The sequence below is a fragment of the Cardiocondyla obscurior genome, linkage group LG22 (assembly GCF_019399895.1).
Source record: "Cardiocondyla obscurior isolate alpha-2009 linkage group LG22, Cobs3.1, whole genome shotgun sequence".
Classification (NCBI taxonomy): domain Eukaryota; kingdom Metazoa; phylum Arthropoda; class Insecta; order Hymenoptera; family Formicidae; genus Cardiocondyla; species Cardiocondyla obscurior.
In genome coordinates, this window is record NC_091885.1 from 188762 (window position 1) to 332940 (window position 144179).

General features: G+C 40.3%; 12 protein-coding genes and 3 pseudogenes across 12 annotated transcripts; 6 read left to right on the forward strand and 9 right to left on the reverse strand.

Moving 5' to 3' along the window:
• Window positions 1-1283: 1283 nt before the first annotated feature.
• On the reverse strand, window positions 1284-5360 carry LOC139111150 (uncharacterized). The gene has a single exon (XM_070671274.1). It carries the CDS (start codon window positions 5358-5360, stop codon window positions 1284-1286), a length of 4077 nt encoding a protein of 1358 aa, XP_070527375.1.
• Window positions 5361-5675: 315 nt separating this feature from the next.
• On the reverse strand, window positions 5676-6548 carry LOC139111152 (uncharacterized). Its single transcript, XM_070671275.1, has one exon. The coding sequence runs from the start codon at window positions 6546-6548 to the stop codon at window positions 5676-5678; it is 873 nt and encodes a 290-aa protein (XP_070527376.1).
• A 1822-nt stretch (window positions 6549-8370) lies between these two features.
• On the reverse strand, window positions 8371-19237 carry LOC139111051 (cytochrome P450 4g1-like). The gene is made up of 3 exons (XM_070671093.1): window positions 19085-19237; window positions 8650-8826; window positions 8371-8575 (listed from the first exon to the last, which is right to left on the reverse strand). Exons 1-3 carry the CDS (start codon window positions 19176-19178, stop codon window positions 8406-8408), a joined length of 441 nt encoding a protein of 146 aa, XP_070527194.1. The 5' UTR covers window positions 19179-19237; the 3' UTR covers window positions 8371-8405.
• Window positions 19238-22679: 3442 nt separating this feature from the next.
• LOC139111153 (uncharacterized) lies at window positions 22680-23771 on the forward strand. The gene has a single exon (XM_070671276.1). The coding sequence runs from the start codon at window positions 22680-22682 to the stop codon at window positions 23769-23771; it is 1092 nt and encodes a 363-aa protein (XP_070527377.1).
• A 273-nt stretch (window positions 23772-24044) lies between these two features.
• LOC139111154 (uncharacterized) lies at window positions 24045-27830 on the forward strand. The gene has a single exon (XM_070671277.1). It carries the CDS (start codon window positions 24045-24047, stop codon window positions 27828-27830), a length of 3786 nt encoding a protein of 1261 aa, XP_070527378.1.
• A 16007-nt stretch (window positions 27831-43837) lies between these two features.
• Window positions 43838-44383, reverse strand: LOC139111155 (uncharacterized). Its single transcript, XM_070671279.1, has one exon. The coding sequence runs from the start codon at window positions 44381-44383 to the stop codon at window positions 43838-43840; it is 546 nt and encodes a 181-aa protein (XP_070527380.1).
• Window positions 44384-44467: 84 nt separating this feature from the next.
• Window positions 44468-47230, reverse strand: LOC139111156 (uncharacterized). Its single transcript, XM_070671280.1, has 3 exons — window positions 46850-47230; window positions 46205-46792; window positions 44468-45991 (listed from the first exon to the last, which is right to left on the reverse strand). The coding sequence occupies exons 1-3, from the start codon at window positions 47228-47230 to the stop codon at window positions 44468-44470; spliced, it is 2493 nt and encodes an 830-aa protein (XP_070527381.1).
• Window positions 47231-53799: 6569 nt separating this feature from the next.
• On the reverse strand, window positions 53800-54309 carry LOC139111157 (uncharacterized). The gene has a single exon (XM_070671281.1). It carries the CDS (start codon window positions 54307-54309, stop codon window positions 53800-53802), a length of 510 nt encoding a protein of 169 aa, XP_070527382.1.
• Window positions 54310-56121: 1812 nt separating this feature from the next.
• LOC139111158 (uncharacterized protein PF3D7_1120000-like) lies at window positions 56122-57123 on the forward strand. The gene is made up of 2 exons (XM_070671282.1): window positions 56122-56602; window positions 56732-57123. Exons 1-2 carry the CDS (start codon window positions 56122-56124, stop codon window positions 57121-57123), a joined length of 873 nt encoding a protein of 290 aa, XP_070527383.1.
• Window positions 57124-66590: 9467 nt separating this feature from the next.
• Window positions 66591-67004, forward strand: LOC139111159 (uncharacterized). Its single transcript, XM_070671283.1, has one exon. The coding sequence runs from the start codon at window positions 66591-66593 to the stop codon at window positions 67002-67004; it is 414 nt and encodes a 137-aa protein (XP_070527384.1).
• Window positions 67005-91353: 24349 nt separating this feature from the next.
• LOC139110922 (uncharacterized) lies at window positions 91354-92011 on the reverse strand (annotated as a pseudogene).
• Window positions 92012-113820: 21809 nt separating this feature from the next.
• On the reverse strand, window positions 113821-114963 carry LOC139111160 (52 kDa repressor of the inhibitor of the protein kinase-like). Its single transcript, XM_070671285.1, has one exon. The coding sequence runs from the start codon at window positions 114961-114963 to the stop codon at window positions 113821-113823; it is 1143 nt and encodes a 380-aa protein (XP_070527386.1).
• Window positions 114964-131160: 16197 nt separating this feature from the next.
• Window positions 131161-132440, forward strand: LOC139111161 (putative nuclease HARBI1; annotated as a pseudogene).
• A 488-nt stretch (window positions 132441-132928) lies between these two features.
• Window positions 132929-133483, forward strand: LOC139111162 (uncharacterized protein PF3D7_1120000-like). Its single transcript, XM_070671287.1, has one exon. The coding sequence runs from the start codon at window positions 132929-132931 to the stop codon at window positions 133481-133483; it is 555 nt and encodes a 184-aa protein (XP_070527388.1).
• Window positions 133484-142764: 9281 nt separating this feature from the next.
• LOC139111163 (uncharacterized) lies at window positions 142765-143908 on the reverse strand (annotated as a pseudogene).
• Between the last annotated feature and the right edge of the window lie 271 nt (window positions 143909-144179).

Sequence of the window (144179 nt, forward strand, 5' to 3'; positions counted from 1 at the left end):
CGCCCACCGCGTCCCGCGCCGCGTACATCGTCAAAGCCACGCCCAGGCTCGCGACCACGAGAAATATTCGCACCGCTAACCACGCGATCCGTTAGGGCGTTATCTAGGCGGTTGCCGAAAAGATTGTAACGGTTCGCCCGCCGAAGATCCGCGTATCGATAACCGTCGTATCGATCCGGCGCAGAAACGCTACGATTACCGCAATACCGTCTGTGCGCGACGGTGCGCGTAGAGCACTCACCCGCGGCACTCGTGTACCGGGACCACCCTGACAAGGGCGTCGCGCGGGGGGTAGGAAAGCTCCGTGACGAGACCAATTACTCGGTTAATCAACGAATTTTATTGACACACACATACACACACCCGGAACGAAATAAATTTGAAAATAGAATACGAGACGGAAATCTTGAGTTTGCCGTCGGATAGCCGCCGTTCGACGCGACGGAGATCTTGAGGCGCTTCCCACTGGAGGCACCCGCGATGCGGATATCTTCAACGCGACGCAGAGAACGCGAGGCGGCTCGGCAATCGCGATCGCGCTTCGCTCCGGGCGCGCCAATGGAATCCCACACGCACGCGAAATACACGCAAAATTCGCAGGGACGGCACGACGTGCCAAATCTCCGGTGCAGGCTGCACGGAGGACGATCACTCTGGGTAGCTTGGCGAATCGAGTCCCAGAGCGTCGGAGGCGATCCGATTCGGCCGCGAAATCTAATCAACCGTTAACAATTTTCGATTCGCGGCGCGAACATACCACATCGTGGCAAGGCGGAAGCTCGGATACGACTGACTGAATCGACTGCTTTCGTCGGAATTCGAGCACCGGGCTCGAGGAGTGGAATGTCGCAAACAAGAAAGAAAAAGGAAGAAAAAAGGGTTGAGTACGCTACTCAGCACGCATTTACGGTATGATCGCCAAGCGAAAACCCGCGACGACGCCGCGTGCGATCTACGTGTCGGACGACCGAGGAAAATTCCGTATTGCTCGATCGTCCGAACGCTAGCACATGTACGCGCGTACATACCGCCCGCCTTGAAACGTCGTTTCAATCGCCAAAACGGGGCGGTAGCGAAGGTCAGTAATGACGAGGTGAGACAATTGAAACCGATTTGACGATACAAAGAGATTCGAGGGCGCGCCGCCCGCCCTGAATGATCTCAAAATAAACTAATAACACAAATGAGAACAACGAAGAAAACTTAAAGTAGGCGCAACTTAAACTAACGCTAGGTATTTACATAGGCAGGCTTAAAACTAACGCTACGCATCGCCATCGGAATTACAATTTAGTCGCCGGATTGTCATTAAGCTCGGACGCCTTTCGCGGATCCGAATAAGAACGGATAGGCAAAACGCAGATTTTGCCGACTGGTCTAACGTACGAGGAGCTCGCAGTCTTGACAGTGGCGACACGAACCAGACCGTCCGCGCCCGGGTGGACCTGAATCACACGCCCGATCTCCCATTTACAGGGAGGCAACAAAGGATTGCGTAGGAAAACGAGTTGACCGACTTCGAGAGAGGGCTCAGGCTTTCGCCACTTAGCACGCTGCTGGAGCGTGTTTATATAATCGGATGACCACAGCCGCCAGAGTCGTTCGGCGAATTGGCGAACAAGTTGCCAGCGCGTTAAACGGCCTTCCTTCAGCTCGAAAAGAGAAGGTTCTGGAGGTACCGTGAGGGGGGACCCTATTAGAAAATGACCGGGCGTTAGATATTGATAATCCTCGAGGGAATCGGACATCGGCGCAATCGGGCGCGAATTCAAACATGCCTCCACCTGACATAAAAGGGTGACGAACTCCTCGTTCGACAGCGTGTGCGATCCAACGACACGCCGGAGGTGATGCTTCACCGAGCGCACCCCCGCCTCCCAGATTCCGCCGAAATGCGGAGCAGCCGGAGGGATGAAGTGCCAGGCCACCCTGTCACTGGCGGTCTGATTTAGAAAATTCGGATCGCGTAAGGCGGCACGATAAGCCGCGGTCAGCTCCTTGTCGGCACCTACAAAATTCGTGCCGTTATCGGAGTAAATGGATTGCGGCAAACCGCGACGGGAACAGAAACGCGTGAAGGCGCCGATAAACGCGGGTGTGCTATAGTCACCCACTAGTTCCAAATGAACCGCGCGCGTGGAAAGGCAGATGAACACTGCAATGTAGGCCTTTTTAATGGAATTCCCGCGACCGGCAGAAGCGCGGACGCGAACCGGGCCGGCGTAATCAAGACCGCACCATGAGAACGCGCGGGGTGGAGGAGTAACACGCTCCGCAGGCAAATTACCCATAAGCTGGGTGGACGCGGCCGATCTCTCGCGGACGCAAATGACGCATCGATGTATTTCGGTCTTGACCAGACATCGAGCGCGTAAAATCCAAAACTGCTGGCGGAGGTTGCGAAGGGTAAGCTGCAGACCGCCATGTAGCGAGCGCAAATGATACTGTCTCGCGAGGAGACGCACAAGCGGATGAGCAGCAAGTAGAATTGGGTGCTTGCTCTCGTAAGACAGATAGGCGTGCCGTAGACGACCGCCGACGCGTAAGACCGAGTCAGAGTCCAGAAATGGACTGTAGGCGGACAGAACGCTTTTTGACGGTACTGTACCCTTACGCTTCAGCGAGAGAAGCTCCGCTGCAAAGAGTTCCCCCTGAATAACGCGGATCCAGTAATTTCTGGCGTGAGTAATCTCCGGAACGGAAAGCGCAAAAGAATTGCTTAAAGAGTCGATATCCACGATGCTGCGGCGAAGACATCGCGAAGTGAATCGGTAAACATACGCGGTAACGCGGAGTAGCTTGTCCCACGATGAAAAGCGTGAAGCAAGATTCCACGGCGGCTCCTGATTAATAACGAGATGCGAAACGGTTTCCCCTACCTCTGGAAAATCGGACTCCCGAGACTGAAGGTCGGCTGGCCACTCAGAGGGCGGCTGAAGAAGCCAAGCCGGACCACGCCACCAAAGGGAGTGCGAGAGAATCGTACTTCCGAGAATGCCACGAGAAGCACAATCGGCTGGATTGTCGGACGTCAGGACGTGCCGCCAGACCGCCTCCGGAAGTAATTCGCGGATTCGGCTGACTCGATTGACAGCGAACACGTTCCCCCGCAACGGAGGAGACTTCAACCATGACAGCGTAATAGTCGAGTCCGACCAACAAAAACACGAAACCCCTGAAAGATTCAGTGCGCTCTTAACGAAAGACATGAGTCGCGAAAGAAGAAGCGCAGCTAGGAGCTCAAGACGAGGTACCGTTAACGGCTTGATCGGGGCGACCTTAGACTTGCCCGCGAGTAAAATGACGCGCGTTTCGCCGTCAGCGAGAGTAACACGCGCGTAAACTGCCGCGGCATATGCGAGAGTGGACGCGTCGGCGAACCCGTGCAATTCGAGGGAGGAGCTCGGACCGAAGCTCGTCCAGCGTGGAATATGCACGCTGTTCAAGAACTGGAAGCTCGTGTAAACCGGGTGCCAGCGCTCAACGAAGTGAGGCGGGAGAGGAGAATCCCAATCGAGTTGCAGCCGCCAGAGACTTTGCATAAGGATTTTTGCTGCGATAATCACGGGCGTCGCCCATCCCAACGGGTCGTATAACCGAGCAATAATCGATAGGACAGATCGTTTGGTTAATGAAACTTCTCGATCAAGCGACACGCGGTAACTGAATCCGTCAGAATTCGGGTTCCAAACGATGCCGAGTATTTTAACCGTCCCATCTGTCGCGAGATTTTTATCGCAAGCGAGTCCGTGATCGAGAGGATCTATATCCTCGAGCAAAGCAGTTGAATTGCTAGCCCATTTGCGAAGAGTGAATTGCCCGCATTTAAGGAGAGACACGAGTTGATCGCGCTTAAGTTTAAGAGACGCCACGTCGTGGTCGCCGAAAAGAACGTCGTCGACGTAGATTTGCCTACGGAGAATGGAAGCTGCAAGAGGGAACCGATTTCCGTCGTCCTCCGCCAGACGACGAAGAACGCGTAAGGCAAGATACGGAGCGCACTTCATGCCGTACGTAACCGTCAGCAGCTGATATTCGTCGATTGAAGCGGATGTCTCGCCCCGCCAGAGAATGCATTGATAGTCGAGGTCGCGTTCGTCGATCAGAATTTGGCGAAACATTTTCGCAATATCCGCGGTGTACACAAAGCGGAATTGCCGCCACTGCAGGAGAATAGCAGGCAACTCGGTCTGCAGTTTAGGACCGGCGTGCAGAAAATCATTTAGCGACAGGCCGCTCGCGGACCGACTTGACGCGTTAAACACGACGCGTAACCGAGTTGTTGCACTGTCAGCTCGAATCACCGGATGGTGAGGAATAAACACACGTTGGCTAGCCCCCTGCGAACTACGAACTTTCCGCATGTGCCGAAGGTTTTCATATTCCGTCATAAATTGAAAATATTCCGCGCGTAGAGACGGGTGAGTATCAAAGCGGCGCTGTAATTGTAAAAACTGCATTCCCGCGCGGTGCCGGGTGGGGCCGAGATTTAGAGGCAACGCCACGTTAAACGGCAGCCGAACGATATATCTTCCGTCGGAAGTACGAGAATGAGTCGTGCAAAAATGTTCCTCGCATTGCTCCTCCTGCTGAGTCAAAACACGCGCGGCGGGAAGGTCCTCCACCTCCCAAAACTTGACGATGGCTTCCTCCAATGGGGCCAAGGACATGCAGTGATGAGTGGTCAAACTGGCCGACGGATCTGAAGCAGCTAAAGGGGCGCAAAGAGGGCCGGAGATGAGCCATCCGAAGACGGAGCGTTGCGCGACCGGTTGACCAGAAAGACCGTGCCGCACGCCATCCAGAATCAGGTCGCCGTAAAGATCGGCGCCGAGAATCACGTGGATCGGATCTGAACTCAGGGGGTCCGGATCGGCCCAGGATAGATCGGAGAGATGTGAGATCTCGCTCAACGATGTTACGCGACGCGGCGCGTAGTGAGTCAAGGACCGAAGAATGAGAGCCGTCACCGTAAATGAAGGGCTATCCGATTGAAGGGGTGACACCGCGATCGTGGTCGCTTGCCGAACCTGCCCGAGCTGTATCCCGCCGACGGCAGAGATATTAATGTGTGCGCGTTGCCTTTTGGCTCGTAGCAATTGAGCCATACTCTCCGATATAAATGTGGCTTCGGAGCCTTGATCCAGCAGAGCTCGGACGGAGACGCTATGCCCAGATGTCACGCTTAATTTGACACGCGCTGTAGCGAGAAGAATCTGTTTAGGCACACGCAAAAGCTTAGAGGTAACCGCGTTATTTACGCTCACGGTATCGGAGCGTGGCACCGGAGAGTCGAGATTCGGGCTAGGCGCCGCGACCGCCGCGTCGGCACGCGGAATATCCGTATCCACGTGTAACATGGAGTGATGTCGCCTTTTGCAGGAATTGCATGAGTATTGACTCGGGCACGCAGGAAGCGCGTGCGAATCACTTAAACAATTTAGACATCGACCGAATTTTTTAACAATTCCCATCCGCGCCGTCGGAGATAAGGATAAGAATCGCGGACACGCTCGCAAAAAGTGTCGCGCTCGACACAATGGACAGGGCGATACACTCGTCCTCGGAGACGAGGACAAGCCTGCCGACGCGTGATGCACGCGTGACGTCGCGTTCGAATGCGTCGGTTTCGAAGCGACTCGATCAGGACCGCTGTCCAGCGCGCGCTCGAGCACTTAAAAACGGAGTAATTCGGTGTAGCGAGGGGGACTCTCGGCATCGCTGTTCTTCAAATTCCACGCCTTACGAGTTGCGGGGTCTAATCTTTGTTTAATCAAATAGACCAGAAAGTCGCTCCACAAATCTTCGGAACTGCGATCTAATTGTTCCAACAAAGAAACGGTAGTTTGAACGCGATCGCGCAAGAGCTGCAAATTTTCAGCGGATTCCCGAGTCAATGCCGAGAGCCCGAACAAAGTCGCGAAATGCGTATCGATAAGTCGCTGTTTGTCGTCGAATCGTTCTTTCAATGCCGACCATGCCTCGCGGAAATTATCAGCGGTGACCGGAAGATTTGAAATACAGTTCAGAGCGGTACCCTGCAACGACGAAACGAGATAATGCATGCGAGCAAAGTCACTTAAAGCCGCGTTGCGAATTATCAAGGAAACGAACTGATCGCGAAACGTAGCCCAGTGGGCGTAATTGCCGTCGAACACGGGCAAACGAATTTTGGGCATGTTCGGCATCGCGAGGCCCGGCGGTTCTGCATGGATACCGGTGGAGTTGAATACAGACGGCTGGCTTACGACCGGCTCCATCTCCTCCAGGAAGTCCGTCAAGGCGTCCCGCGTCGTCTGGTAGGCCTCCTCTGTAGCCTCAAACTCCTGGTTCCTGAAGTAGTCCAGCTTCTGAAGATCCTGTTCCGGAGTGCTCCGGAGCAACTGAACGTGGGCATCTTGGAAGCGAGTCCAAGATTCTTGGAGAGAGGCGATCCGACTCCGGACCTTGGCGGCGGTAATGTTATCACGCCCCAATTTCTTAAAGTTGATGAGCGTGCGCTCGATGGAGCGTCTCGTAACCCCTTGTCCGATGAGCAAGTCACCCATGGTAATCACCACCCGGAGCACACGTCGCCGCGGAAGAAATAAAGAATCACGGAATTGCCACGCACCCGCGCGAATCCGGCTCGAAGGACCAGCAAACTATGTGCGCGACGGTGCGCGTAGAGCACTCACCCGCGGCACTCGTGTACCGGGACCACCCTGACAAGGGCGTCGCGCGGGGGGTAGGAAAGCTCCGTGACGAGACCAATTACTCGGTTAATCAACGAATTTTATTGACACACACATACACACACCCGGAACGAAATAAATTTGAAAATAGAATACGAGACGGAAATCTTGAGTTTGCCGTCGGATAGCCGCCGTTCGACGCGACGGAGATCTTGAGGCGCTTCCCACTGGAGGCACCCGCGATGCGGATATCTTCAACGCGACGCAGAGAACGCGAGGCGGCTCGGCAATCGCGATCGCGCTTCGCTCCGGGCGCGCCAATGGAATCCCACACGCACGCGAAATACACGCAAAATTCGCAGGGACGGCACGACGTGCCAAATCTCCGGTACAGGCTGCACGGAGGACGAGCACTCTGGGTAGCTTGGCGAATCGAGTCCCAGAGCGTCGGAGGCGATCCGATTCGGCCGCGAAATCTAATCAACCGTTAACAATTTTCGATTCGCGGCGCGAACATACCACATCGTGGCAAGGCGGAAGCTCGGATACGACTGACTGAATCGACTGCTTTCGTCGGAATTCGAGCACCGGGCTCGAGGAGTGGAATGTCGCAAACAAGAAAGAAAAGGGAAGAAAAAAGGGTTGAGTACGCTACTCAGCACGCATTTACGGTATGATCGCCAAGCGAAAACCCGCGACGACGCCGTGTGCGATCTACGTGTCGGACGACCGAGGAAAATTCCGTATTGCTCGATCGTCCGAACGCTAGCACATGTACGCGCGTACACCGTCACATTATCAATTTATGTATTTCATTGTTCTTTTCAGCGACGTCTCAATCACGCGTTCGTCTTATTGTTATTTATTTAATTGAATAAACAACCAATTAATTGTTCACTCAAGTTTCGATGCATTTACGGACCTAATAATTCTATCGCGAATCCTGTCATCCCGGCGAGCACATTCGGACACCCCCCGCTGGCCCGATATTCGCGGCCCCAAGAATTACGGTCGTTTCATAATGACAACTAAAATTTAGCAAAAAATATGTAGGCGTACGAATGTAGGCATACATTTTTCCTTTATTATGTGTACTCTCAGCCGAGTGCAAGTTTTGTACTTTGTAAACAGATGGCATTTCAAACAATATGATATAATCTTTATTTATTATATTATTTAAATATAAACTAATTCTTTTATAAAATATTTATGATAATTAAAAATAAATATTTACAAAATAGTACTGCAAATCTTTATTTCTTATTTATCGTAAATATTGTGTAAAATATTTAATTTATATTTTAATAATATTTTAAGTAATTATTTTATTTCTTCCTTTTCTCATGTATGTGAAATATGTATAAAATATTTGTATAATAATAAAAAAAAATATTAAGAAATATTTACAAATATTTATTATAAATATTGGGTGCTGTCTGGGTGTACATCTCATATTAAGTAGGGAGTTAAAACACGTGTTCACTTGTTACTATACTTAAACAAGATATTTAATTAGGTAGTAAATACATTAAAAAATAACAAATATACAACTTTTAAAGTTTACTAAAATAAATTTTATTGAATTATTTAACTTGTTATAAATTGATTAAAATATTATATTAAGATCATCCACCAACATAATAATATGTTTTACTTATATATGTATAATGTGTAAAAATATAGTCGTTTAGTTTTATATTGTTTACAGTTTAATACTCTTATATTATTTTATTAAATATATCGTTTTTCTATTATAACTTTTAAAGGCTTTTCAACAGTTAAGGTTAAATCAGATTTCAGTTTTATTTCTTTTAAGTCAATGCTTTTGTTTACTTTAAAAGCAAATGTTCGTACCATCGTGGCTAAAATAACTTTCATAGACATCATTGCATACTTTATACCTGTAATTTTGACAATTATATAGAAATTAATTTTATGCTAATTTTATGTAATATATTCAATTATTTATACCTACCTATACAGTTTCTTGGTCCATTACTAAAAGGCATATAACAATAAAATTGATTTTTTATGTTTTCTGGAAGAAATCTGTCTGGATCAAATGTTAACGGATTTGACCAATATTTTTCATTTCTATGTAAATTAATAATGTTTATGATAACATTTGTTCCTTGTGATAAAGTAACTTTTCCTAAAAAAAAAAGAATCATAAATAAATGTAAAAAATTACATAGAACAAGAAAAATTAAAAAAAACTGAAAATAAAAATTAAAGTGATGATAGAGAAGATAGAAAGAGAGAAAAGGAGGAAAGAATAAAAGAAAAGGAAAAAAACAAAAGAAAGATGGTGAAATAGTGAGTGTAAAACAATAAAGGAGAGAGTAAAGAAGGAATTGAGGAGATAAAAAAAAGCAGAGAAGACGGCAAAGGGTACAAAAAAAGGTTGAAAAAATATAAGGAATTGTGCAAAAAGAAAAAATAAAGGGATATAGGTGGGAGAAAAAGATAGAAAGAGTGAGAGCGGAAGACTGAATATAGAGAATAATAAATAAGGGAAGAAAATAGTGTAAAGAATTAAATGAGAAAATTGAAATACGGAAATAGAACAGACATTTGAAAGAAACGTTGGGAGCAGTAGAGTAGAAAGTGAGTGGGAGAAGAGAGAAAAGGAATAGAAAAAGAAGAAAAAAAAGGAAATTGAAAAATAACAAATTTTTACTTGTGGAAGACAGGCTACGATTATATTATTCCTCTTCTTGAGTCTATCTGTACTTAATAAATAGTGGAAGAGGAAAAAAATACGAGACATACGTCCTATAATTCGCTGGCACTAAATATATTTTATAATCGCCAAGAAAATGTAAAATAAACGTGTGGCTTGTAATAACGATTGAGCGAGACTTTAAAAACTATAGAAAGATAGTAGCGCAAGAAATAAAGAAAACAATTTGCGTGCGCTTGCGTCTATAGCGCCTATCTTAAATTTGATTTTTGCTACATTAACAAAAAAAATAAGAAATAGAAGAGGTAATTAGAAAATTGAAAGAAGGTAAAGTGCCGGGAAGTGACGGAATTGAGAATAAATTGTGAAAATGGGGGGGGGGAGAAAAAGTAAAGAAGTGGTTATTAGAGATTTGTAATAAGGTGTGAAGGGAGAAAGTAATAGTGCCGATAGTAAAGAAGAATAAGGCAGAAAAGGCAGAAAGTGGAAGGGGAGTTTCATTGGTGTTGTGTATGGAGACGAGAGAAATAAAAGTTTCTCGTATAATAATTAAAGTTGTCTTTATTTGATTCCGTATTAAGTAACGGCTATGCAACGACTGTTTAACGAAAAGCGCACGGCACGGAAAGATGAACCATCGCCGATATCGGGTTCAGGGCGACGTTCCGAGAATCATGCCGTGTGCATTGTGACTAATAAAACTCGGCATTAAATTTCTATTATTCGCATAACATTTGGCATAGACGACGTATAAGATTTATGTGACAGTCCTGGTAGAAAGATTGAGAAAAAAAGTGATGGATAAGGAGATTCTGTCACGGAGTCAAACGAGATTTAGAAGGAACATGAGAAAATTCGATCAGGTGTATGTGTTGAATTATCTGAAAAATTAGAAAGTGGCGTAAAAAGAGGGAAGAATAGTGGTGACATTTGTAGATATGAGAACAGCGTTTGACTTGGAGGATAGAGAAGTACTGATAAAAGTAATAAGAAAGATGGAAGTGAGAGAGGGTGATGAAATGCGAGGAGCTATTAAAAGAAACAATCAGCAAAGTAAAAGTGAGAGAAAAAAAGGAGAGAAATTTTGGACGGGAAAAAAAAGTAAGACAAGGATATTCGCTAAGTATAAATTTGTTCACCTTACTAATAGCAAGCATGACTTTCGCTTCCGAAACGCGACGTACTGTTGCTATAGTTGGTTAGTGGGAAGTGTGAGTGGAGGCAGAGGAAAGTGGAGAGAGAGAGGGTAAGAAAGGGGTGGATAGGATTGTGCGGAGGGGGTTAAGTAGAAGGGTTGATTGGAGGGAAGTGCGTGGGTGAAAAGAAAAAGGGATAGAAAGAAGAGAGCGGGATTTTGAGGTTAGGAAGTAAATAGGAAAGAAAAAGGTGTGAGTGAGAAGGTAAAAGTGGGTAAGAAGAGCAAGGGGAGGGCAGAAAAGGAAGAGGGGGGATAGAATAGAAAGAGGGTATAGGGGAGGAAGGAAGAAGGGGAGGCAGAAGTGGAGTGAAAGTAAGAAAACTGGCGGAGTAAGAAGGGAGTGACTAGGAAAGGAGAAGGAAAGGGAACGAGACAAGAGATAATAAGAAAGGGAGGATTGAAAAGAAGAAGGAAGAAAGCAACGACAGAGGAAAAGGTATAGAACGGATGAACAAAAGACAAGGTGAGAGATAAGGAAAAGGAAAACATATTGAGATAAAAAGTAAATATGGATAAGAGACAGGAAGAAATATTAAAGAGGGGTAGAGGGAGGAGTGGGAGTATGATAGGGATAGAGGAATTCATGAAAAGAAAAAGGGAGGAAAAAGAAGGAGAAGATGAAAACGAAATAGTGCAAATTAGAAGAGATAAAGAAGAGAGCCACAAAAGAGGAAGCAGAAGGCAAAGGAGAGACGGAAGGGAAAATACTAAAGATAGTGAGAGAGATGAGAGAGGAGATGAGAAGAGAGATAAAGGAGTGTAAAATTATTTTGGGCGCGTGGATAATTTTGTAATAATAACTCTTTATTTCACAAACACTGGTATATATATTTAATTTTGATTTTACACACTCTTTATAAAATAACATGAAAGAATATAGAACTGTATTTAAGGAGGTTTCAATATGTGGTACGTCCGTTCCCGACGACGACTCTTTTTCAAGTGAGGTAGTCCCGATATTAGTTTTATCTTTGGGACAGAAAGGGGCTTCCCGGACCTTTGTCTTAAGAGGTTTATTCCCTTGCTTATCTAATTGATACAAAGTCACGTAGCGTATCCGGTCTACTAAGAATTATTTATTTGTGAATTGATTTAATCTTATTTAAAGTTAAATTTATAATTATTGTTTAAAGCGCATATATTTTAACAAGGAGTTAAAGGAAGATAATAGAGGAATAAAAAAAGATTTGGAGATAATGAGGAGGAAGGAAAAGGAATGGAGGGTAGAGAGAGAAGCATTGATAGGGAAAGTGAAGGAATTGGAGAGGAAGATAGAGAAGGGAAAGAGAGAATATGAGGAAGTGAGATATAAGATAGAAAGATTGGAGAGAAAAAATGAAGAGATGGAAAGGGGATAAAGGAGATAAAATATAGTAGTAAAAGGAGTGAAAAGCACAGAAGATAAGAAAAAAATGGAGGGAGAGATAAAGGAGATAATAAGAAAGTTAGAAGTAGAGATAAAGGTGGAAGAAATAAGGAAGTTAAGAGAAGGAAATGATGGAAAAGGAGGGATAATTTTAGTTAAAATGGAGAATGAGATGGAAAAAGAGAAGATAATGAAAAATAAGGAGAAGTTAAAGGGAACAAATATATGGATTCAGGAAGACAGAACATGGGAGAAAAGAAAAATGGAAAGGGATATAAGGGAGGTAGCAAGAAAGGAGAGAGAGAAGGGAAGGAAGGTGTGGATAAGTGGAAAAAAAATTAATATAGACGGGATCTGGTGGTGGTGGAACCAACATAAGGAGGACTTGGTCAACGGAAGAGGAGACAGAAAAAAGAAGGAGGAACAGGGGGAAGGAGAGGAGGGGAGGGAGAAAAGGGTGACATAGAAAAAAAGAAGGAGGAGAGATGTGAAAGGAGGAAGAGGAGAGGAAATGAGAGAAAGAGACGAGAGGAGAAGAGGAGGGAAAGGGAGAGAGGGAGGAAGAAGGGAGGGAGGTGTATGAGAGGAGAGATAGGCAAAATAAATGGAGTATAGCATATTGGAATGTGGCGGGATTAGAGAACAAGGATAGAGATTTTTGGGAGAGGTTAAAAGAGTGGGACGCTATGTTTCTATTGGAAATGTGGATGGAGGAAAAGAAATGAAAGAGAATAGAAAGAATGTTACCGAGAGAGTACATATGGAGAAAGCAATGGGCCAGCAGAAAGAACAGAAAAGAGAGAGCGAAGGGAGGAATGATAATAGAAATAAAAAAGAGATAGAAGTATTAAATGAAAGAAGAAGAGAAGGGGAGAGAGAGGGGATTATGGTGGAAAAGATAAAGATTGAGAATAAAATATGGAATCTAGTTGGAGTATACATGAACGAAGAGGAGGATGAAAAATGGGAATAGATAAAGAATTGGATGGAGGGAGGAGAGGAGACAGGGAAAACAATAATTGGAGGAGACTTCAATGCGAGAACGGGGAGTGAGGGAAGGAGGATACAAGAAAAGGGGGAGGAGGAGGAGGAAAAAAAAATTGTTGGATAGGAAAATAAATAAAGAAGGAAGAAAAATGATAGAAATATTGGAAAAACGGGCTGGTTTATTATGAACGAAGGACTTGAAGGAGACGAAGAAGAAAAATGGACATACGAGGGACCAAGAGGAACATCGGTAATAGACTACGTGCTAGGAAACGAGGAAACGTGGGAGGAGATGCAAGGGATGGAAATAGCAGAGAAGATCGACTCGGATCACTTCCCAGTGGTGGTAAAAATAGAAGGAAAAAAAAGGAGGAAAAGGAAAAAGAGGAAAAAAAGGAGAGATAATGAAATGGAGAGGGAGCGAGGAAGGGAAGGAAGAATTTAAGGAAAAAGCAAAAAGAATATGTAGTGAAAAAGGAGAGATGATGGAGTGGAAGAGTATGAAGAAAAAAATTAACAAAATACTAGAAAAGGGACAAAATGGAAGAGAGAACAAGCAAAGGAGAGGATGGTGGGACGAGGAATGTAGAGAGGAAAAAAGAAAGGTAAGAAAGGCATTAAGAGAGTGGAGAAGGGGAAGAAGAGAAAAGAAGGAATACAGAGGAGAGAAGAAGAAATATAAGGAATTATGTAAAGAGAAGAAAAGAAAAGAAGTAGAGAGATGGATAGAGGAGGTGAAAAGAATAAAGACGGAGAAGCAAATATGGGATCTATTAGAAAGAAAGAGAAGAAAGGGAGGCTTAGGAGGAGAGAATGTGGTAATGAAAGATTGGGAAGAATACTTCAGAAACATAATGGGGAGCGTAGAATACAGAGTGGTAAAGGGAAAAAGGGGGAGAGAGAGGAAATGGACGAGAATGAACTAAGTAAAGAAGAAGTGATGAACGCAGTAAGGAAGGTAAAGGAAGGAAAAGCGGTAGGAGGAGATAGAATTCCAGGAGAGGTGTGGAAATATGGGGGAGAAATGATAGAATAGATCTGGAAAATGAGTATGAAAATATGAAAAGGAAAAGAATGGATAAAGAAGTGGGAAGAGTGAATAGAGGTTCCAGTGAAGAAGAAAGGAAAGGGAGACAGAGTGGAAGATTACAGAGGAGTGACGATCATGCCAACACTTTATAAAATATACGCAACGATATTGGAAAAAAGAATAAAAAGGGAGGTAGAAGAGAAAGAAAATTTGGCAGAAGGACAGACGGGTTTTAGGGAAGGAATGGGAACATTGGATAATGTATATATCATGAACTATTTGATAAATAGACAAGTGAATAAGAAAGGAGGCAAATTAACGTTACTTTTCGTGGATTTAAAGGCAACGTTTGATGGGGTAAATAGGGAGGTGTTATGGGAGTGTATGAAAAGGGAAGGAATAAGCGAGGGTATGATAAGAAGATGCAAAGAGTTGTATAAGGAAACGAGATGCAGAGTGAGGGTGAGGGGGGAAAAGGGGGAGGAGTTTTGGACGGGCAGGGGGATGAGGCAGGGGTGTCCTTTGAGTCCACTATTAATCAATATACTGATAGCAGATTTGGAAAGGGAATTAAAAAAAGGAGGATGGGGGAGGAAGATAAAGGGGGAAAAAATATATACAATGAGTTACGCGGATGATGTGGTACTAATGGCAGAAGAAGAGGACGACATGAGAAGCATGATGAGGAGATTGGAAGAATATCTGAGGAGGAAAGGATTAGAATTAAACGTGGAAAAATCAAAAATAATGAGATGCAGAAAGGGGGGAAGAGAGAGAGAAAAGTACATTGGAGATGGGGAGGGAAACCGGTAGAGGAAGTGAGTGAGTATAATTATTTGGGATATATACTAATGAGGAATGGAAGACAGGAAAAACAAGTGAGAGAAAGAACGAGGAAAGCAGCGGCGGTGATGGGAGGAGTATGGAGTATGGGAAAAAGAAAATTTGGAGGAGAATGGGGAAAAAGAATGTGGTTATTCGACAGGTTGATTTGGACGGTAATGGCATACGGGGTGGAAATATTTGGATGAAAGGAAAGAGAGAAAATGGAGAGAATACAGGAGAGATATGTAAAGTGGATATTAGGGGTGAGAAGAGTAACACCAGGATATACGGTGATGCAGAAGATGCAGAGGGACAAATTAAGAACAAGAATGAGAAGGAGGGCATGGGGATTTAAAAAAAGATTAGAAGAAGGAAGAAGAAACGTTTTGGCGAGAAAATGCTGGGAAGAAATTAAGGAAAGGGAGGAGAGAGGGAAAGCAGAGGCCGGATGGAAAAGAGAAAGAAAAGATTTTTATGAAGAGAGGAAAGAAGTTATGATGAGAATGGGAAGGGGAGAAGAAACGAAGAATGGAACGGAATGGTTGAAGGAAATGGAAAAGAAGGATAAGGAGATACAGAGGAGAGAGACGGGAGAAAAAGAAAATTCAAAGTATAACAAGTGGTATGCAAAAATAAAGGAACAAGGAATGCCAAAATACTTGAAGATGGATTGGAAGGAGAGGAGATGGAGAAGAATGGCTAGATTTAGGTTGAGAGAAGAAATGAGGGGGAACAATTATTGGAAGAAAGAGGAGAGAAGATTATGCAGGGTATGTGGAAGAGAAATAGAGACGTGGGAGCATGTGTGGGAGGATTGTGGAAGATGAGGAGCTTAGGGAAATTGGGGGGATTGGGTGGAAAAAGTGTTAAGCGAAGATGGAGAAGGGGAGAGATGGCTAAGAGGTATACAGAGTTTCAGAAGAGAATTAGAGGGTGAGAAGGAGAGAGGTGCGGATCGGAGACGGAGAGAGAAGGGGGAGAATGAGAGAGGGCAGGGGGAGGGAGATGGGAGAGGGAGAGGAGGAGGGAGAAGGAAAGCGGGAGGGATATATTCAGTTTTTGTAATAACATTTGTAACAATTCATATATGTACCTAATACCACGAGAAATATATGTACAATACGTTTGCAAAAATGTATATATTATACATATTTTACTTTTGGTATCAGCTACATACATAAATGAATAAGTTATGACTTTTATAAGTAGAAAGTACTATAGTTGATACTTGACACAGTAGCATTTTAACATTTAGAATAAATATGTGAATTTAACAGCAAGAATACTCAATCTTTTAGTAATTTAGCTGATTATTACATACATTTCTTGTAAATGTTCAAATGATACTATTATTATACAAGTACCAGTAACTTAGTCTAAACTAATAAAGTATCTCTGTAGCGCAACGGCTAACAGCGGGCCTGCTAATTTGACGACCGTGCGAGCGCCGGTTCGAGTCCCGTTATGTACTCATAATTTTTTTTTTAATTTTTTTTATAATACTATGTGCAGAGAGAAATCATATTTTTTATAAATAAATTGTTATTACGCTGTAACAATTTATTTATAAGAAATATGATTTCTCTTTGCACATGGTCATCAAGATGGACAGGACAGGATAGGCAAAGCAGGCAAACTGGCAAAGGTCTGTTATTTCTATATGAACGCATGTATGTACAACACTGCCATCTATTCTGTGACGCCGGAAGTAATCTTGCTCGTTTTTCGTGACATTTTTACCAAAATAGCATCTGCTGACCCGTACATATTGTGCTAAATCGTATTTCTCACTATTTTTTTTTGCGAGGCTATCAATTATAATTTCAATTACGCGATTCTATTCCTTGATGTTCCGAGAAGCGTGGTCTGGTCTGTGTTCATGCGTCTAAACGATGTAACGTATATAATAAGTGAATGTTTCGCACGTAAAAACATAAAAAAAATTTTTTTTTCTATTTCTTATATCAAACTGACCACACCACGATTCACCAGAGTACGTACTATAATCCTGAAGAAGGATTTTTTATTCCGTTCAGCCGTTTAGAAAAAAAATGAGAAATACGAATGGGTGGTAAAACAGGAAGGTTTAGCTTCCCCTTAACCGAGCTAATCTGAATGCCGCCGAAAGCGCCGACGGCACCGACCGAGACTCGTTGTTCTCAACCGCGCCGTAAGCGAAGCCTCGGCGCCGCGATCAAGTGCGGCTCCGACCTCGCTGAGCCCCGGAACTCCGACATCATTCCTTTTTAGGTATAAAAAAGCGATGCCGGAGCTCAGCGGGACCGTTTTCGATCCGCTTGTTTCAAGTAAGCATCTCATCCAGATTGTTCTTCAACAAGCGGACACCGGGGTAGAGTGATCTCTGTCTCGACCAGGAGATCCAGGAGCTGAATCTTTCCGCACGGTACTCAGGGTGGAACCACTGGCAACGACCAGCTCGAGGGGTGGGGTGCACTTCGCCTCCTCTGAGAAATTCTCGGTTCTCGGTCACCGGTGTCCAACCTACCACCGATTTCCCTTCGCACCGTCACCAATACCGAGGTGAAGTGCACTCCGCCTCGGCAGGGGAATCTCGGCTACGCGACGCCTTGCCAGGTGCATCCACTCCTGACCCTGTTGCACAACACGCGAAATTTATCCACAGATTGTCCCGTGTATACCCGCGTGTATATAAGTGTTCTCGCGCCGCCGGTTTTTAAATTGTAACCCGCTGTCATATTCCGAATTGTAAACAATTGCCGTACAGCTATAGGTAATCCGCGTATTTTTTCTGTATATTAAACGTTTGTTCCGCATCGACGAGATTCGGTGTATCTTTGTAAAATATTGGTTAACGCGTCCGCCGTCGCTTAATCACGTGTACGTACCTTTCGTATCGTCTCCGCGACCGTTTCGTCAATCTTTATATCTTCACTTTATGTACGCATCACTAGCTATCGTGCGGCACAGTTCATGCGCCGACGCGACGAGGTCGTGCGTCTCTGTATTCTTTCCTTAAGTTAAGTAAAATAAGTCTTTAATTTGTTAAGTTTAAATCTGTCTCAATGCATCTACGAACCTAAACACCGATCGAATCCTGACATCTCGACGAGCGTCCCGGGCCGAGCTCGCTAGGCCACTATTCGGTCGCGCGTAAAATTTAGGTCGTTACAGTATGAATAAAAAGGAAGAAGAAATAATGGAAAATGCGCCGGAAGAGAAAATTTCTAGGTGTGAGTGAGAAGAGAATCGTGAATGAGTGTGGTATTTCTCTCTTTTTATAAATAGCAAACTTGTAGTTGTAATAAATAATAGTTACGCAGTAGCAAGCTTTGTAGCAGTAGTAATTTTTATTTATGTAGAAAAAGTAGTTATAGAATTATCTAATACAAAAGAAAATAAGAAGGATAACAAAGATTGTAAATTGAGCGGAGGTTTGCAAAATGTACCCGTATCGAGAACAAAGCATTTACATACATAGTAAAAAATTACATAATCAATAAAAAATAAGGTAATTTCTTATTTTTGTGGATGTTTTTATTTGCCTACATTCTACACTGCAAGTAATGTTTTGGAAATGTTAAAACATTATTTTATTTAAAATATTAAATTTTTCAATGATATCACACAAATATTTCATAACTATTTAGGCCATGTTTCTGCAGTGTTTAAATGTTCGTAATTATTTCAAATTTAACTTTGCTTTAAATTTTAGTGATATTTCTGAAGTACTTTTAAATTTTTACAAATGTTAGCACCGGCCGAGTCGGCAATTGCGAACACTCTCAGGCGGAATGTATCAACTATTAAAGGTCGGTTCGAAGTAGAGAAAGAGTATCAAAAAATCAGGAACGAGTTAAGGTAGGGACAAAAAAAGAGGAGAGTGGGCATTAAAAGTGAGAATATAGAAGGTCGGATAAATAAAGCGAAAAACAGAGTAAGTCAATTTTTGGTAAAGCCTACGTTAGAGAAGGTCTACGGACGCAAGTTACATCAAAGCGTGGACAAAAGACTTTTAGTAGCATTGTAAATTGTCAGAACAAAAATAAACCTTAAATAAGAAAGAGTCTAATTTAATTTGTATTCCCAAAACAAAAGAGTACATAAACTAATTTACAATAAAATAAAATTTACTTTAATTAAAGTATGAAAAAATTCATTTAACGTCAACTATGTTTGTCAATAATGTTTTTTAACCAATGTACATGTAACATTTTATAAATAAAAAATCGATGTTTTATTATTTATATCTTTAAATCTAAATTATTATTTTAAGATAAATAAGTCTTATAAAAAAATATGTATTTGCTTGTTTATATAAAATTATATAAAATGTACAAACCTAGTTTTATATTGTTTATTACTTTTCGTCCAATTAAAGGTACAGGTGGAAAAATTCTCATTGTTTCCTTAATAACTTGATCCAAATATTGCATATATTGTACATCGTTGTATTTAATTGGTGCAGATTGTACAGTTTTTGTGCCATAAATTTCTTATAATTCTTCATATACTTTTTCCTTTTATGACATTAAATAAAATACTCATTTAAGTAAATATACAGGGTGTCTCAGCCCATGTGTAAAATCCTATACAGATAGGTAGGTCTTGGACAGATAAATAAAAAAGTTCTGTAAAATTTTGAAAAATTCTCAACCGTTATTGAGAAAAAAATTAATTTATCTAGCACAAGAGCGACAAGAAAGCTGCGGGCTAGTGATCGCGACAGGCAAATGGCTAGGAATGGCGCTGTCGCCTATCGCGCTTACTCACGTGTAGCTTCCTTATCGCTCTTGCGCTAGACAAATTAATTTTTTTCTCAATAAGTATTGAGAATTTTTCAAAACGTTAAAGAAAAAACATTTTTACTTATCTTCTCAAGACCTACCTATCTGTATAGGATTTTACACATGGGCTGAGTCCCCGCACCATGTGTCAATGCTTCTAGGGATAAATAGATATCGGGAATACAAATTAAAAATTTCAGTGCCATTTTGCAAAATTCTCAATAGTTATTGAGAAAAAAATTAATTTGTCTAGCGCAAGAGCGACAAGGAAGCTGCGGGCAAGTGAGCGCGACAGGCGAATGGCTAGGAATGGCGCCGTCGCCTGTCGCGCTCACTCACGCGTGCTGCTTAGCCGCTCTTGCGCTAGACAAATTAATTTTTTTTTCAATAACTATTGAGAATTTTGCAAAATGGCACTGGAATTTTTAATTTGTATTCCCGATATCTACTTATCCCTAGAAGCATTGACACATGGTGTGTATACAAAACAATAATTTATTTTTTTATAGTTTTAATAAAAATCAATTTTATTTTATTCGTAATCGAAGCATAGATAATAAGATATGTCAGTATAGATATTTGTACAATTGTATTAAAAATTAAATTTAAATAAGTGTTACGTCTCTGACTCCACAGTTCCTTTTTTCGTCGCGTAACAACGTAGTAAACGTTAGAATAAAAAGGGTATTATACCCATCGAACGCTGATAGAAGGAAACCAAAAAAGAAATCTAAAATTACAAACACTCTAGGTTTTCAGAATTCTTATAAAAAAAATTAAGATGTTGAATTTGAAACATATCTAGCCATGTGGCAACTCGAATATAGTAAGCGAATTTTAAAGAATTGATTCTATACAGGGTGTTTCAAACCATCAAATAATTTTTTGGTGATAGATAAAACTTATTAAAAGAAATAAAAAGTTCTATATTATTTTGTAAAATTTTTAATTGTTATTGAGAAAAAAATTTTAATTTGTAAACATAAGAGAGACAAGTAGCGCGGGTTAAGTAAACACACGACAGACGGCAGTGAGTACTATAAAAAAAGTAGTTGTAACACCCTCTGCTCTCTACCATGTGGCCGGACACGGTCAAGCGACCCGCCGTGGCGATCGGCGAATCGTCGCGTATACGAGGCCCGACCAGGGCGTCTGCGGGAAAGAGTGAAATTCAATGCGATCTATTATTTGGTTATTTACATTTATTCTGAATATAGTTCTATATACACGGTCTTGTTACGTCCTCGGACTCCACATCTCCTTTTTTCGACACGCGATCGACAAATTAGATAAAAAGGAGTAAACCGTAAATATTTGGTGACGAGAGAAAACTTCCAAGCTTCCAGAAGAAATAATTTTATACTTAGAAATTTTTACCGCCGAATGCTGAAATTAAACTTAGAACAATCATGCTACAGATGCCGACGGAAAACTAAACAGAAAACTTTTCAAGGGACATTAAACTAAGAGGGTCCCAAAACGATTTAGAATCAATATCGAATGTCTGGCGATAAGTGAAACACTTGAGATCGCAGTTATACCGTGGATCCGAGATACAAGCAAAACAAAGGCGCGAAAGTCCTGCGATCGTAAGAATATGATACGCGGTCGGGTCCTACAAACAAACACGACCCGGCGATAACGAAAAGGGTCCCTTAACAATTTTTCTCTAATTGTTAATAATATTCTGGAAGGTTGGAAGGGGGCAGCCATGAGGGCGGAGCCTGTATAAACAAATTTTTCTCTCAAGCCAATAAATATCGGGAACTCCTCATCATGGATTAGAAACCTAAGGACGAAAACTTAGAGCCTAAGAAAATCAGAGAAGGGATGAGATGTGAGTGACCAATAATTATGAAAAAGGAAAGTAGAGGGACACGGCTGGCAAATAAGAACATTGACTTTTAAAAAATGAAAATTCGGTGCTAGTCCTCCCCTTTTCCGAGGTTATAAAACCGCGTGTTTCGGCGGGACTCGCTCTCATTGCTCTCTGAGTTTTGATAAAACAAGTGACTCTGTAAAATAATTGTGAATCTCAAGGAATAAAAGGGGAACCAGGGACTCGTCCGAGGAAATTAGAAAACAACAAGTAGTAAGTCTCATTATTTATTTATTCCATATTTCCCCTCCCCTTCGAAACGGTTCCACTAAATTAAAAATTCTAAATATCTTCAAAGTGAATAACGAGGGAACTGTCAGGGTGCCGTTCGCATCTCGCAAATTCAGTATCTCTCTAGAGTCCTCCGAGTTCTCCGGTAACTCGACTCGGCTAAAGGGTTTCCTTTTGTCAGAGGTTGCGATATGCCGCCAATAAATGGTGACAATCAAAACCTTAACTTGAGTGAGGCTCCATCCGGTCAGAGAAACTGCGAGAATCTTTAAAGTGACGTATGGAGAGATCCGGAAGAAAGAATGAGACGTGATGCCTTATCATTTTCTCTCAATAATTCTTTCATTAATTAAACCTTAAATTGATACCTTTTAGTGAAATCAGCTAATTTAAGATCCATAAAGAAAAGAAAAATTTGTTTTTATATTTTAAATGTATTTAACTAATATTATGTTCGGGAAAAGGAAAATACCTTCGCTGTCACAGCGTAGCGAGCCGGTGCCGTGTTGATCACGCGGCGCTCGCGTGCCGAACAGCTGGCTTCGTCGCTAGCCGCGGCATCAATATTTTCGGCGCGACTTGGTGTATATCGAGTCACCTCGAATTAATTTCTATTTTTCATCGTTATGCCGGTAAAGATTCGTCTGGAACAATCGAGATCGTTCCACAGTGACGTATTTCCGGCGCCGGCACTTTCCAGAAAATGCGAGAACGTTTCGCGGTATAAAAGGAGCGGCATTTTTCCGTGCCGCACAGTCAACTCTAAAGCAGCGTGCGGATTCCCCGTTATAGTTTCAGTCTGTCAATCGCTCGACGCGTCGAGTACTGTAAGACAGATGTCTTAAATAGATCGCGTGCGGCACGTTTAAGTTTTTGCGACACTGTCGCGCGTTTCAAAACATTTTTTGTACGAGAACTAAATATAGACTTCGCGTAATTGAAACCCGTCTTTTCATACATTTATTGGTCCTTCGAGCCGGATACGTAAGAATTACAGTGCGGTACGGTAACAAGTGCATTGAAAGCGGACGATCGCAAAGATGGAGGCGCTTATGGAAGATCAGCGTGAACTTCACGGTCGCATGAGCTGCACAGTGGCAAATGTCAAGAAAGTCGGCACCGCCAGAAGAACTGGCCCAATGCTAGCTTCTGCAATTGTGACCTTGGATGAAAAATGGGATCGATTCGAGGAACTTCACGATCAACTTCGACGGTCACACTGGAACGAATTAAAGGTACACGATTACCATCTTACTAGCGTCATAGACGTCGCGGAAAGCGTGTACCTTGATCAACGAGCAGAGCTGCTCAAGATGCAGGAAGATCTGACGGCGGATCGGGAAGTCGAGCGACCGCAGAGAACCGTGATTTCCGCACCTTCGCGAACGACTCTTCCTAAGATTGAAATACCGAAGTTCTCAGGGCGATATGAAGAGTGGCCGTCCTTTCGCGACTTATTTCAAACTCTGATCGTGGACGACATTGCTTTGGCCAACGTCACGAAATTACACTACCTCAAGGTCGGTGTAAAGGGGAAAGCCGCGTCACTGATTAGTGAATTTTCCACGACGGAGGATAATTTTGCGAGGGCGTGGGACTCGTTGTCGAGCTTTTACGACAATCAGCGCTTGCTGGTGCGATCGGCGTTTGCAGCGTACACCTCGCTGCCTAAATTAAAGACGGAGTCGGCGGAGAAGCTGAGGAAGCTTTTCCTCTCGATGACAAGCACGGTGGGATCATTGGCCAGTATCGGTCGGCCCATACACTCGAGCGAGGATCTCTTCGTCTTCATTACCGTGGAGATGCTAGATCCGATCTCCAGGCGGGAGTGGGAGGCGAGTATTGGTGACTCGTCCAACACTCCGTCGTACGCCACGCTCAAGAGGTTTCTGGAGAAGCAACTGCACATTCTGGAGGCGGTCAAAGTGGAAAGAGCGCGGCCTGATACCAAGAGCGGAAATCGCTCTTCCAAGCCTGTGCGCTCTCATCTCGCGAAGACGGCGCAGACGAAGGCCGAGCGTGACAGATGCACGCTGTGTCACAGGGACCATTTCGTCATGCTATGCGAGGCATTCAAAAAGAAGTCGCCGAAGGAGAAGAGGAGTTTCGTGGTACAGGCTGGCCTCTACTGAAACTGCTTGGGACGTCACAGGGTGGTCGATTGCCTCTCGACCCGCACGTGCACGGTGTGCAGCGACAAGCACCACACGGCTCTCCATGAGGCGACGAAGCCGGGGGCGAGCGTGAGTACTTCCGCCGCTGACAGGGCTGACGCGTCCGCCTCGTGCCATTTCGCGGAGGGGAGGAGAACCGTCCTCCTTGCTACGGCGCGGGTTACTTTGCGCGATCATTTCGGCAACGAACATCGCGTTAGAGCCCTTATCGACCAGGGCTCGGACGCGTCGATGGTCACCGAGGCGCTGATGCAACGATTGCGTTTGTCGCGCGAGCGATCAAACACCGCGATCTTCGGGGTTGGCGGACGGCAGTGTGACACGGCGAGGGGCGTAGTGGCGTTGCGAATGATACCTGTATGCGAGGGAGCGAAGATATCGTGCCGGGCGATTATCTTGCCGCGACTCACGATTTATGCTGGATTGGCCAGCTCGGTGGCGCGCGACTGGCCCCATCTTCGGGAGATACCGTTGGCGGATCCGGACTTTATGTCCGCCGATCCAACGGACATTTTGCTCGGTGCGGACGTTTATGCAATGATTTTGCGCTCGGGAGTGCGACGCGGTTCCCCCCGAGATCCCATCGCGCAAGAGACGGCTTTCGGCTGGATTGTGTCGGGTCCAGTGGGCGGTGCGGTTGCGCCCTCGTCAGCGGTGACTTTGCATTGTGCGACGGATGACTCACTCGCTGCTTTGATTCGCGGTTTCTGGGAGCAGGAAAAGGTGATGCCTGCGGCCGGGGCGGCGTCTCCGGAGGATCGTAAGTGCGAGGAGCATTACGCGCAAACACACAGACGCAAGGCGGATGGACGATATTTGGTGCGGTTGATCTGCGCGGACGAGTTGCCGAATCTGGGGCCCACCAGAGCGCTCGCTCTCCGAATGCTGCATTGCATGGAGCGTCGGTTCGATCGGGACGCGTCCTTGCGCAAAAAATACTCGGCGTTTATGCGGGAATACGAGGAGCTGGGCCACATGATCCGCGTGAGCGATGACGAGGTTCCGGCTGCGGCCTGTTATTTGTCCCATCATGGGGTGTTGAAGGGGGAAGGTCCGGACTCCAAACTGAGAGTCGTTTTCAACGGTTCGGCGGCGTTGAGCGGCGGCGAATCGCTCAACAATAAACTGTTCACGGGGCCAAATTTATTTCCCGTGCTTTCGGACGTGCTCCTTCGCTGGCGTCGGTATCGCGTGGTTTTTACGGCCGACATCGAAAAGATGTATCGGCAAATCGAGGTGCATTGCGCGGATCGCGATTTGCAGCAAATATTGTGGCGTGCTGACCGAGACTCTCCGGTGGTCACTTTTCAACTCAACACGGTAACGTACGGCCTCGCCTGTGCTCCGTTTTTAGCCATTCGTACGTTGATTCAACTGGCGGAGGATGAGGGACGGCGTTATCCTTTGGGCGCGGCGGTTCTTAAGCGCGACACGTACGTCGACGATATTCTTGCCGGCGGAGATTCCGTGGAGGAGGCGGCGGCGGTCTTCAAGAACGTGCGGGCATTGTGCACGGCGGGCGGATTCCCGCTAAAAAAATGGGCAGCCAGCGACGATGACTTGTTGCGAGAAGTGCCGTCGGGCGACTTATCGCGGCCAGGCGTGCGCTCGTGGTCTCCTCAGGACTGTCATACTGCATTGGGCCTGCAGTGGCCTCCCGTTCCGGACGTCTTCTCGTTTCGTGTGCGCACTCAGCCCACAGACATCGTGACGAAGCGCACCGTGGTGTCACAGTCGGCACGTTTGTTCGAACCCATGGGATGGCTGGCGCCTGCCATAATTCGCGCGAAAATATTTATTCAGGGACTCTGGTTGCTTGGCCTCGACTGGGATGCCCCGCTCGACGACAACGATCGAGATCGCTGGCGCGGCTTTGTTCGTGATCTCGCCGCGCTTGAAGAGGTGCGTGTGTCGAGGTGGATGCAGCTATCAGGCCTTCAGGAGGTCGAGATTCACGGCTTCGCCGACGCTTCGGAACGGGCGTACGCTGCCGTTGTTTATTTCCGAGCGCGTCTCAGCAGTACTTCAAGTTGGACGGTGGCCTTGGTGACCGCCAAGAGCAAGGTGTCTCCTCTCAAGCAAGTGTCCTTGCCGAGATTGGAACTTTGCGCCGCGGTGCTGCTGGTGAGGTTGGTGGCGCATGTAAGAGGCTTTCTCGATCTTCAGGGCAATTCCGTCCACCTATGGTCGGACTCGACCGTGACGTTCGGGTGGATCCGACGTCACCCGTCACGGTGGACTACTTACGTGGCCAACCGTGTGTCGGAGATTCAACTCACGCTGCCGGAAGCGAGGTGGCATCATGTGGCGAGCATCGAGAATCCTGCGGACTGTACTTTCAGAGGAGTGTTTCCTTCCGAGCTGGTGGACTTGTCCTTGTGGTGGCGGAGCCCTGTGTGGCTGTCCGCTGACGCTGGCCTTGAGACGGGAGATGAGGAGGTTGTGGCGGAGGAGGATCTTCCCGAGGCTTGGATCTCCGCGCATGTCTTGGTCGGTATTTCTGATGCGGAGGAGTCTGAATGGATTGGCCAATTTTCATCGCTTTCACGACTGACTCGTGTCGTGGCCTGGTGCCTCCGATGGCGCCGAAGAGACGATGTTCGCACAGAGTCGACGGACCTTTCGGCCGACGAGTTGCGCGAGGCGCTACTGGCCTTGGTGCGCGGCGTTCAGGCCGCCTTACTCCAGAGAAAAGTGCATCTTGTGGCTTTTGGCGCTGCGCTTCCTAGGGCTCACGGATGTCACAAGCTTTCTCCTTTTCTAGATCCTCAGGGTGTTCTTCGAGTGGGCGGCTGTCTGAGGCATTCTCTCTTGTCGTACGACGAGAAGCGCCCTGCCATTCTGCCACGAAGTTCGCATCTGAGTACCTTGTTGATCTCATCTTGCCATGCTCGAGCTCTTCATGGTGGAGTTCAGCAAACCCTGGGCCTCCTGCGGCAACAATTTTGGATTCCTGGTGGCCGAGCCGCAGTGAAGAGGGCAATTCACCGATGCGTGACATGTGTGCGCTGGCGGGCGGCGGCCCCGACCCCCTTCATGGCGGACCTTCCTTCGGCAAGGGTGAGGCCGTCCCGAGCATTCCAGCACACTGGCGTGTATTACGCCGGGCCATTATTGTTGCGGGCCGGCAAGGGCCGTGGACAGAAGACCCACAAGGCCTTCATTGCCGTGTTCGTCTGTCTGTGCACCCGTGCAGTGCACCTTGAAGTGGTGTCAGACTACACGTCCGAGGCCTTTCTGGCTACGCTACAACGCTTCGTGTCCAGGCGTGGTCTTCCGCAAGTCGTTTACAGCGACTGCGGGACAAATTTTGCAGGTGCGGAGGCAGAGCTGTGCGAGATGTTCCGAGCCAGCAGTCGTGAGGCCCAACGTATTCATCGGGTTCTGGCTGCAGAGCACATTTCCTGGCGGTTTAATCCCCCCGCCGCTCCCCACTTCGGAGGCTTTTGGGAAGCGGCAGTCAAGTCGGTGAAGCATCATCTTCGACGGGTAGTCGGGACCGACACTCTCACCTTCGAGGAGATGACCACACTGTTGGCCGGCGTCGAGGCGTGCTTGAATTCACGCCCCATCTCCCACCTGAGCGACGATCCGGACGATGTCTCGGCCCTCACTCCGGGCCACTTCCTGGTGGAATCTGCTCCACTGGCTGTTCTGGAGCCCACCTTGTTGGACGTTCCTAATGGCCGTTTGTCGCGTTGGCAGCTAGTCGTGCAGATGCGCGATCAATTTTGGCGTCGATGGTCGGGCGAGTACTTGCAAGGACTCGCTTCACGACCAAAATGGGCAACTCCCGTCTCCCCGCCTCAGGTGGGGCAACTGTGCCTGGTGCGGTGCGAGAGTTTCCCCCCTGCGCGCTGGCCTCTCGCGAGAATTACGGAGGTGCATCCGGGAGACGACGGCCACATCCGCGTGGTGACTGTCCGCACTGCGGCCTCTTCCTTGGTTCGGCCTGTCGTCAAGATCGTTCTGCTTTTTGTTGGCGACGAACCGTTTTCGGACCGTCCGGTTAATTAAATTCTTGCGTTTTGTAATTCAAGCATTGTACATTCAAGAATTCCGGTTTACTTGCGTTAATTGATATTAATTAATTTTTTGTTATTTGTCCGTTCCATTATTCTTCTTTGTGATCTCATTTTTCTTTTGTATTTTCATCACAGCATTGTTCGGGCTGCACTGCGATGTAGCTTTATTGTGATGTGATTCCATCTCATCTCATTTCCAGCGCTTGCATCACATCTCTGTGCGGAGAGGTGTCGTCCGAGCATATGCGCATCTCACCTGACGTTTAAATCGCGAATTAACCTTTGTTTGATCGATCCGTCAATACGACATTGTTTTAGGTAATTCGCGAGGCGGGCGGGATGTTCGGGAAAAGGAAAATACCTTCGCTGTCACAGCGTAGCGAGCCGGTGCCGTGTTGATCACGCGGCGCTCGCGTGCCGAACAGCTGGCTTCGTCGCTAGCCGCGGCATCAATATTTTCGGCGCGACTTGGTGTATATCGAGTCACCTCGAATTAATTTCTATTTTTCATCGTTATGCCGGTAAAGATTCGTCTGGAACAATCGAGATCGTTCCACCGTGACGTATTTCCGGCGCCGGCACTTTCCAGAAAATGCGAGAACGTTTCGCGGTATAAAAGGAGCGGCATTTTTCCGTGCCGCACAGTCAACTCTAAAGCAGCGTGCGGATTCCCCGTTATAGTTTCAGTCTGTCAATCGCTCGACGCGTCGAGTACTGTAAGACAGATGTCTTAAATAGATCGCGTGCGGCACGTTTAAGTTTTTGCGACACTGTCGCGCGTTTCAAAACATTTTTTTTGTACGAGAACTAAATATAGACTTCGCGTAATTGAAACCCGTCTTTTTCATACATATTAAATTTATCAATTTTTATAATTGAAAATCCAAAATCAATTATTTCAAAATAACCTAAATATCCTTTGTTTACGAAAAATTACCTCTGGTTCTATCCCTGGAAATAAGAATTAAATTTTTTTCCCTAAAAAGAACCGAAATAACGCGCTAACTTTATCTCACAATTAACTCAAACCCTTCCTAGCGCGTGTACGCGTGGCACTCCAAAGCACGTGCCACACAAGCATCAATTGTTACGTCACTTTCCAAAATCTTTCTCTCCTCCCTACCTGCTCGAGCCTTTTCCTAAGCTACCGAGAAGCGATAATCAACCTTTTAAAAATACTTCCATTCCTGACGTAACAGTCTATTTACACTGGTTTAATATGACGCGGCGCTTGTCGCATGAGCGATGACGGTAGGTTTTCGCACGTTTGTCTGTACGACACGAGTCGCATGAATCTAACGCGCAATATTTAATACGGGGCCCTTAATGAGAAACGCGTCGTTCGTGAGCGGGAGCTCGGGGGCAACCGTCAAGAACGCTCGGCTGAGACGAAGCACGCTTCACTTCTGTATTGCACCGCGCTCGTAGGAAACCGGCTAGGCGGTTGGAGATGGGGCCGGAGCGTACGCCACGGGATATACCGAGAACGCTCGGTGGAGGCAAAGCACGCTTCACCCCGCTTTTATCCGTTGTGACGGTCGATCCCGGAACTCGTGAGGAAGGAAGCGGTGTCGCGGCCAAAAATCCTTGGCAGAGACCAAGAACACTCGACCCCTGTACTTTGCGACTCCTAAGGTTTGTCCAGCGCATTGCTACTGAGCGGAGACCCGGTACGGTGCTCGGTAGTTCGGTAGACTGGTCCGGATCGCTCTGAATCCGGCCTTTTTATATGATATTTCGCGTGGCCCGGGGCGTTTGGGTTCCCGGGATTTGACGTCGCAGCGCTCGTTGCGGACGCTATTTTTATTAATTTTCGCGCGGCGCGGACGATACGCTTGTTTATAACGGCGCGAGTTTTCGCCGCGCGCTAACATTCGGAGCGTTTAAAAGGGTCGGGGCGCACCGCGCCCCTGTTCTCGCCGGACGATGTTCGGTCCGGCGGGTCGGTCGTTGTTCGCCGGAACGAGGTAGGCGATTACCTCGTTACCTAGTGTTAGCGAAGGCGCGTGGTAAGCGGGAATATTTGCTACCGTTTATCGCGCTTACTCATCCTGCGTTTTGTTGTCGCTTTTACGTCTACAGATTTTATTTTTATTAAAATAACGGTTGAAAATGTTTTAAAATGTGGTAAATATTTACGATAACAACCTTACCTTAAATTTTTTTCTAAGTTGAAATATTTGTCTATTTTGATGTTTTAATTTTTTTTGAGAAGGAAAATTGTTGCTCTATATTTCTTTTTTTTTAATATTTAAGTTTTATGATGTCAGTAAGTAGGAAAATCACATTCAAAATACCGCTGCTTTTTCGCTACACGCGCATTTTTAATGGAATGGGACACAATTTTTTTATTTAAATAGTTTGTATTAAAAAAAATAAAATTTATTTAAAATATTTTTTTGGTATTTTGCACTGTAAAAAAGTTACTGAAAAAATCGATGGATGTTGCACCCGGATCAAAATTTGCCGTTCCTTGGGTTGGCAAGCTGCGCGAAGCTCGACGCAAAGTATGACACGTGCGAAATTGGCAACCTGTACGTTGAAGATGTTCAAGAGTTGATTTGCTCGTTTTCAGTTGCTAGGGAATGGGCCGCTGTAATTATGGAAGTATGTAAGTTTTACCTGGGATATTGACTGGTGCGATTGTAAAGGTTATTGATGTATTAAATTCTTCGATTCCTTCTATAAATTCGAGTTTTTTTCGTTTCTACAGAGCAGGTGTGACGAGTGCGAGCAAGTGAGAGTGAGGAAATGGGACAAGCATGAATTTGAAAGCCGCAAGTGAGAAAACGGGCATGTGCACGATTCACGAGCACGAGCACAACATTTTAGAAATTTGTCTTGGATGGCTACACAAACAACAAAAAATAATCGCGCTCGTCAAAAGAACTCTGTTTCGACGGACGTGTCCGCGATGAAGACTTTGCTTCAGGAGATGCGTCACCTGCGCTGAGAACAGGTCCAAAAAAAGAAGAGTTTGCGTACGGAAATTCACTTCCGAAATAAAGTAATTCATCGAATGCAGCAGTAGTTCTCACAGCAAATAAAGGAATTTCGCGAAGTAAAAATTAAAAAATCTGAAACTTTGCACACATTTAGGGATGGATATTAGATAAATTAAAAAAATAATATTAGCTGCTGATATTTGGTTTTAAAGGATGCAACCAACTCTTAAAGTTAAAATTGCTGTATATTTTTTTCGACATATTTCAAAACTATTTAAAATATTAAAAAATGTTTTTTTACAAAAATTTTATGATAAAAATAATTCTGTTACATAATATATTTGACTCAAGTATTAAGGAGAATATAAATCTGTAACGAGGTAATCGCTTACCTCGTTCCAGCGAACAACGACCGGCCCGCCGGACCGACCATCGTCCGGCGGGAACAGAGGCGTAATGCGCCCCGACCCTTTTTATACGCTCCGAACATTAGCGCACGGCGAAAACTCGCGCATTCGTGGATAAGCACACCGTCCGCGTCGCGCGCAAAATAATAACGATCGAACCCGCGACGAGCGCTGCGACGTCAATCTTCGGGAATCCGGACGCCCCGGGCCACGCAAAATATAATATAAAAAGGCAAGATCCAGAGCGATCCGGACCAGTCTACCGAACTACCGAGCACCGTATCGGGTCTCCGCTCAGTAGCACCTTCTGGACAAACCTAGAGTCGCTATAGCACAGAGGTCGAGTGTTCTCGGCCTCTGCCAAGAATTCTTGGCCGCGACTTGACTCCTATCTCGCGGGTTCCGGGACCGACCGCCACTAGAAGGGTACAAGCGGGGTAAAACGTACTTTGCCTCCACCGAGTGTTCTTGGTATATTCTGTGGCATAGGCCTCGGCCCCGTCTCCAACCGCCTAGCCGGTTTTCCTAGAGCGCGGCGCAATCTCGGAGTAAAGCGTGCTTTGCCTCCGCCGAGAGTTTTCGGCGGTTGCCCCCCGCACTCCCGTCACCGAACAACGCGTTCCGATTAGGGGCCCCACGCTAAATCCTGCGTTAAACTCACGCGACGGTTTCACCGCGCTGATAAACAGCCGAGCTGTCACCGCACGTGCGGTACGCGCGTTCCCGCACGCGCTTATGTAAATAGACGTTGTAAATAGATCACTAGAAATAAATGTACATAGCCGAGAAATACCGCATCAACATTTACTTTTTCCACTGACACCCCGGCCGGACCTCGTGCACGCGTCGACTCGCCGATCGTCGCGGCAGATCGCGTGTTTGGTCACTCGCAGGGATACGGGGTGTTACAAATCTTGTTAATTGTCACTGCAGTGTTGGTATACAAACAAAGTATAACAAACAAAACAGTAATAAACTGTCCTAGCATAGAACAATAAATATTCTGTTTGAAAGGTGCACACAAGTACATGAAGTTTCTGTTAATGATGTTCATTAATTAAAACAGAATAGTCAGTTACCTGTTCTGTTGTTGATGGGTGCAACGTTCGTCTCCGCGTAGAGAGCCATCATTTTAATAAAAATATTTGTTTTTTAAAGCTTAATTTTACGTGGTAAAACACTCTGTATAATGAACTTATTAAAGTTATATATTCAAGATTATCTTTTATATTTTAAAATTATCAGTGCTTCGTTTCTTTTTGTTTAAAATTATTTTATTATGTAGAAATAAAAATATAAACTTACTTGTATTTTTGGAAAATTTGCTAACATGAAGATTACAAAATTTATTGTAATAGTAATTGTGTCAGTAGCCTACATATAAATATTAGTGTTAATATTTATTTATAAATGTTATTAAATACTGTACATACCGCAACGAGCATCGTTATTACATTGTCGTAAATCATTTGTTGTGTAAAAGGTTTTTTACAAGATTGTCTCATCAAGATGTCGAAAAATGTTTTACCTATATTAAATAACAAAAGTATATGTAAATATATACATTATGTTAAACAAAAACAAAAAAAAAAACAAGCAAAGTTTAAATAAAAATGTTTTATTTTAAAATATGTAAACGCACGCGGCTCTACCAACACAAACGAAGATGTGTGAAAAGTGTTTTGCTTATTTTGCTCGCACGTTTTCGTTTGTCTCCGAATATCATCTAATCCGTGCACCGAAGAAATCGTGCTTTGGGAAAGACATAAATTTTCTGCTTAAAATAAATGGTAAAATACTAGTTTTTCTAAAATTATTATCTCGGCTAACATAGCGAGAAATGTAAAATAGCATAAAATTTTTCTTCTTGTCTCGATAAGTTCTATCTACTTCCGAAAATATGTCTGTTTATTATCAAACACTGAAATTTTTTTTATTAATATTATTAATTAAATATTGGTTATATTGTTACATCCGAATAATCTCTCTCTCTCTTTTTTATATCTTAACTATAAATTTCTTTCTACATATCTATCTATAAATGGGCTCGTTGCTAAAATATGCTAAAACAAACTCGAATTTATTCAAACACGTGACGCAGTCACTCTAAGATCTTTTATATTTGCTAGAATTTTGTAGAACAAATGAGGCAATTACTAAATTCGTTTTTATTTGTTAGCAATAAACAAGCCCTTTCATAGAATAATCATACAAAATAATTAAATTATTTTTAAAATAATAGAATTCTATAAATACAAGTACGGTCTTTTTTCTTATTTTAAACAAAACTTATGTTAAAATATAATTAGTTTATTAATATCGTAATTAAGAAATAGAAAAGCTACAATAATGATTTAAAAATGGTAAGACCTTCTTTGAATAAAAATAGAGATAATTAGAATAAATTAGTTATATTATTATTGTAAAAAATAATTATTAAAGCTTATAGCATTTTATATTAAAATTTAGTGAGTCGAAGTAGAAACTACGCGAAACCTTTGCTACTTTTTTATAAAAAAAGCAAACATGATTATAAGTCATTAAAAATTTAGAAATCTACGATTAGTCTTTTGTAGCTTTTCAAAAAAATATACGGGGTGTCTTAAAAGTTTAAAAACAGTTGAATATATCGAAAACAAAGCATTTTATAGAAAAATGTTTAAGACAAAAACTGTTTGATTTCAAGGGAACCATGAGACGGTGCTATTGGTTTAACCTTAAAAAGTTGCTACAAAATTACATAAAGGTTACTTCTTTTTTTTAAATAAAACATTATATATATATATATTCCTGCGTATTCTTGTATGTACACTGACCGGCAATAATGGCCTGACGCTTTGCGGCGACGGCAGCTAACGTGCGTGAGCTAGCGTGGTGTGCGTCAGGCCACACCGCGGAGCGCGTACGTGAGCCGTGAAGCGCCGAGAGAAGCGAAAGGACCGTGCGTTTGAGAGAGAACGCATGAGTGGTCGCTAAGAAAAAGTTATAGGCGCACCTTCGTTCTCTCGCTTGCACGCGTTCGTGTTTATACGGGCGCGCAAGGATAGAAATAGATCGCAAGAGTACGCTATTAATTCTAGCATATACTTCAAGACATTTCGCGATAATGTCAACCAAAATTGAATACCCGTGTTACTAATGTTATTAAATATATAATTCTACGTTGCGTGTAATTTATTTTCGCGATAATTTTTCGACAAATATATAAATAATATCTCGAGAAAGAACGCATGGGAGGATGGTGCGAAACTGTTAGAGGTGCACCTCCGATCTCTCGCTTGCACGCGTTCGTGTTTATACGGGCGCGCAGAGATAGAGATAGATCGCAAAAGTACGAATTATAGCGTATACTTTAAGATTTTCGCGACTAATGATAACCGAAATTAAATACCCGTGCTACTGATATTATAAATATATAATTTTACGTTGCGTGTAATTAATTTTCGTAATAATTTTTTGACAAATAAATAATGTCTTGAGAAAGACAATTTAAAATTCTGTTTTCTGTCTTGAGAAAGACAATTTAAAATTCTGTTTTCTGTCTTCAATACGTATCGAAATCTTTGCGGCAAAAATAAAACGAATGCGCTCGCGATTGTCCCCTTCTGAGTTGACTCAGATTACATCTTTATAAACACCGTCGCCGCCGCGGCCGGCCTCTAAATTGCTTAGAGCTCATTCGCCGAACCCGCTCGCCAATCATTATTATTCGATTCGGCTACTTTCTGCAGAAAACTAAACAATGCCATCGCCGCACCCAGCCCATAGATTTCTTAGCGTTTATTCGCCGAGACATTATAATTTTTATTAAATCAACGGTGACGAATTTTGCATATTTGTGTAGGACTTTTCGTCTTGAATTATTATTGTCTACCCCAAAATTTCGGGAGTGACAAAACGAACTGGACACCCTGTATATAAACAATCTTGAAACTAATAATCCCTTTGGATCGCACTCCAAGATTTATTTTATTTGTAATGTATATTATTTTTTTCCGTGTTTTTCGGTAAAGGAATCTAAGTTAGAAAATATATTTTTGGCTGCGGTTATAAAATCTACTAATGTAAAAATTTATAAAAATAAGAGTTTTTAATCTGTTATAAATGAATTAAAAGATTTAGAAGTAAATGGAATTGATATTACAATCGATGAAAACTCAACTGTATGAGTTTATTTTATCATGTGCTTGGTGCTAGGGGATAATTAATGATGAAATTTATTTTTAGATTTTAATAAATCGTTTTCGAATAATTTCTTCTGTCAAATTTGCAAAGTAGAAAAAGTAGATTGTCGAAAATTTATTACTGAAAATAAGAAACTAATTCAAATAATTACAAATTACAATTACGACTTAAAAATAAATAATCCAAAAATTACTGGAATTATAAATAATTTTTTATTGAATAATATCCCATCATTTCATGTGGTTAAAAACTATTATGTGGACATTATGCATGACATTTTTGAAAGAATCTGCCACTATAATTTGTGTCATACAATTAATTATTTTACAATAATAATGAAATATTTTGATCTAAAAACTTTGAATTTAAAAAATCAAAATCTTTAATATGGACTAAGCAAAATAAAAAATATTTCAAAAAAAATAACATTATCTCATTAAAAAAAAAACATGAAAAAATATCAGCTAGACAGATGATGACATTTATTATGTGTAGCGCTTGCGCCATTTTAGAAATAATGATAGCGTTGAGTGTAGGTCTTAAACTAAGTCTTTATTTACAAGTATATACAGTTATTATTTTTGGATTATCTCAAATCGCACCACTAGGGTGCTTTCCACAAAAACCGAAAAGTCGAGTGCCGGTACTAGACTCGACGTTCTCGGTAAAAGATATGGGGGCCGTTATGGTTACTTTAATCGGCCCCCATTTCTCGTCCCCCGGGTATGTTACGGGCTCGGAATCCGAAGCGAACGTGGTCGCCCACAGGTCGGTTTGGGTCCCGACTTCCGTGGTCACCGGCGCGTGCTGGATCGCGTGAGGTGTCCCGTTGGTCTGGGTCCCTTGCGTGATTGGCAGAGGCCTCGGCGTCGAGGGGATCCGGTACCGTGGGCTCGTAAGGCGGTAGGCCCGTATGTCGCCGGGTATTAAGGCCGACAGCGGAGGACGTGTCAACTGCGGAGGTGGTAGCCGCAGAGGACACGGTGCCCAAGGCCTGAGCGCCAACGGAGGTAGCCCCTGTGGCAGCGGCGGCAGGGTCGGCTGCGGCTGTGGAGATCCAGCTGGTGCGGGCTGCTCCGGCTTCGGCTTCACGGTCACCAGCGGCCGTCCCGGCGGGAAAGTCTCCACTGCGATGATCCTCGGTGTCAGTGGCCCCGTGGTACTGTCGGGAGAGCTGGCGTCCCTTAGTAGCGGCTTCCTTCTCCCCCGTCTTACCTTCCTCCTCCTGGGCAGGCCAGGATCTACACTCCCCGTCTGTACGTTCATACAGAGTTTGATCTAGACCGAGCTCTGTGGTTACGATTCAAAAATGACTAACTTGCGATGCTTATCTAGCACTATCTCTCAAGATGTGCTCTAGACCGGCTTACTGCAGACTGAAGCAAAATCCGATCCTTATCTCGCTCTTTAAGTAGGACCTGTGGAGTAATCTTACTTCCGAGAGAACAGTGCCGCCTAGCGGCGAGCTTTGCACTTCTCAGCTTTTTTATGCCTGCCGGGTTACCGTTCGGCAGGTGCTTGTGGCGCACTTTCATGGTCGCCACATTATGTATTTTTCTCTTATGGTTGGAGACATGGTCCCAGCTGATGATGAGGTTTGGTATTTTCTAATTAATTTGATTGAAATTATTAATCTTGTACTTTGCTTTGAAATAGACAAAGCAAACATTATTTTCTAAAAAAACAAAATTAAAAAACATAATAGTGATTACATTCAACTATTTAATAACACGCTGAAGTCCAAATTTCATAATTTGACTCATTATCCAACAATTATTCGACAATCTGGGTCTTTAAGAAAATTATGGTGTTTAAAATATGAGGCAAAACATCGATAATTTAAAATTTATTCTCACTGCATAACTTCTCGAATAAACATTTGTCTTACATGATCCAAAAAATATCAATTATAATTTGCGTATCAATTAATGAAATTTAAAAATCTAGCAAATAAAACTTTTTAATTCAATGATAATGACAAAATTCCAAGTAATTATCGTTCTATTATTATTAAAAAATATTTTGCGTGTTAGATAGATATACGGACAAAGGTACATGCCTCCTGTTTGATCAAGTAAAAACTACCCGTGACAGCTTGCGGGCCGCCGTTAATATACTCGGCTGTTGTTAAGTTCAAAATTATAGCAATTAGCATTTCGTGGGTGGCAACTGCGACGTTCTTGAATCGTCGCTGTCAATCAGAAATTCCGGAGTGGCCTGATCGGCGAAGTTCAGCAGATTCGGCGATTTTGCTTCGCGCGTGCAAAACCTTGTCGGTTATATTTGAGCCTCTTATTGCCAAGGACTCGAGATGTAACAACAGATTCTCTTCTGATCTCCTCTTTTTCTTTATTCCTAATGTTCTCAAGCATCCGCTTGAGTTTGAAGAGCTCTTCTTGCAAATCTTAATACGTCGATTTCGGCGAAAATCGGTGGCACGAATTTTACGGAGATTTACTAGGGATGGAGTTATTAAAATAAATGTACAATTGGTAAATTTATTTTCTTGTAAAATTGATTTTTTGCCTTGGAATTACGAACAAGTTTTACGTATTAGATCTATTATATAACAAAACAAATGCAAAATTAAGGCTTAATCTTCGACGTGAATTAAACCAACGTATGACAGATTTAGCACCTTATATTCCGGAAGAATTTCAACGAAAGTGTCGAGCTTTGGTACCTAATTTAAAAGCGTCGGAACTTAGATTTTTAGTATTATATGCCGGTCCAATAGTATTTAAAAGAATTTTAAACTCTAAAAAATATTATCATTTTTTGTTGTTTCACGTTGCGTTCAGAAGTTTATCTTTGGAAGAGTTTGTACAAAAATATAACGACAATGACCGTTCATATTTAAAAACATTTTTTATACAGCTACCAGAACTTTACGGAGAGACTTCTCAAGTTTTAAACGCCCACTATCTTTTACACATCGCTGACGACACTGAATTAAATAATTGTACCATTAATGAATTTTCGGCGTTTTCATTCGAAAACTATTTAAGAAAAATATCAAAATTAATACGGACTAGCAACAAACCGCTAGCACAAATTGGTCATCGATTACATGAAAAAAATTTAATTTTAAATAAACAAAGAATTTCTCCTGCAACTTATATTTTAAAAGAAAAAAATAAAAATATCCGTAAAGTTCAATGTCAAAATTTTTGTCTAGCGAATACAAAACCCAATAATTTAATTGTATTACACGCCTCTTCCTTAAGATCAGGTGTAGTACCCCCCGCAATGTACCGACAAACCACAAAATTTTAAAGTAAAAACTATTGCTAGGCAACAGCCCGTACACACGACCGTCATATTCCGGTTTCTTCATTCTTCTTCTTTGTGTCGACGTAATCGCATGTGTAAACTTATCGAAGTATTTAAAAAAGTATTATCGTGGTGTTTCTTTATTAAAAATGGGCAAGAGACATCGTGAAAATAAAGAGAACGATTTACATAAACGGATCAAAAGACTCGAACGTTTATTAGAAGAAAATCTTCGAGGTATGTTAACGTGCAAACGAAATAGGTTTGCCATTTGTCTGTTTTAGAATCATCGGCAGGAATTTTCTCTAAATTTTTTGAGGATATCTTTCCTATCTTTTCGCAACGGTCAGCCACCGTCAGCGATCGCCAGATAGAAAGATATACTTGTACGATAATTAAGTACACGAAATATCCTCCAGGACATATTTCGGCCCTTCTAATCCTTTGTCACATCGGTCTGCCACCGATGACGATGGCTAGGTGGAAGGGTCACGTTTATTAATAAATAACTCGGCATGGATCTATCAATAACCTAAAAAAAAAAAAAAGACAATCAATTCTGGTTATGTTTTTTTCATAACCTAACTTATCTTTCTCTTTACGATCTAGACAAAAAGAGCCGACATGCCAGAGAGTACTCAATTGAAAGAGATAGATATCATCGTCACAGATCTTCGAGTCATAATTCGAGAAACCGCAGTGCGAACGATAATTCCTCAGAGGCAAGCTTGGAATCAGTCGATCATGAGATTCTTTCTGAGATTAGCCTGCAAAAGAATGTTTCGACACAGGCAAAAAAATTAACACCTATGCAGGATCTATCAGGAGTTGCTTCAGAAGATTTACAATCGTCGCTTCTAGACGCCCCTGGATCATCTCATCAACAAGAGGATCAGGTTTTAATATCGTCTCCTGCAATTGCATTATCGAATCCTCTAGTATCAGATCTTCAAGAACAGATTACATCTCAATCGACAGAAAAGTTACCTAGCCTCGATGCCAAAGTTTTAGAAATTTTGGGTGAAAGATTAGAACCAGACAGAATTTTCTCAGCGGCAATTCACGAAGATTTAGTTGTTCGTTTTTTAGAAGTAGCTAGGAAAGGCTTGCCGACAAAGGAAACGAAATTACTTTTTAAAAAATTTCCTCTCCCTAATAATTGTATCAATTTAGATCTGCCTAAACTCAACCCGGAAATTAAAATTTGTCTCCTGGAATCTGTCGTTAAGAGAGATGTTCGCATTTCGGAAAAGCAACAAATCATAACAGCGTCTTTAGCTGCAATTATTAATTTAATGGTTAAAATTCTTCAGCTGGACTTTACTGAGAGATTTGAAGTCGCTGATTCTTTAAACGGCGCAATTCGATTGCTTACTGATTTACAATTTAATGAATCTATTACTCGAAGAAGTCTTATTTTGAAGAATTTAGACTCCTCGGTGAAAGAAATGTTATTATCAACAGTCGCGGATGAATGGCTTTTCGGCAAAGGTTTGGAGGAAAAAGTAAAAGCAGTAAAGACTCTCGAATCGTCAAACTTGGTTTTGAAATCTAAACCTCATCAACAAGCTAACACGGATTCAAAAAACACGAAACGCCCGTTCCGACATCTAGCCAAAGCGTCTCAATTCAAGACGACGCCGAACGGGCGAAAAACTTCATCGTACAGACGCAGAGCGAAGTCACCTCGCCGATCAGCGCGGGATCAATTCAATCGACGTCAATTCAAGAGAAGATCTTAGATAATGTAAGTTCGGTATGTGGCCGTTTACAATTTTTTCTGGACAAATGGTGTAAAATTTCTACAGAAAAAACGGTTTTACAATGGATATCTGGTTATAAAATACCTTTTTTAAGACCGCCTTGGCAAGAGAATCTTCCGATAGAGCCACATTGGTCTTTACAAGAATCTTTAGCTATAAAAGAACAGATAGCTAAATTAACAGAAAAAGGAGCGATCTATTGTGTCTCTAATGAAGAAAATCAATTTATTTTAAACATTTTCTTAATTAAAAAACCTGATGATTCTAACAGACTAATTCTTAATCTTAAAAAGCTTAACAAATGTGTTGCAGTTCAACATTTTAACTTAGAAAACGCAACGGTCGCTCGACGCTTAATTTTTAAAGGCTGTTTTATGTCTACAATTGATCTAAAAGACGCATATTATTTAGTGTCAATAGATAAGGCGTATAGAAAATATCTCCGCTTTAAATTTTAGGACCAAACTTACGAATTATGTTGTTTGCCCTTCGGCCTTAATTCGGCGCCTTATGTATTCACTAAATTATTAAAACCGGTTGTTTTCCGGTTACGAAAATTAGGTTATATTTTTTGTATCTATTTAGATAATATCCTGCTTATCGGAAACTCTTCAAATTCTTGTAAAGAAAATGTACGAATTACCTGTCAATTATTGAAAAATCTTGGATTTATTATCAACAAAACAAAAAACTGTATGACTCCATCCACTAGATGCAGATTTCTTGGTTTAATCTATGACTCGTTAGAAATGCTGGTAGAATTGCCTAACGAGAAAAAATTAAAAATTAAAAAAATAATGCATAAATTTATAAAAGTTCGAAAATGTTGCATACGAGAATTTGCTAAATTTGTGGGTTCCTTAGAATCCTGCTGCCCAACTTTAAGATATTCTGCGAGACGCAGAATTGGGTCGACATACTACCAGTAGTCCTGCTAGGAATAAGAGCAGCCTACAAAGAAGATATAAAGGCGACAGCAGGCGAGACGACATACGGCGAAAACTTAAAATTACCAGGACCACTGCTGGGAGACAAGACACAGCAATTAAGAACTAATGATGACTTCGTGTCATTACTGAAAGAAACAATGTCTCAGTTGACACCAACAGTTAAACGACACGGAAATAGCCAAACATTTGTAAATAGTAATTTAAGCGAAGCTAAAAAAGTATTTGTTCGCAGAGATATTCCAACCGGGGTTTTACAGACGAGATACAAAGGCCCCTATAAGGTAATAAAGAACAACGGGAAAACATTGAAGATTTTACAACGAGGGAAACAAATAGTGGTCAGCGCAGACAGAGTCAAACCAGCTTTCACAATGGAAGATGACGAAGAAGAAAGAAGACCACAACCGAAAAGAAGAAACAGTTCCAAAGAAAGAAAACAGACAGTTCGATTCCAGGCTGCGCTTTGATACAACCAAGGGGGTCCTGTGGCGACCGCACGAACTAGCCACACCGCGCGCGATCGCCACACACGCATGAATGCCAGAAAATGGCAACCCGGTAAACGGTGCCCCAGCGCTTCACGATGCCACCGCTAGGTGGCCACAAGGGCGTAGGTGTCACCTACATGCAAAAAAAGTTTGACTCCTGGATATAAGAACACAGTCCTCAGGGGGTCCTCACGATCCAGCCCGTCTAAGGTAAAACATCGAAAGATAGCTCCCAAAGGTGTTTTGAAAAATCGCTATTATAATCCGCTGCCTTATGGAAAGCAATCCAGCTCCACTAGAGGAAAAACTCTTTCCACGAAAGAAGACTAGATGGAGTCGAAAGCGGAAAGTGCCGATCACTCCAGCGACGATCGGGGCAGTGTTACGCCCGGGATACGGAGCGACATGAATCTGCCGGCTCGCTCCAAGGTTTCGGTTCCCCGTTGTCAGGGGAATGAAGATTGTTGATAAATGATTAAATGACAGTTCTGATCGTCGCTGGAGTGATCGGCACCTTCTGCTTTTGACTCCGTCTAGTCTTCTTTCGTGGAAAGAGTTTTTCCTCTAGTAGAGCTGGATTGCTTTCCATAAGACAGCGGATTATAATAGCGATCTTTCAAAACACTTTTGGGAGCTATCTCTCGATGCTTCACCTTAGACGGGCTGGATCGTGAGGACCCCCTGTGTATGCAAATAACTGAATTTAACTGTAGAAAAACTTAAACCAGGTGGCTAAAAATTCTTATAAAAAAAAATTTAGATTAGAAAAATAGACTCGACACAGAAATAATAAACTCAAATTTGAAAGTTAGAAAAGGAGGATTTAATTGGCATAAAAAACTCTCCCCCAGCATGGGAGGAGGGAAAAAGCCGTAATTGAGAATTACAATTGTTACACAGATTCTTAACAAAGCGCATGCATGCATATAACCGAAAAATACAAAGAAAGATGTTAATTAAATTACTCTCAGATCTGAAGAAAATAACTTAAGTTTGGATCTTAGAATCGACACCAGAAACCTCTTTGTTTTAATCCAAATAAATCGTAAATTTGTTCCTTTCTTATGAAATTATGAGTCGGCAGGAGCAGCCCGCTTTCTCAAATGGGAGCAGCCCAAATCCTTATCGGGAGCAGCCCGAGCAATTTTACAGGAGCAGCCTGTTTCCGCTGTTTAACAGCTGATAAATAATTTTCCGGGAGCAGCCCGTATTGTCACTTATAATTTTCCGGGAACAGCCCGTAATACACTGATAACTTTTAAAGGAACACTCTTAAAAACTATATGATTTATTTCTCTTTCATTTATATCAATTTGCTTTAATAACAAATATTCTGTTTTCACAAACATGTGTCACCGTCAACATCCGCTAACCAACTGACTAACGAAACCGAACTTGTAAATAAAATTGAGAAAATCAATAATTAATCGTTGCTAGGGAAAGAATCGAAACGAGCCTAACAAGATAAACCAAATAAATTCATAATGTGAAAAAAGGCGCGAGCATACCGCCCGCCTCGTCATAGACGAAAGTGGTGTTACACCGCGAGGGTGCCGTGGGGTTCGTTCTCCGGAGGAAATTGTAGCAGAAAATGAAATAAAGTCGTCTTCTTAGTTATATCAATTGATTTCTTTTATTCCCTTCTTCTTTACAGATTGACACTTGCACTGATTATTCTATATTATATATTCCACGCGTGATACTTGGTAGCGACTGCCTGTCCGGGCCGCGGCTGCCCCTATATATCTCCTACTGTTGCTATGCCAAAATTCATAGCAATCAGCGGAATCGCGGGTGGCAACCGCGACTGTCCTCGGACTTCGCGTCCCGGCCGGAAATGCCGGGTTACCTTGATCGGCGGTATTCTGCCGATCAAGCTAAACGGTCGCGCGCGTGCGACATTCCGGCGTTATTGCCGAGCCTCTGTTGCTAAGGGCTCGGGATATAACAGTGGCTTCCTTCTAAAAAAAAAGTCTTTTAACATTTTTCTATTTATCTTTTTTCTGTCCGTTAGAAGATCTTTCTTCCTTATCCTTTTCTTCTTCCTGAAGAATTGGTACTATTCTTGTGATTGGTCTTTTTAAAACAGTGGTTGATGTCTTTAAAGTGACCACTCTGACTAAACCATCTGCCCCAGGAAGAATCTTTAAAATTCTTCCCATTAACCACTTTGCAGGAGGTAAGCCTTCTTCTCTGAGAATTACTAATTGACCTACCTTTATGTTTTCTGATTTCCTAAACCATTTGGTTCGCTCCTGCAAATTGGTCAAGTATTCTTGTGACCAGCGCTTCCAATAATGCGACCTTATTTTTTGCAGAAGCTGATATCGATTCAATCGATTTTCTGGAATGTCAATTAACTCGGCCTCTGGAATCAAAGTGGAAACTCCCCCTGTGAGGAAATGTGCGGGAGTTAACACATCTAAATTTTCTGGATCATTTGACAAAGGACATAACGGCCTTGTGTTCATGCCAGCTTCTATTTGCACTAAAACTGTGCTTAGTTCTTCGAAAGTTAACTTATGATCCCCCATCACTTTTATTAAATGTCGTTTCATAGATTTAATTCCGGCCTCCCATATTCCGCCAAAATGTGGTGTTCTTGGAGGAATAAATTTTCATTTTGTTCCTTGAGAAACTAATTTCTCCGCTGTTTTTCCAAAAAACTCGGAAGATTCTTCGAACATCTTCCTAAGCTCGACATCTGCTCCCTTGAAATTTGTACCGTTGTCAGAATAAAGAATACGACATATTCCTCGTCGTCCTGCAAAACGTCGATATGCTCCAAGAAAGGCTTCTGTACTTAAATCTCCCACCGCTTCTAAATGAACCGCTCTAGTTGCGAGACAAATGAATAAAGCTATGTATCCTTTATTAGCAGAATGTCCACGTCCAGGATTCCGTCGTATCTGCAAAGGTCCTGCATAATCTACCCCCGAAATTGTGAAAGGACTTTCAAGATTTACTCTGTGGAAAGGTAAATCTCCCATCTGTTGCGTTAAAGATGTTGTTTGAAATCTTTTACATTTTGTGCAATTCCGCAAAATTTTCTTGACGAGACTGGAGGCTCCTAAAATCCAAATATGAGTACGAAGAGTGCTTAAAGTTAATGTAATTCCTCCATGCCAGCATTCTTGATGTGCAAAATGCACATACATCGAAGATAAATTCGAATGTTTTGGTAAAATGGGTGGAAATTTTGTATTAAATTGCAAAATACTGTGACGGAGCCTGCCTTTCACTCTCAAAATCCCTTCTTTGTTTAAATAAGGATTTAATTTCTTAAGCTGTGACCTCTTTGACACATTATTTTTGACACGTAATGTCTCAAGATCCTGAAAGAAGACCGATCTCTGAGTGCATTTGACCAAAGCTTTCCGTGACCTCACCAACTCAGAGACATTGAGAAAATTTGGAAAATTCTTTCTTTTATTTCGATGACACTTATCGAAAAATCTAAAACAATAAGCAATAACGCGAGTTGCTCTAAGTAACGATGAAAATCGTGTTATAATTTCATCTTCTTCCTGCCCTTGTTCCGTGGCAATAACAAAAGAAGAAAGTATTTGAGAATCAGCATCCGTTAAAACTTGCTCTTCTTCTTGTTTTGACGAAAAATCTTGAAATTGTGATAAACAGGGAGGGCCATGCCACCATAAACTTGATTCACGTAATTCAGAAGAACTCAAACCTCTTGAAACCATATCAGCTGGGTTCTGTTTGGTAGGAATATATTTCCAAGATGCTTCCGGTAATTGAGTTTGTATAAAAGAAACTCTATTTGCTATAAATGTTTTCCATTGACTTGGATGCTTCTTTATCCAAGCTACAGTTACTTGACTGTCAGACCAGGCAATTACATCAAGATCTTTCAAGAAATTTAATTTCCTCACATGAGTAAATAATCGAACTAATAAAGCTGCTCCACACAATTCTAATTTTGGAATACTCACAGTTTTTACAGGAGATACTTTTGCTTTAGAAGCGACTAAAGAAACGTTAATTTTCCCCTCTTTGGAAACTGTGCGAATATAAATTGCCGCCGCATAAGCTCGAGTTGAAGCATCGCAAAACCCATGCAATTCTGCCTTTGAATTTGGAGAAGTTTCGAACCAACGGTTGATTTTTAAATTATTTAGATCCTGTAAGAAATCTTGAAATCCTTTCTAAAATTGCTGCTTATTAAAATCAAGTTTCTCGTCCCATCCCACTCTTGCAATCCAAAGATCTTGAATAAAAATCTTTCCCGCTATTATAACAGGAGAAATACATCCCAACGGATCATAAAGTTTAGAAAGACAAGAGAGAATATTTCGTTTAGTAAATATGTTGATTGAAATTTCTTGAATTTTTACCGAAAATCCAAAAGCATCTAAAAATGGATTCCATTGTATTCCCAAAGTTTTCACTGTTTCAAAAGTTTCCTTAGGAATTTCAGTATTTGAAATTTCTTGTCTCTTCAAGTTCTCCGGTAAAAGTGAATTATGATTTGCCGCCCATTTATCCAACTCTATACCGGCCGTTTTTAAAAGTGAAATTAATTCTTTCCGTTCCTTTTGTGCCTCGTAAAGACAGTCTGCTCCCCCGAAAATATCGTCGACATATGTCTGTGATCGAAGACATTGTGCCCCCTGAGGAAAACGATGTCCTTCATCAATAACTAATTGTTGAAGAGTTTTAATCGCAAGATATGGAGCACAAGCGGTTCCGTAAGTTATCGTTGTATGACGATATTCCATGGGAGCTTCACTTTCGTTTGGTGACCATTTGATACGCAAAAAATCTCTGTCATCTTGATGAACTTTAATTTGCCTAAACATTTTTATAATATCTGCGGTGAAAACAAAACGAAATCTTCGCCAATTTAACAATACAAGAGTTAAATCATTTTGTAAAGGAGGACCAATCATTAATGCTTTGTTGAGACTCTGTTGATGTGCTGTCTGTCTTGAAGCATCAAAAACCACTCTAATTTTCCATCAAGGTACCTCCGTAATTACCGCATGGTGAGGTAAATACCATACTTTAGTACTCTTGATTTCGTCGTGAGGAACCCGCTCCATATGTTTTAATTCTTCATATTCTTTTAGAAATTCCTGGTATTTTAAATTTAATTTTGCATCCCGAGAAAGTCTCCTTCTCAAAGCTGTTAACGAATGCTGAGCAATTCGACGAATTTCTTCTACGGCATCTGGTGGATCTAATTTGAAAGGGAATCGCACCACATATCGGCCATCCGAGTCTCGATAATGTGTTGTTTTAAAAAATTCCTCACATTTCTCTTCCTCCAGATTTAAAAAATGCGAATTTTCCTTGAACTCTTCTGATTCCCAAAGCCGTTGCAAAGAATTTCGGAGTTCCTCTTCCGCAGTGCATACCATAGAAATTGCCGAATCTTCAACCAAATTCTCCGCCCGCCGTGCAGAATTAATCGGAGGAACTCCAGAGATTATCCATCCAAAAACCGTGTCTTAGGCTATGAGATCTGTTTCCGGCCATCGATGTAAACCTTCCTTAATCAAAGCGCTGTATTCTGAAGCCCCTAAAAGAATATCCACCTTTGCCGGCTTGAAAAAATAAGGATCTGCAAGAGGCTTCTTAAAATTTTCCAAAATATCCTTTGCCTTTATTTCCTTTGACGGTAACAAACCTGTTAATTTTGGCAAAATCAAAACTTCTATTTCCAGAGAAAATTCCGAATTCTGGAAAGAATGTAAAACTATCGTGGATTTTGAACGAACCGTTCCCGCTTTTAAAGCACCGATACCTGATAACGGAACATGTACACGCGAACGAGTTAAACAATGCGTCTGTGCTAATGCTTCCGTAATAAAAGATATCTGAGAACCTTGATCTAAAAATGCTCTTGATTTTAAACTAATTTCCTTATTAGAAATTAAAATCTGTGCGGTTGGAAATAGCACTCTTCCTTTATTTAAATCGATATTTGCGGATAAAATGCTGTCATTTAGTCACAAAGAAACTTCTTCCGCAGTTTCTTTAACAATCTCTGGATGCAAAAGTGTGTGGTGTTGTTTCTTGCAAACATTGCAGCGTCGTGGCGATTTACAAAATTGCATACGATGATGTCCTAAGCAATTAAAACAAAGTCTTAAATGTCGTACATCATCGCGTCGTTCCTTCAAACTTTTTTTCCCGAAATCAGGGCATGAGCTCACAAAATGTTTCTGTGAACATAATGGACATTTCCTTTCGAAATTGTAAGGATGTGGCTTATTTTCGGTATGATATGCCTTCACAAATTTTTCCTTCTGAAACACTTTCTTCGGTTCTTTCTCAAATTTCCTTGTTGCTTTCACAGAGTTTAATCCGTCCCTCCGACAATTAAGCCAACGGACCAAATCTGCAATTTTAGGAAAGACCGTGGATTTATCTAATGAATTTCTTGAACCGAAACTGTTTTCATCGAGAGAATTATCACGGAAAGCCAAATGTTTCTCCCAAAGCCTATGAGTTTCGGAATCTAAAATTTGAAGAAGTCGATGACACATCATTGCCTCTAAAAGATTCGTATCTGATTTCGTTATCTTTTTCATTGCCAAAAACGTTAAATTCATCGCTTTGACTCGACCATTAATTTCCTCTGCCGACAATGTTTTTATTGGTTGCAAATTTGCTAACTTATCCATTAGCATGTTAAGCTGATGACGCGGTTTGTCAAAGGTATCTTTGAGTTCTTTCCAAGCTATATTATAATTATCTCTCTTAAGAGGAAAATGGGCAATCGACTTCTTAACATCATCCGTCAAACTCGCAAGTAAATACCGAAATTTTTCTAAATCCGACAAATTTTCCTTTTCATAAATCGTCGAAATAAAATATGAACTAAACGTATCCCAATCTTCCGTTTTCCCGGAAAATTTCACCACCGATAATTTTGGCAATTTGCTCGTTTATCCCTTTCCCCCATTTGCCACATTTGTAGCAACCGATTCTACCGAAGATGTTGACGGTTGCGTGACATTTTCTATTTCGGCTAACAAACTATATAATTTATCTCTAATATTACGATAAGATATTTCTATTTCTTGAATAAAATTTTCCACGATATACGGGTCCTCTTCAGCCCGTTCAAAGACGCTAATTTCAAGATCCGTATTATAAATATCCGTCCAATAACCCTTAAGATCGTCCAAAGCGTTTTTAATTTGAATTGTTGACAAAGAAGTACGCGGTGTTTGAAGTAACGAAGGGAGAATACGACGCAAAGCATCCGCTCTCCTCTTCTGCTGTCCTACTAGACGCTTGATCGAAATCGAAACCATTTCAAAGAATTTTTAAATCAACAATTTTATCTAGATAGATAGATCTGAAATGTTTTTCAAAAAAGAATCATTTGAATAATAATTTGAGTTTTAATTTATTTAATTTTAGTTTAATTTTTAAAAATGAGTAAGATTTATTTAAATTTAAATCTCAAAATCAAACTATTTATTGTATTTTATTTTTTAATTAATTTTTTTACTTATTATTTACTTTGAAATTGTATTAGAATTTAATTTTAATTATTTAATTCATTTTAAACACAATTTTAAAGTTTTTTTTTTTAATTTTCTTTGTTCTCAATATAAATCTTATTTAATGCGAATTCATTATTTCACAAACAACAATTCAAATTATCATTCAAAAAATCAACACAATGAAATCTCCCTGAAAGAAAAATGTAATTTGTGCAACAAATATCTAAGAAATTCACATATCAGCACTGCTAAATCTCAATATGTAAAAAACTCAAATAATTTCAATAAAAGAATTCAATGAACCGAAATAAATTTTTCAAAACTCTTTTACAAATATTATTCATTATTATTTTTTTAAAGAAATCAAACGTCGCCACCTGGTATCCGGCTCGAAGAACCAAAAAATGTATGCAAATAACTGAATTTAACTGTAGAAAAACTGAAACCAGGTGGCTGAAAATTCTTATAGAAAAAAATTTAGATTAGAAAAATAGACTCGACACAAAAATAATAAACTCAAATTTGAAAGTTAGAAAAGGAGGATTTAATTGGCATAAAAAACCCTCCCCCAGCATGGGAGGAGGGAAAAAGCCGTAATTGAGAATTACAATTGTTACACAGATTCTTAACAAAGCGCATGCATGCATATAACCGAAAAATACAAAGAAAGATGTTAATTAAATTACTCTCAGATCTGAAGAAAATAACTTAAGTTTGGATCTTAGAATCGACACCAGAAACCTCTTTGTTTTAATCCAAATAAATCGTAAATTTGTTCCTTTCTTATGAAATTATGAGTCGGCAGGAGCAGCCCGCTTTCTCAAATGGGAGCAGCCCAAATCCTTATCGGGAGCAGCCCGAGCAATTTTACAGGAGCAGCCTGTTTCCGCTGTTTAACAGCTGATAAATAATTTTCCGGGAGCAGCCCGTATTGTCACTTATAATTTTCCGGGAACAGCCCGTAATACACTGATAACTTTTAAAGGAACACTCTTAAAAACTATATGATTTATTTCTCTTTCATTTATATCAATTTGCTTTAATAACAAATATTCTGTTTTCACAAACATGTGTCACCGTCAACATCCGCTAACCAACTGACTAACGAAACCGAACTTGTAAATAAAATTGAGAAAATCAATAATTAATCGTTGCTAGGGAAAGAATCGAAACGAGCCTAACAAGATAAACCAAATAAATTCATAATGTGAAAAAAGGCGCGAACACCCTGAGGACTGTGTCCTTATATCCAGGGGTCAAACTTCTTTTGCATGTAGGTGACACCTACGCCCTTGTGGCCACCTAGCGGTGGCATCGTGAAGCGCTGGGGCACCGTTTGCCGGGTTGCCATTTTCTCGCATTCATGCGTGTGTGGCGATCGCGCGCGGTGTGGCTAGTTCGTGCGGTCGCCACAGGACCCCCTTGGCTGTATCAAAGAGCAGCCTGGAATCGAACTGTCTGTTTTCTTTCTCTGGAACTGTTTCTTCTTTTCGGTTGTGGTCTTCTTTCTTCTTCGTCATCTTCCATTGTGAAAGCTGGTTTGACTCTGTCTGCGCTAACCACTATTTATTTCCCTCGTTGTAAAATCTTCAATGTTTTCCCGTTGTTCTTTATTACCTCATAGGGGTCTTCGTAACTCGTCTGTAAAGCCTCGGTTGGAATATCTCTGCGAACAAATACTTTTTTAGCCTCGCTTAAATTACTATTTACAAATGTTTGGCTATTTCCGTGTCGTTTAACTGTTGGTGTCAACTGAGACATTGTTTCTTTCAGTAATGACACGAAGTCATTATTAGTTCTTAATTGCTGTGTCTTGTCTTCCAGCAGTGGTCCTGGTAATTTTAAGTTTTCGCCGTATGTCGTCTCGGCTGCTGTCGCCTTTATATTTTCTTTGTAAGCTGCTCTTATTCCTAGCAGGACCACTGGTAGTATGTCGACCCAATTCTGCGTCTCGTGACACTTGATTGCTGTTTTTAATTGTTGATGGAATCTCTCTATCATTCCATTTGCTGCTGAGTGATAGGCTGTCATTCTTGGATGCTTTATTCCAGTTAATTTTGTTAGTCCTTTGAATATTTCTGATTCAAATTGTCTTCCTTGGTCTGTAGTGATTTGTTCTGGCACTCCAAACCTTGCAATCCATCCACTAAAGATGTTTCTTGCTATTGTCTCTGCGGTTATATCCTCTACTGGTATAGCTTCAGCCCATCTTGTAAATCGGTCGATTATTGTGAGACAATACTTCTTGTTGCGTGAGACTGGCAACGGTCCTACGATGTCTGCATGTATGTGCTAAAATCTTCCTGTAGGTGCTGGAAAATTATCAATTGGTGTTTTAATATGCCTTGTTATTTTACTTTTTTGGCAGGGAATGCACGCTCTTGACCAATCTTTACAATCCTTTCGTATGCTGGGCCAGACGTATCGCTGCGTTATTAGTTTAGTAGTCGCTCTTGCTCCTGGGTGTGATAATCCATGCAAGATCATGAATACTTTTCTTCTGTATTGCGGACTTATATATGGACGCTTCACTTTGGTACTTGTGTCACAAAGAATTTCGGTCTTTGTTCCAGGTATTTTTTCTTTGACTAACTGTAGTGCTGTCTTGTTTTCTCGTATTATTTCTTTTAATTCTATGTCTTCTTCTTGTGCTTTCGCTAATTCTTCCAATGTTACCGCTTATGTTATTGCTTATACTCTTGATAGTGTGTCCGCTACTGTATTTTCTTTTCCAGAGATGTGTTGTATGTTTGTTGAGAATTGAGCTATGTATTCCAGATGCCTTGTTTGCCTTGGTGACGTCTTTACTGGATCTTGCGCAAATGCATATATTATTGGCTTATGATATGTAAATATTGTGAATTCTTTACTCTCTAATAGATGTCTGAAATGTTTTATTGCTGCATATATAACGAAAAGTTCTCTATCATATGGAGAGTATTTCTTTTGTGCGTACGTTAACTTTTTACTATAAAAAGCTAAAGGTTTGCTTTGTCCTTTTTTTATTTGTTGAAGGACGGCTTCTATTGCCACGTCCGATGCATCTGTTAGTGTCAGCGTTGCTCTGGGATCAGGATGCTTCAAAAGTGTTGCTTCAGCTAAGCTCTTTTTACATCTTTGGAATGCTTCTTGAAGTTGTGTTGTCCACTCTACTTTTGCGTTTTTGCTCTTTTTATTTCCTTTTAGTATCTCGTTGAGTATTGCTTGTTTCTTTGCTGCCTCTGGTATGAATCTTCTATAGAAGTTAATCATCCCCAGAAATCTTTGAAGTTGTTTAATTGTAGTAAGCTGCTTGAAATTTTCTATAACCTTTACTTTACATGGGAGTGGTTGTGTTCCTTCTTCCGTTACTCGGTATCCTAGGTAGTTGACGCTCTCTTGTCCAAAATTACATTTTGCTGGGTTTATGCGTATTCCATAGTTCTTAAGTCTTTCGAAAACTTTGTGTAGATGTTTTATATGTTCTTCTTCGTTACTTGATGTTATTAGAATGTCGTCTATGTATGCGTGACAGAAATCTAATCCTTTCAGTATTTTGTCTATATGTCGTTGGAACGTTTGCGCTGCATTCCTCAGCTCAAACGGCATGTACTTGTATTCGTACAGGCCGAATGGCGTTGTGATAGCTGTTTTTGGTATGTCTTTGGAGGCGATTGGAATCTGGTTATATGCTTTTTCCAAATCCAATGTAGAAAATATTTTCTTTCCTCCAAGATTTTGCGCAAAATCTTCTATGTGCGAGATTGGATATCTGTCAGGAACTGTTCTGTCGTTTAATCTTCTGTAATCTCCACACGGACGCCAACATTCTTTTTTCTTTGGAACCATGGGTAAAGGTGCTGCCCACGGACTTTGTGATGGCTGAATTATTCCCTCTTCTAACAGTTGTTTGAACTCTGCTTTTGCAGCTTTAAGTTTATCCAGTGCTAATCTCCGCGGTCTGCAAAATTCTGGTTGTCCTGCTGTTGTGCGAATGTGGTGTTGTACCATTGGTTGATTTCCCGTTCTAGCTTTTGCTCTCACTAGTTCAGGATACTCTTTAAGTATTTTATGGTACTTGTCGCTCTCTTTTACTGCTTTAATTGATACTGCTGCTGTCTGTTTTGTGTCTTTTTTTGCTTTCCAGCCTATCCGTCTGTCTATTAAACACGCTTTCCTGAGGTCCGGGAGGAGATGTTAGTGCGCCAGGAAATCTGATCCTATTATCGGTGTTGTGACATCCGCTATCATGAATTTCCAGTTTAGCACTCTCCTTAGTCCGAAATCCGGTTGCAGATTTATTTCTCCGTATGTGTGAATTGTTGTCCCGTTAACTGCGAACAACTCGTAACTTGTTTTCTTGTTTTTATCACATTAATTCCTTGGGAAAACACTTATGTCGCTTCCGGTGTCTATCAAGAATTGTGTCTTGCTTCTTCTGTCTCTTACGAAAAGACGGCGCGATTTCGAGCTGCTATCACTGGCCGCCATCAGTGATTGCCCTGTTCGTTTCCCTGCTTAAACTCGCATGGTTGTTCGCACTTTCTTGCTTTTTCTCTAAATCTTCTGAGGAAGAAACAAATTGTTTCGCGTTTGTTGCTCCTGAATCTGCTTTGCGCTCTGCTTCTTGACGGATCTCTGCTCTTTTGTCTACTCCTCCAGTTAAGTTTCGTTGACAGTGTCGCTACCTGTTGTTTTAATTTTTCTACTACTTCTTTTAAACTGCTGTCTTTTCTTGACATTTTTCTTTGGCTCATGGTTGCTACTGTCGGCAGACTTCCACTTACTTCCATTATTTTGTCTGCTTGCTCCGCCACTTGCTCTAATGGATCGCCGTGTCTGGTTGCCAGTATTACCTGCATCTGTGTTGGTAGACGGCTTATCCATAGTGCTCGGAGAAAATTGTCGGCCATGTTTTCTCCTGCTAGCGATTTCAGGTGACGAAGGAACTGCGTCGGTCGTCTGTCTCCTAACTCATCGTGTTCCAGTAGTTGTCTCATCTTCTGTTCTTGAGAACTTGCAAGCCTTTAAATTAATGTCTTCTTGACGGTCTGGTACATTCCTTCTGCCGGTGGGTCTCGAATTATATCCTTTATTTCTCTCGTGTACTTCGTTTCTAGTTGTGAAAGAGTGTATGCGTATTTCGTGCTTTCTTGAGTGATGCCGCAAATGGTGAATTGACTTTCCAACTGCGCGAACCAAAGCTCTGGCTCGTCTAATATTATTGGTGGCATCCTCATTGCAACCCTGTTCACTTGCGTCGCTTCCGTCTGCTCCGTCGAGGTCGATGCTCCTTGTGATGTCGGCATTATTACTTCTTCGTCGAGGTCACCAGTTGAAGGTTGCCAGGGTGTCCGCAGGAAAGGTAGCAGATTATAAATTTTGGTAGGATTTATTTACAGTTAGGAGAGGAGATACAAATGTAAGTATTTGTTTTTAGGTTTGTCTCGTGCGCCTCAATTCTGAGGCGCGTTCCAAAAATGCCGCTGCTCACTGCAGACGGCGTTCTCTATACGAGATGTGAGGTGTAGTAAGCGTCACTCTTATCGGGCTCCAGCGCTCGTCGCCCGGCAGGGCAAAACTTACAGGTAAGTTCGTTCAATCCTTCAATTATGTTTAATAATGGTATTATAGTTAAAATTATATCTTTTAAACATAATTGTAAAAATATAGAAAACATAAAAATTTCAAGACTCTAATGGTTAACAAAAAAATCAATATTTAAATATCCGACTGACTCTAGAGATTTAAATATGTGGCAATTACAAAAAAAAATCACAAAAAATATTAATAAATTTCTATTAAAAGACATTTCCTGCAAAATGGTTAAATTAATAGTTACATATAAAAAAAAATTGTACTTATAAAAAAAAATTTGCTATACCATTGTTACATAAAATAAACCAATAATAATTATTAGCTTGTTTATTTTATTGTACTAACTTATTAATTTTTTTTTTTATTATTTCTTTAATTAAAAAAATTTTTTTAGAATTTTTATATTATTTTTTATATGATTTTTCTATGATTTATATAAAAATGATTAATTGATGTATTTATTTTTGTATAATTTTTATTTTTCTATTTTTTAGGATTTTTTTAAATAAATTAACAATTTTTTTTAATTATTGTATATAGAACTTCAAATATGTTTCATTTTTACTTACCGTAGCGGGATTTAAACTTGTGATACTATCATTAGTATGTTGTAACATATAAATCGCGTAATTCTCAATCCCCCCAAAATTACCTTTTTTTAAAAAAAGGTATAAAAAAGCGCCAAGAAGCTCGCAAAATTAAAATTACTACAAATTAAATAAAATTACAATCAAAACTAGACCCCCCAAAAAGAAATATAATGTTTACTGTAATAATGAATCCCACCAAACTTACCTTTTTTTAAAGAAAGGTATAAAAAAGCGCCAAGTATAAGCGCGCGAGATTAAAATTGCTACAAAATAAATAAAATTACAATCAAAACTAGGACTTTCGTTTCCGATAGCATAGCAAGTGGATGTATGTATGAGCGTGTGAGTGCAGAGAGAAAGGTTTTTGGGAGTTAAAAAAAAATTAGAAGTAAAGGGTGGTGTTGTGGGGATAAAGGGGAAGGTTTTTAAGGAGGGCAAGTGAAGGGAAAGGGTAGAGGTGAAAATAAAAAAAGAAATTAGGAAAAGTAAAAGGCGGAGTTTTTTAGAAATTAGGTTGGGCGATAACAAGGAAAAAACCTTGAGTAAGACAAAGGAAAGGAGAAAGGTAAGGGGGTAAAGGGGAAAGTAAAGACAGAGAAAAGAGGATCAGACCAGTTTTGGAAAATGAGTGAACAAAAGAAGAAAAGTATTGAGATGGGGAAAAAAGAAAAAGGGGAAGAAAAAACAAAGAAGAAAATGGGAAGACCGGCAAAAGTGGAAATGTTGATGAGGGAAAGGTCCAACAGCTTATTAATAATGGAAGTATGGAAACAAGGGGAAAAAAGGAAGGAAACGCAAAAGGAGAAAGAAGTAGAAGGATTGGAAGGATTTAAAAAAAGCGTAAAAGTATATAGGTCATTGGTGAAAACAATGGAGGAGGGTGGTGAAGGAGGAGTAAGTAAGAAAAGTTTTGAGGAGGTTATAAAAGAGATAAGAAGTGGATTCGCAAGGATCCAAGCACAGATAAAAGAGGTAAGAAAAATTAAGATGCAAATCAGGAAGAAAATAGAAGATTTAAAGGCAATATGGAGAAGAGAAAAGATAGAATTAGAGAAAAGAATAGATGGAATGGAAAAGAGAATTCGGGAAAAAAAATATGAGGGAGGTAAAGTGGAAATGTCAAAAAAAATATGTGGAAAAGTTTTAAGTTTGAAAGAAAAAACTAGAATGTTAGAAATGGAAAAAGAAAAAATGGAGAAAGAATAATTTATAATAAGAGAAATAAAAATAAAAGGAGAAGACAAAAAGGCGTTGAAGGAACAAGTGGGAGAAATATTTGAAGCAATAGGTGTGAAAGCAAAGATAGAAGACGTAAATAAAATAGGAGGAGTGAACAAAGAAGGTTTTGAAATGGTATGGGTAAAGATGGAAAATTTTAAAGAAAAATTGGAAATATTAAGAGGTAAAGGAAAACTGAAGGATAAGACGGAATGGATAACAGACGATTTGACGGAATATGAAAGAAAAGTGGAATGGATTATTAAGAGAGAAGCGGACAGACTAAAAAGAGAAGGAAAACAGGTGAAGATAGGCTACAAAAGGATATGGATAAATAAGGAAATGTGGTTATGGGACGATTTAAAGGAAGAATTGAGAAAATGGGATGGAGCAAAAGCCAGCTTTTGAAACAGAAGGAAATAAAAGGAAGCGGGTGATAGCGGACAGAATGAATGCAAGTTTCTAAAAAGGGGCGGAGGAAGAAAAGAAAATGAGTTTAAAAAAGAGAGGATAAAAGGAGGGGAAGGAGGAAAAGAAAATGACAAGGAAAAAAATGGAAAAGTGAAAGATAAAGGGGGTAAAGAAAAAAAGGGGGAGAAAAAGGAGAGAGGAAGGAAAAAGACAGAAACAGAAAACAGAAAAATGAGAATAGTTTTTTGGAATGTGGCAGGAGTAGAAAACAAAGATGAAGATTTCTAGAAGGGCATGGAGAAGTGGGACGTGATTTATATGTGTGAAACATGATTAGAGAAAAAAAGATGGAAGGGAATAAGAAGCAGATTGCCAAAAAGTTACAAATGGATAAATAAGGGGGCAGAAAAGAAAAATAAGAAAAGGAGGGCAATGGGGCGAATGATGATGGGATGAAAGAAGGATTTGGAAGGAGAAAGAGAAATAGATTTTGAAGAGAAAAACGGAATAATAGAAATAAAGATAAGATGTGGAGGAGTATGGTGGAAAATAGCAAGGGTATATGTTAATAAAGAGTTAGAAGACATGATAGAGTATATGAGAAATTGGATGGATGAAAAAGAGGAAGGAGTGAGATATTTGATTGGGGGGGGGACTTTAATGTGAGAACGGGAGAGGAGGGGAAAATATGGGACGATGAAAATGAGGAAGAAGATCAGGAAGAAAGGAAAAAAAAAAACAAAGGATAAAAAAAATTATAGGGGAAGGAAGAAAATTCTGTAAAGTTTTGGAAGAAGCGGGATGGGGAATAGTCAATGGATGTACAAGAAGAGATGAAGAGGGTGAGTGGACATATGTGGGGGGGGGGGAAGGAAAAACAGTGATAGATTATGTGGTTAGTAACGTGGAAACAAAAAGAGAAATCATAGAAATGAAGGTGGGGGAGGAAGTGGATTCAGACCATTTGCCGTTAATAGTGACGATAAAAGAGGAAGGAAGAAAAAAGAAAAGTTTTAAGTATGGAAAGAAAAAGAGTACGAGACTAGACTGGAGTGACGAGGAGAGGAAAATATTCAGAGAAAAGTATGAAGAAAGAAAGGAAAGAGAAGATAAAATGGAGGAAAATTGAAAAAGTTTTAGTAAGGAATTGGAAAAAACAAAGAAATTAGTAAAAAAAAAATATGAAAAAAGAAGTGAGGGAAAAACCCAAAGAAAGATGGTGGGATGAAGAATGTAGAAGAAAGAAATGTAAAGTTAAAGAAGAATTGCAAAAATGGAGGAAGGAAAAAGGGAGCGGGGAAAACTATAAAAAGGTGAAAGGAGAATATAAGAGGCTAAGTGAGGAGAAAAAATTGCAAGAAAAGGTGAGATGGGAGAAAGAGATAGAAAAGTTTAAAACAGAGGAAGAAGTGTGGAAAATTGTAAGGGAAGAAAGAAAAGGAAAGAAATAGAAGAAAAAATAAAGATTGAAAAATGGAATGAATACTTTAGAGAGATTTTAGGTGGAGTGGAATGGAGAGTTGGAGAGAAATTGGGTAGAGAGAGAGAAAAAGATGTGGAAGAAGACATAGATAGAAAATAATTTGAGAAAGAAATAAGAAAATTGAAAAAAGGAAAAGCAGCAGAGAGTGATGGAATTGAAAATGAGATATGGAAATAAGGAAGGGGAGAAGTAAAAGAGAAGTTATGGGAAATGTGTAAGAAGGTATGGAGGGAGGATGGGATGCCGGGGGAATGAAGAGAAGGAGTGGTGGTTCCGGTGTTAAAAAAAGGGAAAGGGGAAAAGGTAGAAGAGTATAGAGGGATAACACTGACGCAGACAGCGTACAAGGTGTACGCATCTGTGCTAGCAGAAAGACTAAGAAAGGATATAGAAAAAAAAGGAATAATACCACGAAGTCAGGCCTTTTTTAGAAGAGACATGGCGACAGTGGACTAGATATATGTGTTAAATTATTTGATAAACAAGAAGATAGAAGAAAAAAAAGGAAAAATGGTAATAGCATTTATTGATATGAGAGCGGCTTTTGACTCATTGAATAGAAAAAAATTGGTGGAAGCAATGAAGAAAAGAGGAGTAAGGGAAGGATTGATAAGAAGGTGTGAAGAAGTTTTGGAGGAAACAGTGAATAAAGTCAAGGTAAAGGAAAAAGAAGGAAAAAAGTTTTGGACAACAAAGGGAGTAAGACAGGTTTGTCCGCTTAGCCCTAGCTTGTTTACTCTTTTACTGGCAGATATAAATGAAGAATTAGAAAAAGGAGGATGGGGAAGAATAAAGATAAAGGATAAGAGATTCTACTCGCTGGCGTATGCGGATGACATTGCTCTGTTGGCAGAAAATGAAACAGGAATGAAAGGAATGATTAAAAATATGAAAGAATATGTAAAGAAGAAAGGGTTAGAAGTGAATGTAAAGAAGACAAAGATAATGAGATGTAGAAAGGGTGGAGAAAGATGGAAAAAAGTAAAATGGGCTTGGAAAGGGAAAGAAATAGAGGAAGTAAAAAGTTTTAAATATTTGAGATATATGATTATGAGAAATGGAGAACAAAAGGAGCAAATAAAAAACAGAGTAAAAAGGGCGGCAAGAATTATGGGGCAGGTTTGGAGCATAGGAAAAAGAAGGTTTGGAAAAGATTGGTGTAAAAGAATATGGTTATTTGACAAATTAGTATGGTTGGTTATCAACTATGGAGTAGAAATATGGGGATGGAAAGAAAGAGAGGACGTAGAAATATTGCAAGAAAAATTCCTGAGATGGGTGCTGGGTGTAAAAAGATATGTACTAGAATGTATGGTGAGAGAAGTGCTACAGAGGGATAAATTGAAAGCAAGAGCAGGGATGAGAGCATGGAAGTATGAAAAACGGCTAGAAGAAGGGAAAGGCGGAGAATTAGCTAAATGGTACTGGGAAGAAATGAAGGAAAGAGCGAGATAGGGAAGGAGTAAAGGAAAATGGGAAAAAGAGAGGGATAAATTTTTCGAAAACTTTGGATGGTCTAAAAAAGAAGTGGAAGATTTAAGAAAGAGGGGAAATAAAAGGAGAGTTTTTGATAAAAAAAGACAAAGAATGACAAAGAGAGGAAAGATTTAATAAGCATTATAAAAAAGTGAAAGTGGAAGGGATACTAGGATACTTGAAATTGGAATGGAAGGAAGAAAAATGGCAATGAATGGCAAAGTTCAGATTAGGGGAGGAAATGAGAGGAAATAAATATTGGGAAAAGAAGGAGAAAAGAAAATGTAGAATGTGTCTTGAGAAGGAAGAAACGTGGGAACATATATGGGAGCAATGTATAGATTGGGGAAACGAGACTAGATGGGAGAAGATGGTGGAGAAAATTCTGAGAGGGGAAGGAAGGGGGGTTAAATGGCTAGAAACTTTGGAAAGAACAAAGGAAAAAATAGGAGTGAATGGAAGTATGAAAGAGGTTGAAAAAAGAGAGAATTAAAATAAAGAGCGTCGGAAGCGGGGGTCCAAGGTAGGAATTTATGATAAAATAAGGTGGAATTGGTTAAGGTATGAATAAAAGTGTGATCTCTCTCTCTTGGCGCGTAATTAATAAGGTAGAGGCGTAAGAAGGCGTAGGATAAAAGTTTTATTTTCAGGAATTGATACAAGAAGACAGAAAATTGTAAAAGTAGAAATAAGTTAGAGATAAGGTATGTTGTAAGGCGAAGATATAGAAGGGGTCAAAGGTGGCGAGCAGGAAAAATGTGAAAGTAAAGGAGGAATTTTTAAAGAGAAGGAAAAGGATATAGAAAGGAAAGAAAAGTGGCGAAAAGTGTTATGTTATGTCATATTTTAATATGTTAAGTATTAAGTTTGGAGATATTGTTTATGAAAAAGAATGTAAAGTAAATCTATGGAATGCGAAAGTCCCGGTGTACCTCAAAGGAGTCAAATAAACACTTTATATACAGGGTGTATCATTCCATATTGACAAACTCTTAAAGTTAGATAGGTCTCGTGGACACAAATCGATAAGTCTTTTGCAGTTTTGCAAAATTATTGATAGTTATAGAGAAAAAAATTAATTTGGTTAGCGCAAAAGCGACAAGGGAGCTACGCGTGAGTGAGCGCGACAAGCGACGTTGCCATTCCTAGCCATTTGTCTGTCGCACTCACTCGCCTGCAGCTTCCTTGTCGCTCTTAAGTTACATATTTTAATTATTTTCTCAATAACGGTTGAGAATTGTAGAAAATGGCATAGGACTTATTGACTTATATCCACGAGACCTATCTAAATCTGAGAGTTTGTCAATATGGGGTGGAACACCTTGTATACAATCAAAATTAGACTCCCCAAAAGAAAATAAAATGTTTACTGTAATATTGAATACTCTCTATTAAAGTTATGAGATCAAATAATTGCGCCAAGAACTTAAAGAAACTTGAAAATTTTAAACAGTACAAATCATGTAAAACCGTACGAAAGTAGACCTAGGTTTGTCCCAATGATGTAACATGGGAATGTAAAGAAAAAAAAAACAAAAAAATCTTGGCGTTGCGAAACCAAATCTTCAAAATCTCAAATTTTAATTTTATTTTTTGCGTTGTGCTACGCATTAGATTTGGTTTCGTAGCGCCAAGATTTTTTTGTTTTTATTTTCTTTACATTCCCATGTTACATCATTGGGACAAACCTAGGTCTACTTTCGTACGGTTTTACATGGTTTGTACTGTTAAAAATTTTCTAGTTTCTTTAGGTTCTTGACGTAATTATTTGATCTCATAACTTTAATAGAGAGTATTCAATATTACAGTAAACATTTTATTTTTTTTGGGGGGGTCTAGTTTTGATGGTAATTTTATTTATTTTGTAGTAATTTTAATTTCGCGCGCTTATATTTGGCGCTTTTTTATATCACTAATAACCTCACACGTCAGTGACATGTCGATAAACTGACAATAAATCAATCGATAAATTATCCGCACCATCTAGCGGTGCAAAAACAAAAAGGACGCATTTTTTGTAATGACGACGACGTTTCTTAAAAAAAAATGTTTTTCCTCTTATAAAGAATATTAACATCGCGATATCTTTTTTCGTAAACAACGTAGCCAAAAAGTAAAAGCACTTTTATAATATAATTCGACCCTAATCTACACGATAAACCTATCTAGAAATCGATCGGTTCAGCCGTTGTTAAGATTCAAACATTACGGATTTTTCAATAATTCGTTTCGCGTAAAAGAGGCACGGTAGTGCGCTGCGCCTATACTTGACGCAAGGCACTATCGTGCCTATTGACAGATACACAATTAAAAATTTTTTTTAATGAACACTTAAGTGGTGTAGTGGTTAAAGTGCAAGTTTATGAAGTTGTTCAATTACGGTATCACAAGTTCAAATCCCGCTGCGGTAAGTAAAAATTAAAAATATTTAAAGCTCTATATAAAATAATATAAAATATAATATATGTTCAAGATTTGAATTTAGTAATTAATTATGTCACCGCCGCGGGGGCAGCACCTCGTGGCTGATCGCCGGCGACGGATCGATATCGATCTGTCGTTCGATAATTGCCTCCGATTCTCGAAGGCGTTGCCGGCTCGAGACTTCTCATTGTTCGTTCAGCTGTGCCAAGCATCGCCTCGTGTGCAACAACGTGCAGTGTGCTACTTTCGGAAATATTACTCATCGTGCAACCTATCATTGAACTCAACGTTTTGTCTTCAGTACAACTCATCCAGATCATCCTCGCCGTGTGCAACACGCCAGGAATCTTTTGGAAGACATCACCCTGCATCACGAGGTGTGTTGAACCTCGTGTTCAGTAACTCGTCTGATCTCGCAACGTGTGATTTCACGATTAATATAATTGTAACTCAGTTAAATTCAGTGCGGGCTTTCGAAGACAATTAAACAGACTATTTCAATCAAGACTAACTCACTCAGAAAACTCATTGTATATACTCAGTGCGGATCTCATTTAGCAACCACGTGCTTAACGCGTGTCTTCGCGTACCTCGCGCATATGAAGGACTAACAACCGCCTTTTCGCATTAAATAAAATCGGCCACGACCGCGTAACATCCCCGCAGCGTTTGTTGTAAAATCTCATTTTTGTAATACTCTTTTTTTTATACAATGTAATATATAAATTAGAATACTTAAATATATGATAATAATATAAGATCTTGAAACATTAAAAAAAAAAAAAAAATTTATATAAAATCTAGCCCAGGCTAGCTAGTGGCTAGACAGGGGCAAGTTTGAATTTTCTTTTAGTGGAAATTGAGCCTAGCCGTCATCAAGTGACTAGCTAGACAATCCGAAATTTATCTCGTGACTGTCTAACCAAATTGATCAGCAATGAGCTAAAAATGTAACGCTGAAAACGACTAGCTACTAGACAATTATTACTGGCTAGTATCAAGCTAAAAAACTAATTATCTTCTCTAGCTCGTTACTAGCAAGTAATAATTATCTAGTAGCTAGTCGTTTTGAGCGTTACATTCCTAGCTCAGGACTGGTCAGTTTGGCTAGACAGCCACGAGATAAATCTCGGATTGGCTATCTAGTCACTAGATGACGGCTAGGTTCAATGTCCACTCGGGTACTTTACCGTGCTGCAACCTACCGTGCTGCAACCTCAGCGAATTTTAGCCGCGGTAGTTGACTGAAGAGGTTCATCAACCGTGCGAATTTATTTTGCTGTCGCGTCAGCTGAATATTGTGCGTATAAGTTCGTCTTATTTCGACATAGGGCGATAATTCCGAGTTCTTTGCCCTATTGCGAAATACCAGAGCGATTGAAAAATTGTTTGCAACCAGAGCGCATTCTTGTGCTGCTTGGGATACAACACTTTTCACAATTTGCGTGTACAAAATAATAATGCACTTCTATGAGATTACGGTTTTTTGTATAATTTCCATATTTGGCTATTGTTATAGCTTCTGCATTATCTTCATAAATATTTATTGGATGATTTAATGTTATATTAAAGTCCTTTAAAAGATTTATAATTAATATAATTTCACTTACTGCTTCTGTGTATAACAAATTAAGCCACGAAAAATGAATCGCTGGAAATGCTCAGCGATGAATTCAACGCGGTAGGAAATTATTAAAATTGAAGCACATTAAATTTAACAAAAAAAATCAAATTGTATATTTAATAAACAAAAACCAAAAATTAATATACAAACGATGATAATGAATGCGGATTGATGGTTGAATCGGAGATCTTTCTGTCTAGGCTAACCGACGGAAATCTTGGGGGATAAGAACTTCTTATCCGATCGGCGGATATTTTGCCGCGAGACGACGGAGAATCTTCTTCGCGAGCCTAATCTTCAACGCGACCGCGATTCCGCAACTCAAAATTCCACTTAAATATAATTCGATTGATGCGATTGTTAATTTGGCCGTGATAGCAACGAGGTATGCTCGCTCTGCACAACGGAGTCTGACGCCGATCAGTTTAACAGGTGAATTCGGACGAAACTGGCTCGATTTTGATGAAAAGCGAGCGGCAAACGACAAAAAACAGTGTTTCGTTATAGACAATACCGAGGAACTCTGGTTATATCTGGATGAAACCAGTTATAACACTAAATCTGGACCGTAAATATCGAACGGTCTTGCTAGATCGAACGACGATGCTTAAACCTGCTCCGAAATATAAACATGATATGCGAATTAATAACGAAATAACGCGAGTTCTGTTAGCGCCTTATTCCTCGATCAAATAGCTTCTGATAATGCTACAGATTCTGCTGCGGTTGATGATTTTGTTACACTACTATGTTTCTTTGTCTTCCAATAAATAACATTTTCATATAATTTAATCACTATTTTACTTGTTGATTTCCTGTCTATATTATTTTTTGCCCAGTCAGCATCCACGAAATAATTCAATATTTCATTATCTTTATTCCTTTGGTATATCAGTTTCATACCTTTAGGAAGAGATATTTTAATATACTTAGTCCACAGTTAAAATAAATTTTTTCATAGCAATTTTGAAAGCAACTTAAATAGTTTACACAATAGCTAATGTCTGGATGTGTTCCAGTGCTTATGTACAACAAAGCTCTTATTAAATTTCTATATTTTATGTTATTGCATGCTAACTGTGCTGGTTCAAGTTTTAAATTTTGTTCTATTGGTGTATTTTACAAATGTATTATACAATTTTGAGTTAGTTACATTGTATTTCATGACTTTATATAATTTTTCTGATCTTGTGTTACGTTCGCGCAAGAGCGAGGCTTCGAGGGAATAGTTAAAAAGAAAAACCAATTTAACTAAAGTGATGCCGAAATTTATTTGATGATGCTTGTACAACGCACAAGTCACACGCGGACTTATGCAAAAGAGATGCTCAAGCAAGAGCGATTATAAAGCGTTGGAGAATCCAGAATGAGCGGCAAGTACGCGTTCTGGATTGCGACTGACTGCTTTTTGCTGCGCGGTTAGTCAGGAACCGATATCGCTTTGTCTCGCTAGACAAAGCATAAACCCTTCGAGAAGTCGGCTCTTCCCGAAGGAAAAATCCCGTTGCCACGTGCGATTAGGCACGCACGAGATAATATTTTCCTAAACATATGCCTATCGTAACAAAGACCTGAAGCTGGTCAAGATGCTAGCTAAAAGTAAGAGGCTCTCTTACATTTTGTCTTAAAATAGTGGTCAGAATTCTGAACATGTTATGATTCCTTTTATTTTATCATATTTAATATTTGTTCCTAAATTTGTTTAAACTTCACCCAAGTCTTTCATGGCAAATCTCTTTGATAATTTTTCTTTTACATCATTTATTTTCTTAATATTATTTCTGCAAATTAAAAGATTGTCTTCAAAAGTAATTAGATATAATTCATCATTATCATCGCGTTTAGTGTATAAACAATAATCGCTTTTACTTTTGTTAAAACCTAACTGCTGTAAATAACTATCTAGACACAGTAATGGGAACTTTAGCGCCGAATACCAACGGTCTTCTCGGAGTGGGGGAAGACGCACACAAGCCGAAGTCGTGTCGGTGTACGCACGGCGAACGGCTCCGCTCGACTTGTAGAAGAGGACAAATGCAATGTGTTCTATTCTCTTTTCACCGAAGCGGTTACTATGGCTGCGCACTACCGTGTACATGCGTAAACAAATTGTTGGTCCTTCGACTCGGATTTGCGTGTCGGTCACGGAAATTTCCGTGGGTCGATCGAGTGAAGGTGCGCTATGTTGCCATGGGGGGTTTAATTAAGCAACAAGCTGTTTTACGGTGTTCAATCGAGCGAGCTTTCACGAACTTTAAAAAGTTTGATAGTGTAAATTTAACCACCGCCGAGGTCCGGAGTCGTCTGGCTTCTCTCCAAGATAATTGGACTTAATTTCAAATTTGTTATCGTCAATTATTGGTGTCTGTTTCTGAAGAGGATTAAACCACTATGACATATTTCAAGAATAACCAGTTCGAGTTGATTTAGTATATTTATCAAGACTCATGGGATTGCATGATAGACTCTTTGAAGCTGCTGGAGCCACCCGCAAGTCCGACTCCCGCACTTCATTCGACGTGTATACAATCGGAGGCCGCAGAGACGACGAGCGCTCGCTTGCCATCTATACAACTTCCACCGTTCTCAGGGCAGTATTCTAAATCGGAAAACTTTCGCAATAGATTCACGGCGTTGATCATACAAAATCCATCGCTAAGAGATTTTGCGAAGATGCATTATCTTTCTTCGTCTGTTAGTGGGCCCGCATTAGCCTGTATTTTTGACCTTCCGATCACGGCTAATAATTTCATTGTCGCGTTGGAGACCTTTACAAAGCAGTACAATGATAAGAAACGTTTGATTCGCAATCACTTTGACACGCTGTTCGATCTGCCTTCGATGCAAAAGAAGTCCGCGTCTGAGCTCTAGACTTTAGTAAACAAAATTTAAATTACTGTTTTGTTTCTTCAAATGTTGGGTCCCGCTCCGACCGACTTGTGGAACGATTTTCTTGTGCAAACGATCTCGCGTCGATTAGATCCTGCGTCCCGTCGGGTCTGGAATCTCAGAGTTTGTGCCGTCGACGATCCGCCTCTATTCGAAGATAATATTACTTTCTTAACTCAGCAAAGCCACGTTCTCGAGGACGGTGCGGTGACACCCGCGATCAGTTCTATTCGTCATTCTAAGACGTATCGCGTACATGTCGCAACGGCTAATTTGTCCGCTTTCGCATCTGCATGTCCAATGTGTCGCGTGCGCCATTATTTGAGTGCATGTCCCAAATTTAATGTGCTCGAGTCTAAAAAACGCGTTGATATTGTCGAACGTTTGAAGCGATGTATCAATTGCTTGAGTACCGCTCACGCGCTTTCGGCCTGCCCCAGCAAATATTCGTGTCGCAATTGTCAAAAGAGGCATGATTCAATGCCTCACATTACTTTGGATTTTTTAGTTAACTTGGAGCCCAGCGTAGTGTCGGCTTTGACCTCGATCCCCGCGGTTCATCTAATTAATATTTTTTTCGCAGTCGTCGACTCATGCACTCGGTGGCAGATGTTTCTGGCTACCGATAGAATCATGGTTCGAGCAACCTCCGGACGTTCCATAGTGGTGCGAGCGATTCTGGATCAGGGCTCAGAAGCAACTTTTATCTCGGATTCAGTCGTGCAAGTTTTAAAAGCTAAACAATCTCGCATGTCCGTCGCGATCTTTGGATTCGGGGACATTCCCGTCAGGCAAGTTCGTCAATCGGTCATGATCCAAATATCCGCAATGCGGAAGGACACGCCTTTCTTAACCACAATTACCTTAATTCTCAACAATTTGACGTCGTACGCGCCGAAACAAGGAATTACGTTGACGGGCTTGCCGCATCTTGAACATCTTCCGTGGGCGGATAATGATCCCGTATGCTAAACAAATTAACGTCATTATCGGCACTGACCTCTACGGTGACGTTCTTTGTGACGGCCTGAGGCAGGGTCGACTAGACCAGCCAGTGGCATAAAATACCATTTTCGGGATGTTTAAAATCTTTTTTACCCTCCAGTTTTGCAAATAAACATATCCTTTATTTTTTAAATCTTTCTCGTCTACTATGTTTAAATTTTCTAAAATTTGTAATTGTTTCTCTTTTGGCTTTTTCCCTCCTCCCACGTTAAGAGAGGGTCTTTTATGTCCATTAAATTTCTCTTTTTTTGTTCTGTTTCAAATCTGTGTTTTATTTTACTAATTTCCGTTTTTCTTTTATAAGATTTTTCAGCCGCCTGGTAAATATTTATTCTTTTCATTTAAAATTATTTTATTAACGCAAACAGTACGTCTATACAACTGATATCGACAAATCTTAGTCGATGATAGAGACGTTGATTATTAACGGATTCTGTGGCAACCGTCCGCTTCGAACGCTGTCTGTGACTTTCAACTTCTCACTGTTACAGACGGGATGCCATGCACGTCGTATCTTGCGTTGCGCGTATTTCAATGCTTAGCAGATGAGGAGGGCTCTCGGTTTCCCTTGGCCGTCTCTGTCCTTCGGAGACAAATTGGCGTCGACGACGTTCTTTTTGGCAACTATGATGTTTTGTCTTTGAAACAACGGCGAGACCAGCTTGTCGTTTTATTGCATTGGGGCCAATTTCGGCTGTAAAAGTGGGCCAGTAACACATCCTCGTTATTAGATGATATTGACGCGCGAGACTACGGACTTGCGTGTGATAAAGCTCTCGCCACTGACAAAAGCGTTAAGGTTCTCGGAATTGTGTGAAGTCTTACACAAGACATCTTTCGCTTCTACGTCGTTCTCGACGAGACGCTCTCTCAGACAAAGCGGGCCATCCTGTCTGTTATCGCGCGGCTGTACAATCTCCTTGGCTGGGTAACCCCGGTCACTGTAGCTGCCAAAATTCTCATGCAGGCACTCTGGTGTCTTTATATTGGGTAGAATGCTCCGCTTCCTGGGGAGGTGTTCAAGCGCTAGAGCCTCCTGTATTCTCAATTTAGTCGGTTGAATGATGTAAAACTTGCTCGCTGGACTAACGCGCATCCCGATTCACACATCAAGCTCCATGGCTTTTCCGGTGCCTTCATTCTCGTATACGCCGCGGTCGTGTATGCTCGAGAGATAAATCTTGGAGGTGAAATTACTAACTCTCTGCTCGCCGAGAAGTCGCGAGTGACCTTGTTGAAATTATTTACCGTGCCCCGCCTGGAACTTTTGGCTGCGCTCTTACTTTCTCGCCTTTTGGTTTTTGTGCGGTTGACGCTTGATTTGACTTCGTCTTCGTGTATTTGTTGGAGTGACTCCACCATTACTCTCACATGGTTGCGCGTTTACCCCTTTCGGTGATCTACTTTCGTCGCGAATCGCACTAGCAAAGTGCACAAGCTCATTCCTGATGCTATCTGGCGGTACGTATCTACAGCCTCGAATCCCGCCGATTGCGTCTTGCGTGAGCTTCCAAGGGATAAATTGATGGTGCATCGTCTCTGGTGGCACGAACCAGAATGGTTGTCTTCCCCCACTACTAAATGGCCTCCCGACAACGGTCTTCCGCCGGTCGAGATTCACGAAAAAAAAAAAAGACCGTTAGCTCGAACTTCGATATTTTTTACCCCTTGTAGGATTTATCTGAAAGAGACTCATCTTAGATTAAATTGATTCTTGTCACTGCGTATCTGCTTAAATTTGTGGTAGCCTGTCGGTCTGAAGACGATCCGCGCTTGGCACCGTCGTGTCATAGGCAGGACTTTTCTTTGGCGGAATTTGAGGCCGTTCGAGAATTCTGGATTCGCCGAATCCAAGCCGATTTGTTCGCTGTCGACATTCGTCTCTTGACTAAAGGTCACCTGGTACTTCCTAACAGCTCTCTTGCCGCTTTTACTCCGTTTTTTAATCCGGATTGTCACTTACGCGTGGGCGGAAGATTGCGAAATACGCTTGTGTCGTACAATATGCGTCATCCTATATTGCTTGCACTTCATTCTCTCGTTCGATTGTTTGTGACACATACTCATTTACGTATGCTTCATAGTGAGTTTCAACTCACCCTCAATACTTTCCGTTAAGAGTTTTAAATTCTGCGAGCGCGGAATCTCGTAAAATCTTTCATTCATACCTTCATTACATGCGTCTGGGAACGAGCTCATTCCAACCCAACTTATGGGCGACCTCCCTGCTGCCTGCGTGACGCCTTCGCCTAAACCGTTTGCGTGATGCGGCGTGGATTACGCTGGTTTGGTGCACGTGTGGTCATCGGCAGGACGCGGTATATCTTCACGAAAAGCATATATAGCACTGTTCATTTGTATGTCGACGTGTGCAATTCATTTCGAGCTCGTTTCCAATTATAGTACAGTGGCCTTCAAGACCGCGTTCATTCGTTTCTGTTTTCGCCTAGGACTTCTACAAGCAGTGCATTCCGATAATGGCACTGTTGTAACCCGACGCGTAGACGCAGGTGATTGACACCGCGTGTTCCAATTTTTTAAGAAAGACTCAGCAGATTGACAAACCGTTGGAATCCGCTGAGCCTACGATGTAGTCTCGTCAGCACTTACAACACCACGTGTTATCAGCAGAAGGCAGTAGGGCACTCGGCCACTTCCTTCTGCAATTTCGCTGATGAGACATAAGAAAATAATATAAAATGCACGAGCTCTGAAGCTCGTGCAAGTCAGTGAGTTACGAGCTAGCGACCCGTGACTCGACCAACAACAATTATAATACACGCGACACAAAGGAAGAAATAAACGGTCCAACGAGTTTTATACTAAAATGGACGCTTTATTTAAAAACCCAACTCATCGTCTAAGCGACGGTCTCGGAGAACAGACCCTGTGCACCGCTCCGGTGCAACAGCACTTCGTCGAAGCTGAGAAAAAATTATTGATCGCTTACCGGGAGGCTCTAAGGAATCCTCAGTTCTTGAAACTTACAGCCGAGGTTCGAATAGCTTGGCACTTTATACTTCTTTCAGCCCCTCACTTTGGAGGATTGTGGGAAACGGGCGTCCGCAGCATGAAAAATCATTTGCTGCACGTTGTCGAGCCTCTCACGTTGATTATAGAGGAATTCACAACGTTGCTTTGTTAAGCTGAAGCGTGTCTTAACTCGTGCCCCATCGCTCCTTTGTCAACCGCAATCGATGATTGTCGTTGTCTTACACCGGGGCACTTTCTCGTTAGCTCGTCCTTGACTGTGCCCCGAAGCCGTCTATGCTTAATCTATCAAAAAATCGTTTGTCTAGATGACAATTGGTTCGCCGAAGCGCTGAGCAATTTTGGCGACCTTGAATTTTGCCACCTTGTAAGTGAGAGCTCGGACGGATTACTCATGTCCATCCCGATCAGGACGGCCTGATTCGAGTCGTTACGATCAAAACCGCATCGTCCTCTTACACGCTATCAATAAATAAAATCTGTGTTTTGCTGATCCAAAGTCAGTCCGATACTTCCTTAATTATTATTATAGCATCTCTTGTTTTATCATTATTACTTCGAGATGTAGATTCGCTCGCGTACGTTTGCTTTTTTTCATATTGTTCTTAGACAATTTCAGTATGTAAGTTCTTTTCTTGGATGCACTTTTACCGCACTTAGTCTTAAAAATGTTATGCATCAGTTTTGTTAACTCATAAGATATCATCATACATTTGCAGTCAGTTACACGCGTTTCTCGCCCAGCTTTACGTTTCATTGAATTGCGTGTAATCAAATTTTTCTTTGTATGAACCTTTTGTTGTGTGTGGCGATATTTATGGGTTTCTTTTTTTTGTTCTCTCAATTTAATTGCAACTCATTATTTACTTGCGTTTTTTAACATAAATTAAAATCGGGTCTGTATTGCATGCATAGCGGGCGGCGCCCTACGAGCGATGCATTCCGATCATTCGTCACTTACGTATATCAACACAACTCATCGTACGTACCAAAATTTTGAAACTGAATTTCAAAAGGCGGGTGGTATGTTCGCGACTCAATTTGGATCGAATTTAATACGCGGTGTTTATTTTGTGCAACCTAGTACGTAGCAGCTGATTCGCATGTGCTTACCGGTGATCGCCTGCGGGTCTGTCCAAATTTTCGTTCGGCTTTTTTCGACTGGTTCGAATGCCGAAACTCGCTCGTTCAGTGAATCTTAGTCAGTCGATCGTACGATTCCAATCGATCTTTTTACTGCTATGGTGACTAGTTTTGTGTAACACCTCGTCAATACGAGATACATTATCTCATTATCTCCGGATTCTTTGAGTATCTCTAATTGGTTTTCAGTTGCAATTTTTGAAGTTCGAGATTGGCGCTGCCTTGAATTTTGTGTAAATCATCCGATCCATTGCAACGCAGCGGCTTTGCAGTGTAGAAGGACACGTGCCCGGATCCGGAGTACTCGTAACGCTTCACGTGATTATGTGATCGCAACCGCGACTCTTTTGAGCGACTGATGCTACCCGTTCGTACGCGCGCAAAATTTCCTTCCGATTGGGTGTGATAACACAGTACGTTCCCCAAGATTTCCGTCGTGCCGCGCGGTCGTGTTTTCAAAGGGCAAAATTTCTGTCCGTCTCGTTGCCGATCACATGATTTCTTGTGAACAAAGTGAAAGCGAAAATAATCAATAAATTTTGTTCACTTTAATGTTTTTCTACAGGCTGCATTGCATTTCTTGAATTTGATTAAGATATCAATAGTTGGAGTGGATCTATAGCATTTTAGCGTCATTTTTCTATGCAGAATCGCTTTGTCACAAATGGCGTTTCACCATGGTGCAGGTATATGGTGAGGTTTATTTGACTTAGAACCCTTTTGACTGGATAGATGAGAGTTGACAGATACAATTTTTTCCTCTAACGTTAATTCCTCATATGCGGTTACTGGATTTTCAAAAAGATTTTGCCCATTTTCTTTCGAAACTTTACAGGAGCTAAGTGAATAACTAAGGTCGATCAATTCAGATTCTGAAAGTTTATATTTATATGTAAAACAAGGAGTAGCTTGGAAGCTGTCAAATACTTCAGTAATTATAGGCAGATGATCACTACTGTAACTATCATTTTCCACAAAACAATTACAAAAAGGGGCAATCTACTTAGATACGAAAGTTAGATCAATGAGAGATAAAGAATGAAAGGCGAAGCTAAGATGTGTGTGTTCGGAGTCGTTTAAAATATCAAGGTTAGCTTCTTCTATAGCCTCAGCCAGGTTATCATTCGTCATACACTTCCTAACACCTCCCCAAAGGGAATGATGCAAATTGAGATCCCCAAGAAAAATAATTTTCTGGAATGTATTCTGCAACGAGAATAAATGATTAAAAATGATAAATGGAGTGACTGAGTTCGGATGTCTATAGATATTGATTATCATGATATTGTTGTTTAAGTTATAAGTAAGAGTAATACCGACAAGTTCAATTAAATTATGCGAGTAAAAAAATTAATCTATAAGGTTATGTAAGAGGTTATTTCTTATAAATATACAAACTCCTCTTTCACTCTGAAGATTGTAAAGTAGATAAAAGTAGGAGTAAAAATTTTTTAGGACAAGATTCTTACTTAACGGCAAAAGAGTTTCTTGTAGGCAGATAACATCAAAATTAGACGAGAACTGTTGAATTTCAGGAAGCTTGCTTAATAATCCACGACAATTTCACTGAAAAGTTCCAAGTTTGGATTTAGAGTTAATGTTGTAACTAGACATAGTGTTAAGGGGCGTTCGAATGTATTAAAGAGATTCAAGGTCGTCACAATCAATGGTGACAGGCGAATTATTATTGGCTGATTCAAGAAAGAAAAACATCGTTAAAATCGTCTCGAATAATCTGATGCTGTGAAGCGTTCATTTGCGGCAAAAAACTTAATTTATGTAAAGTTGCATTGACTAAATTAGAAATAATTGATGAAGAAATTAATTTGAAATCTGAAATAGTAGAAGGTGAGGAATGTTCATTTTCCTTTGAGAGTATGGTAGTGCTATTTGATTTGATCGGTGGACGAGAGACCACCAGAAAATTATAAATACTTTTACTTGTAGAAGCTGAGACTAGGCGAATGTTATCGTGAGATCCAAGAGAAAAGACTTTCTTATTATTAAGAGTAACCAGGGAAGATTTAAAATTGAAATTTTCATTGTTGAGAAGACTTATGGCAGGTCTCATATGATGAGAAAGTAATAGTTTAGAAGGAAGCCTAGCATTAGATTTATAATTGTATAAAAAAACTTTTGGTTTAGAGGCAACAAATTTATATGACGAGGGTTAAATATCAGAGATAAATGAATTGGAACCTTGAGATACTGGGAAAGAATTTAACTGGTTAAATCTATTAAATATAGGTAGGGAGACACTAGATGAATTAAATAAAGGTTGTTTAAGAAAGGGGAAACTAACTACATCGGTTTTAGGGTCTTTAGCTAGGAACATGATATTACCTTTAATCTTATCATTGGCAATAAATATGGGAATGTTTTCTAAAGCCGCCAAAGTTTAATGGTTCTGAATAATTAATGGACATTCTTTTGACGTAGCAAGGTGACCATTACCACAATTAATGCATTTCGGATCAGCGTTTATGAGCTCTACAAGGGTTATTTTCCGAATAATTTTTAACTCCACAATATAAACATCTAACTTTATCTTTGCAGAACTTACTTACATGACCACTCCTAAAACATGTGTAACAAATATTTGTTTTTGGAACATACGGACTAACATCATGCTTAATTTTAAATAAGGCAACACTGCGAAACAATTTTTGGCCTGCAAATTTGATGTAGATAGTTTTAGAAGGAACATATTGAAATCCATTGTCAGCTCTGATTTTTCTATTGAGACGATTAATCTCTATAATTTGGAATTCTTATTCGATGCATGAATAAAGATCCTCAATTGATATTTTTTGGAGGACATCACGAATGATTCCTGTTATCATTAATTGATGATGATAGCTGGGAATATTGGCTTTAAGACCTATTTTAGCAAGCTCAGAGCTATCTACAATTTTATTAGCGGAATTAGCATTGTTACATACCATCATTATTTTCCCATTGCCTACTTTTCTGCATTCTTTAATATTAATCTTAATAGTATTATTAATTAAACGAGAAACTAAAAGTGAATAAAGATTTTTTAATTTAATTTTATTAGCGTCGTTTGAGATAGCCATTATCATAACAGTGAATGGATGATTATCATTTTTTTATATTTAGAGGAAACTTTTTTTCTTAGGTTAGCGGTACTAGGCGAAGGGACACCATCATTAAAAGAATGCGTTAATTTTGTAGCCGTATTTAATACGGTTTTGTCTGGATCGGAGGTTTGATCTAAAAATCTCTTTCGATCAAAATTAAATAGATCCCTACTTTGTGAAGACTTCGAGGAAACATGAGTAGAGTCATCTTCTATAGCTGACGTCTCCTGGTCTATGTCGATCAAATCATTGTATGAGAGTGTCAAGACGACTTTATGTATATATTACCCTTCCAAATGTTTTTTGCATGCGCAACACTGAATTGTCCTTGCGGCGCCTGGCGGCTGCTCGCTTATTTACGCTCCTTGTTTGCTCTTTACGTGTATGCCGAGCTTTACTTCAGTGTTCGCCGAATCACCAATCATCAGACGGTTGCGCGAATCGCGGTTCGATTGTGCCAGTTGTACCGACCGCCACATATAGTGATCTAAAGGACTACTTTATTTCTATGAGCGCAAAAAGCAAATAATGTCGTCGTCTGTCGCACTCACTTATCCGCAGTTTTTTTATCGTTTTTACATGAAACATTTTTTTTTTATAACAGTTAAAATTTTGTAAAATAATATAAGGTTTTTTTACTTGTTTCTAAGAGATTTACCTTTTTTGAAAAGCTTAATTATATAAAACAAACTCCCCGCATAAAATGTATTTATAATGTATATTTTTGAACCAGTACTTGTAATTTTTCTCCGTCTCATATCAATGCTATGCAAGTTTGTTAACTACTTTAGCATATTTTTAAAAATTCATAAACTTACGTGTTTCTTTATTTTTATCACCAGTTGTACATGAATTGTTTAGCTTATCAATGTTCTGTTTTATTATCTGTAATATTAAATTATGTAATAGACAGTAGATAATGCACAATATCAACAAATTTATCATATTTTATGTAAATATATTAATGATTGTACATACTTCTTCAACAAGGGAACGTAACAACGTTATATCAGTTTTTTGTTTGTGCCCCAAAGTAGTATGATTAAATATAACATCAGAAAATAATGACATATGTTTTACTCTAAGTGTAACAACTTTTCTCAACCTAAAACATTGTTTAAAATTTTTATATAAAGAATGTAATATAAAAATGTTTTGCATTAATTAATACTAATAAATTTTACAAGTAGAACTAAAAAAAATAATATTTTCTCAAGTAACATTATAATTTTCTTTTGGTACAAAATACGGAAATTGCCTTCAAATAAATTTAAAAAATTATGTCAAAAATGTTTATACATATAAATTTTATGTTTTTATAACATTATAAAAATTTTATTACATATATTGAATATTATAAAATACGTATAAAATTAAAAAATAATTTTGGAAACCTTTCAATTATTTCTAGACATTCGCCATTTTTATGTTCTTCCAATATTGTGTCCATCATAGAATCTGTTATAACATTGTATAAAAAAATGTTATTATTTAAAATTGTTTATTATTTAAATTTAAATAAATATGATATCAAGAAACGCGGTAGCGTCTTGCGTTAAGTGTATGCGCAGTGAGACGTACTATGTATGTTTTATACAAGGTGTCCCAGACATAACGGAGGATACTGGGAGGATAGATAGAATTGATTGAGACAAGTAGAAAAGTCCTGTACCATTTTGCAAAATTCTCAATCGTTATTGAGAAAAAAATTAAAATGTATAAATTGTATAGACGTAGAGCGACAAGGAAGTTATGCGTGAGTGAGCGCGACAGTCGAATGGTTAGAAATGGCGCCGTCACCTGTCGCGTTCACTCACGCGCAGCTTCTTTGTCGCTCTTACATCTATACATTTTATATATTTTAATTTTTTTTCTCAAAAACTATTAAGAATTTTTCAAAATAATAAAGGACTTTTCGTCTTGTTTCGATTAGTTCTACCTACTATTTAAAATCTACTGATCAAAAACACCCTGTATATTATAAGAGTTGCTTAGTTGACGATAGCTGAGATTATTGAATTTCAATAATCGTTAAATTGATAGAGTTTTAAGTGTTTTTGGATTCAACAAAAATCGTTGTCTTCTTTTAAACGCCGGAATCTTTTCCGAGCAAAAAGACGAGACTCGCATAACAGAAATAAAGATAAATAAAAGTCAGTCTATAACACAACAAAAAAACGAACATTTTTATTGTTAATAAATGCACTTTGAATCAATTGTAATTCTATAACTAACGCAATCTGTAGGATCAGTTAGAGAGATCTCGCAAGAGATCGTCGCGCGTAAGCTTACTTCCACATGTTGAAGCTCGCAGCAAAGGGTGTTACATTGAAGCACGGTCGGATGCTTGCACCTATTAAATCGCCCGTGAATTAGAGAGAAGAAACTGGGAATGCCACGCACAAAAGAGAGAGATACGGCAGCTGAGAGTTCAAAAATTCCACGAAATGAGAATTTAGACGAAACATCTGATCGAGAGAGAGGCAAATTTCGGAATGTCTTTGGGCCGTGTTCTTTCGGTGATGTTCGCGATCGATCATCGCTGCTCCGCGTGGCTGGGCCGACCGCGCTCGGCCGGCCAACCTCGCGACGTGTTTTCGCTTTTTTGATTGTTGATCATTCTTTGTACAGGCATCTATTCGCGGCTCGGGGCCAGCGCTGCTTGGCAACACGAGTCGCTCGATCCGTTTGTATTTTCGTAGAAAAGGTCGGTGGATTCCTGGAGTCGGAGAGTGTTTTCGAGGAGCCAGAGAATCCGCCGATCAGTCGCTATACAGAGTGCGTCGTGCGAACGCTCTAAAAACCGGTCCGAGTGCCTCGGCGATAGCAGCGAAAGTCGCGATAGCAAGTCGACGGAGTAATTCGCGTTAGCTGTGCGGGCTATTTGCGGTACATTGTACATATTGTATAATTTTTGTAAATATATATTCTTTTGTGTTTCGTAAATCGCGCGTGTACAGATTTAATTTCCTTTCGCAACAGGTGAGTTCACGTACTTGACGGTTAGAGTGGCGCGAATCACTGGTATTCACTCGAATGATCACCACACAAAAATTATTTATGAAAATTTGAAGACGCATAGCACCCACAGAACGGCTTAGAGCGATCTAAAAGGTAGTGGTGCATTCGTCGCGCTCAGGAATTTGCTTAAGTTTAGGGGAAATAAATCTTGTGATCTTTACGGGTTGTTCGGGTTGAGGATCGGATCCGGACAAGTTACCCCCTTGGCAGTAATGGGAATTCTAGCTTTGAACACCAATGGTGTTCTCGGAGTGGGGATACACACACAGCCCCGGCCGCCTGTCGGTGAGCGCCGCCGCGATCGTCTCGGCTCGGCTCGGTTCGACTTATAGAAGAAGACGGATATACTATGTTCCGTCCTCCTTCCGCCACGGCGAGGCAGCTACAACTCGTAGCTTATGCCGACTTCGCTGAGTCCGATCGCTGTTCAAAGCAAGACTGCTTACAATGGTAGCGCGCATCGCGTGTGATCGCGGTTCACCAAAATGCAATGTTTTTTTTCAGCCTAGGTTATTCGTATAATATAGTGGTTTTCCACACGACCCAGGAGGTGCCACTAACAGTGCGTTATGTTTTTTAATGTGGACTTTTGCCGGTAACCACGATTTACATCGCATGCGAAAATTGACATTTTAGAAATTACATTGTCATATCTGAGCTTCTAGATTACGTAAATCAAAAGTAAAACAGTTTTTTTTATATAAATTGTCTTTAATTTTTTAATTAAAATCACTTAAAATTTGATCGGCTTAGCTGTTATTGAGATCTGGTAATGCCAGTAGTCGCCAACTTGATGACTCGCGTTAAATACACGGCGATCTCGCAACGCGTACACTTTACGCAAGATACTGCTACGACTTGATACTTTTAATATAATCTTTGAATAATTTGCAAATCTTAATTATAATATTTAATTAATTAAAAAAAAAATTGATAAAAGTAGTAATATGCTTATTACTTTTACCAAAACAAAATCAATATTTAAATATCTTACAATTATATCATTTTTTAGAGTTTATTTTATTATCTTTATTTATTGGAGTTTATTTTATATTAATCACATTTTTTAATATTTAATTGTTAAAAACTTATATATTTTATACATTATAATTTTTGTTAATTAGAAAAAAAATTTTGTCTTATGTTAATTAACGCTGATACATTATATTATGTAGTCTTACCACATGCTATTTTCCAAGTGCAATTACTCATATAATTCAAAAGATTTATTTCATTTTTATTTAGACCGTCTTCTTCTAATTTTTGTGCCAATTTTACAGAATGTTTCATAAATATGTCAAAAAAACTTTTCAACATATGCATACTAAATGTTCGGTCAGATATTTGTCGTATTTGACTCCACATGGGCGCTTGAATAAATACAAAAATTAAAAACTTATAATGACTTTACCTTAGCAAACATACAATATGGCAGTGTTGCTGCGACGTTGATGCAATATTGTTGTTACAACGTTTTTACGTTAATCACTATTTGTTATACCATATGAAAAAGAATTTAATATTTTAAACCTTTTTAAAGTTAAACTTCCTATCAACGCAAACTCAAAAACAATATACAAATAATTAAATGTTATTTATGTGCTAATTACATGTTGTGTTATCGATTTTGTTACTCAAATTGTTTAGCAGGAAATGACAATAAAAGTAGAGGGATCCAACTTGGCGTCAATGTAGTCTCCACCCCCTACAATAAAAAGAAATTTAAAACGGCCAAATAAAAAAAAATATACCAGAATTGGTCGCTAATTTGTTGCTATAAGATGATTTAAAAACATTTCCGAAATGTTACATTGATTAAAAAATCGTCATCGATTTTGAATCTCGAGTAGCATACGAAATTTTCAAACAACGTATTGCTTCAGAAATATTTTGACGTTATTAAATCAACAAAATAATCACAAATTTTAGTATACTTATTTTTTTTAATATGGCTGCTCTGTACAATTTTTCTATTGGAATGGAGGCTTTAACTTGACAAGCTGCAACTGTAACATCTCGACAATACTTTGTTAATTATAAGGCAAGCGAGAGAATTTGTAGTATAAATGCTTTTAATACTAAATTGTTCAGAATAAAATGCTTTTTTGATTAATATACGCAGACGATTTTGTTGTTTACTTTAAAGTAAAAAAAGAAAATAGTTTTTTGCAAACAAGACGCGATGTTTCGTTTTATTTGATATCACTATTTTAATAAAAAAGTTTTTTTTGTACGGACATTTAAAATAAAACAATTAATATATACAACATGTTCGCCATGCGTACACTTGATGCCTGTTTTTTATTTTCTTTTTAAAGAATATCAATTTTATACGGATATCACAAATTTTAGAGTTGTCTAGATGAGGACCGATCACGAACACGTCGGGGAAAAGAAGATCAAGACATACGAAATAGATAGTTAATAATTCAAATAATAAGGTTTGTGATGTTGTCACTTATTGTCAGTCTTAAAAATACGAACACAGTCCCGGCCTGGTGATTGTCACGGAGGCGATGCATCGGGACTGAGGTGTTGTGGTTCGCGCGAGCAAATACCGTTAAGATAGGAACGTGCGTTTAAACAGTTTAGTCCTGGTGGCAAGAGTATAAAGGTGACATTTTGCCGACAACCGAAATTAGCACCGCGGAGAATCAGAGTGATACGGTGAGAGCGCGATTTATCGGCGCGGGTTCAGTGCGGGGACCGGGACCAAAGGCAAGGCGAAACGCCCGGCTATTGCCCAACCGCTAAACAAGCGGCGGCTCGAGAGAACACTCGGAGTGAATAGTCGACGAGGGCTGGATACGAAGCCATAAGGTCAGTGCAAAAACTATCCATTTCGGGCCCCAGTAAAGTCAGCTGGCCACGCGATTGGAACGGCCTAAAGAAGATGCACAGACTGAAAAATGACAGGCAAACATAGGGCAATTTGAGTAGCCAAACAATCCCAGGAGGTTACAAAGTGGCCGAAGAAAGAAAACCACGGCAGAGTCAGTCGTCCAGAAGGATCAATGTCAGGCAAGATTTCAGTAAAGCGCGGAAGCACTCCGACCCGTCGGTCCACGAGTCGATCGTAAAGGCTACAATGCTTAGAGTTCATTGTACACCAAACAGGGTGCCGTTCAACGTTATGTGTGTTAAAAATCATTAAAAAGAACTGATTAACTGCAACTGTGCCACGTAATTCTTTCCTGAATTTCTTATTCTCCGGAGACGCGAGCCAGCTTGCCCGGCCGATTAAAACTACGGATCAATAGTTATTTGGCATATCTTCTCGCAGCAACATGATGCTGCCCCTGACACTCACCGAGTATCATCAGCATATCGAAATATTCTGCGTTGGTGTACGTTGCCACATTTTCTTCGCTTTTCTGCTTCAGATAATCAGCCGGAAAAGAATGATTAACAGATCGATCATCTCTTAATATTTATGCAATCTTTGCGAGGGTCCTACACCCCCCACTATCTCTCACCCATAAATCGCGTTATCGTGTTTCGTGGAGATATCAATTCGCGACAATGCCAAATTATATTCTAACCGAGAAGAGTATTCCAATCCTGGTGTTATTCTTCGAACAGCACAACAATTGCATAAAACCGGAAGTGTCCCACCAATAAAGAAAGACACCATCAGACATCGTATTGCAAGAAACGAGTGTACTGTCAAACGAGTACTTCAGGCGGTAGAACAAAATCCCGAAATAAATATTCGGGATATTGCTCGGAGGCAAAAAATAATTTATTCGACTGTACAAAGTACAGTACAGCATCTGCGAGAAGATTATTCTCGTAGAAGAAATTTTTGCGAGGATTTTTTAAGAAAAGTGCAAAAGGATCCAAAATTTCCTTCTCGTGTAATATTTAGCGATGAATCGCTTTTACGCGAGAAGGAATTTTCAATTCTCACAATTGGCATCTGTGGATCAACGAGAATCCAGAAGCAACGAGAGTAACAAATTTCCAAGTTAGGTAGAACTTAAACATTTGGGCCGGAATTATGGGCACAAAAATATTAGGTCCAGTAATTCTTCTGCTAATATTAAATGGCACAGCTTATTAGAATTCTTAAAAGAGATTTTGCCAAATTTTTTGGAAAAAGTCCCGTTGTTAAATAGAAAAAGAATGGTGGTATTCCAACAGGACGGTATGAGCCCGCATAACGCAAGACTGGTGACAATTTTTAAATCGTCAATTTCCCGGACGATTAATGAGACGATATGGACCAATAGGTTGACCTCCACGGTCACTAAATCTCAGTCTGTTAGACTTTTTTTGAGGCCACTGCAAAAAGTTCATCTACAGACGACGTCTTGAGAGCGAAGTTGTAAGAGAAACTTTACCATGCGGTGTGGTCTATTGAAGATAAAACGATGGAAAAAATGCAGCAAAATTTATTAAGAAGAATGAAAGCATGCGTAAAGATAAACGGTGGCCATTTCGAATATCTTTTATGAAGGAGAAAGAAACAAATTTGCCCTTTTCAGCGTAACCAAATATTTCTTACGATTAACATTTTCTTTTTATGACTATTAAATTTTTTTTTAATTATTTTACAAATCTGCCCTATTAAAAGTGTTACGTCCGAAAGCTGGAATCGGAAAGCTAACGATGCAACGGGGCAAAATCTTTTATTCGCCGCTAAAAGAAGGGACGGTACCGCTGCGGCGGAGGCGCATGAGCTGAGGTTTCGAGTCGGGGGTCAACGCCTTAATAGGCGCTCTGACACTCCTTTCGAAACGCGTGCGGCCTATGGCCCCTTTTTAATAAAAGAATTTAATCTTATTTATAGGGACAGGGCCGCGCAAGTCTTAAGCGAATAAAAACCAGAGCATGATTGTGTTGAAAAATGGTATTGATTTATTAAAAACGGTTTTACAATTTTACGGTAACTATTGCTTAGATAATTGTTACAATTAAATTCGTCCTTTGTTTTAAATTAATTATTGCAAATGTTTGTAAATGTTCGCGGGTGTACAAATTTTCGGTATGAGTATCTTTACATATGGTTCTCTTGATGAATGTGTGAATGGCAGTGTGCGAGAGAGTGTCGGCAGGGCGGGAAAAAATGGGAATAATTGGAAGTTCTAGGAAAGAAGGGCGAAAGATGTGGTGACCCGAAGGGACAATTGGTTATCTCTGCTCTGTTATAATGAAAATGATGAGAGCCTGGCCAAAGACAATTTCTTTCAGGCTGCTCGATTGGAAATGAGCATGACGAGCAAGGGATTGATGGACGAAATTCGGAATTCCTTCCGCTTTGATAACCACACATATGACAGTCACAGCGTGGTAAATGAGATTCGCAATTGTAAAATTTTTGATTGGAGGGATATTGGTAGTTTTCAGATTCGCAAAATCGGGAAGTTGATGGATTATTATTCGGAGCGTAGGAAGCGGAGTTTTCTTCAGGGTGAGGAATAACGGTAGGTGGACGGGATATTGAAGTAGGAAAAGCTAAATCTGAGAACGGATGGTATGTTTCGGGCTTCGAAGGAGGTTGGGAATTTGAATAGAATAGATGCGAATCTATTTCAAACTGGGGGTATATTAGCGTTCTTTCGCTGGACTGAGAAGGTGGAGGAACGGATTCACAACGGGATGCCGATTGAGTAATATCGGGTGTAGTATAAGTGATCGAATCAAGAGACGCGATAGTGTCTCGCGTCAAGTGGACAAACTGCTCTTGACTACCGCGCATCTTCTACGCGAAAAATCGTACTGGTACCATTTGATGTATTTTTTTTCTATTTTACGTTTATCCGATTTTTTATTTTTCGTGTTTATTCGATAGATTATAGTCGACTTTATTAATAAATATATTTTAAATTGTTTTTTCTTTTACGCGTTTACGAGATATTTCATTTTTAATTTTGTTTGGGCTGATTTTTGAATGTAATCGTCATCGTCGAAAATGTACTTTTCAATTTTTTGTTAATAGATAGTGCTAATTTATAAAATCAATATTTTATATTCAAAAATTAATTTTTTTTAAATTTATATTTATGGTGCGCGTGTGCGCGTGTGCGCGTGTGCGCGTGTGCGCGTGTGCGCGTGTGCGCGTGTGCGCGTGTGCGCGTGTGCGCGTGTGCGCGTGTGCGCGTGTGCGCGTGTGCGCGTGTGCGCGTGTGCGCGTGTGCGCGTGTGCGCGTGTGCGCGTGTGCGCGTGTGCGCGTGTGCGCGTGTGCGCGTGTGCGCGTGTGCGCGTGTGCGCGTGTGCGCGTGTGCGCGTGTGCGCGTGTGCGCGTGTGCGCGTGTGCGCGTGTGCGCGTGTGCGCGTGTGCGCGTGTGCGCGTGTGCGCGTGTGCGCGTGTGCGCGTGTGCGCGTGTGCGCGTGTGCGCGTGTGCGCGCGTGCGCGTGTGCGCGTGTGCGCGTGTGCGCGTGTGCGCGTGTGCGCGTGTGCGCGTGTGCGCGTGTGCGCGTGTGCGCGTGTGCGCGTGTGCGCGTGTGCGCGTGTGCGCGTGTGCGCGTGTGCGCGTGTGCGCGTGTGCGCGTGTGCGCGTGTGCGCGTGTGCGCGTGTGCGCGTGTGCGCGTGTGCGCGTGTGCGCGTGTGCGAGAGAGAGAGAGAGAGAGAGAGAGAGAGAGAGAGAGAGAGAGAGAGAGAGAGAGAGAGAGAGAGAGAGAGAGAGAGAGAGAGAGAGAGAGAAACAAAAAATGTGTTGTAAATAGAAAAATTTTTCTTTAAAAAAAGAAAAAAAACTTCAAGTGAACAAACTAAATTACAAAGAAAAAAAAAAAAAAGAAATAATATCAGAAAAAAACGTCAAGTAAGGGAGTAATAAGTCACAAAAATAAAGAAAAAAAAAGTTTTAAAAAAAAATTGACGCAGCGTTTGAAGTATTATAAAAACAAAAGAAAAAAAGAACGCAGCAAAAAGTTTTTTTTTAAAACTTTTTTTTTACATTTTTGTTTTATTTTACTCTCTTACTTGACGTTTCTACTTTGTAATTCAGTTTGTTCACTTGACGTTTTTTTTCTTTTTCTTAAAAAAAATTTTTCTATTTTTTGTTAATAGACGCGAAGGGGTCGAATTAAGATGTGTTGATGTCCCGGATGGAGGAGGTCGCAGGATCTCAGCGGTTTGCTGTCGCGTCAGATTCATGGAATACGACACTATAATTTACGGTTTATTAAGTGTTTTTGATCTTTAAGATCTAATCTTCAACTCACTTCTGCTGGTTGCAAGTTGCAGTCTAGCGGTCTTTGTTGCTGCTTCCTCGGGAGTGAGCGGAGTAGGCTTGACAATGGCTTCGTATCTTCTGTTTGAATAGGTTGGCGAGGGCGTTGAGTCTCTGATCCAGAGGTTCTGCATGGACCACTTGTTCGTTCGCGAGGAAATCGGGCAGGGTAACGATATGTATACGTTGGGTCTTAATTCGGTAGTGTCTTCGCCCTAAATTTGCGGGCCTTATATAGCAGAAAAAATTGGAGGGTGGGAGTATTGTCTCATCTCCCTATTTCCTGATTATGCTCCAATTCTGAATTATCCTTCGGAGTTTTTATCACACCGATTGCCTCGAAGCTTCTTAGCTGTTGCCAGGCGCAATTATATATATTATTTCCTTTGATGATCGTTGCGAAACGCTTGTTTGTTTCGGCGCATCTGCCCATCGTATGTCTTAATATTTTCTATTACAGAGTCGTGAGCGTGAGTGAGCGCGACAGGCGAATCGCTAGAAATGGCGCCGTCGCCTGTCGCGCTCACTCACGCGCAGCATCCTTGTCGCTCTTACGCCTAAACAATTTATACATTTTAATTTTTTTCTCAATAACGGTTGAGAATTTTATAAAATGGTACGGGACTTTTTTACTTGTCTCAATCAATTCTATCTATTCTCCCAGTATCCTTCGTTATGTCTAGGACACCCTGTATACTGAGGAGCTAATGAGGGAAGTACTGGATGATTAAAATGGGGGTTTTACAATTAATAGAATAAAACTAACAAATTTGAGATATGCCGATGATACGCTGCTGATTGCAACCTCAGCTGAAGAACTGAAGGAATTAGTGAGGCGATTTAAATCCAAATCTACAGAATATAGTTTTAAAATTAATTATAATAAGGCAAATATGATAATGATAGTCGACCGATCAAATAAAACATCCCCGAAATTTCCTCATATAGCTAACTGTGAGGTTATGAATCGTTTCGTATACTTAGGCTCCTTAACGCACTTGTCGGGTAACTGTAAACTAGAAATTCGTCGCCGAATCCAACTTGGCAGTACAGAAATGGGTCAATTGACCAGAGTTTGGAAGGATCGACACATATTCATGGCGACAAAAAAGATGTTGATCTATGCTCTGGTGTTCTCTATTTTTTAATATGGTTCTGAGATATGGGTAATAGGGGCCGCCGACAGACGACGTATCGATGCCTTCGAGATGTGATGTTGACAAAGATTATTGAGAATTTCGTAAACCGCACATTGAACCAATGTGTCGGTTTTAAATAAAATCAGATCAACCAATCGTTTGAGCGCTTTAACATCGGCAAGAATATTGCACTTTTTTGGACACATAACTCGACATAACAACGTCGAACGACTCATTGTCCAGAGTAAACCGATAGAAAATCTACGAAGAAAACGCTCGCCTTTAAGATGGAGGACATGGTAAGAAGAGCAACCAAGAAGTCCTTTGAAGAAGCCATAAGAACAGCTGATGACTGTGAGAGATGGAAGATGACTGTGAAACATTTCTTGAAAAAAAACAATTGATAATGACAGATACTATCACTATACGTCGACAAACGACGTTAGACTTAAAAGAAGAAGAATGTAATATTGCACTATAAAAATAATAATACCACGAGAAACTTTTTATTATTTGTTTACGATATTCTGGCAAGACTTCTCTCCGGCACGTCACTAGCCAAGCGATCATTAGTCTGTGTGCTGGCACTGTGTTAGGCCGAAAGCGCCCGAACATGGCCGACTACGACCAAAGGCCAAGAAGGTGAGGTTACCCCCACCTTCGACTGACAAGAAAAATTAGACAACCTGGAAATTCAAAAAATTCTGATACTTTGTGTGTATATAGAGTAGTTCATCCGTAACACAAAACTATTTTTGGTTTGTGCTAAATTTCACTTTAAGGGAGGAAACCATACTTGCAAATAAAAGGGCTTTTTGTTTTTTCGATTTAACTCCAAAACTATTCAAGATATCAAAAAATGTTTTATACAAAAATTTTATGGTAAAACATTTCTATTTAGCTGCAGTAACAGAACTAAAAAAATATTTTTTTTAACAAAATTGTTTATAAAACAAAAAAAATTTTTTTTTTCTAATTCTATTAATGCACTCAAATAGAAGTGATTTTATCATAAAATAAGTTTTATAAAACATTTTCTAATATTTTAAATAGTTTTTAAGTTATATGAAGAAAAACGAAAAGCCTCTTCTTATAAAAATAGTTTCTTTTTATAAGAATTATTTTCGCGCCACAACCAAAAATTTCTAAATTTATTTGTTTTTTTTCATACATGAAGTTTCTCATTATAAGAACGATTTAATCAGGTTGCTACGCTTATTAATGATGATAAAATTTCCACCAAAACAAGTTTGAGAATCTTTAAATAATCAGCATTGTGAAACTACGTGTGTAATAATTCACCTTTTATGTAAAACTTTTTTGTTCTAATTCCTCCTTTCTTGACAAGTTCGCAGCTACCTACTTACACCCACTGGAATTTTAGCCTGATCAACACTTTCCTTCTTTTTTTTAAAAACATTTTATAACCTCTACGATAACAACGAAATTATTATCATATTTCATCCCGATCACGACCTTTCTTTCATGGTCCCTGAATTCTACCTTCCTAAGTTTTACTCCCCTTCTGTTCCATAAGAAATACATATTTACTGTTGTGTTTACTAAGGGAGATTTATATTTGATATCCTCCGATAATTTTAATTAATTGTAAAACAGCTTTCAAATATTATATATTGTTAATTATAGTTATTCAAAATTCTCGTATTAATTCTTTTATCCTTAAGTCGCACTCTGTCCCTGATAAAAAGCGATAAATCATCGTTTTATCAAAATTAGTAGCCACTGTTCACACGGTTTAAATAAAATGTCATAATGTTTCCCAAGACATAGACTCTTATCTGAACCCTACCAGTGTAATCGGTAACTAAAGTATATTGTTTTTGTGTGTTCCGAGATAACAAAGTTACCCAAACCTATCTAATTCTCATTCTAAACCTCTGGTCTGGACGTAATAACAGAGATATATCTTTTTATTTTATTATTACTCTTGCCCGTGCCCTTACATTTTTAAAAGTTGGATCGGCCAAGCGTTATATTTGGAAATCACAGTTGAGAATCGAGGAAATCAACTACAAAGAAACAGAAGTGTGTAAAGTTTGCAAGTTAAAAGAACTAGCATGAGACATCCAGCTACGTTCATCGTCGCAGCTCTAAAGGACAAATTACACAAACTAGGCTTAAGCACAGCGGGGGTCAAGAATAAACCGTGTGGCAGTTAAAACAACGAAAAACGCGTTGGCACACCGACAACCCGCGTGACGCGCGCAGGAAGGGATGAGAGCCCCGCGAGCAAAAGCTCCGGCCCCGGCAAGTGCCAACCGCAGCCACCAGGCAACATAGCGCCTAAAGAAGCTGCGCGAGAGTAAAAAGCGGCAAGGACCTGTATATAAGGCAAGTCGTGCAGGCTCGATTATCGCTCTGATCCTGGATCAGAAAGATCACTCTTGAAAGCGCAGTTAGTGCTCTGTTAGACGCACAACGACGCTGTCAGACGAGATAGTGCTCGTTGTCTCGAAGTACATCAGAGTCATGGTTGCCGTTACCTTCAACTCCTTCTACTAAGTGTCCGGAAGAAGGGACACCTAAAAGAAAACAAACGAAAAGAGGGCGGCGTAAAACCAAGGCGGCCCTAACACCAGAGCTGGTGCCCGAGAGCTCTTTATTGCCACCAGTCAAGGCAGCCCAAAGACCGCAGATTAAGGACATCGCCGTGTTTCCTCCGCAACAACCATTGGTGGACATCTTACGACTAGCCAGACCGAAGAGACCGCTACGGCACGCCCATTTCCAGTTGCTGGAGTGGAAGTCGCCTTTAACAAACTTCTCGCCACCAAGTCTAACATGGTCTCCACAGATTTTTCTCGCACCGGGGAACTCCAAAGTCTGGCGGTACACTAGCCCTCAGTAGAGCGCAACACCGCCAGCCGAGATATTGTCGACACCGACCACGTTACCAGTGCGGATCAAGCGCGGGATACAAGTCGGATCCGTTACCAACGAACAGGCCATATAGTACACCCCGATATTAACAGACAAAGGCACTCAGGTGGACCCGTGGGCAACAATCAGTTCGTCCGAAACCGAACCTGCGCTATTACCTGGGGACGACAAGTGGGGCCCTTTACTAATCACGTTGATGGCCCCACATATATCCTATCGCGAACGACGCCAACACTAATTGGCGTCGTCTCGTAGATTTTTGAAAAATCGCCAGTGAACGCAATTTAAACGAATTCAAACATATTAAGAATACATATTATAAATAAGTCTATACATAAAATATATTTCAATTTTGTAAAAAAGACTGTCTCCTGATTTCTGCGCTACCGATCGTCTACACGAAGTACGCCAAAAACTGATTCTGAGATTAAGTGAGGCTGATCCGAGATCAATGGATAATTGATTTCATGGCATCAGAAGTGGACGTATCCGAAGAAACTCAAAATGCCGGCTCGAGTCCACAAAAGCGAAGAGACTAGGCAAATGTATCCGATAAAGAATCTCAACTTGCAAGAAATGTCAAATTAGCAAATGGAGAACGGGCGTTCATGCTCAGAGAAATAGTGCTCAGTGTAATGCATCGATAGAACGAGCAATTGCGTGCTATGATGCAGAACGACACCATCTATGCGACAACCTCTAAAGTCAACTTGGCAAACCTGAAGAAGATGATGTCGATATTCGACGAAAAATAGAAATCCTGTCGGTGTTAGAAAAAGATTGTTCTTAGTTAAGTAAATGTATCAATTAGACGAAGGAATTATCAAATTGCTGATAGGAACAAGACTCGGAGGAAACACGTCCGAGTAGTTTCACTTAGTGCCGGAACGTCTGTCGCTGACTGTCAAAGATCTGATAAAACGTATGAAGGCGTTGTATGACATACGAGAAAAAAGAATGTTGTTAAGGGGTCCAACCTACCCTGACAATTTCTAAAATCAGCGATTAAAAAAATTTTTTTTTTTTTTTTAAACTATTGCATTATATTAATTTATATTTTGAAATGTTATATACATGAGAACATGTTATATACATAATCAAAACTTAAAATTTGCCGAGTAATAAAAATATAAAAAAATAAATATTGCATTTACAACAATTTCTGCAAAACATTTATTTTGCACGAATTGTAACTTTGTAGAGACGGAGATAATTAGAAAATAATTAATATTTTCTATTGTTTAATAAAGAAAGAACTATAATATTCTAAAACAGTTTTACGGAAATAAGACGTCAAATAAAGAAACGTTAGAGAATCAAGTAATTAATAAAATACATAATATTAGTATAAATGAAACCAATTTGAAAAACCTTTAAATAATAAATGTTAACTCGAAATTAACTTCCACAATACCACAAAAAATAAGAAAGCTTCAGTAGCAATGGAGGTTTCCGGATAAGAGCCGCGTTGAGAGATAGCGTTGTGCCGACGTTTCGCAAACATTGCAGTTCGCAACATCAGGGCAGATGCTCCGATACTGAGCTTGCTTGAGGTTTGGTGGTCCTTATATACCTCTTATTTTCCCCTTCCCTTGTTGTGATTGAGGGGGGAAAGAGCAGTGTTTATTGACCAATTGTATTGTTTAATTGATCAGCTGGTCAATTAAAAAAAAACAAAAAGACAAAAAACCGGGAGGTCAGCGTGCCAAATTGGGTTAACTTGCCTTTGTTTCAATTGAGATTATCTGGGTGTTTCATAATCTCTGGGCCTTCTCGATGTTTTCTGGCAAAGTACCCTTGTGAGGGTGCCAGTGTTGTTGCTTTGTCGTATTGTACTGAATGTCCTGTCTCTATCCAGTGTTCTGCCAGGGCTGATTGAGAGAAGTGGCGGAATTTGGCGCACCGCTGATGTTCTTTGATTCGTGTACTAATCTTCCTCTCGGTTTCTCCTATGTACACTTTTCCGCATGTGCAAGGGATTTTGTATACTCCTGGTTTGTCCAACCGTGGTCTTTGGTCTTTGGGGTTGGGGAGTAGTTGGTGGATCTTTCTTTGTGGTTTGAAGATCACTTTGAGGTTGTGTTTGCTCAAAACCTTACTAATGCGTTTTGTTATGCCTTGGATGTATGGGAGGACCACCGTCTTGGTTGTTTCTTTCTCCTTTTCTTTCTGTGGCTCGGTGTTGTTGAGACTGGAGACTCTAGTTGTTAAGTTCAGAGTTATTCGTTTGATGTCTTTTCTGTTGTATCCGTTTCTTGTTAGGGCCTGTTCGAGATGTTTTAGTTTTTCGTTTGAAAACTTTGGTTCCGAGATGGTTAGGGCTCTGTAAACTAGTGAGCTGATTACTGAGTTTTTTTGGGAGGGGTGGTGATGGGAGGTGGCGTGGAGATATATGTCGGTATGCGTGGGTTTGCGGTAAACTTGGTGACTTAGCGTGCCGTCGCTATTTCTGCTTATCAGTACGTCTAAGAAGGGGATTTGACCGTCGTGTTCTATTTCCATTGTGAATTGGATGCTAGGGTGTTGGCTGTTTAGGAATGTGAGGAATTGTGGAAGAGTTTCTTTGCCGTGCTTCCAGATGACGAAAGTGTCGTCTACGTATCTGAACCACTTGGCGGGTTTGAGTGGCGTGGTTTATAAGAATAAGAAAGCTATTTGTTATCGAATACGTAGAACCAATAAAGCCTAACCAGCCTAAAGTCAACAAAAAACTCAAATTCAAACTAGAAAATAATGACCAGTTTTATTTTTTACCAAATAGATTGTCTTATGCAATAAGAATAGAACTGCGAGTATTGATAGAGACCCAACTAAAAAATGGAATTATACGACCAAGTGAGTCGGAGTATGCTTCACCTATTGTTTAGATACGAAAAAAGACGGGAGACATACGATTATGCATGGATTATTGAGAATTAAATAAATTACTAATAAGTGATAATTATTCTCTACCAAACATAGAAGATCTTATTGACTCGTTGTGTGGCAAAAAGTATTTTTTAAAACTTGATTAAAAAAATGGATTTTACCATATAAAAATTTCAAAATAATCAATCAAATACACGCTATTTACAACTTTGATAGAGTAATTTAAATTTTTACGTATGTTCTTCAGGCTGAAAGTATCCCTTTTATAGTTTTAACAATATATACAATAAATCAAGTATTAGCAGAACTTATACGGGAACAAAAAATAGTAGTATAAATGGACAATATTTTGATAATGTTTAACAAAGGGATTATCAAGCCGCGCCCCCCGGAAATTTGTTAAAAAAAATATATGTTGTTTGGCATCCCTCCCCGATATACGCGATACAATAAGTTCTGCCAATACCCATTAATTTATGAGAAAAAAATAATTAAAATATTTCGCGTGTGTAATCTACCGAGACGATAAATCTAACTTTCAACTGTTAGCGTGGTCGTGCGTTGAAGGCGCGCGGCTTGAACGCTGGTGGTCTCGAGTTCGAGACCAGCTTTATTGAATTTTTTTTTTTTTTTTTTTATATATGTAATTAAAATGTCGCAACAAATATTTTATTTAAATAAATTAATTTGTAGTATTTAATAAAAAATAATTATTATATACATATATGTTTAATCATACTTTTAATTTATAAAAAATAAAATACTTTATATTACAATATATTTTATTAAAATAATATATTGTTACGCCGGGAACGGGTCGGCGAACGTCTCCGCGTTCGCGTCTCTCACACTCACACACTCACACTCGCGGCGCCTGAACTCCGCGAAAGAAAGGAAGACGTTTTATAAAAATGAACAAGAACAGTTTAATAAAAGAACATGCAAGCGATACAACGTCTGCACCGATTTGAGACACGGGCAGAACTGTCATCTTAACCATTAATAATAATCCTCGTTCGTCTGGCAACGGGAAACCGAAACCTCGGAGCGAGCCGGCAGCTTCATGCTGCTCCGTATACCGGGCGTAACACTGCCCCCCCCCCTCTCCTCCAGATTGTCGCCTCGACAATCAGAGGGGGGGGCTTCCGTAGCTTCCTGTTCCATCTTGGACTCCTGTTCAAGTTCTCGAACACCACGAAACGACGCGAAGATTCTCCCTCAGCGCGAAGATGCTTCCATCCTTGCCTTTCAGCTCGCTCCCGCTGCTCCTCTTCTCGAAATCAAAATCTTCAAACAAGGGGTGGGCATAACTTTCTGTGGACCCTTCGACTCAAGGTCTCCCCAAGTTTCTGTTCCGGCATTAGCTCTTCGTCCCATGGAAAACCACAGATCAAAAACCATGGGAAGAACAGTCTTCCTTTATCTCGAAATGGGGCTGAACGCGTCTCTCCTGAAGAAAATTCTCCTTCCTCCCCGTCTAGTTAAACTCCTCCTCAAAAAAGAAAAAGAAGAAAAGCAGTATCTAAAAATCAATTTTCTCAAAAAAAAAAACAAACACGGCCCCCAAAATCCATTTAATTTTTTCTTTCAAAATACGGAGCCAACCTATCCGCATGAACGACTTTCTTCCTATGCTTAGGCGACTTCTGAATACAGAATACCACCTCTCCTAACTTCTTCAAAATCAAGTAAGGTCCTTCCCAATTACTTTGTAATTTAGGAGCCTTACCTCTAACTCTACAAGGATTAAAAAACCAAACTTTCTGTCCCTCTCGGAATAAAATATCCCTAACATTCTTGTCATAAAATGCCTTTACACGAGAGGACTTAACCGCCATTTTCCTCCTGACTTGAGAATGGATTTCATCAAGCCTTTGTCTTAAACCCCTAACAAACTCTCCTCGAAAAGCTGAAAACTGAGAAGATTGAGGAGGCATTCCCCGCGTCAAATCTAACGGTAACCTTAACTCCCTGCCAAAACAAAGCTTTGCCGGAGAAACCTCAGTAACCTCATGCTTCAAAGACCTATAAGCTAACAAAAACATTGAAATCCAACGATCCCAATCATTTTGATTTTCTGAAACAAATTTTGAAAGATATTCCAAAACTGTACGATGTTGTCGCTCTACCTGCCCATCCGATTGTGGATGTAAAGCAGTAGTCCTAGTTTTCCTAACTCCCAAAAGATTCAACAACTCTTTCAAAAGACCGGACTCAAAATTTCGTCCCTGATCCGTATGTACTTTCTCAGGAACTCCAAATCTCGAAATAATTTCTCTAACAAAAACCTCAGCTACCGTTCTTGCCCTAATATTTCTCACTGGAAATGCTTCCACCCATTTAGAAAAACAATCAACAATTACCAAAAGAAACCTATTTCCAGAAGAAGATATAGGAAAAGGACCAAGAACGTCCATCTATAATCTCTGAAACGGAGATCCAACATTGTAAATTTGCAAAGGAAATTTTCCTTTGCCGGAAGGTCCCTTCTTTGAACAACAAACCGAACACGAACGACACCAATCTTCTACATCTTGTTTACAAGAAACCCAATAAAAACGCTTTCGAATTCTATCTAGAGTCTTATTGATCCCAAAGTGCCCAACCGAAGGAGAATCATGGGCATCAGCCAGAACTTCTTTAATCCGTTTACGAGGAACCACTAACTGAAACAGCACCTTCCTCAAATTCGGAGCTATCCACTTCTTATAAAGAACTCCGTTCTCTAAAACAAGAGAATCCCAATATGAATTAAGAACTCTTCCCGTTGTATCTAAAGAAGAAAATCCCGAACGGGAAAGACGTTCTCCAGACTCCTTCGCCTGTATTAAAACATTCAGACTCGGATCTTCCCGCTGATCCTTTTTCCAAAGATCTAATTCTTCTACTTGGAAGACTATTCGAGCCACAGTCTCAACTCCCTCGGAAAGACTTTTTTGCTCAACCTTAAAACAATACCGACAATTTTCCGCTTCACAAAGCCGTCTCGATAAACCATCGGCATTCCCGTGAGAAGTCCCTTTCCTGTAAGCAATTTCGAACTGAAATTGTTGTAACCTTTCTACCCAGCGAGCTAACTGACCCTCGAGTTCCTTAAAAGACAAGAGCCACCTTAAAGAAATATGATCCGTACGAATTAAAAATTTCCCTCTTAAAAGAAAATGACGAAAAGATTTGACTGCATCAACGATGGCTAAAAGCTCGCGTTGAGTAACACAATAATTCCTTTCAGACTTTGATAAAACCCGACTGAAATACGCTATAACTTTCTCCTCATCTCCTTGCTTCTGTGAAAGAACAGCCCCGATTCCTATTCCAGAAGCGTCAGTATCTAAAATAAACTGACCTTCCTCCTTCGGGAACGCTAACACTGGAGGAGAAGTTAAGGCCCGCTTCAAGGATTCAAAAGCCTTTTGACAATTATCCGTCCAAGAAAATTTCACCAAATTTCCCGTCAAAGAATGAAGTGGCTTTGCTATTGAAGAAAAACCTTTCACGAATCTCCGATAATATGAGCAAAAACCTAAGAAGCTTCTCAATTGCTTCTTCGTATGAGGAACTGGCCAATCTATCACTGCTGCTACTTTCTCCTGATCAGTAGGTACCCCTTCTGAAGAAACCACACGACCTAAGTACTTAACTTTCCTACTGAAAAAAACACACTTCCCTGGATTAATTTTTAAATTAAATTTTCTTAAACGAAGAAACACTTCATTAAGATTCTCCATAAGTCCTTCGAAACTCCTTCCAACAACTATTACATCATCTAAATATACAAAACAACTCTTAGAAAGAAGCCCTTCCAAGACCCTTTCCATAAACCGTTCAAAAGTTGCCGGAGCATTTGTGAGACCAAAAGGCATGACAGTGAATTGCCAAAGTCCTTTTTTTACTGAAAAAGCCGTTTTCTCCTTGTCTCTTGGATCCATCCTGATTTGCCAATACCCACTCTTAAGATCAAGAGTAGGAAATCAGGAATTCCCAGCCAAACGATCTAGAATATCATCTATCCTCGAAAGAGGAAAAGAATCTTTTACTGTAACCGCATTAACTTTTCTATAATCAACGCAGAATCTAATTGCCCCATCTTTCTTTTTGACTAAAACTGCTGAAGAAACCCAAGGACTTTGCGACTCCTCAATTACCCCATGGTTTTTCATATCTTCGATAATTCCGTCAGCCTCATCCCTCATTCGAAAAGGAATCCGACGAGGAACCTGTCTAATCGGAAGAGCGTCCGCTACATCAATCTTATGTTTTACTAATTCACAATTCCCTGCAACTATTTCCTCCGAAAATGTCCCCTGGAATTCTCTAAAGAATAAAGAAGCTACTTTCTTCTGCTCATCATTTAATTCTTTTAAGCTTTCTTCAAAAAGCTTCTGAGGAAAAGAAGAATTCACCCCGGAAGTCTGTTTGATTCTGGCCACCCTCAAAGAATTCCGACAAAAACTAAAAGTTTCATCAAAGATTTTGAAAAAACCAACCTTCCTCAGAAAATCTGCCCCGAGAAGGCAATCATCCGAAATCTCCGCTACAAACATGCTCATTTTAAGAGCAAACTTCCCTACCTCCATAGAAACTTTAGCTTCTCCTCTAATAGAAACATCTTCCCCTGTAGGATATCGAAATCTTATCCCTCTCTAAGCGATTGTAAACCTGAATTCCCCTTTCCGAAAAACCTAGAACTCAAAATGGTAATATCAGAGCCCGTGTCAACCCTGAAATTACATTTCCTACCATTAATCTTTCCTGCGAAACAAAAATCGCGTGAAGAATAGCCGATTCTTCTGGAAAATAACTCCTTCGGGGCCCCCTTTCCTTTAGCCGACCCCCGAAGAGGTCGACTATTCCGAGTTTTCCTTACGGGTAGGGCACTGATTCTGGAAGTGTCCTGGCTTCCCACAAAGCCAACACTCTCCTCGAGCCCCCCTTGTTTCCCAAAAACTTATTACCTTTATACTTTTAGGATTCACCGAACTTTCCCCTTTCCTTCGCTTTCCTTAACGTCCCCCTGGACTTTTCCGAACGAAAGGAATTAAAATTTCTAAAAGAACTCGCGCGCCCCTGAAAACCTAACGCTCTCCTATCGAAAGATTCTCCGAAAATCGTTTTAATCACTTTCGATCTCTCGATCGCCTTTTTAAGTGAAGCAATCCCTTCTAGTTGCAGCGTTCTCCTAACCCTGCCATCTAACAACGCAGAAATAAACTGTGCACAAGCGATCTTATCCCGTACTTCATAGGGACATTCAGGATAAGCTAACTGAGATAACCGCTCTAATTCCGTCCCAAAAGAAGCAAAATCCTCCCCTTCCTTCTGTCTCCGATTAGTAAAAAGAGAATAGTAATTTTGAGAAGACCGCGGTTCTCCGAAACACAACTCGAGCTTTGCTCTAAGCTCCGCGTAGCTCATGCCCTCGGAATCCTGTAAAGTACAGAGAACCGAACGCGCTCTGCCCCGAAGGCAAGAAACAAGGGCAACAGTTCTCGCCTCTTGTCCCCACTGCTTCGCCCGAGCGATCAAATCGAACTGAGAAAAGAACTCCCGCAACGGAACGGAACCGTCATAAGTGTCTAGTTTTAAATTTAACCCGGACACAGAACGCGCGTCACCCTCAACCGGAGGGACATCCGGAACGAAACTCGCGCCCCCCTCCGCCGGAAGAACACCGGAGACGTGCGAAAAATTATTGGAGGGACTTAGCTGCAGGATTCGGCTCTGCATCCTTGTGATTGCATCATCACGCAGACGAATCTCGGCCCGCAGACTCTCCTCCCTCTGCTCCTGCTCGACCCGCAGCTGACGCATCTCCTGACGGAGCGACTCAAACGCCGCCGCCTCCGACGAAGCAGGATCCTCCTGACGGGATCGCCTCCTCTTCGCCGTATGCGTAGCCATCCCGGACGAGCCCCCAAAATGTTACGCCGGGAACGTGTCGGCGAACGTCTCCGCGTTCGCGTCTCTCACACTCACACACTCACACTCGCGGCGCCTAAAAATGAACAAGAACAGTTTAATAAAAGAACATGCAAGCGATACAACGTCTGCACCGATTCGAGACACGGGCAGAACTGTCATCTTAACCATTAATAATAATCCTCCTTCCCCTGGCAACGGGGAACCGAAACCTCGGAGCGAGCCGGCAGCTTCATGCTGCTTCGTATACCGGGCGTAACAATATATATTAATCGCTGTGTGTGTGTGTGTGTCGACTATTTCAGTACATGTATCGCTCGGTGTACATACTTGTGGGTGATATATTTCGTAAAAACATTTAAAACATAAAATGTAAAATGTTTTTACGATATATATCACCCACAAGTATGTACACCGAGCGGTACATGTACTGAAATAGTCGACACACACACACACACAGCGATTAATATATATATTATTTTAATAAAATATAATATATTGTAATATAAAGTATTTTATTTTTCATAAATTAAAAGTATGATTAAACATATGTGTATATAATAATTATTTTTTATTAAATACTACAAATTAATTTATTTAAATAAAATATTTGTTGCGACATTTTAATTACATATATTTGTTCACGTGTACACGCGTGAACGCTTCACGTTCTGCGTGCGTGAAAGACTGCCGGGACGACCAGAAGTGACCGTACACTCGAGGATTAAAAAATTCGGTAAATTAAAGAGGCGATCGGTGAACGTAACACAAAATCAATAGTTTTATTCTCAACAAAATACAAAAGTTAATCGTGCACGCGCGGAGCACGTCCTCGGTCTCGGCACGGATACGAATTATACGTGTTTCGGGCGGAGATCTTGGATAACTCCCTTTTAATCGGGCTCAATCAACAAAAAACGCGACGGAAATCTTGAGATACAAGAGCGTGGAGTAGCACGCCCACCGAATCGGACGATCTTGCGCGCGGTACGAAGGTAAATCTAACGTAGGAGCCCCAGGAGTTCGCGATCGCGACCACGTTCGCTTACCGTGTCGAGATCGGCATATAACAAAGGCTCCTAGCGAAGATGAGCTGCACGCACAAAGAACAAAATTGAATTGCACTCGCGTCGGGGTGCAATGCGGGCCAGCAGGCCGTAATAGAATACTGAGTCCGCGGTAGCGGAGTACCAAAAGGAGCGTAACGCACTTAACACCCGCGTAACGTAGTGTCTAGTCGGCTACTAAATACTGCTGCCGATCTGACGAAACATCCGAAAAAAGGGGGGAATAATTCGTCGGCTAAGCTCGCGTAGAATCGAGAGCACATGCAGAAAGCACGTGCTCCCGATACACGGCAAGGACCCATGCGAGCGAAACGTGGTATTCGCGAACAATATTAAAAAAAAAAAAAAAATCCAAAAAAGCTGGTCTCGAACTCGAGACCTCCAGCTTTCTAGCCGCGCGCCTTCAACGCACGACCACGCCAACAGTTGAAAGTTAGATTTATCGTCTCGGTAGATTACACACGCGCAATATTTTAATAATTTTTTTCTCATAAACTAATGGGCATTGGCAGAACTTATTGTACCGCGTATATCAGAAAGGGATGCCAAACAACATATATTTTTTTTAACAAAATCCTGGGGGGCGCGGCTTGATATTCCCCTTGTAAGTCAATAGAACAATACATAAACACACTACGACAAATCTTTAAGTTGTTTGTAGCAAATTAACTTGAGCTTCGAGTCAATAAATGTTATTTTATGAATATGGAAATAAAGTTTGTTGGATATTTAATCACAGAAGAAAGTATAAAACCGACTAAAACCGGAATCAAATCAGTTGTAACAAAGCTCCCCTCGAAATGAACATCACTCCAACGATCATCGGTCGGACGCCGGGCCGAAAAACCACTCGGCGGAAACTTGGCGCGCGGGACGCCCCAACACATTTTTAATTTAATAAAGAAAGCGCTCGAACGGCCGGACGCCGTTCGTCAAGCTTCGCGCTAAATCTAAAGTGTGGACTTAGCCGAGCCACACCGAAGACCGCCGAAAGAACCGACGGCACTGAGGCTCCTCGTTGCCGAGAACCCCGGTGCCGCTAGCGGAAAACATCATTTGCTCCGCCGCACCGCGAACCCCCGGCATCACCCCTTTCGGGTGTAAAAAAGCGATGCCGGAGCTCTGGATCACCGTTCTCGATCCGTTTACCTAGTGCGAACATCCGAGCCTTCCGACTCTTTCTGCGAGTACACCAGCGGGATAGAGCAAACTCTGCCTCGGTCAGGTACTCCTGACGCTCGCTCCAGACTCTCTTCGGAGACCTTAGTTACAAACAACCGGCTCGTGGGGTGGAGCGCACTTCGCCTCTTTGAAAAATCTCGATCCCGCTCATCGTTACTCGAGGAAATCCGATAACTAACTTTCCTCTCTCACCGTCGTCAATTATCGGGGTGGAGTGTTCTCCGTCTCGGCCGAGCACTCTCGGCTAAGACGACACCTCGCAGGTGCTTTATTCTATACGCATCGTAATAATCCTCCGCGTATTACCATCGGATCGGCCGATACCGCGTCTACCGCCTAGCGTTATCCACGCCTTTCCACGTGGCCCGTTCCCGAAATCTCGCAACTACCTCTGCGAAGTATTGAAGCCGTCCTCACAACGCCCGCCGATCTACGTATCTGTTGTTACGTCTCCGCCTACCAAAATGCGCTTATCATTTATTGTATCACCGCGTCGTTGCGCCTGTCAGATTGTTACCGCGACCGCGCTAACCGACGCTTTTATAATTGTAAATCTTTATTTTCGGTGGACAGCGTCAATTCCATACGCGCGTCAGTTTGTTACTTTATTTGAATAAATTATATTTATTCTTTTGTTTAAAACCACGTCTGGGTGCTTTCTCGGATCTAGTTCAAACCGAATCCTGTAATCCCGACGAGCATACCGGTCATTTTTGCGACAAAAAGAGGGTCAGTTTAGAGATAGTTTACCTCCTAATTTTCACTTCCCTTTTAACACACCTAGGGCAATTGTTGTTTTCTATTGAAAGATACTTTTATACCAAAAATCATTTTAATCGCTTCACTGATCTCAAAGATATCGCAGTTTTCCCATTTTACCTCTCCATCTTTGGAGGGTCGTTTTACCCCCAAAATATGAGTTACCGCAGATAAAAAAAAATACGTATCTTTTAGTTTTTCATGTACTATAACATCCAAATTTCATAAAAATCGGAGAGTGACACTTCCGTAGATTTACTTGTAAGTAGATTGTTGATGCATCCATACCTGATGTCTGTTGCCAGATTTTATGACAAGTTTTATTATTATTTTAATACTGTAATTAAGGCTTGGATTACAACACATCCATGTTCTAATTACTACTACTACTACTACTGTTCTTTCACTTTTTTTCTGATCCATTTACTTCCTGGAACGTATTTTTTAGGAAGACAAATTATCCATACACATATAGTACAGTCGGTCATAAAATTATTTATATATTTGTACATTTTGACCTTTTTTTTAATATATTTTAACATATGTACAATGTTTGAATTTCAGATAAATTTCATTACTGTAGTTTTTAACAATAACACGATCAGTGGTCTTAAAATTAATTAGTCTTGTCTGTTCACGTGTCAGTCGCATGATCCGTCACTATCCATTGATGAACTGTCTTTTTCGTTGAAATGTCGGTTGTTGAGGTCAAAACGTCGAGTAGTTTATGTGTGTGGGAAGCCACGAAAATATACAGAGTTTTCAAAGACCCATGTAAATATCTCATAAACACTGTGTTAAATCGAAAAATGTTTTAGACAAAAGTTGTATGGTTTGAGGGGGAAATATTGTGATATTATTGATTCGACATTGAATAATTTTTGGAAGATCAAGCAAAAATCATTTTTAATTTCTTAAATTGTAAGAGCACGGGCAAGAGCAATGATGAAATAAAAGAATATATCTTTTTGTTTAACTGTGTTGCTTTTATTGAAGAAGCACCTTCGCCGATCTTATAGATATGCGCCGATTTACACTTTTTATCAAACTATTTTTTATTGTACTTTTTAAGCAGAAATATAATTTTTAACTTTTTGTTTCATATCCGGAAACCAATAATTCTTCAGTATATTGTCACAAGTTTTTTCTAATTCCAAATGTCCCATCTGATCGTGATATTTTTGCAACACGTGAGTTTAACACAAGAAACGTAAAATAGTAAATCTTTATTTGTTTTCGAAATGTGATTCTGTTACGCATTTCATAAACGGGGTCTTCCGATTTGAGTTCGTCCCTTATATGTCCCCTATATGTCTCTTAATTCGCGTAATTTTACATCTTGATTTTAGCTAAGGGTAAGGTTTAGTTTAAATGAGTTATATTCTATTGTTAGTATTTTGCTGGGTAATTTACTGAGTATAGCAACATGCCCCATTTTAATGCCAGGCCAATGTTCGGTAACATAATCATATTCGAGCATTCTTATTATCCATCTACTTATTTGCGGTAATATTTCTTTCTTCTTGAAATAATTACCGTCGCAGTGGTTCATTATCTCAGCAAGAAAAACAATACTTCGCACGCGATTAGTGTCACGTTATGCGTGAAGTTCACGGACGAGCGTCACGAGCGATAACAAAACGACTGCCGCAAGTGACAATCCGTCGGTATTTAATGAGATGTTGATTCTTCAGCGTCAGCAGATTGGATGACCGTAACTCGGTTACTCGGTCACTGTAATTTCAGCAGTTTCGGCAATAAGGTCTTGCAACTGTTCTTTTTTTTTCATTAATATTTTTTTTTTTTTATTATTTTAAGTGGGTTGCTGATGCAGCTTCACTTGATTTTCGTTGCGAGATCTTATGTTGATTTTTATGTGTGTTATAGATTTATAATACACTACTCATTTAGTAATCTGAGCTCGGATGCATCAGAGGTGCTATATGTCATATACTCTGACAAAGGAAGATCATGTAGCGTAATATTTATTAAAATAAAGAGTTAGTCGCTCATTTGAACTCACTCAGAGAACAACTTTAATTCTTTTTCTCTCCACCTCCTCATACGAATATAACAATGATATATATTGCTTAAATTTATTAATTGGAGTTTGGGTTAAAACATATGCAATCTGCTAATGCTGAAAACGTCACGTTTAAATATCCGTCTGGTCATCATTTGCGCGATTAATCTGAAGAGATAACTTACAAATAACGTGAGATCTGTCGCGTACCGCGTATTAAAATTCTTTGTGGAGACGAAAAGCTGTTTCGAACTAAGCAGTGATGTAATATAATTAATTAAATACATGGCACAGAAGCTCATGTGGACTGTATGTCGTAATAAAGTAACGAGTAGCGAGACACGGCTCAGGTAAAATCACAATGACACAATTATGATGAAAATGTGTGATTTATTAGGAGGCATAAAAACCCTCCCCCAGCGTGGAAGGAGAGAAAAGCCAAAGATCTGTACAAAATAGTCTTATGGTTACAGAAAGCGTTACCTCTCTCGTCGGTTGTTAAAAGTGTAACGGTGCACCCGGCGATGCACCGTTCCGGCCACAACACCGTCCGGCGGAGACCCGGGGCGCGGTGCGCCCCAAACTTTATATTTTCTAACCGCCAGAATAGAACGGCAACGCGTAGCCGTTCCGCGGCTAAGTCCATCCGCGGACTTAGTCGAGCTCTTCCGAGCGCAGCCGAACCGCGCCGTCAACGTCGAGGCCCGTCGTTTCCGAGCGCGCCGCTTCCCGGGGCCTAGGCGCCACGCGTCGGGAGACGTCACGAGCTCCACTGAGCCCCGGCAACCCTGCGCCGTCACTTTTTATGTATAAAAAGTCGATGCCAGGACTCAGCGGCACCGTCCTGATCCGTTCGCTCTCGAGCGAACAACCGATCCTAGAGCACAAACCACGGGGTGAAGCGATCTTCGTCTCGGCCAGGAACTCCTGGCGCTCACGATCCTCTCGTTCCGATCTAAGAAGTTCGCACGACTAGCTCGTGGGGTGGAGCGCACTCCGCCTCCTTCGAGGACTCTCGATCCTAAGTCTGCGTTACGAATAGACCGAAACACGAAAGATCCCGTCGCACCGTCGTGATCCTCGGGATGGAGTGCTCTCCGCCTCGGCCAAGGACTCTTGTCTAACGACACCGGTCAAGGTGCATCCTGATTCGTTGATTTACGTTTCATTCGCGATCATCCGAATAATTGATTGTATCGCGCGCGCCAAACGAACCGCGACCATCTCGATCATTGTAACGCGGACCACGCCCGCTGTTCCGCGCCCGCGTCCCGCGTACTGTCGGTCCTGCCGAAAAGAATCGTTCATAGATCTCCGATCCGCACCAAAAGCCACGCCCACCGATACGCGACACTCACCGTGCCTAACGTGGGGCATCCGCGACCATCCGCGAGTTATAATATAGCGCACGCGTTGTATCGATTACGATCTACGGACCCGACGTACCCGCCGCGTAATTATACGCTCGTCCAGGTCGCATTTTACATTTATATATATCTTCGTGTATTTCTATCGACGTCACTTGACCAAGCGCACGCCGTCGTTATATAATAAATTGGCTTATTTTGTTACTAAAAATCCGTCTCGGTGCATTCAAGACCTACTCACTCGAATCCTGCATCCCGACAAGCGTCCCGGGCTTGCTAGCCCAACATTCGAGATACGTGACACAAGCAGGTCGTTTCAAGAGCCTATGAAAGACTTCGGTAGACTAAGATGGTTGTTGCCACGTGTCGCTGTGGCAGCGAGATCAGATCGCTATCTTAGTTCATTGTCCGCACAGATCAAGAATTTCCAGATAAATATGAGAATACAATGCCAAACCGCTGCGACATGCTTCATGCCTCCTTCAGTGCTGTGCAGCGACTTCGCACTCACGCTTCACAAAACAGTTCTCGGATACGGAAAGGCAATCTTTTGTCAAGAACAGCTCGCACGTTATTATTCTTCCAGTCGTCTCTTAACCCCACCATCAAGCGATAACAGCGCCAAAATAAGGCAGTGCCGCAAGCGACAGTCCGGGAAGTTATGTCCGGGAAATATGAAATGTACAGTCACCGGCAATAATGGCCTGTCGCGCTGCGGCGACGGCGGCTCCCGTGCGTGAGGTGGGGTAGTGTGCGTGAGGCCTCACCGCGGATCGCGTACGTGAGGCATGGAACGCCGAAAGGAGCGAGAGGACAGGGGAAATTTTGGTGGGGGGCGTTCTCATGCTCTCTCTCGCTCGCGACCCGTGAGTGTGAGAGAGATAGAATGAGTGAACGCTAAGGAATTATTATAGGCGCACCTTCGCTCTCTCTCTTGCACGCGTTCGTGTTTATACGGTTAGACAAGGATAGAAGTATATCGCTAGAGTACGCTATTAAATCTAGCGTATACTTTCAGACATTTCGCGACTTTTAACAATTAAAATTAAATTCTCATGTTACTTAGATTTTAAATATATATTTTTACATTATGTATAAATTAATTTTGAGATAATTTTCGTTTTCTGTCTTGAGAAAGACAATTTTAAATGCCGTTTTCTGTCTTGAGAAAGACAATTTTATATGCCGTTTTCTGTCTTGAGAAAGACAATTTTATATGCCGTTTTCTGTCTTGAGAAAGACAATTTTATATGCCGTTTTCTGTCTTGAGAAAGACAATTTAATAAATGCGAATAAATATTCATCGTATGAAATATTTGTTGGCCCTGAAAAGGGCCATTTTGTGGGCGAAGCTCTGCGGAACATTGAATTAATAATCGGTCCAGTAACCGGACCGCTCGATCACTTGATTGAGTCGATTAGGTATCGAACTCATCAAGTTCGCGAGAAAATCTGGTCGAGCCCGAAGACCCTCCCAAACTTCCATCGCGTGATCGACTAACGCTGCCGTCGTCCTTTCCCTTCGTGGTTCCCAATGCTGAACCATTTGCGCCCAAACATTTTCTATGACATTCAAATCTGGCGAACGAGCTGGCCAGTCAAACAAGGAAATCTCCGGATGATTCCGAAACCATGCCTGCGTTTCATGTGATTTGTGCACAGCGGAATTATCTTGCACCAATCGGATAATTGGCATTTCCTCTGCAGGGTAGATTGCGCGTACTGAAGGAAGAAGTACTTCTTCCAGTATGCGAATATACTCTGTCGAGTTCATTCTCGTTGGAATGTGCACCAATTCTCCGATTGCAGTGCCAGATATCCACCTCCACATAGCACATGAAATTCTTCCACTTCGGTGAAGAGGCACAACATGGTTTGGATCCAACCGTTGATCCCTTGGACGCCACACGTGCGGTCTATGATCCGCGCACGATACGAAGACCTTTTCATCGGTCCATATCGTGGTTTCCCACTCCGCACGGCTCGTCACCAGATTTTGCAAAGCGAACGCGACGCGTTGGTCCCGATGATCCGGAGTCAGCGGGATTTTATGAGCTGGACGATAGCAATGATATCCGACTTCGTTTAAACGTCGCCGGGCAGTCCTATCTGATACCGCGACGTCCGCTCTGTTGATCGCCTCTTGGACGGTGCCAAAAGGACGATCCACCACAGCAGCGACGAGTGCCTCGTCCTCTTCTACTCTGGTGATACGAGGACGACGATTATGAGTGCGATGATCATGCAAAGCATGATCTCCGCCCTCATTGTATCGTCGTATCCATCGTCGAACAGCTTGGACAGAACACGGAATATCAGCAGCAATTTCTGCTACTGATTTTCCGGCCTGCCACTGTCCGATGATGCGACCACGTATCTCAGAGCACAAGATTGGAGCCATTATTCACAAGAAAATATTCAATGTATATATCCGCGCACTGCTACGACACCACGAAAAGTGAAGCTCGAAGAAGAATCAACATACTCTCGACAATAATATCGCTCGACAATGAAAAAAATCGCGACAGGAACGTAACATACAGTTAGACGGCTTTGCGCTATTTCAAATTATACGATTATTAATTCAATGTTCCGTAGCTTCGCCCACAATCGGCCCTTTTTAGGGCCAACAAATATTTCATACGATGAATATTCATTCGCATTTATTAAATTGTCTTTCTCAAGACAGAAAACGGCATATAAAATTGTCTTTCTCAAGACAGAAAACGGCATATAAAATTGTCTTTCTCAAGACAGAAAACGGCATTTAAAATTGTCTTTCTCAAGACAGAAAACGAAAATTATCTCAAAATTAATTTATACATAATGTAAAAATATATATTTAAAATCTAAGTAACATGAGAATTTAATTTTGATTGTTAAAAGTCGCGAAATGTCTGAAAGTATACGCTAGAATTAATAGCGTACTCTAGCGATATACTTCTATCCTTGTCTAACCGTATAAACACGAACGCGTGCAAGAGAGAGAGCGAAGGTGCGCCTATAATAATTCCTTAGCGTTCACTCATTCTATCTCTCTCACACTCACGGGTCGCGAGCGAGAGAGAGCATGAGAACGCCCCCCACCAAAATTTCCCCTGTCCTCTCGCTCCTTTCGGCGTTCCATGCCTCACGTACGCGATCCGCGGTGAGGCCTCACGCACACTACCCCACCTCACGCACGAGAGCCGCCGTCGCCGCAGCGCGACAGGCCATTATTGCCGGTGACTGTACACATTCCCTCAAATCGCCGAACAAGTGGTTATACCAAACGTTATGAGTAAGTGAAATAAATGACTAAGTTCTGTGTTAGTGCATAAATAAATCTATTTTTCAAAATATTTGTGGCCACTAAGCTAGCGTTAACTCAGACCCCGCGCCGCGACCACCACCGATCGCCCACGAAAATCGCGCGGTAACCGTCCATTGTTCAGAAAACGCGGGCCGACCAACCGCCCGCGGCGCGCACCGCCACAGACCGCTCGGGAGAGGGTTACTCCCACTCTCGAGCCCACGGGTATATAAGCCGGTCCGAACCCGAGAGAAGCACCTTTTCCTCGCTGGAGAGCACTCCAGCAACCGATCCTTCAGGACTCGGGCGTTCCCGAGCCAGTCCTCGATCGGGCTCACCCGGCCTTCAACACCGCTACTTCCAGGACTCGGGCGCTCCTAAGCCTGTCCTCGACCGGGCTCACCCGGCCTTTAAAGCCACGACCTCCTAGACTCGGGCGCTCCCGAGCTTTTCCTCTACCAGACTACCTCCGGCTCCGCATTTCGTGTACGGTTCCGCGCACGCCGCCCCGACGACTCGCGACCGCGTACCTCTGTCCGCGCGACACGGCCTAAACGGCCCACTTTGTACACCGCGTTACCGACTCGCGACCGCGTATTTCTGTCCGTGCGTCACGGCCTGGTCGGCCCAACCTGTCCTTAGTTTGTAAGACACTTAGAAAGACGACCCTCAGTGGTAATCTCGCTCTTTAATTTTTGTTCATTTAAATAATACTTTAGTTTATAATTTTGGTTACTCTTTTACTGCATATTATTTCAATTGCCTTTATATTGATTATAATCATAAATTACTTTATTTTGTATGTTATTCACGTCTCGGTTCTTTGACTCGTACCCCGGTTCCCGACGAGCTTTCCACCGACGAAATTACAGTGTTACATATTTAAAAGAATATTCTATTGTTATTCAATTCTCCGACCTTTTTCATCACGCACCTCGACGGTCCTATTAGAACTGATTCTACGCAGATACGTTTAACAATTTTAAGATTACAATTAAAATAATGTTCGCGCATAATCGATTTTACGTTCGGGCAGTCGAGAATAATCGGAAATTTTCCTCGATCGTCTGATACGCGAATTCTACGTTTGACTCGCGTCAGGTTTTCTGCTTTTCAGGTGCTTTACACATGAATTTTCCTGCAAAGACTCTGTTTCACCAATCGGTGTCGGATTTGTTTTTATAAGTTTGCGCAAGCGTTGCCTGGCGTGCTCGGCTGCGTTAGCCAATCAAGTTGGTTGTAAGTATACAACCACGTCAGTAAATTGGCTGAGATAGCGTTCATTTTGCGGCGATGGCGGTTAGCATACGTGAGCTAAAGTGAGTGTGAATGTCATCATTCACATACATAGCACGTACGTGTTTCGCAAAGCACTATGCCCTGGCGTAAGTCTTATATTTAATGACACATCATTTATTCGTTATTAATAGCATTGGTACTGTATTTTCGGGTGTACTTAAAAAAATGTCAATCTCCAAGACACAAACCTACGTGAGCACTTAAGGAACTGCAACCCAACGAGCGCCGAAACGCAACCCGGCAGACAGCCGTGTATGCCGCTATAGTACAACTGCGCCGGTGATAGGGCGAGCAGCCGCTAGGCGCCGTAGAGAAGAATGTAATACTCCGCAGTTAAAATAAGGACTGGAGTTTCGAAAGAGTCCTACCTCCGATTTGTTGCCACTCAGTGTACCTATGTATTTTGACGAGTTGATTACGAATCTCAAAGTCGAAATTGGCGGAAATTGATTTTTATAGTAGAAACCATGAAAAAACCATAAAACGATTTTTCATGTTTATTTTTTTAAATATTGAGAATTTCAAAAAATGTTTGAAACAAAAGTTGTAGATCTCGTAAAAATACATATTTTATATTTTATACATATTTTTCGTAAAGCAGATATTTAGTGAGAAAATTAAATATAAAGCAATAATAGCATTGTTTATATTTTCTAGTACATATAGTACTAGAAAATCTAGTACATCTAGTACTACAGTGACCGCTAGATGATTTAGTTGTTATTGGGTCACACTTCTGGATAGTAGAATTACTTTGAATAGCTTATACAGGGTGTTTGATTTAAAGTTTCTTTTTCGGTAACTGTAGATAGATATCGGGAATACAAATCGAAAAGTCAGATAACATTTAGTAAAATTCGTAACCGTTACCGAGTAAGAAATTACTGAATTTTGACGAATTGGCGCGGAGTACGTAATAAGTCAGGTGCGGCAGGTGAGAGCGGGTGGGCCTTAGGGAGAGAACGGGGGGTAAACGCCGCGTGACAATTGTGGAGTGGAGGTGGGAGGAATTAACGCGTGGTGTGATAAACAATTGTCGCGCGGCGTTTAACTCCCGTTCTTTTCCTAAGACCCACCCGCTCTCACCTGCCGCGCCCAACTCATTGGCCCACATTCTGAGCTCACTTTTAGAGACGCTTTTTTAAAAGCGATTATAAATGTGTGACCAACTTTAGAGGCGCGCTGCTAAAGTCACCCGTATTCTAAGCACACATTTAGAGGCGCCTTTAAGATAGAGGTACATTTATGTGTACCAGTTATTTATTTTTTCTTTAACGCGATCAAAAAACGCAAATATTCTTTAATTAATCAATATTTCTGTCAAACTTTCCGTTTATTATAAAGAGTGACGGCGAAAATTCTTGTTTTTTTTATTTTTTAAATGATGGGTCGATATTAATTCCTGTAAAAATGTGAAAAGTGATGAATTATGAGAAAATATCACTTTCACTTCTTTAAAACTTTGGAACCATGCGTATGCTCGTCTTAAAATTTTACTGGAATTAATATTTCATTATAGATTGATATTTATAGTTACTTTTTATTTCAAAATTATTTTAAACAATGTCTTAAAACGATGATACGATTCTGTAATTGGTTTAAAATCAAATAAAACTGTACTTAAAACAATCTTTAAAATAAGGACGGACTATGAATATTAACCATAAAATATTATTTGGCATGAAAAAAATTTTAAATGTTAAGTTTAAAAAAATAAGTCACGTTTGTCGTCACTCTTTCGAACAAGTTTATTTTATTTTGAAAATCTCGCGGATCACGATCACGATCTGCATTTACTTCCCGAACTTCGATCGCATAATTAATTTCGTGAATAATATCCACGGTTAACATGTTTAAGGTAATTAAAAAATTTATTTTTAGTCTTTATACGCTGTAACTGGTGCAGTAAGTTAGAATAAAACTAATTATATTTGAATTACTCCAACTTATTGCACTAGTGTGCATCAGTTCAGCAGTGCAGCGACTGAGAACAAACTTAAGATGATTGAAATTAATCTTACGACACTCACGATAGGTTGAAGGCATCTTTTATATATACGCGCATTGACAAAATTGAAATTTTTTTTAATTGTTTTAATACAATTAATTTTACTACATGGAGTTTCGTTTACTCTTAAAAATTTTGCGTATATCTTTTTATTCGATCAAGGAATAAGACCAAGAGAACTCGCGTTATTTCATTTATTTTCGTTTATGTTTCGGAGTGGATCGTCGTTCGATCTAGCTAGATCAGTCGATGTTTACGGTTTAGATATCCAGTTATACCCGGGTCCGCGATACTGTAATAATAAGACGTTGTTTTCGTCGTTCGCTGCTCGCTTTTCAGAGAAATGTATTTAGTCTCGTCTGAGTTACCTGTCTAAAAGATCGGCGTCAGGCTCACCTGTTCAGAGCGAACATATTTCGTTGCCATTACGGCCAAGTTCTTATAATCGTTAAAGACTTTAAAGTTATTTGGAATTCGGAGTTGCGGAGTCGCGATCGCGCTAACGGAGCTAGGCTCGCGAAGAAGAATATCCGTCGCATCGCGGCAAGATATCCGCCGGTTGGATAAAAAATTTCTTATCCTATCAAGATCTCCGTCGGTCAGTCTACATCGAATATCTCCGAGACGATCAATTATCCGCAACTCATTCCAAGCTACTTATGTTAACCAAAATTGTTTTTTTTTGTGTGTTTAAATATATACTTTAGTTTGAGCAATTAAAATAAACTTCATTCTATTTCGTTACCTGCCGCGTCGAAACTCATCGCTGAGTTTTTCCAGTGAGTAATCGCGTGCTTAGATTTGTCACACACACTTTTCTTAAATAAATTTAATTAATTAATGTCGCTACTAATTAGTTAAGTCGCGATACGGGTCCACCTATCAAATCGCATGGGTGCCGTCATATTGGATTTTTGCTAAATGTGTCGCTAAATGTGCTACAGACCACATTTAGCGGCCAGAGCCGTCTTTAGTTATGGGGTGGCCCCTAGCACATTTGGTTTTGGGGGCCCTTCACGAAAGTTACTGCACTTCTTATCTCATTTAATAGAACGGTTTGTTCATCATTGTAAAACTGTAAGAAATTTAAGTATTTTATGATATATAACTCCCTTTTAGCGTTACCCGGAGCTAACGACGTGGACGTAAAGAGTGTTTATCTAGCTCCTTTTTTTGTAATTTTTTTTATTTTATTTTTTTTTTAATTTTTTTATTTTATATTTTTTTTATTTTATAATTTTATATTTTTTTTAATTTTATAATTAAAATTTTTTTGCGTTTTTTAGTTTTTAAAGCCTATTTTTTAAGTTTTTGACCCTTTTAAAACCACATATTAGGTATAGAGTAAAAAAAAAAAAAAAAAATAGAATTAAGATAGATTTAAGGAAATGATGTAAAGCGAAGGGTTGTGTAAAGGAGATGTTATGTTATGTTTTGTTTATTTGAGTTTATAGGTAGAGTATTATGTAGATTTATATTGTATTTGTTTTGTATTTGTTTTGTATGGTGAGGAAACGAAAAGTCTTCGGTGTACCTCTTAAGGAGTAAATAAACATCATTATATATATAGGTATAAAGTAAAAACGGAGATACTTTAAAATAAGTAGAAGAACTATTTTGATATTAAAATCAGAAGAACGTTGAGAAATGAAGAACATTGAAAAAGAACACTGAAAAGGAATACTAAAAAAAAGACATATTTCTTAATGTGCGCGATTAAGCGAAAAGGCACACCTTTTTTTGCTTGTAAAGACGACTCAGCAACTGAGCTCGACGCGGTGCTTCGCTTTACGTCGACAAACACAACGAGAAAGAAAGTCTTAGTAATTGTCTCAATTCACACAAAAGATTCAACAGGAAATATATTTACAATAAAACAAAAAAAGAAAAATAATACAGAAATTACAATTTAAATATCTGTAATCGCGAGAGCAAGGTTGGAGACGAGCGGAAATCTTCATGAGCCTGGCCTTCCCATCGGAGATCTTTGTGAGCGGAAGGTTTTCCGCTCGATCGTCGGAGATCTTGTACGCGGGCGTCGGAGATCTTGCACGCGAGCCGGAGAATTACGCGATCGCGAACCTTGCTCTGCAACTTCTCGTGCAACAAATCGAAGAAAAAAGAAGAGAACAACTTGAAAAGAATGATCGCGGAGGATCTAATGATCGCGGCCGAGCGCGAATGTTGTACGACGGTGATAACGTGAGCACAGCGGACTTACAAGTGAAGCGTTTCGCGCGAAAACAGGTCGCGTTTCGGCAGAAATGAGCCCTTGATCGTCGGAACAGTGAGGATGAAAAACAAAACAGGTGGCGAGATAACCGGTGAAAACCGGATTAATCCAACGTTAACGTAGTTCACCTGTCGAGGTAAACAATGAGCGGTATGCGGCGACCGACTAAATAAGACATGGAACGAAAAACACGGACGTATCGTGAGCGACGATGGAATTCTAGTCGACTTAATAACAAACTTTCAGACGATTAAACACTTAATATTAAAAAGACAAATTTAAAACAAAAAAATAAACAGTCTACTTTAAAAGTGGTTTTTTTCTTGATTTTTGATGTGCAAAATCATTAATTATTTCCTCAAAGTCAATTTCTTTGAGAATATCACTTTTGATACTCATCAATGACAAGCTATTTAATCTGTCTTGAAGCATAGTACTTCTTAGTTCGTTTTTAATTTTGTTTAATTTAGAAAATGAACGTTTACCACTGCAGTTCGATATCATCAGTGACAAGAAAATTCTTAACGCTATTGCCACATTAGGAAAAGTATCTTCAATCTTGTCTGTTCGCAAGAGATGATATAATTCTGAAATATTTATATTATCATCTTTATTGAGTCGAACATTTTGTAAATACTGTGTTAAATGAAGACATTCTACTTCTAGTTCTTCTGCGTTAACATCGTCGTGGTACATTTCACCAAACTCTTTACAACTATTTTTTAACTCGACTAACTTAATAGTTTTTAAGCAAGAAAGAAATCCAAAAAGTTGATTAAATTTTATGCACGAATCTGATCGTTGCTTTAGGTGGGTAATCAAAGTATCAATCATTGGAAGAAATGTTTCTGTTTTAAATTTTTCTTTACCAGTCATTTGAACAGTTTCCGCCGATCCGTCATAAAATGCAATACGCGAGCTTCTTGTTCTTATTCTTTGCGAGAGATCCTTGTAGTCAACGTCTGGAAAATTTTTTTTAGCAGAGGATTTGTACTGATCAAAATTATTTCTGACATTACCAATAAAATTAGCAAGGAAAGTAAACAATTTTCCCATTTTTTTGGTCAAACTGAGGGCTTCGTTTCTGGTTTCTCCTGGCTGATCGGTATCATTCGCAATTGATATCAAAGTTTTCAAAATTTGCTTGTAACTACGATGCAAAGCACTTACAGCGTCAGCGCGTGCGGACCATCTAGTTTCTGAAAGACACTTTATAACTTTATTCAAACTCAAACATTCTGTCAGTATATTCCACCGATAAGTAGAACTCGAAAAAAAATTATACAAATTTTGTACTAATTGAAAGAAGCTCGTTACTTCTAGAACACAACCAGCAGTATGAACGCCCACCAAGTTCAGAGAATGTGCCGCACATGGTACGAAAATAGCAAATTTGCATTTCTCCTTGATTCTTGCTTGTAAACCCGAGTACTTTCCAGCCATATTTGAAGCATTATTGTAGCTTTGTCCGCAACAATCCTTTATTGGAATATCGTAATTGTTTAAAAATTTTAAAACTGTCTCCGCCAAATATTCAGATTAATGCTCCTTTATAGGTAAAAATTGTAAAAATCTTTCAACAGAGATTCCATCTTTTAGGTAGCGAACAATAAAAGTTAACTGATCCACATGAGAAAGGTCGGGTAGAATCTATGCTAATTGAAAAATATTTTGCTGCTTTTAGCTCCTTTATAATTTTCATTAAAACTTGTTTTTCCATAAGACTAACAAATTCATTGCAAGTGTTACGTCTCCGACTCCGTGTCTCTTTTTTTCGACACATATTAAAATTTTAGTTAAGGGGAAGGTAGACCGTAGTCCATTGTAACATAAAAAAAAAGAACTTTAGAGCCTTTCAGAAGACAATTCATAAAACATTAACATATTCCGGTACAAGTTGTTGCGTGAAAGCATAAAAAACATGCAACAAATTGTAAACGGGCGCCAACGAAAGTCAGACAAAGAATTTGTCTAGACATAATACAAAAAATCAAAACCTAAGGGGCTCATAAATATTTCAACTTTGATAATCTGTCCGTCACAGGAAAAGAAAAAAATAACTTTTTCTTAAAATTGTAATTGCGCATAGATCCTGAGCTTTAGAAAAACCAAGGGCGCAAGAGGCCCGTAATTACCGGAGTATGTGGTGCAGACAAAGGCAATAAAGTCAGGTAACCATACGTCATATAGAAGGTAGAAGTTTCCCCACCATCCCTCGATGGAAATGATAGTAAAATTCTGGAAGGCTCGGAAGGGATAACTCGTTGAAGCGGGGGTGTTTCGTAGGCATATTATTTTCTTAAAACCAATGGATTTCGGGAACTCCTCACCAAAATTTAGAAACTAAGGGCGAAAACTTAGAAGTTTAAGAAATAGAGAAGGGATGAGGTGCGAATGCCCAATAATTTTAAGATAGGAAAAGTGGAGGAACAAGCTCCGCAAATGAAAGATTAGAATTTTAGAAAAGTAAAAATTCGGGAATAGTCCTCCCCTTTTCCGAGCTTATAAAATCTTGTGTTTTGGCGGAGCACGCTCCCTTGCATCTCAGCTACAGCCGATATAGTTTATTTGAAATTGACGTGAGTGTCAGACAGTGCAAGACGAACCATCAAGTACAGAAGAAGCAGTCAGAAGATCGCCTAAAAAGTAAGTCTCAACGTTTCAATATGTATTCCCGCGAAAATCGATTCCACTAAATGTATTATCCAAACCAATTGTTTTCTAAGTGTAATCAAAGAGAGAAGGAAATGTCCGAGTCGAGGTTCCGAGGTTTTAATTCTGTTCGGTTGTTCCTGTGATCTGTTAAATGTGTGAGAATGCCTGCTTCCAAATATCGGCCAGGATACGCTGTCGAATAACCAGCAGTTTTCGGTGGTTTACGCCGCGAAATACTGTTGGAAGTTTGGCGACTGTCCACGGCTAAAGAATCGGCAAGCGATTCTCGCCAAAGATAGATTACGTGGATTCATTCATGAACGAGTCAAAGGCTTCGGAAATCGTCGGTGACGAATCTCCTTCGCTCCTTTCTTTGTTAAACCTTGCAAAAATCTGTTGAATCAAATTAAAAATAAATTATAAATTTTAGTGGAATCTTTTAATAAGAAAACCCTCAAGAAGAGCCGGGCGCGAAGGAATAAACAGATCAAGAATCTGAGGGAGCTGGTCCGCCGCTTCTTTATCCAATACTTGCTCGCGGCAGCGCCAAGCCAAGAGGTGTTTGTTTCTCCTGCGCGCAACGAAGAGAGACCGTGGTCTCCTCGTCCGGGCCCTCCGCCACCGTCACCTATCCACGGCGACCCGGAACCGTTGTACGGATATATCCCGCAAGAGGAGATCCTAAGTGTCCCATGCGAAAATTCGGCCGGCGATATCAACCTCTCGAATCAGTCCACGGAGCCGGGATCAGAACAATTCCGCCCCACGACTCCTTCGTACACTCCGAATTCTTCCCTCATCTCCGAACCACGGTTTCCCGGAGGTGAGCCAAGAGCCTGTTCCTCTCCTCTCTCACCGCCTCCTTTTCCGTTCGAACCTGAGGAAGCCGACTCTCTGGGCGAAGATGAATCCATCTCTCTCCCAGAAGTAGACTTCCCCGATCAACCTCCATCTCCCGTCCTGAGTATCGAGGTTCATGAGGAGCATCCGGAACCGAGAGAGGTTATAGACCCTCTCCTGGAGCTCCTACGCAGGGCCTGTACTCCGTGGACAGATCCTGTTCCGGAAAGGGCCTTCTCCATCGGCCCTGACCATTTTGAGCCGGAAGAGATCAGGAGTCTGGCAGCTCGGTCTGCTCCTGATTCTCATTTCTTTATATATTATCCCGGGGTGGAATTTCCTTTCCTGGCCCCGATGCGACTCATAGATCTAGTATTTCCAAGATCCACAGCGAGGGTGGTGGAAATAGAGGAAATCACTTTAGATTAATTCATATAAACATATATACACACACACACATATATATTTTGTAAATACTCTCTCGTCTTCCGAAATGTTAAATTTATACTTATTTATCCGGTTACAACCTTTTTCATATTATTTGATTTTTACTGTAAAAACATTAACGTTATTTTTATATTTAAAACGATCCAATTCAATTTTCTAAATTATCTCTCTGCCATTTATCGTTCAACTTTTATTTTGTAATTTAAATCATTATATTTAGAATTAAAATTGTTAATTTTGCGTTACTAAAATTATGATTTAATTATTTCATTATTACCCTGAAATATCCTCCTAAAGCGAACAATCACGCCTGGTTCTATCCCAGAGAATAAGGATTCATTTCCTTTCTCTAAAAAGGAACCACTTACGCGCTCAATCGGAATCCGAAATATTAAAATAAATAATCTGCGCGTAAAATTGTGTGGATTCGAATCTCGAATCTCACGTAAATTCGGTGGTACGTCACTTTCCTACCTTACCCTCAAATTCCATTCCCGAGGATTCCTTCCAATTAATTAATTAAATAAAAGTAATCTTCTTGACGTAACACAAGTATTAGCTGACAAATCTGAAGTATTTCTTTTTCCCGGATTGCCGTATTTTTTTATGTGATTCTATGCAATTAACTGAATTTATCTGTAGAAAAACTTAAACCAGGTGGCTGAAAATTCTTATAGAAGAAAATTTAGATTAGAATAATAGACTCGACACAGAAATAATAAACTCGAATTTGAAAGTTAGAAAAGAAGGATTTAATTGGCATAATAAGCTCTCCCCCAGCATGGGAGGAGGGAAAAAGCCGTAATTGAGAAATACAATTGTTACACAGATTCTTAACAAAGCGCATGCATGCAAATAAACCGAAAAATACAAAGAAAGATGATAACTAAATTACTCACAGATCTGAAGAAAATAAACTTAAATTTGGATCTTAGAATCGACACCAGGAATTTCTTTGTTTTATTCCAAATAAATCGTAAAATTTGTTCCTTTCTTTTGAAATTATAAGTCGGCAGGAGCAGCCCGCTTCCTCAAATGGGAGCAGCCCAAATCCTTATCGGGAGCAGCCCGAGCAATTTTACAGGAGCAGCCTGTTTCCGCTGTTTAACAGCTGATAAATAATTTTCCGGGAGCATCCCGTATTAACACTTATAATTTCCCGGGAACAGCCCGTAATAACACTGATAACTTTTTTAAAAAGGAACACTCTTAAAACTTTATGATTTATTTCTCTTTCGATTATATTAATATGCTTTAATAACAAAATGTTCTATTTTTACATACATGTGTCACCGCCAACATCCGCTAACCAACTGACAAACGAAACCAAACTTGTAAATAAAATTGAGAAAATCAATAATTAATCGGTGCTAGGGAAAGAATCGAAACGAGCCTAACGAGATAAACAAAATGAATACATAATGTGAAAAAGGCGCGAACAGTGATTTATAATAAATGGATCAAATTCGCTTAATAATTCTAAACATCCTAAATAATTTCCGTTATTGTGAACTTCAAAGGTTTCATTGTTACCACGAAAGGCAAGTTCTCTTGATGCCAAAAATTTAATAACTGCAACAATCCTTTTTAATTCGTTCTTTCAGTAATCTACCTCTGTTTTATATTGAGAACATAGATCAATATCCACTCTACCAATAGTTTTACTTCGCGTAATATAAGTTATCATAAATTATCTGTGCGCTAAACTATTTTCGTGTTCCAATATGACATTATTAATATGCTTCCAATTATTACATCCACTTGGAGAACTAAAGTTCGTGTTAGAAGCATTAAAAAGACAGCAAGAATAACAAAATACAGATTTCTTTAATGATGAATAGAGAAGTCATTTTCTTGGAACACTTTACCCATTTTTTAATTTACGGATAAAAACTGTCTTATGCAAATTCCTTGTTTTTATTTTACCCTGAAGCTCTATGTAATTTCTAGAAGCTTCTAAAAAGTCACAGTCTTTATTTTGAAAAAATTCTGATCCTTTGCGAATCCACAATTCACGTACGTTTGTGGCAAGGGCGTAAGCCTCGCCATTAAAAGGGCGAACACCCGCCCTAGACGGCCGACGCCGTTACCGAGGAAGTCCTGGGCGAACACCGGCCCAGGCAACACCGGACGCGCCAGGGAGTTTCGTCGGGCGACCACTGACCCGACGATAGCGCGCGCCGCCGAGTTAAGAGTGGGAGTTTCCCCACTCTCATCTCGGCGGCTATACAGGGTGTTTGATTCGAGGTGTCACGCCCGAAAAATTTAAATAGAGAATTAAATTTTAAGAAAAAAAGTCCTTTACAATTTTTTAAAATTTTTTACCGTTTTTGAGAAAAAAATTAAAATATGTTAGCGTAAGAGTGACAAGGAGGACACGCGGACTGAGCGCGACAGACGACGGCTAGTATTTTTAAGAATGATAGTAAACCGAGCGGCGATAAGAGAGTCGCGGCGAGTCTTCGCGGCGAAGACAAACAAACGCGTTCGCACGATCGATATCATTCACACCGATACTTTAAGGTCGCATCTTATTTATTGTTCACAACGTTTTTAGTAATTGAACGTAAAATGAGAAGGAAATAATGCGCTATCATTTCCTCACCACCTTACGGTAGATAGCATGGTGCGTTTTTTTTATAGTGGTATCCCCGGTAGGCCTATTCCACTTTTAGCGCTTAATGTAAAAGTTGTTCGAAGTGCCCTCCCCTCTGCTGTAAGCAGAGTTCGGCCCTTCGAACAACATCGCGCGTCGCACGGTGCACCATTTCCGGTGAAATAGTCGCAAACGCCGCAACAATAGCTTCGCGTACGTCATTAACAGTTCTGTTTCGTTGGGGTTCTACTAGATTTTTAATATGACCCCATAAAAAAAAATCTAATACGGTCAAATCTGGTGACCGTGCCGGCCAGGACATTGGGCCACCACGACCCATCCATCTGTCGCCGAAATGCGCATCCAAAACTTCGCGCACTGCCAGGCACGAATGAGCCGGTGCTCCGTCGTGCTGATAGATTATTCGCCTTCTTGTTTCCAGAGGCACGTCTTCTAATAGTCCCGGTAACACATTTTCTAAAAAATGCTGGTAACTTTCTCCGGTTAATCGCGGAGGAAGGAAATGTGGACCGATCTGAATTGAATAAAAGAAAATATGCGTTACAAAATGTTTAATAAAATAATCTGTTATCTGTTTATACTTACCACTTGATTACCGACGACTCCCGCCCATACATTCACGGTCCATCGATACTGGAATGCTCCTTGTCGTATCATATGCGGATTTTCGTCCGACCAATACAAGTGGTTTCTTGAATTAAAAACACCGTTCGGTGTAAATGTAGACTCGTCGGTCCATAAAATAATATCGGGAAACGATGCGTTTCGCCGACATTTTGCAAGGAACTCTGTAAAATAAATGATTTTTTTAACAATTATTATTCTCTTTAAAATTAAAACAAAAATAAATTATTAATAAAAATACCTTCGCAAAACCGGAGCCGTGATCCAAAATCCCTCGGTAAAAGCTGCTGTACTCGTTGATCGTGGTACGGGTGTAACATATTTTCTCGAAGAGTATTGTGCACCGTGTATGTTGATAAATGAAGATGATGTGCCGCACGACGTACACTCATTCTCGGCTGATCAGAGAATAAGTCGAGCACTCGTTCTTCATCTTGCACTTGATGTCGCGCAGGTGCATTATTTCGATTATGCACAAGACATCCCGTCTCGCGTAATCTCTGCACTACGCGGAAAATTGTCCGGTTGCACGGATAATGTGCTCGCCCAGGAAACCGTTCGATGTACAATTCGGCAGCACGAGTGGCGTTTTCACCGGCTAGCCCATAGGCTATTATCATATCCGTATATTCTTGTGGAGTATAACTTCCCATTTTAACAGATTGTCACACCACGAATACTAGATGACTAGTGACTGCTTTAAAAAATTTTGTTATCACAATTCTTGACAAAAACAATTGTACGTAGATTTTTTGATCGGTTTTTTATCTACGTGTAAATTTTTCCGATCAAAAAATCTACGTACAATTGTTTTTGTCAAGAATTGTGATAACAAAATTTTTTAAAGCAGTCACTAGTCATCTAGTATTCGTGGTGTGACAATCTGTTAAAATGGGAAGTTATACTCCACAAGAATATACGGATATGATAATAGCCTATGGGCTAGCCGGTGAAAACGCCACTCGTGCTGCCGAATTGTACATCGAACGGTTTCCTGGGCGAGCACATTATCCGTGCAACCGGACAATTTTCCGCGTAGTGCAGAGATTACGCGAGACGGGATGTCTTGTGCATAATCGAAATAATGCACCTGCGCGACATCAAGTGCAAGATGAAGAACGAGTGCTCGACTTATTCTCTGATCAGCCGAGAATGAGTGTACGTCGTGCGGCACATCATCTTCATTTATCAACATACACGGTGCACAATACTCTTCGAGAAAATATGTTACACCCGCCACGATCAACGAGCAGCTTTACCGAGGATTTTGGATCACGGCTCCGGTTTTGCGAAGGTATTTTATTAATAATTTTTTTTTTTAATTTTAAAGAGAATAATAATTGTTAAAAAAATTTATTTTACAGAGTTCGCAAATTATGGACCGACGAGTCTACATTTACACCGAACGGTGTTTTTAATTCGAAACCACTTGTATTGGTCGGACGAAAATCCGCATATGATACGGATTCCAGTATCGATGGACCGTGAATGGGCGGGTCGTCGGTAATCAAGTGGTAGTATAAACAGATAACAGATTATTTTATTAAACATTTTGTAACGCATATTTTCTTTTATTCAATTCAGATCGGTCCACATTTCCTTCCTCCGCGATTAACCGGAGAAAGTTACCAGCATTTTTTAGAAAATGTGTTACCGGGACTATTAGAAGACGTGCCTCTGGAAACAAGAAGGCGAATAATCTATCAGCACGACGGAGCACCGGCTCATTCGTGCCTGGCAGTGCGCGAAGTTTTGGATGCGCATTTCGGCGACAGATGGATGGGTCGTGGTGGCCCAATGTCCTGGCCACGGTCACCCGTATTAGATTTTTAATGGTCATATTAAAATCTAGTAGAACCCCAACGAAACTAATGACGTACGCGAAGCTATTGTTGCGGCGTTTGCGACTATTTCACCGGAAATGGTGCACCGCGACGATGTTGTTCCGGGCAGAGAACTTTACATTAAGCGCTAAAAGTGGAATAGTCCTATCGGGGATACCACTATAAACGCACCATGCTATCTGCAGGTGAGAAATGATAGCGATTATTTCTCATTTTACGTTCAATTACTAAAATGTTGTGAACAATAAATGCGACCTTAAAGTATCGGTGTGAATGATATGCGAACGCGTTTGTGCTTCGAAGACTCGCGACTCTATCGCCGCTCGGTTTACTATCATTCTTAAAAATACTAGCCGTCGTCTGTCGCGCTCAGTCCGCGTGTCCTCTTTGTCACTCTTACGCTAACATATTTTAATTTTTTCTCAAAAACGGTAAAAATTTTAAAAATTGTAAAGGACTTTTCTTAAAATTTAATTCTCTATTTAAATTTTTCGGGCGTGACACCTCGAATCAAACACCCTGTATAAGCCGAGTTCGCGCCACAGCGAGTACCTCGTCCGGTCCCGATCCTCGAACCGAACACATCCTCCAGCTCCTAAGGCTTCGGGCGCTTCCGAAGCTTCTCGCATACTCTCCGACTCGGGCGCTCCCGAATCGTCCCCGGGCGCTCCCGATGAGAGTCTTCCGCTGCCTTGGGCGCTTCCAAGGCAGAATACAAACTCAGGTTCCTGGAGACTTTGGGCGCTCCCGAGGCTCCACCACCGAGGCGACCGGATACCGCCGGCGCCCCCCGGATATTCCGGGCCACCGAGATTTTCTAGACGGGCGCTCCCGTCTAGGCTTTTGGATTTATTGTACAGCACTCAGCCGCTGACATCGCCGCAGTCGGGCGCTCCCGACCGCTGCTCCTCGGGCCAGCCCGAGCAACCTGGGTCTCTCCGACGGGCGCTCCCGTCGGCCCAGGCCGTGACTAGAATCTAACCTATCGCGCTCCACCGAGTCCGCGCACCCTGGATCCGGCGAGCCTTAATCCGGCAAAGGCTACGCGACACGGGAAAGTCGCTACCGTTACACGTTTTCCGTCATTTCTGCATCTAAATAATTACCAAGATCGTTTAAAATGTTTTCGGTTTTTATTGACAATTGCGTTTGATCTGAAAAATCAGCTATTGGACTTGTTGAAATAGGTTTTAATAACATCTTATTGTTTATGTTTTCTTGCTGCAGCAAGTTTGGAGAATCAATTTGCTGGCTGTCTTTAAAAGCAGCAGAAGCTTCAGGTGTAAAAAATGAAGTTAATTTTGGCAAATTGTTAATAATTTCTTTTTGCAGAGCAGCTTTTTTTCTTTTTTCTGCACCGCTAGGATATGACCGTTTTGACATAATTAAAAACGATTGAAATTATTGCGTAATTGCGATTGTTAGCAATTAAGGAAGAATCCTACGGTTTGTAAAATTGTCCAAATTATCAATATCACGATTATCATGTACGGGTCTGCAATAGCGAGTAAGCATCAAAATATTTCGATTTATTCAGTATCAAAAGACATTGCAATTGTTGCAAAAACACGCCGGATTTGAAACAGTGCAGACGGTGCCCGGTTTGTATCAGTATCAGTAATCAGTAAAGGCGACTTATCTCCACCTTACCCCCATCAACTCGGCGAGCCGCAATTGTCAAATAACTCTGTGTGGCAGCCGAGCGTGGCGTGAAACTCTAATAAGAACAATCTCGAAACAATTGCAAAGTTCAAAATGATGATCAGTGGACCTGTATACCTTTCTTTGTTATACAATCACAAAGCAGTGGGATGTTTTAAGAAAATAACATAGATAAAAATTGACAATTGCTCGTGATTGCAATTCGAATTCGAATCGGGACCGACAATTTAACACAAATGGTCAAGAGACATTCAGAAAATATCCAAAGCATATTATATAATATGGACATTTATCTATAAATGCTCTAAACGTCTCTCGAACATTTGTGTTGTTAAATTAAAAAAAGAAGAGCTCATTTAGAACTTTAGACCCAGAAAGAAGTAAAGCTATGAATATTCTAGTAAATATTATATTTTTTATTTGGTAGATAAATTGTTATTGAATTTGTAAGTTTTCATTATTTAACTATAACCAATTGTTTTTCAATCGGGGGCCCCCTGGAAACCGGGGCCCTTGGTCCGGGCTCAGGAAGCCCATGCGTAAAAAGGGCCCAGTTAGCCGCACATTCAGCGGAAGCCTATAACTGTGCTATAAAAGTGGGTTCAGAATAGCTTTTTCGAGATAAAAGCGCACATTTAGGTTAAAAGTGACTGTCACTTTTAAGGGTGCCTCTAAATGTGAGCTCAGAATACGACCATTTTTATAAAACCACTTTTAGAAGCGCTTTTAACGAAAGGCGCCTCTAAAAGTGAGCTCAGAATGTGGGCCATTATGTACTTCGCGCCAATTCATCAAAATTCAGTAAAATCTTACTCGGTAACGGTTACGAATTTTACTAAATAGTATCTGACTTTTCGATTTCAATTCCCGATATCTATCTACAGTTACCGGGAAAGAAATCTTAAATCAAACACCCTGTATATACAGGGTGTTCCAAACATACGTAAACAAACTTTTAGGGTAGATAGAACGTCTAAAAAGAAAACAAAAAGTCCTATACAGTTTTTTAAAATTTTTACTTGTTTTCAATAAAAAAATTAATTTAATAGATACACGCGAGAGCGACAAGAAAGCGTGGGCTGAGTGAGCGCGCGATAGACAGCGGCGAGTATATCTTAAAAGAGATGGGCGGAGTCAGCGCGCTGCGAGCGAGACGAGGCGACAACGCGCGTTGTCGCTTCATTTCGCTCGTGTGTCGTCGCATCGCCTCGCTCGCGCGTTGTCTCCTTGTCTAGCTCGCTACGCGCTAGTTTCGCCCATTCTCTTTAAGCGATACTCGCCGCTGTCTATCGCGTGCTCACTTAGTCCACGCTTCCTTGTCGCTCTCGCGCGTATATAATTTAATTTTTTTATCGAAAACGAGTAAGAGTTTTAGAAAACGGCATAGGACTTTTCGTCTTCTTGTCAAACGTTCTATCTACCCTAAAAGTTTGTTTATGTATGTTTGGGACACTCTGTATACAGGGTGTCTCAGCCCATGTGTAAAATCCTATACAGATAGGTAGGTCTTAGGAGATAAATAAAAAGTTATTTAACATTTTGTAAAATTCTCAATTGTTATTGAGAAAAAATTAATTTGTCTAGCGCAAGAGTGACAAGGAAGCTGCGGGCAAGTGAGCGCGACAGGCGATTGGCGCCGTCGCCTATCGCGCTCACTCACCTATAGCTTCCTTGTCCTCTTGCGCTAGACAAATTAATTTCTTTTTCAATAAGTATTGAAAATTTTTCAAAACGTTAAAGAACTTTTTTATTTATCTCCCTAAGACCTACCTATCTGTATAGGATTTTACACATGGGCTGAGACACCCTGTATACAGGATGTCCCAGACATAACAAAGGAAACTGGGAGGATAAATAGAACTAATTGAGACAAGTAAAAAAGTTGTACCATTTTGCAAAATTCTCAACTGTGTGAAAATGCAATAAATTCACGGGAAACAGAATATATATTTTGTCAAGAATACAAGTATCGAAAAAAAGATGTATACAGGGTGTCCCACCGTTAGTGTGACAACGCTCGTAGGGGGGTAGATCTCGTCAAGCTGAGCATAAAAGTCCTTATCCACTTTGCGTTTTTTCAAATCATATTCGAGATATAAATTTTTTTAAATTTGTATAATACAGCGTATGAGTTTTACGTTCTATAAGAAAATAGCACGGCCTACTCAATCACGCATGGGCCGACGCTCGGTTGTAAAAGTGCCGGCTCGGCTGTCTCGCCGCTCATAATAATATTACAATTTTGGTTGCTAAGCAATCACCCAATTGTAATATTAATTAGCGGCAAGACAGCCGAGCCGGCACTTTTACAACCGAGCGTCGGCCCATGTGTTAGGCCGTGCTACTTATAGAACGTAAAACTCATACGCTGTATTATAAATTTTAAAAATTCATATCTCGAATATGATTTAAAAACGCAAAGTGGATGGACTTTTATGCTCAGCTTGACGAGATCTACCTAAGAGCGTTGTCACACGGTGGGACACCTGTATATACACCGACGGCGAGTACAGAAAAACTGTCGCGTGTCGCACGAGACTAGATTTAAAGAGCTGAGTGAACGCGATCGGGAATCCGCACGATATCTTACGTTACACTGGCTCTTCGCGAAAAATACCGCGGCTTTTATACTAACAATTATTCTCGAACATACCAGAACTTGCGGGAACAGGAAATACGTCGTCGAAGAACGTTCTGGATCGTTCTCGATGCGCAAAATTCAATTGTTATTATCAGAAAGATTCGGCCTGTCTATATCACGCGTTATGAACATTGTCGGAGCGTGCCTCGCAGAGCGGCTGTTTTGCCACGCGTTTACAGAGTGATCGCACGATATTCGATATACACAGTTAGGCGCTGCGTTCTAGATCTACTTTTCCGAACATCAACCGTTATTGAGAAAAAAATTAAAATGTATAATTTGTATAGGCGTAAGAGCTACAAAGAAGCTACGCGTGAGTGAGCGCGACAGGCAAATGGCTAGGAATGGCGCCGTCGCTTGTCACGATCACTCACGCGTAGCTCCTTTTTTGTCGCTCTTACGCCTATACAAATTATACATTTTAATTATTTTCTCAATAACGGTTGAAAATTTTGCAAAATGGTACAGGACTTTTCTACTTGTCTCAATCAATTCTATCTATCCTCTCAGTATTCTTCGTTATGTCTGGAACACACTGTATATATACAGGTTGTCCCGCATCATGTGTCAATGCTTCTAGGGATAAGTAGATATCGGGAATACAAATTAAAAAAACCAGTGCCATTTTGCAAAATTAGCACTAATAACCGAGATATAAATTTATAAAAATTTAAGTACGAGAGCGAATACGAATACCGCGCCGCTAGAACCGGGTGACGCCTGAGAAGTAAAGGTCCAAGTCACTCAATTACGGATTGGAAAACACGCGAGCGACAAGATGTGACAAAGCGCGAGCGACACGATGCGACAATACGTTAGGCGAGGCGAGTTACTACGCGCGAGCGACACTGTTAGAAATTTCTTATTGATTTTAATAAACATGTAAAGAAAGCATGTGTTCATTTCCGTAAATGAGATGTAATGAACACTGTATATTAACATTCATTTACTGTTGTTTTGAAATTTCATTAAAAAATGTAATGAACACTGTATATGAATATTTATTAATTGATGTATTAAATCTTATTAATGTTTATTAATGCACATTAATGCACATTAATGCACATTAATGTGCATTAATAAACATTAATAAGATTTAATGCATCAGTAAATGAATATTGCACATTAATGTGCATTAATAAACATTAATAAGATTTAATGCATCAGTAAATGAATATTCATGTAGTGTTCATTACATTTTTGAAATGACATTTAATACATCAATTAATAAATATTCATATACAGTGTTCATTACATTTTTTAATGAAATTTCAAAACAACAGTAAATGAATGTTAATATACAGTGTTCATTACATTTCATTTACGGAAATGAACACATGCTTTCTTTACATGTTTATTAAAATCAATAAGAAATTTCTAACAGTGTCGCTCGCGCGTAGTAACTCGCCTCGCCTAACGTATTGTCGCATCGTGTCGCTCGCGCTTTGTCACATCTTGTCGCTCGCGTGTTTTCCAATCCGTAATTGAGTGGCTTGGACCTTTACTTCTCAGGCGTCACCCGGTTCTAGCGGCGCGGTCGTATTCGCTCTCGTACTTAAATTTTTATAAATTTATATCTCGGTTATTAGTGCTAATTTTGCAAAATGGCACTGGATTTTTTAATTTGTATTCCCGATATCTACTTATCCCTAGAAGCATTGACACATGGTGCGAGACACCCTGTATATATATCTTTCTTGCCTGTTAGAACGAACAAGTGTGAGTGGACGCCTATAACGAAGGTTGTCTTCTAGTGCGTTCTTTCACTCATAAGTTTCGCTAAAGGACGAAATACAAGCCTATTTCCCCTCTTTCTCCCGCTTCTCAAAACACGTACTCCTTATGTTTGTGTATGTTGACATACTACACTCTCTAGTTCACGTATGTTTGCAGCCACCCCTGGGTAAGGGTTCCCGGCAATGTAATAGGACACCATTATAGCCGGTGAGTGTACATGTAAAAAAATGTAACCCTAAGATGAACAAAATAAACTGTATCTATTTAGAAAAACAATATGTACATAAAAATGTTTTAATGCAATCTGAGCATACTAAGTTTCTGTTAATAATTAATTAAATTTGTATTTATTTTATTATTTTATAGTAATTACAAATTGATGTTAATTTCTTTATCAAATATTTTATAGAAAATAGGCGTATGTATTTAGAGCTTTTTTTACTTTTTTGTAAAAAAAATTCTACACACATATTGTTTAAAAAATTGTATACGTGTTATGAAGATATTACTTAAATATGAGCTACAACAAAAAAAGTTATAAAAAGCAATTGAAATGTAATTGCTAAATTATTAGCATCAAAACAGAAATTTGTTAAAAAAAACTGAAATATACATTTTCAAGTATAAAGTTTTTATTTTTCTACTTTTCTACATAACGGCCATTGATATTGAAATACAGTCGGTGTAAAAAGTGTTCGGACACGAACTAATTTAGATTACAAATGTATAATATACAGGGTGTCCCAGACATAACGAAGGATACTGGGAGAATAGATAGAATTGATTGAGACAAGTAGAAAAGTCCCGTACCATTTTGCAAAATTCTCAACCGTTATTGAGAAAAAAATTAAAATGTATAAATTGTATAGGCGTAAGAGCGACAAGGATGCTGCGCGAGAGTGAGCGCGACAGGCAAATCGCTAGAAATGGCGCCGTCGCCTGTCGCGCTCACTCACGCGCAGCATCCTTGTCGCTCTTACGCCTATACAATTTATACATTTTAATTTTGTTTCTCAATAACAATTGAGAATTTTGCAAAATGGTACAGGACTTTTCTACTTGTCTCAATCAATTCTATCTATTCTCCCAGTATCCTTCGTTATGTCTGAGACACCCTGTATAACTCATAAAAAATTATGGAAAAAAAATAATGATATGGGCGTGTTCTTAAATATTTAAAACAAGGTTCAGTTTACAAAAAATTAATTTATTTTTATGTTCAAAGATATAAAAAAATAAATTTAAATAAGCGAAAAACATAATAATAAAAGAAATAAAAAAAAATTTTTTTTTTAAGATTTTAATATTTAGTCGGATTTCTTTTAGCTTCTATAATAGCTTTGGCTTTTGGCATTAAATTAATTAAATTACATGTTATGTCCGGAGTTATTTTGTTCCATCCTTTTGAACGTGCAGCTTTCAGCCCTGCTTTCGATGTTATTTTATGATTGTACATTTTTCTTTCTAAATAATCTCACAAATGCTCTGTTGGATTAATATCTGGAGATTTTGGTAGAGTAACTAAATATTTTGGCGTATTGAATAATATCCATTGCCTTATATTATAGGCAGTATGCTTCGGATCATTATCTTGCATGAAAACAAAATTGTTCTCAAGTCCTATTTCAATAGCACTATATAATAAAGATGCATTTTTTTAATGTTTATATAAATTTTGTGATTTATTACTTTGTCCACAAAATGTAATGATTCTACTCCAGTAGCACCCGGACTTTCGTTTCCGATGGCAGAGCGAGTGGTTGTATGTATGAGCGTGTGAGTGCAGAGAAAAAGGTTTTTGGGAGTTAAAAAGAATTGAGAAGTAAAGGGTGGTGCTGTGGAGATAAAGGGGAAGGTTTTTAAGGAGGGCAAGTGAAGGGAAAGGGTGGAGGTGAGAATAAAAGGAGAAATCTGGGAAAGTACAAGGCGGAGTTTTTTGGAGGCTAGGTTGGTGGTGACAGGGAAAAACCGAGAGTAAGACAAAAAAAAGGAAGAAGGTAAGGGGGTGAAGGGGGAAGTAAAAGGGAATAAAGACAAAGGCCCACATTCTGAGCTCACTTTTAGAGGCGCTTTTAGTTAAAAGCGTCTCTAAAAGAGGTTTTATAAAAGTGGTTGTATTCTGAGCTCATATTTAGAGGCACCTTTAAAAGTGACAGTTACTTTTAGCCTAAATGTGCGCTTTTATCTCGAAAAACCTATTCTGAACCCACTTTTATAGCACATTTATAGGCTTTGGCTAAAAGTGCCGCTAAATGTGGTCTGTAGAACATTTATCGGCACTTTTAGCGAAAATCCAATATGGCGGCACCCATGCGATTTGACAGGTGGACCCATATCGCGACTTAACTAATTAATGGCAACGTTAATCAATTAAATTTGTTCAAAAAAACTATATACGCAATGTTTTTAGGAGTAAACGAAACTCCATGTAGTAAAATTAATCGTATTGGAATAATTTTCAAAAATTTTAATTTAAAAAATGCGCGTAAATATAAAGGTGATTAAAGTGCTGTGCGAGTGTAATAAGAACTCGGTATTTAGCACGTGCATTATGATACATTACTAAATTAATCATGGAGTTTGCCGAGGCGATTTCTGACGCTGCAGAAGTTCGGGAAGTAAATGAATTACGTGCTTGCGAACCAAGAGTTTTTCGGGATAGAATAAATCCATTTGAACTGTATAATGAACGAGAATTTCGACAAAGATACCGGCTGTCCAAGGAATGTGTGCGTTATGTGCTTACATTAGTGGAAGCTAGGTTAACTCCGCTAGCGATTAGAAGAAATGTGATACCACCAACTCTGCAAGTCCTCATCACTCTACGTTATTATGCAAAAAGATGTTATCAAATTGAACTAGGTAAGTTATTTAAATGCATTTTTATTATTTATTACTTTAAATATATTTTTTAATTAAAGTTTTTAACTATTGTATTTTAATTACAGGAGATCTGCATGGAGTATCGCAGCCAACAGTGTCTAAAATCGTCGCATCAGTTTCACGAGTTCTGGCAAGATTATTGCCAGAATTCGTGAAATTCCTACCTCGAATAGAAACCCTTCAGGAAAAATTTTATAACGTAGCTCGTTTTCCTTCGGTTGTGGGCTGTATTGATTGCACACATGTGCCAATAAAATGCCCCAACCAGGGACAAGCTGCGTTATATATGAACCGGAAGGGTTTCTATTCGTTAAACATCCAGGTGGTGTGCGATGCGGAGAAACGAATTTTAGATATTGTTGTTGGAGAGGCAGTGCTCACGATGCACGTATATGAGATTTATGTTCCCTCAAGGAAGAGTTTAAGGTAATCTTATTAACAGTTAATATTATATTAAATTAAATTATAATTTAATGTATATTTTTTATTTTTCAGTCAGGCAGAAGGAAAGGTACCTTGCTTGGGGATTCCGGGTACCCATTCAAGCCATACCTTCTGACACCAATACTACAACCACGAGATCTTCCTGAGGAGCGATACAATTCATCCAATATACGGACCCAGATCATCGTTGAGCGCTGTTTTGGAGAGTGGAAGGGCATGTTTCGTGCCCTTCGAAATGGAATGCAGATCTCCCTGGATACTGCTAAAGCAGCCATCATAGCGATGGCTGTTTTATATAATATCCGAAAGAAATTTCGTGATAACAACGCATATGGTAAAAATAAAATTTTTTAATAAGTAATTATTAATATAAAAATGAATATATTAAAACAAATTATTTGTTACAGACGCAGATTCAGATAAGGACAATGACGAAGAAGATGAAGATGACCATGATGTGGAATTACAGAAGCACCATGGTCATAATCATTTCCATCATGAATTTGTGCAGAGGCATTTCTTCTAATCGCTAGCAGTGTTAACATATCTTCCAATAATGTCAGCACATAACGCACATATTTATTGTACAACCAGTATCTATGTCGAAATTTTCGTTTATTGTAAAGTTCAAACGGATTTATTCTATCCCGAAAAACTCTGTGTTCGCAATCATGTATTTCATTTACTTCCCGAATAAAAATTTGGTTTTTAATAAAAAACATTGTTAAATTTTTAATTAATAATGAAATTTATTTTATTTGCAGTTTGCGGCATTGAACGCAAAATAATTAAGATAGATAACATGGTACACATAAATGTACTTCTATCTTAAAGGCGCCTCTAAAAGTGTCCTTAGAATACGGACGATTTTAGCAGCGCGCCTCTAAAATTGGTCAAACTTTTAGAGGCGCTTTTATAAAAGCGCCTCTAAAAGTGAGCTCAGAATGTGGGCCAGAGAAAAGAAGGTCAGAACAGTTTTGGAAAATAAGTAAACAAAAGAAGGAAAATGTTGAGATGGGAAAAGAGGAAAAAGGGGAAGAAAAAACGAAGAAGAAAATGGGAAGGTCGGCAAAAGTGGAAATGTTGATGAGAAAAAGATCCAATAGCTTACCAATAATAGAAGCATGGAAACAAGGGGAAAAAAGAAAGGAAAGGCAAGAGGAGAAAGGTGAAGTTGAAGGACTGGAAGGATTTAGAAAAAGCGTGAAAGTATATAGGTCACCGGTGAAAACAACGGAGGAGGGTAGTAAAGGAGGAGTAAGTAAGAAAGGCTTTGAAGAAGTTATAAAGGAGATGAGAAGTGGATTCGCAAGGATCCAAGCTCAGATGGAAGAGGTAAGAGAAATCAAGGTGCAGATCAGGAAGGAAATAGAAGATTTAAAGGCAATATGGAGAAGAAAAAAGATAAAATTAGAGAAAAGAATAGATGGAATGGAAAAGAGAATCGGGGAAAAAAAATATGAGGGAGGTAAAGTGGAAATGTCAACAGAAATATGTGGAAAAGTCTTAAGTTTGGAAGAAAGAACGAGAATGTTAAAAATGGAAAAAGAAAAAAAAAAGAAAGAATAGAGAAAGAATAATTTAATAATAAAAGGAATAAAAATACAAAGTGAAGATAAAAAAGCGTTGAAGAAACAAGTGGGAGAAATATTTGAAGCAATAGATGTGAAAGCAAAGATGGAAGACGTAAATAAAATAGGAGGAGTGAACAAAGGAGGTCTTGGAATGGTATGGGTAAAGATGGAAAATTTTAATGAAAAACTGGAAATATTAAGAGGTAAAGGAAAACTGAAGGATAGGACGGAATGGATAGAAGACGATTTGACGGAATATGAAAGAAAAGTGGAATGGCTTATTAAGAGATAAGCGGATAAACTAAAAAGAGAAGGAAAACAGGTAAAGATAGGCTACAAAAAGATATGTGTAAATAAGAAAAAGTGGTTATGGGACGATTTGAAGAAAGAATTGAGAAAATGGGATGGAGCAAAAGCTTTTGAAACAGAAGGAAATAAAAGGAAGCGGGTGATAATGGAAAGAATGAATGCAAGTTTTTAAAAAGAGGCGGAGGAAGAGAAGAAAAAGAGTTGAAAAAAGAGAGGATAAAAGGTGGGGAAGGAGGAAAAGAAAAAGATAAGGAAAAAAATGGAAAAGTGAAAGATAAAGGGGTTAAAGAAAAAGAGGGGGAGAAAAAGAAGGAAGGAAGAAAAAAGGCAGAGACGAAAAACAGAAAAATGAGAATAGTTTTTTGGAATGTGGCAGGAATAGAAAACAAAGATGAAGATTTCCGGAAGGGTATGGAGAAGTGGAACGTGAATTATATGTGTAAAACATGGTTGGAGGAAAAAAGATGGAAGGGAATAAGAAGCAGATTGCCAAAGAGTTACAAATGGATAAATAAAGGGGAAGAAAAGAAAAATAAGAAAGGAAGGGCAATGGGGGGAATGTTGATGGGATGGAAAGAGGATCTGGAAGGAGAAAGAGAAATAGAATATGAAGATAAGAAAGGAATGATAGGAATAAAGATAAAATGTGGAAGAGTGTGGTGGAAAATAGCAGGGGTATATGTAAATGAGGATTTAGAAGACATAATAGAGAATATGAGAAATTAGATGGATTAAAAAGAGGAAGGAACGAGATATTTGATAGGGGGGGACTTTAATGTGAGAACGGGAGAGAAGGGCGGACTATGGGATGATAAAAAAGGAGAAGAAGATAAGGAAGAAAGGAAAAGGAAAACAAAGGATTAAAAAATTACAGGAAAAGGAAAAAAATTCTGTAAAGTTCTGGAAGAAACGGGATGGGGAATAGTCAATGGACATACAGGAGGAGATGAAGAGGGTGAGTGGACATATGTAGGAGGGAGAGGAAAAACAGTGATAGACTATGTGATTAGTAACGTGGAATCAAAAGGAGAAATAGTTGAAATAAAGGTGGGGGAGGAAGTGGACTCAGATCACTTCACGTTAATAGTGACGATAAAAAGGAAAAGAGGAAAGAAGAGAAGTTGTAAGTATGGAAAAAAAAAGAGTACGAGACTAGACTGGAGTGACGAGGAGAGGAAAATATTCAGGGAAAAGTATAAAGAACGAAGGGAAAAAAAAAATAAAATAAAGGAAAATTGGAAAAGTTTTAGTAAGGAATTGGAAAAAACAAAGAAATTAGTAAAAAAATAAATGAAAAAAGAGGTGGGGAAAAAACCCAAAGAAAAATGGTGGGATAAAGAATGTAGAAGAAAGAAATATAAAGTTAAGGAAGAATTGAAAAAATTAAGGAAGGGGGAAGGGAGCGGGGAAAACTATAAATAGGTGAAAAAAGGCTATGTGAAAAGAAAAAATTGCAAGAAAGGGTGAGATGGGAGAAAGAGATAGAAAAGATTAGAACAGAGAAAGAAATGTGGAAAATTGTAAACAAGAGAAGAAAGAAAAGGAAGAAAATAAAAGAAAAAATAAAGATTAAAGAATGAGATGAATACTTTAAAGAGATTCTAGGTGGAGTGGAATGGAGAGTTGGAGAAGAATTGGGTAGAGAGAGGGAAGAGGATGTGGAAGAAGACATAGATAGAGAAGAATTTGAGAAAGTAATAAGAAAATTAAAAAAAAAAAAAGCAGCAGAAAGTGATGGAATTGAAAACGAGATCTGGAAATGGGGAGGGGGAAAAGTAAAAGAGAAGTTATGGGAAATATGTAAGAAGGTATGGAGGGAGGAGGGGATGCCGGGGGAATGGAGAGAAGGAGTGGTGGTTCCGGTGTTAAAAAAAGGGAAAGGGGAAAAGGTAGAAGAGTATAGAGGGATAACACTGACGCAGACAGCGTACAAAGTGTACGCATCTGTACTAGCAGAAAGATTAAGGAAGGATATAGAAGAGAAAGGAATATTACCACGGAGTCAGGCCAATTTTAGAAAAGACATGGGGACAGTGGACCAGATATATGTGTTAAACTATTTGATAAACAAGAAAATAGAAGAAAAGGAAGAAAAAATGGTAATAACATTCATTGATATGAGAGCGGCTTTTGACTCAGTGAATAGAAAAAAATTGGTGGAAGCAATGAAGAAAAGAGGAGTAAGGGAAGGATTGATAAGAAGGTGTGAAGAAGTTTTGGAGGAAACAGTGAATAAAGTCAAGGTAAAGGAAAAAGAAGGAAAAAAGTTTTGGACAACAAAGGGAGTAAGACAGGTTTGTCCGCTTAGCCCTAGCTTGTTTACTCTTTTACTGGCAGATATAAATGAAGAATTAGAAAAAGGAGAATGGGGGGGTATAAAAATAAAAGACAGGAGAGTTTACTCGCTGGCATACGCGGATGACATTGCTCTGTTGGCAGAAAATGAAACAGGAATGAAAGGAATGATTAAAAACATGGAAGAATATGTAAAGGAAAAGGAATTGGAAGTGAATGTAAAGAAAACAAAGATAATGAGGTGTAGAAAGGGGGGAGGGAGATGGAAAAAAACTAAATGGGTATGGAAAGGGGAAGAAATAGAGGAAGTAAAAAGTTTCAAGTATTTGGGATACATAATCATGAGAAATGGAGAGCAGAAAAAGCATGTAAAGGACAGAGTAAAAAGAGCGGCAAGAATTATGGGGCAGGTCTGGAGTATAGGTAAAAGAAAATTCGGAAAAGATTGGGGTAAAAGAATATGGCTATTTGATAAACTGGTATGGTCGGTTATTAATTATGGTGTGGAAATTTGGGGTTGGAAAAAAAAAGCAGAGGTAGAGATATTACAGGAAAAATACTTGAGATGGGTACTGGGAGTAAGAAGATATGTACCAGGATATACGGTGAGAGAAGAGCTACAGAGGGATAAACTGAAAGGAAGAGCAGAATTGAGAGCTTGGAAATATGAAAAACGATTAGAAGAAGGGAAAGGAGAAGTTTTAGCTAAATGGTGCTGGGAAGAAATGAGGGGAAGAGCAAGGGAGGGAAAAAGCAAAGGAAAATGGGAAAAAGAGAGGAATTTTTTGAAAAATTTGGGTGGTCTGGAAAAGATGTGAAAGATCTAAGAGAAAGAGGGGAAATAAGGGGGGAATATTTGGTGGAAAAAGATGAAGAATGGCAATGAGAGGAAAGATGGGAGAAGATAAGAGGATCAAGGTTCAATAAATATTATAAAAAGGTGAAAGAGGAAGGGATACCAGGGTATTTGAAGATGGGATGGAAAGAAGAAAAATGGCAAAGGATCGCAAAGTTTAGATTAGGGGAGGAAATGAAGGGAAACAAATATTGGGAGGGGGAAGAAAAAAGAAAATGTAGAATATGTTTCGAAAAGAACAAGACATGGGAACATATATGGCAAGAATGTATAGACTGGGGAAATGAGAAAAACTGGGAGGAGATGGTAGAGGAAATTTTGGGAGAGGAAGGAAGAGGGGCGGTATGGTTAGAAGCACTGGAACGGACAAGGGAAAAATTAGGAGTGAATGGAAGTATGAAAGAGATTAAAAAAAAAGAAAAGTAAAATAAAAAGCGTCGGAAGCGGGGGTCCAAAGTAGGATTTAAGGTAAATAAGGCGGATTAGGTTAAGGTATGAATGAAAGTGTGATCTCTCTCTCTCTCGGCGCGTAAGGAATAAGGTACAGGTATAAAAAGGCGTAGGATAAAACTTTTACTTTCAGGAATTGATATAAGAAAACAGAAGATTGTAGAAGTAGAAATAAGTTAAAGATAAGGTATGATGTAAAACAAAGGAGTAGAAAGGTTCAAAGGTGGCGAGCAGAAAAATGTAAAAGTAAAGGAGGAAATGTTAAAGAGAAGGAAAAGGAAATAGAAAGGAAAGAAAAAGCGGCGAAAGTGTTATGTAATGTCATGTTTCTATATGTTTTTATATGTTAAGTATTAAGTTTGTAAATATTGTTTATAAAAAAGAATGTAAAGAAAAGCTATGGGATACGAAAGTCCCGGTGTACCTCTAAAGAGACAAATAAACACCTTACACATTAAATATTAAACAAAACATTTTTTACATTTTAACAATTTTAACCAATTTTTTGTAACATAATTTTTAAATAAAAATAACAACTATAATTAAAAAGGCACAACATAAGAAAATATTTTAAATTAACTTGAAAAATGAACGAAAATGAAAACTAATCATGAAACTAAAAATTAACAATAAAATTTTATTTACAAATATAACTATAATAAGTGCAGCGGATGGCTTTTCTTACATAAACCTTTCATGCAACATTTATACAGCATTCAGTCATTCTCTCATCCGTATGGGAAAGCCATCCGCTACTCTTTAAAGGATATAGAAAGGGATATAGAAAGGAAAGAAAAAGTGGCAAAAAGTGTCTTGTTATATCATGTATTAAATTTGAAGATATTGTGTATAAAAAAAGATTGTAACGTAAATCTATGGGATGCGAAAGTCCCGGTGTTCCTCAAAGGAGTCAAATAAACACCTTATATACTCCACTAGCACCCATACAGCCCCATACTAACACTGACCCACCACCATGTTTGATTGTAGGACGCAAATTTTCTTTTTGGAACATATTTTTCTTCTCCACATTGTAAAACGCCTACTAGTACCAAATACTTCAAATTTGTTCTCATCAGTAAAAATAACCCGATTTCAAAACTAGTGGAGTATTAATGTGCTGCTGTGCAAACTCTAATCTTTTATTTCTATTTGTCTCATTTATATAATATTTCTTACGTGCCACTTTGCCATGATATTCATTGTGATGAAGAAAATTATGCATTGTACTAGCACATATATTTAGCACATTATATTGTTCAAGTTCTGTAGAAATTTTTTCTGTACTTATTCGAAGATTCACTTAAATTTTTCGAATAATTATTTGCCCAACGTGTTATACACATTTGTAATCTGAATTAATGTGTGTCTGAATACTTTTTACACCGATTGTATTTGTCTCAATGTGACGTCAAGTTAACGATATCCACATAATAAATTTCGTAAGGTTGGGCGCAGAACCAATGATGCACGACTGTGATAATTTTACTGTCGCTATCGGAGCGATAATTGATTAATTGAACGAACTTACTTAGTGAAGTTCGATTGCAATTATGCTAGTCTCGTCCGGATGGATACTGGTAGTAGCGTTCCGCTGCTCGGTTCTCAACAGAATTAGTTTAACAAATAATTTAAAAGGTGTCGCCACTACTGTGGCACTACGCCTCGTGTGGCGCCATATTCTTCATAAGTTTAACCCAAAGCAAATCCAAAATTTTGAGTGGGTAGAGGCGGGTCTCCATCCGGACGAGACTTGCATAATTGCAATCGAACTTCACTAAGTAAGTTCGTTCAATTAATCAATTATGCGACGTCTCATCCGGATGGATACTGGTAGTTGTTTAACAGGAATTTGCTTAAGTCTAAGAAACAGAGAGGCCAGTAAAAGCAAAAAAAAATAAAATTATATTTATCCTTAGTACAGCCTGGATATAAAACAAAAGATTATTAATCATGTTTATGCTTAGTACAGCCTGAATATAAAACAAAAGATTATTAGTTATATTTATGCTTAGTGCAGCCTGGATATCAAACAAAAAGATTATTAATTAGATTTGTGGGTGCGGATTTGCCCGCACCTCGGCAGATGACGGTACCGGTATCACCTGCGGCCGGCCGTCGGCGCAAGCAATTGATAGTGCCGCGCACTATCTTCTCCCTTGCCTAGCAACAGCCCGGCTTGGCAACGGGACCCTGGACCTTATACCTTCTAGAAGCCTTTTCGTCAGCTTCCGCTGACGCAGCATTGCATCAGCTCGGATGATGCACCGGGAAGTCCCGTCTTTAACAAAGGGCTGATAAGCCACAAAGAGACTTCCTCTTCCTTGCTGGCGACGCGTCGGAGCGTCAGTCCAGCACTCGAAGTCGTTCCGGGCGCACGCGACGGTTTTCAACTAGTTTTGTATCGAGTCTTCGTATTCCTTTTTACTTTGTCATCTTCTTGTTCCCTTTTGTATTTGTTTTGAATTATATTTTATTAACTTTATTTTCTCTTGGGTTATTTCGCTATACATCCTGCGCGTTTCCTATCCCGCGAATTAGTGAATAGCCTAAAGATTTATTTAAGATGGCTGCCTGAAAAGTCGCCTTTATTATCAGTCTATTATAAAACCTGGCAAATACGTCCGAAGACTTGGTCCAACCGGCTGTTCTTCTGATCTCCTCCAGGTTGACACCTTTGCTGGCTGCAAGTGAAGTTGCAGCATGGCGAGTAGAGTGTGCTGAAAAAACAGAAATCTCTATACCCGCTGTTTCGAGTTCGGTCTTGATCCAGCGTCCTAGAGTCTGTGAGGATACGGGTTTATAAGGGCGACGCCAGGAAATAAAAAGAGGATCACATCCGTTCTTCCGAAACTCGTTGGATAAAGCTACATAGCATTTAACTAAGGAGAAAATGCAGAGCTCGAGTCTGTCAGTGAACGGTTTGAAGTTGAGGAAGGGTTGTGATCTTTCTATTCCGGAGGTTTTTAGTCTATCCGGCACTCTGATGATTAACGAGTCTGCAAAAGTAATGTTAGAAATACGAATCGCTGCCAGCGTTTGTAGTCTCTGTGCCGTCGTAAGAGCCAAGAGTGTGACTAGTTTTCTGGAGATTTTCTCGAAAGAGAAGTTTTTGTGCGGATAAATTCCGGCTAAATATTCAATGACTGGAGAAGGGTCCCAAATATAATTGTAACGTGGACTCTGTGGCTTCAGAGAAGCAACACCTTTAAAGAACCGTCTGACTAGAGCCAATATCGTTGGACGAAATTAAAGACACTGCGGATCTATACGTGTTCAGCGTGGAATATGAGAAAACCTCTGTAAGATATTTCGTTAAAAACTCCAAAAAGAGTGAGACCGGTGGCCGAAAACAGTCAATATTCTTCTCTCTACAGAATAACCACCATAACTTGAGTGGTTTTTTGTATTGCGCCATTGTTGACGCTGTGATAGATTTCAATATCGTATCGAGAGCTATTGCTGGGATCCCTTTCTTTAAAAACGCTTGGCGGACAATTTCGCTGCCACCAGGGAAATCTTTCGCCATGCCGGGTGGAAATTCCTAAAAGGAGAAGACAGCATATTAATGTCTGGATCGAAGCTAACAGGAGTGTCTATGATTAACTTATTAAGCAGAGGGAACCAGGGCTGAGCTGGCCACCAAGAGACCACTAGAACTCCCTCTGCTTTGTTCGAGATTATTTTTCTTACAACATTTAAAATTAAAATAAATGGGGAGAAGGCGTAAAAATATATAGAGCTCCAGTTTTAATAGAAGGCATCTACTGCTGTGGCTTCCGAGTCCGGTAACCTAGAGACAAATTGTGTGCATTTTTTATTAATGTATGAGGCAAACAAATCAATTTCAAAAGGTCCGAAGTGTGAATTGATTTCGTTGAAAAAAGGAAAACCCAGGGACCACTCAGTTTCCTCCGATCTTACTCTGGATTCTGCGTCTACTTCCAGGTTCTTAGAGTTAGGTGTATAGGAAGCAAAAAGAAAAATATTGCGATTCGCGCACCAGAGCCAGATCTTTCTGGCGAGATCCGATAGAAGGGGAAACTTTATGGACCCCATGCGATTGACGTATGCTATCGCCGTAGCATTATCTACTCTTAACAAGACATTGACATTCCTAAGACGCAAAGCAAAGCACCTTAGACTGTGGAAAATCGCTAACAGTTCTAAGTAATTAATGTGAAAAACCTTTTCCTCCAAGGACCAAAACCCATGAGTTCAACCCTTGTCACAAACCGCGCCCCAGCCTGAGGTAGAAGCGTCAGTAAATATTACAATGTCGAAGTTTCCAGATCTAATTTCGTTAATTTGAGATACATCTGTAAAAATAGATCTCCACCATAGAAGGTCCTCTTTAATGGAAATCGGAAGATTCATTCGGGCCTCAAAGTTGTCTTCTGAGTTAAGAAGGGCTAGAAATTTTTCTCTCTCTAGAATTTTGGTATGTAAAATGCCATATAGTACTGCCGGACAAACTGAGACTAGAGAGCCAATAAAACTGGCGAAATCGCAAATTTTACAAGATCTTTTATTTTGAAAGGAAGTTGTTAGCTGTAGTAAAAGAGTCCTTCTGTCCGGAGAAATGGCAATTGAGAGAGATCTTGTATCAAATATAAAGCCGAGGAATCTGCAAAATCTAGAGGGCACAAGCACGCTCTTTTCATTATTCACTAGGAAGCCTAATTCTGTCAACAGGTCCAGAGTTTTGGATACGTTAGCAGTGCATTGTTCGAAATCTGGAGCTATGAGTAAGAAATTATCTAGATATGCTACAGATAACAAGCCTTCCTTCCTAAGAGAAAACAGTACGGGTTTAAAAATTCTTTAAAATATGTAAGGTGCCGACGCCAGGCCAAACGGAAGAGCTCTGAATTGAAATAAGCGACCTCGGAAGCGGAAGCGTAGATATTTTCTATCACACTCATTAATTAAGATGGAGTAGGCATCTTTTAGATCTAGCAAAGCTAGGTAGTCTCCCGGGGAGATAAGCCGCATGGCCGTCTTCCAATCCTCGAGCTTGAAGTGCGGGGCTACAATAAACTTGTTTAAGTGTTTTAAATTTAGAATGAATTTCCAGCTTCCCGATGATTTCCTACAAAGAAAGTAAGAGGATATAAATTGGCCCTCGCTAGCCACTGTGGGTTCGATAGCGCATATCTTGATAAGCCTAGAAATCTCTTGAACACAAATGTTGTTTTCTGACGGTGACAGACGAACGGATGGCTTTATAGATTAAGGTGAAAGATAGGAAATAAATGGCAGCCTGTAACCGTTGACAGCTTCTAAAATTACGCGATCTGACGTAATTAGTTTCCAGCGAAGAAAAAAGCTGGATAGTCTGCCTCCTACGCTTACTTGTGAAGGATTTATCTCATTCTCGAATATGACCTGGAGCGATAAGTCTGTCGGCGAGTGTTCTGTGCCCCCGTACCCTTTCGACTCACTGGCCGTGAATTGCGTACAGGGGCCTGCTGGTTTCCCGCCTTCGACGTAGAAGCTTGTGGTTGTACATTTAGCGGTTGTAGGGCTCTTCTGTTTAGAGTAGGAGCTGCCTTCACGAGGCTCTTGCTCGATTTTTCGATTGTTGTTGCATTTTTTATTTCCTCCCCGAAAGCTGCGCTAAATAGGAACTCATCTGCTGGCAATTAGTCCGCAGTGCCCTTAGCGATGAGGTTTAGGCTGGGTAAAATTTGGGCTCTACGTGCCACAGAAAGGCGGTAGAAAAGATCCGCCAAGATTTTGGCACTTTCATTAACTTTGGCCACGGCTGTACGTGCCTCAGTGCTCAAAGAGATCTGTACATTGGGCGTGAGGAACTCTGACAGAGCCTCACCTAGTGCGCACAGGGCTGTACCTACTTGATCCTGATTTAAGCCGTTGTAGTAATCTCTTTTGACTACGACGCTGTTCTTTAAGCCGGCTTTGCATTCCGGGTTCAATTGTGGTGCTTTTAGGAAAGCAGCGAAGGACGGAGGGGCGTATCTCTTCAGCAGAGTCTGACGCAAATCGTCTGGAAGGCCTTGGCGAGATAAATTCTTCCAACTATTTGTCACTAGCTCATTCCAGGGAGGTAATTCTTCTTTATGAAGATCGGGCCCGAAGAGTTTCCTGGTCAGGGCCCCGACCTCTTCCTCGACTTCACCTGGAAGAGGTGAAGGAGAAACTTTCCCATCGTCCGATAAACTTACTGCACCTAGAAGAGGGGAAAGAGGAAGTGAATCAACGACTTGTTGAGGAAAAGTTGTATTTCACGAATGCAGATCCAGCATCTCCGTACACACCTGGGGACTGTGGCGTCGGTAGGCCTGCACTCGAGTGCGGATTCGGGGAGACCGAACGCCCAGCAGACATCACCTGCCTCTGCTTGTCGGGCGCATCTTGTTCCTCCGACGGCGTTGAGTCCCTGCCTCTTTGTCGAGAGGGGGAAGGCGAGGGTGTGTCGCGTCGAGAACGACGAGGCTCCCTAACCTCACCAAGGGAAACCGCCAGAATTTTTAGCACTCTGTTCATTTTGGCCTCCAACGACAAAATTCGCTCGTCCAAGGACGAGCTTTTCCTCTCCGCGACTTATGAGACGATTTTCCCATGCTGAATAAAATTACTCTCTGTTAACGCAAACTTGCCTGTTGATTGCACGTGCAACAGGAAACGAATGAAGAATATGGCGCCTGACGAGGCGTAGTGCCACAGTAGTGGCGACACCTTTTAAATTATTTGTTAAACTAATCCTGTTGAGAACCGAGCAGCGGAACGATACTACCAGTATCCATCCGGACGAAAC

Excerpts from the sequence above, each read along its gene's own strand:
- LOC139111150 (XM_070671274.1), bottom strand. The coding sequence starts at position 5,360 with ATGTTACACGTGGATACGGATATTCCGCGTGCCGACGCGGCGGTCGCG.
- LOC139111152 (XM_070671275.1), bottom strand. The coding sequence starts at position 6,548 with ATGGGTGACTTGCTCATCGGACAAGGGGTTACGAGACGCTCCATCGAG.
- LOC139111051 (XM_070671093.1), bottom strand. The coding sequence starts at position 19,178 with ATGCAATATTTGGATCAAGTTATTAAGGAAACAATGAGAATTTTTCCA. Across the intron at positions 8,827-19,084 it reads AATAAACAATATAAAACTAG|GAAAAGTTACTTTATCACAA; the intron begins GTTTGTACATTT and ends TTTTTTTTTTAG. Across the intron at positions 8,576-8,649 it reads TGGACCAAGAAACTGTATAG|GTATAAAGTATGCAATGATG; the intron begins GTAGGTATAAAT and ends TCAAAATTACAG.
- LOC139111153 (XM_070671276.1), top strand. The coding sequence starts at position 22,680 with ATGGAGGCGCTTATGGAAGATCAGCGTGAACTTCACGGTCGCATGAGC.
- LOC139111154 (XM_070671277.1), top strand. The coding sequence starts at position 24,045 with ATGGTCACCGAGGCGCTGATGCAACGATTGCGTTTGTCGCGCGAGCGA.
- LOC139111155 (XM_070671279.1), bottom strand. The coding sequence starts at position 44,383 with ATGGGGGATCATAAGTTAACTTTCGAAGAACTAAGCACAGTTTTAGTG.
- LOC139111156 (XM_070671280.1), bottom strand. The coding sequence starts at position 47,230 with ATGGTATGCACTGCGGAAGAGGAACTCCGAAATTCTTTGCAACGGCTT. Across the intron at positions 46,793-46,849 it reads GGTATTTACCTCACCATGCG|ACAGCACATCAACAGAGTCT; the intron begins GTAATTACGGAG and ends GCTTCAAGACAG. Across the intron at positions 45,992-46,204 it reads TAGATGCTTTTGGATTTTCG|GATCTAAATAATTTAAAAAT; the intron begins GTAAAAATTCAA and ends GATTTCTTACAG.
- LOC139111157 (XM_070671281.1), bottom strand. The coding sequence starts at position 54,309 with ATGAGACAACTACTGGAACACGATGAGTTAGGAGACAGACGACCGACG.
- LOC139111158 (XM_070671282.1), top strand. The coding sequence starts at position 56,122 with ATGAGTGAACAAAAGAAGAAAAGTATTGAGATGGGGAAAAAAGAAAAA. Across the intron at positions 56,603-56,731 it reads GGAAAAAAAATATGAGGGAG|GAGAAGACAAAAAGGCGTTG; the intron begins GTAAAGTGGAAA and ends TAAAAATAAAAG.
- LOC139111159 (XM_070671283.1), top strand. The coding sequence starts at position 66,591 with ATGATAGACTCTTTGAAGCTGCTGGAGCCACCCGCAAGTCCGACTCCC.
- LOC139111160 (XM_070671285.1), bottom strand. The coding sequence starts at position 114,963 with ATGGCTGGAAAGTACTCGGGTTTACAAGCAAGAATCAAGGAGAAATGC.
- LOC139111162 (XM_070671287.1), top strand. The coding sequence starts at position 132,929 with ATGGGAAAAGAGGAAAAAGGGGAAGAAAAAACGAAGAAGAAAATGGGA.